Source organism: Melospiza georgiana, chromosome 7, assembly GCF_028018845.1.
Source record: "Melospiza georgiana isolate bMelGeo1 chromosome 7, bMelGeo1.pri, whole genome shotgun sequence".
NCBI classification, from domain to species: domain Eukaryota; kingdom Metazoa; phylum Chordata; class Aves; order Passeriformes; family Passerellidae; genus Melospiza; species Melospiza georgiana.
The window spans coordinates 11,074,372-11,218,550 of record NC_080436.1 but is presented as its reverse complement, the minus strand read 5'-3'; the positions used below and the strand labels follow the sequence as shown (position 1 = coordinate 11,218,550).

The 144,179-nt window shown below is 41.5% G+C and overlaps 2 protein-coding genes across 3 annotated transcripts; one reads left to right on the top strand and one right to left on the bottom strand.

Annotated features, from left to right (window-relative positions):
• Positions 1-6,895: 6,895 nt before the first annotated feature.
• Positions 6,896-7,834, top strand: TSSK6 (testis specific serine kinase 6). Its single transcript, XM_058028087.1, has one exon. The coding sequence runs from the start codon at positions 6,896-6,898 to the stop codon at positions 7,832-7,834; it is 939 nt and encodes a 312-aa protein (XP_057884070.1).
• A 15,829-nt stretch (positions 7,835-23,663) lies between these two features.
• MYO1B (myosin IB) lies at positions 23,664-129,882 on the bottom strand. 2 transcript variants are annotated; one of them, XM_058027582.1, is made up of 31 exons: positions 129,808-129,882; positions 114,782-114,922; positions 101,364-101,479; positions 82,184-82,278; positions 79,103-79,207; positions 76,110-76,156; positions 73,419-73,482; positions 65,646-65,744; positions 65,155-65,258; positions 64,134-64,281; positions 63,348-63,466; positions 62,974-63,060; positions 62,584-62,649; positions 52,171-52,275; positions 50,653-50,715; positions 49,726-49,926; positions 47,282-47,508; positions 46,557-46,757; positions 45,433-45,526; positions 44,853-45,002; positions 42,724-42,792; positions 41,073-41,159; positions 40,675-40,761; positions 37,932-38,018; positions 34,589-34,663; positions 34,058-34,192; positions 33,117-33,223; positions 30,533-30,665; positions 28,878-29,030; positions 27,857-27,984; positions 23,664-25,305 (listed from the first exon to the last, which is right to left on the bottom strand). In XM_058027582.1, exons 2-31 carry the CDS (start codon positions 114,914-114,916, stop codon positions 25,182-25,184), a joined length of 3,411 nt encoding a protein of 1,136 aa, XP_057883565.1. In that variant the 5' UTR covers positions 114,917-114,922; positions 129,808-129,882; the 3' UTR covers positions 23,664-25,181. The 2 variants fall into 2 exon arrangements, with proteins under 2 accessions (XP_057883565.1, XP_057883566.1); XM_058027583.1 differs by lacking the exons at positions 37,932-38,018; positions 40,675-40,761.
• Positions 129,883-144,179: the final 14,297 nt, after the last annotated feature.

The following is a 144,179-nucleotide window of genomic DNA, read 5'->3' as shown; positions in this document are numbered from 1 at the left end:
TTGGATTTAACAGACACAACTTGATGTGGTGAAAAAAGTTGGGAGTTCAGAAGCTTTCCTCTCGACCCTCGTTGCCAATTGTTAAAAATAGGTTAGAAACTGTTGTAAAACAGTTGATAATTGCTAAGCATGTACTGTTAGTTTAGTTGTTATACTGCAAAATGGATTAAATGGGTAGTTATAGGAAATAGGTACCATATTTCACACAAGTGCATCACTCCCCAAGCCAAACCAGCCAACCTGGACAGAACTGTGGGCCAATCAAGTGCCTTAAAACTTCATGCAAATGAAGGATCCAAAAAGAAACCAATCCAAAGGGACAAAAAGCAGGATAAAAAGGGGCTTCTGACCCAGGGAAGCCGTGCTGCTCCGCATGGAACATAAGGGACATTGCTGCTGAAGAAGACCCAGTGCCTCAGCATCCTCGACGGGAGCGCTCCTGCTCAGCCCACAAGCCCCCATGCTTTAGGCCTTTTCTTTTTATTATAATAAATGCTGAAATCACTTTAGTACCGGGAATCTGGTCCCGTTTACAACACCACCTACTTCCAACTCCATTTCCACTAACCCAAGAGGCCCTTGCTGTGGCTTTTGAAAGCCTGGCCTTGTTTAAATCCTCACCTGAAGCCCTTTCCCTCCTGTTGGACTGCCAGCCATGAGGGAGCACTGGCTAACCCTGCCTGGGGACAGACAGCAGGCACACAAACACAGGTGAGCAAGTCACCAGCTCTGGGAGGCATTTCATCTTTCAGCTACAAAAGAGGTTTTCTGTGGATCCTGAGGCAACAAAAAGAGCAGGGACATGTTCCTCACTTTCAGGTATGTGCAGCGTGGAGCCCCAGTTCCTACCCCTGGCCTTGTCACCCTAGCAGGACAGGGGACCTCAGCAGGACAGCAAAGGGGAGCTCAGCAAGCGGGCTGGGCTCTCTGCAGCCTTAAGGAGCCTTGAGGAGGGGCAGGAAGAGCAGGCTTAGTGCTTCGCTTGGCCCAGCAGGCTGTGGGCACTGCACAGCCCTTCCCTTTAGAGGCTCTCCCTCAGGAATCGGCCACTTGAAGGCCGAGCCAAGCGTCGGCAGCACAGGCCAGGAGAGGAGCAGCGGCCCAGCTTTGGGAAGGGAGGTGGTGGGAAGGAAGGAGCTCTCTCAACAGAGACACAGGGAAATCAACACCTCCAGCCAGGAAAGGGTGTGGTGAGCTCTGAGGCTGAGGAGCACATGTGCTCCCCTCTCTCTGCAGCCATGCCTACCCCTCCCAGCAGGCATTCCAGCGCTGGAGAGGAAAGCTTGCTTCCCCATGTAGCTGGTTTTCCTTTGCTCTGACAAGCCAGGCATGACTTTCCACTTACTGCAAGGATGGAGGCATATGATCTCACTTTGCTTCCTCTTTCCATAAGAATTTTGGTACAAAGCCTCTCAGAGACAGTCCTGCCAGGAGAGTCTTCCCGCTCCTCCAGCAACTCACTTGTCACTGCCTGCTTAGCCCCTTTTGTCTCCCTCTCCACTCGAGTTTTTTGCCTTCAGGTTTGAGACTCCTGGCAGGTGTGGCCTGACAATGCCAGCTGCAAAATCCTCTTTGCAGAGCAGCTCATTAGTTCTTCTATCGTTCTTCTCATTTGGCACCTACTGAGGCACTCACAAGCTGCTCCAAGAGGTGGTGGTATGGCCTGTTGCCATGAATCTGTTCACTCTGATGGCTTACAAACCCGTTTAATGTCCCTCACACAGGTTAAATTCTAATTTTCATGAAGAGATGTTTCTGGCAGGTGAGTGCTGGCCTCAGGTTTCTCTTCAGTGTCTGAACAACCTTGGTTAATCAAGTGGATATGCACTGAGTTTGCTGTTTGGTGTTATTCTGCAGGTGAAATCCTGCTGAATTTCTGGGAGATTTTGTACTAGTCCCACACCCAGCTTCACTAGTTTATTCTGTTTCAAAAGAGGGTAAGGGTAAGATGTGATGGCCAGCAGTTGCGAGGGTCACAGCACTTCTGAACACCAGGAATGTGAGGTCCCAAAATTCCTTATCTGCCAAAGGGATAAAAATCCCAACATAGCCTGAATATCTGAAACAGACACCAATCCTTGAAATGTGAGGGGAAGACAGAAGCAGCAAAACCAGCACATTGCTCAGCACAGCTTTCTGACTACCTGTGACTTTGGTTTTCTCCCCTGTCTGCACTGCTGCTGGGAGGAGCCACAGCGCCATGGCCAAATTTAGGGTGCCATTGTGCAGACACACAACATCAAATGTTCAGAGACAAGGCTGTACCTTTGACTTCCCAGGTTCAACACCAGTGCCTAAAATAACCACCCAGACACCTTGATTTTGCAGGAAAAGATTTAGGGCAATGACAGCAATTCAGCTCCCCAGGCAGCTTGGGTTCAGTATGCTTTCCATGGGATCTGCCCCACTTTTCAGCTGCTCAGATATCACACACCAGTGATCATTTGCCATACTGAGGGGTTCTTGGCAATAAAGGCACAAATAACATCACTATTGAAATGAGAATATTTGCCAAGTGTCATTTTCTTCACTGGCTGTGCCTCTTATAAGTTGACCTCAGCTTGGCTTGTTTCCCTTGGTACTCATACCTGGAGGCTGTAGCACAGCTCTGTAGGACTACAGAGGAATTATGTGCAGAATTTTCACCAGCCTTCTGCACCTGCAGCACCCAGATAGATGGAAAACAGTGCTGTGAGCAGTGTGCTTCTTTTCAGGCCAGTGGGCTCTATGAAAGTATAACAAACATACCTTTAGAAGTAATAAAATCAAATACAGGATAAACCAGAAAACTTTTGTTTGCCCATTGCTAGCAAGAAGATCTTGGTAACTTCAGCATCTGCTGTGAAGAACAGTGGTTACCCTTTGTGCTATCTATAATGACTTAGTAAAGCAAAAACATTAATATTGTTTTTACTTCTTGTGCAGAAGTTTGCCCATTCCCATATTCACAGGGTGCCAAGAAATAATGTCTGGTCACGGACTTGCCACAAATTGGACACCTAGGAATTCCCTGACAGGTCTTGAACATTGCAGCCCTTGGGCAAAATATGTATGTATTGTATGGAAATAGAGGTATTTAAAGAAATCTCAAGGGCTCTGTGCAAGTGCAGAGGTCATGCTACACGTTGTAACTTACAGCCCCATGGCACAAGGTATAAAAATGTGGTATGTCATGGCTTTTTGGACATCTCCATTCACAGGAGTTTATTTTGCTGCACTTGTGCCAGCAGGACCCATGTTACACTCAGCAGTGTCCTCTCTCAAGTGGAATCCCTGCCCTGGAGGTGTCAGTCTGTCCTCAGATCAATGGCAGGCATCTGAGGCTCTGACAAGGCTGCCCCCAGGGCTCAGGGGCAATGAGCTCACAGGAAGGGGGGAAGTTCCCAAAGCATGCACGATCTAATGGCCCTACTTAGCTGCCTGGTTTCCCACATGCATCTCAGCTGGGATCTCAGCCATCGCTCTGAGGCAGTGCCCCCTCAGTCACAGTCAGCAAGAGAGCAGCCCCCCCAAAAGGCACCACTCAGGCACGTTATCGGTGAAAAAAATATCTATATGGGTGATGCAGAAAGAAAAAACTCCCTCCCCTGTTAAAGTCATGGCTTGTGTGTTCTTGTCCAGCCGATCAAAGGCGGCTGTACACGATGGATAAGGCCAGAGACCTCCTGCTGCATTAGCTTCCCAGCAAGGCTGGCTTACCTGGTGGTCCTTCAGGAGCTCATCAGCCCCTTGCCAGAGGGACTAACTGCATGCCAGGCTGATGCACAACGGTGCCACCATCCTGTAGGGGCCTGAGTTAACTTATGTATTGTAAATATATGTATGGCAGTGAAAGATCTTTGTATTGTATTAGTGACCCTGCCCTGATTCTAGTTATTGTAAATGGGCTGCAGCTGTGATGTCCTTGATTGGGCAGCAGCTGTAGCCCATGGAGGTAGCTGGGATAAAAGGGGGCGGGGTGGTCAGGGAGAGGAGCCCTGACTGAGAAGCAACAACACCACTGCTGTGAAGATCTGCCATGAGAAAACCACCAAGAAGGTATGAGACTCAGGAAATATAATTATACAACAATATGAATACAACACCATCCCATAACAAAATCCCTGGCAGTGAGCTCCAATAATTTGTACCTCTGCAGACCAGCTCCTCCTGCTCACATGCCACACTTAACAACACAGTAATTGCTGCCTGGTTTCTGATTGCTCTCATTAACAAGAGCAATGGAACAAGTGAGTTCTACAAGCACAGCTTTGATGCAAAAAAAATTATCTAGAAAGCACAGAAGCTCAGCATTTTTTTATATATCTTGGTAATGAGTACACTACCAAAGTATATCAGTGTGACCTAAGTATTTTTACCAGGTAGCAGTACTTGAGGCGCAAGAATTAAAAGCAAAAGAGATTTTTGGGTGCATTTTGACACCAATAAATGTTGAGGCAGCAGCCAACCAAACAAAAAATCCATTTCTCTGAGATCTAAGGACGGCACAGACAGCTGAGCTCAGCTGTCATTCCTCCTCCTCTGCCTGGCAGTGCCCTGCCAATCCAGCCCCTCTCATCCCAGCCTCTTGCTGCCTGCCTTGGGAGCTGTTTGCAGCAGTGCCAGCCCCGCTGCTGGCCGTGGGGCAGGAGCTCGGGGATGCACAGCAGCGATGCCTGCAGCCTCGGCAGCTCACAGAGCTGCAGCCCGGAGCTTACAGGAGGGGGAGTGTTTGCTTCGATAGCTGCTTCCTCCCTGGGAAACCAGGGCTGGCTTCTCTATCTCCTTCAAGTCTTCCCACCCCCAGGATGCTCCAGCAGCATCTGGCTGCACAAGGCTTTTTCTGGGCTTCCAGGAGGGCTTACTGAGACTGAAACTGCCCACTTCAGCCAAGTTTGCAGAAAACTTTCCCAAAGTGACCTGCTCCCTCGAGCAGATGAAGAATTACCAGCAGCACAGGACTCCTCTACATTGCTCCTTACCATTGCAACCTGATTTGTAGCTGCCACTTTGGTTTTTCCACATCGGTGTGGACACTCCCTCTTCTGGGTATGCTACTGTAGGGACTTCAAAGGGGCTTCCCATAAGTGAGGATTTACCTGTGGGTTTTAGGAGCATGCCTGTCATGTGACTGCCCATTCCTATTTTAAAATACGTTCTGAGCATCAGCCAAGCCCCTGTAGATGTCTGCCCATGTCCTTCTATTCCCAGGAGCAGCAGTGGTGTTTTCCAGAGGTGCTTTGGAACTAAGTGGGGAAGGAAAGCCTGGTCTAAGCACTTCCCTCTCATAAAAATGCTCACATTGGTTCAGTTCTTTTTAGCCATCTCAAAGTTCCCAGCTCCTCTGAAAAGTCCAGCTCAGACCTCTGCTGAAGTCACTGTGGTTATGACTCAAGGGCTAAACTTGTCAGGAAATCATGCGTAACCAGCAAAATGGGTTTCTGCATCTGCCTGCTGATTGCTAGGTGGGATTTTTGTGTGTTTAGTAACATCAGTTTCTGAACAGGGACTTCTGGAAACGGCTTCTTGCTGATCCATTTCAGACATAAGAAATCTGGGGGGATTTATTTGAAGGCCCAAACATGCCTGCTGTGGTACAGCCTGATGGTATTCCTGGTGGTACATGGCTGGCAACCACATTTCCATGGCATGTTAAATTCCCATACTTCCAACTGGCCTGTAGAAATAACACCTGAAGTGGGAAAGCAGTTTGGTTTGGACTCACAACCTCTAAGCAGGTAAAACTCAACATGGTGACTGCTTTACTTGCTCTTAGTTCAGAGTAAAGCTCCCCTGCAGCACATCCAGACCCATGTTTGCAGCTTTGACCCATTTTAATTTCGTCAAAGTGACTTCAGAATACTGGCAAGATGGACACACAAGAAAGATTTTCTTTCATCTTCAGCTGATCACCATTCCTCTTTATAACTGACTTGCAGAATGAAACATATATTCAAAACCTAAAAATAGTGTTTGGGTTGGTGTTTTGGAGGATGGGGTTTTGTGGTCCTAGGCTTCTTTGTACAGCTGGAAAGGAAATGTGGGCTCCCCAGAGAGAGCAGGATACTTGAGCAGCTTAAAAAACCCAGCACAAATCAGAAAAAAACAGCCAAGGATGCAGCACCTGGAAGAAGGAGCTGGCACTGCCCTGATAAACAGAGTGTGATGGGAGGGATGCCTTGCTCTGGAGTGGGTGTTCTGGCCCAGCCCAGCTGCCCTCTGCTCAATCTGACTGCCACATCATGGCAACTAAAACTGACTATAACCTTTTAAAATCCAAGTTACAGAACGTCTGAGAAGGATCTCACGTCTCACTTCTCTGTAAGTCTCCAAAATACCATTTTGATAAAAACAGATAAAGAGCAATTCCAAGTTCAAGAAACAGAAAAGCTGTTTTTTTCTGAAAGATGCATCTAAAGTTCCCCATCCACCCCAAAAAGATCAGAAAGCCCCCCAGTAATGTAACAGCTCTGTGCACCACCACCAAAGAAGTCAATATTTATAGCTAGACAAGGTGGTTCACAGTTAGTGCCAGTAGAAGTCACTCCTTTGTACCACTCTGCGTAGTTTGGATTTTAATGCAACTAATACCCTGCGCAAAACTGGTGTAGGTCCCCAAATGGGTCCCTGACCCCAGAAAGCTGACATTCGAACTTTCATCCACACCGCCCTGTGCTGAGAACTCAAATGAAGAGGCTGAAAGGGTAAAAGCTCCGAAGTATCCAGCCCCAGCTGTATTGTCCCCTGTGCAGGCATGCCAGGGGCACCCCTGAGCAACGGGGACCCACCAGATGTCACGTCACCTCCCAAAGCTCCTGTGACACACAACATTCCACCCGTCACAATACCCGGGTGGGGCATGGAAGCAAGGGTTGTCATACCCGCTGGTGCAAAGGTGCAAAGGTGAGCAGCTACCATGCAGCAGACAATACAGCCTCCCGATGCTGGGGAGCCCCAGCCCGAGCCCCAGCCCCAGCCCCAAGAGCAAGAGCCCCAGGAAAGCCCACCGGCACCAGAGACCAATGCAAAGCCTGATGGAGGTGAGAGGATACTCAACGAGCTGGGCTACAGGCTGGGTCAGACCATAGGGGAGGGCAGCTTCTCCAAGGTGAAGGCAGCCACCTCCAGCAAACACAAGGGGCCCCTGGCCGTCAAGGTGGTGGACCGGCAGCGAGCGTCCCGAGCCGTCGTGTTCAAGTTCCTGCCCCGGGAGCTCTCCATCGTGCGCAGGATCCAGCACCCCAACATCGTGCGCGTCTACGAGCTCATCGAGGTCTGTAACAGGAAGCTCTACATCGTGATGGAGGCCATGGACACTACCCTGCTGCAGATGTTGGAGAATCTGGGAAAGCTGCCCTGCGCCCCCAACGCCCGGGACATCTTCGTGCAGGTGGTGAGGGCCGTGCGCTACCTGCACGACCGCAACCTGGTGCACCGGGACCTCAAGTGCGAGAACGTGCTGCTCTCTGCCGACGGCCGCCGCGCCAAGATCAGCGACTTCGGCTTCAGCAAGGAGCTCAAAGGGTACCCGGACCTCAGCACCACCTTCTGCGGGACGGCGGCCTTCGCCTCCCCAGAGGTGCTCATGGGCATCCCCTACGACGCCAAGAAATACGACATATGGAGCCTGGGGGTGATGCTCTACATGATGGTGGTGGGCAACGTTCCCTTTGATGATAGCAATGTGCAGAGCATGCCCCAGCTGCAGAAGAAGGGGGTGATGTACCCGGAGGGGCTGCCCCCGCTGCCGGAGCCCTGCCAAGCCCTCATCACCCAGCTGCTGCAGTACAGCCCGTCGTCCCGGCCCGGCGCGGGGCAGATAGCCAAGAACCGCTGGCTCAACGGGGACATCTGAAGGACACGGCCCTTCCTGAAGATTCTGGAAGAGCACTTTGGTGCAATAAATGAAAGAGCATTTCTATGGTTTGTCGACTGTTTTGAAGCCCAGGGGTGCCTGTGTGTGGAGCTGATGGAACTCTGAAAAGCAAGGCTGTGTGCTCTCAGGAGGTGGTCACATCCCAAAGCAGCAGTGGCAGCCTGCTGCAGTCTGGGTTTGGAGACACAGCAGCCATGCAGGGCTGCCAGGGCAGGGTGGTGAGGTGCTGCAGCACAGCCCATCATGGTGCCTGCTCCCTAGAACATCAAAGCTCTGGCACAGCCACCCCAATCTGCTCCTCCCCATCCTCTGCTGCTGAATGAACAGGGACTATGGGAGGACAGCTGCTCTCACAGGGGTCTTGGCTTCTTCTCAGCCTTGTTCACCACCAAACTGTATTTGAGCAGGTAGGAGGGGAGAATCACTAGTCCTACAAATCACTGCTGCAGAGAAAATGTCACATTTTTTGTGAGCCATTATTTCAAGCCCACAGTAACACAGCCCAAAATCACACTAGGATTTTTGCAGGCAGCTGGACAGTATTACCCAGCCAAAAGTTTTGGTGTGGCTTTGAGATCCACACCGTATATGGAACATCTTTCAGATATTTATTCCTAGTAATATTTGAAATGTATGCCAAAAGATACTTGATGAGAAATGCCCCTGGCCATTGAAAACTTGAAAGGGAAAACAAATAAAAGCATAAAGGAGAACCACTTTGTTAACTCCTGCTGTCCAGCTTCAATGTGAAAAATTACCAATTACTCTTATATGCAACGCCCTAAATCTTCTATGGATCCTTATGGGCAAGGCCCATTTTAAAGGGTTAATTAAAGATAGGAGCTGGCATCTGAAATGTGCTTTCATGAGACATTTCAACCCACTCTAAACAATCTCCAGCTTCCACTGGACTGAAGTCTAAGAGGAAATGTCCAGTTGGGTGGTTTGATGGTGATGGTGCCTCGTGCTCGTGAGCTGACCCAGCACAGGCCTGGCAGCACAGCCTGGGGCCAGGCCATGTCTGACCTGGACAAACCAGTGCATGTGGCTCTGCTGGGGGAGGTGGAAACACCTTTCCCAAAACAAACATTTTGGGCCTATTAAAAGCAGCAGTTTAAGTAGAACAAGATGTGGCAGCAGACCCAGCCCAAGGCTTTTCAGCATGCAGGCTACAGGGAATTTTTCCACCCCCAGAATGAAGATTTATTTTGTTCTTCTCACAGCTGCAAAATAGAACTTGCAGCAGCCAAGAGTAATGGGATACAAAGGGTGTCCAGGGCTGTGGAAACAGGCTTGGGAAGGATCAGGAAGGGGATAGAAAAGAAGGGGAGGTGTCCAAAGGACGTGGGAAGCAAGGAGGTGGACGTCAGGGAAGTGAAATTTTCAGCAAGGTTCAATTCTTCTTTTTCTACTCTCCTTCCAGCCACCCTGTCAGTCTCATCCCAATCCATGCCCCAGGACCTCCATATAACTGTACACCTCCATCTACTGCCTCCCTCCAGCCTTGCTTGCCTGCAGGTACCTCCCCGCAACCTGGGAAGCACAAACCTGGCTCTGCTGCACTGCTTCTCCTTTTGCTCCATCTCAATCTTCTTTCCTTAAAGGCAAAGCTACCACAGTGGGAATCGTTCTAAAATCCAGACCCTATTAATCTCCCCTCAGCACCACGTTCTCCTAAATGGTTGCATCTGTTGAGGACACCAGTTGGGACAGATGACTGATGTTTTGTGAGGCTGCACCCCCTTGGGTGGCTTGGGAAAGCAGCTGGGGTTCGAGTGGGGAGGTTTGAGTGAGCCACAGGAGGCTCCGGGCTGCCCGCGGCCCTGGCCCTCTGCAGACAGATGGTGATCTCCCAGGGCCAGCACTAACGACCTCAGAGCGGCCCCCAGGCTGCAGAAATAGTCCATTACACGTCTAATTATGCAAATTAAAAATAAAAATCACAATTAAAGACCCTGGGCCAATTCTTATCTAATTTGCACCAGTGGGACATCAGTTTTGAAGGAGGGCAGGAGCAGAGGCTTTGAGCACTCATGGCTCTGCCAGCATCCCTCCCCTCCAGAGGCCTCTGCATGTGCTAAGCTTGATGCTTCCCTAAGCTGATTTCCTCCTCAGGAGGGTAGAAATTTTTAACCTTTAACTTTTTAACCTTCCTGGGAGGTGCACAGTTGATGAAAGTGCCCCTTCCCTGACTGCTGGCAGTTGAGCCCCACTATCCTGGCCACGAAGCACAGACCCTGTGTTAATGGTACAGCCCTTGGAGTCAGAACAAGCATGTTCTAAGCACACTGGCTTACCAAATATCCTGATCAGCCCCACCAGACTCATCTGCAGTGTGACTCTGTCCTGCCCAGGCTGTGTGGAATATACTGGGCAGTGCAACCTGGAAATGAAAGGTCCTGTGTCATACCAGCACCAAATAAATAACTTTCCATAGGGGACCTGACCACCAAGCAATCCACACAAATAACTATGTGCTATTTAATCCTTCTCCAAGGTTAAGGAGGGAAATGTTCAGGGCCTGTATGAGGCAGCTCTGTGCTGTGCCAGCACCTGGCTCCTTGCATGGTGTGAGCATTACTCCATCCACAGCCCTCCTGCTGGCTGTCATGGTGCTCTGTGTCACTGACAGGCTCACTGGAAGATCTTTCAGATTTTTAGATTCTGTCTTGAAATCAGTTAGAGGGACTCTTAAAAGGATATTCATCAGAGTGTTTAGTGTTTTCTTGAGATCATCTTGAAGCAATTTTAACCCACTTAATCTTAAAAGACCATTATAAATTTCAAAGACATGTTCCAGACCTTTAGTATAACTCTCCTCCCACTGCCCTATTGTCCATATTCTGCATCACTTTGCCTGAAATACAGCCTTTATTTCAGGCAAATGAAAGGGAGGGAGGTAATTCCCTGCACACTGACATTAAAGCTCCCTTTTCAGCTAAGCAAAATTTGCTTTCAAGATTTTAGGCCATGGCTGATGTGTCTGATAAGCTTCAGGACTCAGCTACTTGAAAGTCTACACATTACCCAGCTCTGGAGATAAGCGCATTCATGAATTGTGGGAAAACACTGCCGGGTAATCAAACACCTCACGTCCTCCTGCCCCAGCTCAGGGCTGCCTCTCCCAGGGCTCTGCATGAGTGCCTGCAGCCAAGCCAGGCTCCCAGTGACCTGCTCCAATTATCCAGGCACTGTACCTGCATGACCCAGCCTCCCTGCAGAGGAAAAGCTTCCAACAGGCAACTGAGCCAGCTCAGCCCTGCCTGAATATATTAACCTTTCCAGAATTGCAGCCTTCAGTGCCAGCAGCCTTTTCTCCAGTGACCTGGAATCCTCCTGGCTCTGTTCTAGAGCCCCCTGCACCAAGTTTGGGTCTCCATGACTTTGTGTCAACCCTTCTTCAGCTGAAAATCTCCTCATCCTCTCTTTTCATTGTCTCTGCAGGTCTCTACATTTAGTTGTCTGCCAGAAGAGATATGGAGGGAGAATTTCCTGTCCTGAGCCTTTTGGTTATATCAAGCATAATTTTAAAAAGCTAACAAGAGGTTCTCGCCAAAGAACAGGTCTTTGCACACATAGCTCTCCTTGCAAACAAGAAACTTTCTATTAATTTCATTTTCACAGCACCTAGCACACATTAAACCTTGCTCTTACACCAAGTGGTAAATATTCTCCTTGTGTTACAGTGCACAGGCTAAGGGGCTTACCTCAGGCCAAAGGGATTTCATTTTACATTACATTTCAAAACCTCCCTCTGGCCAGATCTTGACTCTGTCTTCAAGCAATAATAAATTCAACAATACTTGATGGTCTGGAAAGACATATGATTTTCCTCTCCAAAACTGCTTCCAGATCAACTTCATTTTATATTGTAAATGAATGAAATAGACTACAAACACAGATGGGTGGAGCTTCTTCCCCACATTCTGAATAAGGAATCCAAATTTCCTAACTGCATTTAACAGCCCTTTTGAAGAGCCAAGGAGGCACTTGCAGGATGTAACACAGGCACAGGTGGCCCTCAGCTGGGGCATCTCAGTCCTTGGAGGTTTCCAAGGGCCTGGAACGGGGCAAAGTCCCTGGTCTGGTCTCAGAGTTGGCCCTGCCTTGAGCAGCACGTTGGGCTGGAGATCCCCAGCCTGCCCTCCTGCAGGAACTACCCTGTGATCCCACAAACACACAATTTTTTTGTGCTACAAAGTGACAAATATTCTTTGTTTCAGGGAGAAACACTTCTCCATGAGTTTGACTGCAAGGGTGATAAATAACTGTATTTTCTAGATCTATTAAAAAGTGGGACAGCAAGCAGCGCCTCCATCTGCTCATTACATTTTGGATATTTCTGCTCTTACAGGAGGCAACATGACATAGGGGCCTGAGCATGGCTGTTAGGGGGCTCTCTGTGAAGTTAAAGAGCCACACAAAGGTGGGTGGGGTGTCATTCCTTTTCACATTATTATCAGCCGCAGCAGCAACCAGCAGATTCCCTGAAAGACATTTGTGGTGTTATTTCTTCCTCTCAGCTGGCAGATGTTCATTATATTATAAATGTCACAGGGGCCCCATTGGGACAGATCCTGAGTACAGTTGTCGTATTTCTATTGATCATGTGTTCCTCAGAAGGTCTCACTTCATAAATGAGAGGCACCTTGGTCACAGGAGGGAACCTTCTCTTGAGTGTGCAATCTCTAGGTGTCCTCTCTGGGAACAGAGAGTGAGACACCACAGGAATGTTTGCCTCATGCATTATCGAGAATCACAGAAGCATTTCTGAGCAGCACAGCTCAGTGTGCTTTACAATACAAGTGATTCTTGAGGGGAAAACAGAAAAAAAACAAATGGAAACTAATTAAATGCCTCTTAGCAGACCCATTTAACACCAACAACGTGACAAGGTCAATGGCCACAGTGTCAGCAGAGTCACCTGGCCAGTGCAGGGTCACAGAACACCTTGTTCCCTCACAGGAATATATTTACAGAGAAGCTGGATCTCACCAAGAGAGCTCTCAAGTCCCACTAAACTATTTTAAAATAAATAGTAGCTGAGGGAACTGAGCCCCTCCTGACAAACCCTTCAGAAATCCCTGACCATTCCTCCTCCACGTGGTCACTTTGCTTATTGTTCATGAACTGCAGCAATCCACTGGAATTGTAACTGGCAGCATCATTTCATCAGAATACTCTGCACATCACTGTCCTGTCATTACATTCTCTGGAGAACCATGGCATTTCCATTAAAAACCTCATTAAAAATACATATGGAGCCTTCACTGCAGCTGGCTTGGCTTTGGTGGTGCTACCTCAGACCTTGGCATGCCAGCCTGAAGGTTGGTAAGGTGCTGGAGCTCCTGCACAAGTACATGGCAGGATTCGGTGAGTGGAGGCAAACTGGAGTTTGCCAAGAGGGGAGGCAGGATCTGTGCAGCACATGGGCTGCCACCTCCTCCTGGCTGAGCAACAACCAGCCCAGGGGACACCAGCAGACCAGACAATATTCTCATTAATTACAAGGAAAAAAACCCGAAAATACACATTATTGTCTCAAAAATAATGATAATCCTTGGCTTCTTGTTTGCATGTTCATTAGCATGTTAATAGGATACCTATTATGGAAGAGCTAAACCATGTAGTCATGCACATATGCACTCAGTCATTTATTACAAAAACAGCTCCCCTTCCATTCGACATATTTCTCCCTGTCCAGAAAATGGTTCAAGCTGCACCATCTGGGGCAAGATGTAATTGATGAATACATCTTGAGGAAAGCAATTTTGTTTTGCTTTCTGTGCATTACACAGCCAATTATCTTTTCCAATATCGAGAGCTCTATTTACTTACTGTTGATGGAGCCAGGGAATTGCTGGAAGAAGGACCCATGGGAGGGTTGCACCTACTAGCAAGCTTCACATAAAAACACACCAGCCTTCAAATAAACACACAAGTTCAGATAAATAGGGGGAGAAATGTCAAAAGTGAGTCCCAACAAAGAGCAGATCCACAAACCACCGTGTCCATGTGGAAGAAAGCTACTGCTGGTGAAGGAAGCATCCAGGGTGGCCTAGACACAGGCAAGGACAGAGCTCCTAAGCCCAAGAAGGGAGGATGGGGGATGATGGACAGCCTGTGGGACAGCAGTGGTGGCACAGGGCTCAGCCAGCCTGGGTGAGCAGCACAGGCACTTTGGTACTTCTTGAGCTGATCACACAATAATTTCTGACTCAGCAGCATGGTTAACTATGAAGATGTGAGTGTAAGACATTACTCATGGCAGGAGAAACTATCCAGGAGAAAACTACAGTGGAGACTGTAGCCTTTCCTATGGCCATCATCTTCTGCATTTCATCTTCATGGCAGAAAAAGCACAGCCAGTTTTCTGTCCTTTGTTAGGCTATTTCAGGCAGTGCCTGGTAGGAGACAGTCATGGAGAGAACTGTGCTGGTGGTTTTGGGACAGAGCACCAGTCTGTCAGCAGATTAAATCTTTTGCAAATGCTATTCTCAACACATCATGCAGGAACTAAACTTCAGACCAACAGCTCAGCACAAACTTAATTTCATTGCGAAACTGGAGCCTCTCATGTTTTGGCTATAGCACTCCTAAAACATTTGTGTTTTTCATTGCACCCTGCTCCATTTCTTTGGTTTTACTCTACCCCTGAATTTTCTGCCCGCCTCAGATTTTTATGTGGGGGAGGAATAGTTGCACTGCAGATGCTTCACTTACAAAGCTCCACAGCCCCACAGCAGTCAGGGAGGACACAAAAATGGGCATCAGCTGGTGACCTGCCTGGCAGCAGGGGAGCAGCAGAGGTCTGGGTGAGCAGGTTGGTGGGTGAGTGGAACATTCCATTGAACAAAAAACATCAGAGAAGACTTTGGTATGTAGGGTCAGGACTTTACCGAGCACATGTTAAAATGCTGATGACCTCAGTGATGAGCTCTGCTGGAAGTCCAAATGTTGCCAGTCTCCAGAATGAATGGTCAGATAAAACAAATTACTATGTTGAGCTATGGTCAAAATCATCACCCACAAAAAGATCATCACAATGCATCACTTAGATGAGCCCATATTTGCAAGACCTTCCCCTAAATCTATTGGCATGAAAAATTTTAACTATATGTCCCTGCAGATCTGCAATTCATGCTAGAACAGGACAGGATCTATAGCTAATTCCAGTACCAGAGAAATAGATAAATCAGCACACAGAAGGGTAGTTTTGGTGACATTTTTCCAGTAGTAGACAGACTCAAGTCACTTGTATGGATTTAGCATCCATCAAATGATAAGGACTGTTGTTGGCTGGCAGAGCACACACAGTCTCACTCTGGACACTCCAAACATTTCCACATCTTGTCACTACCCATGGCTTTTATCACCTCTGCCACCAGAAATGGAATTCACTACTGCAGCACAAGCAGCCTGTAGCAAATCTCCTCTCACCACCAAAAATCCCACTTCCACTCGTTAAAATACCAAATTCTCAAGAGGGACCTGCCCTCACCAAGCTCTCCTGGGGCACTCACTGACCTCAGGCCTCCTGCTTCAGGGAGAATACACAGAACACCAAACCCTGGCATGGTGGCTGTCCCTGGTTGCCCATGCACTGGGGATGGAAGGTCAGGATTGTGCCTTGTGGTGCCACAAGTGGACTAATGGGAAAGGAATCAACAATGGCATAGGCCAGGAGAGCGCTGCTGCTGGCCAGGATGGGCTGTTGTGGTGAGGATTTCAGCAATAGGTGAGCCAGATTTCCCAACAGTTAAAGAAAAATGTCCTACAAAGACAAACCTGCCACAACCCACGGCACCAGGGGGCAAATGATGAGGTTCATGAGTGAAGGAAGCTGCTCTTCAGGGTGGAGGCTGCTGATCAGTTCAGCTGCTGCTGGGGAGGCTGGAAGCATGGCTGCCTGCAGCTCAAAAGAAGAGGAAGGGTCATAAGGAAAAAGCCCAAAGACCCATGGAAAGTTGAAGAACGTACACACAGAAAAAGAGCACATTGTGTCCAAAGAAAGTTCAACAACTTTCCCAGCTTATTGGATTGTGGGAACTTTGCTTTTCCAGGGAATAACTATGCTATTTTCAGCATTTTTATTATTCAATTTGTCACAGGCTGTCTCAGGAGACTATCAACAATCAGTTTCAAGCAGCATCTGACCACAAACACTTCTCCACATGTGATTTAGAACATCTGGAACTAAGGAGACAGCTTTCAAAGCGTGCCAGGGCTGCGCTGCCGCTCCACATTTCTTCTCCTTCCTTCCTTCTCCACACCATTGTCAGACTGTGCATAGAAAGCTGGCTGGAGAAGCCAAATGAGGAGCCTGACAGTGCAGCACTGCCCGTGTTTGCCACGAGCACGTGGGGAGAGCGGGCACCGCCTGCTTTGAAGAAGGGCACAGTCAGGGACTGCTGGTGGCACATTCCCCGCATCGCTGAGCTGCTTTGATTTAAACTCCACATTCCCTAGGGACAGGAGATGTGATCCTTGGCCTGGAGGCAGGCCAGCCCGAGGGCTCGTGCCAAAGCTTGCACACTGGATTTTGCATGCACAGAGCCGAAAAGGAGGCGCGTGCTTTGCTCCGTGCCAGCTGCACACACCAGCACAACGATTAGTGCAGTGATTTCCTCGGAAACCCAGAGCAACCTTTCCACCAGAGCTGTCTGGCAGGTAAATTGCAAATTAGCAAAGCAGTCCTTCAGCATGCCTGAGGAGGGAATGGGAACATATGAAAAAGGAATCCAGGGAAATAGCAGAGGAAATGACATTATGATCCCAGCTGGAAGCTCTGCAATGAGCTGCTCGGTGTCCGCACAGCAAACCTACATGAGAACAGGGAGAGGTTCTGGCCTCCACAAAGCCAATGAGAATTTTGTCATCGTCTGGGAGGGGGAAGGTTTCATGCAGCCATTAATTTAATGTTCATCCCTAATTTCCCTGAGTGACCCGGGCGGATGTGGTGCAATGGCACAGTGGGCTGCACTCCCCGCCTGCTGCCTCGCACGTCTGGCCTCCCTGCGTGGCTGCCAAGTGCTGGGCTCATTAGCACGTGTGCCCTGCTGCTCCCAGCACTGCCCAGCCAGTGCTGTGCAACCCCAGGACTGGTTTGTAACAAAGTCAGCACCAGGGCGCAGAGAGACTTAGAACCATGCTTTGAGATGGTGACATTGCAGCGGGATCTGTATCCAACACTTCCTCTCCTTTCTGTGTTTTCAAAGAATAGCTGGAAGAATTCTGGGATGTGTGCCTATCTTAAGTCAGAAAACCTGAGATTTTGACACACAGTGTCTTCTAAGAGAGTTTATGAAGTCCCTGACACCTGCCATGGCTGCAGAAAGCACAGCTGCTATCCCAGTGCTTGGCTGTGCATCACTTGGCTGTGCCCAGCCAAAGTCACAGATCCCATGTCCTCTCCCCTGTCCCACCTGGCACAGGGACCTGTGTCCCCCAGGGAGCTCCTGTCACAGGGTCACTTCTCAGTCCTTGCAGCCCACAGTCCTGGCTCACTGAAGGGTCCAGGAAGGGCCAGACCATGGTGCTGCAGTGGCAGGGAACGTGCTGGTTCAGCACATGCTGAAATGTGAAACCACAGCCTCCATCTTACATTTCCAGCCATTTCTAGGCAAGAAATAGCTATAAATACAAGTCTTACTTCTAGTTGCTAGGATCCATTTTTTTTTCTTTTTTTTTCCAAAGACTGAGAATGGTTTTCAACTCCATTAGTAGCCAGTTTACTCAAAAAAGAAACAAAAATGTGTAAACTTACCTTTTCTTCATGATAAAAAAGATGAATCCTTAAAACCAAGCGACCTCTATGCCATATTGCAAATGCAACAATCCAAGAAATGAAGAACAAAGAAACTTGAAGTATGGTTTCCACAAGAACACAATCTTCAAGGAACAACATGACAACATCCCTTAGATGGTGAGAAGTGACATCCAGTGGATGTGCCAGGTGGAAGATGTCCACATTCCCCCCCATTTTCATTTCTTTGAAGCATGTATGTTCACACACTCCAGTGAGGACACCAAAAGCAGTTGCCCTGGAACTGCTTTTGCAGGGACAGCATTTCCTCAATGCTGCGCTGCCACCAAACATATTTCCCACTCATTCAGGTTGCTGTTGGCTTTAAACTGAGCAGTGACACACTCCAAAAGATCCTGCCAGACCTCACGAGCTCCCTGTGAGGCACCAGTCCTGATATGTGGGTTTTGGAGCCCAGGTCCTCAAGACTGAAGAGCCAAAGCAGCTAAACCCTGGTGCTGCAATTCAGGAGTCACAGAAAGCTCCTGATGCCTGGCATCTCGTGCACCTTTTCCAAGTGCCTCTTACCCATGCCCTGCTTTGGATTTGCTTTTCTTTCTGAGAGAATTTCATGCCCCTCCTTACATCAGATTGTAGAAAATTCTGTACAAGTACGACCAAGACCTTGGAGAAACAGGCAGACCTCTTGAGCAGGGCACACTGGGGCAATGTGAGGGAAGGGAATATCTGGGAGTGCAAAACATTAGGAGAAAGCCACAAAGACAAGGGAAGCCTCCAAATAACACCATGGATCAGGACTAGCACAGTAACCAAAAAGAGATCAAATCTAGTTTTGCTCCACCCTGGCTGGATGCAGCATCTCAGGGTCTGACAGCTGGAAAAGATGCTCTCCACTCTTTGAAAAGATTTTCCTCACCCTCTTTGTACAGAAAAACCTGAAGATGGTCACATTGGACAGGGCTCTGAGCAATCTCATGTAGTTCAAGTCCTGCTCATCAAAGCAGGGATTGGACTAGAGATCTTTAATGGTCCTTCCAACTCAGACTGTTCCATGATTCTGCAGGACTGAAACTTGAAGCATGGAATGGTTCACAGTCCCCGTTTTCCTTTACCAGTTTGTTCTCTTGCTGTTTTGTTTGTTTTACCCTGAGAAATCCTGCCTCCTCACCAGCAGAAGAAAACCACACAGGTAGGATCAACTCTACATCCCTGGAGTCAGTCACATGCAGGACAGCAGGTGACACATCAACACAACATTTCTAAATAGTGTTCAAATAAAGGATTAAGGAGAACAACTCTGTGCCAGTAATGAGCTGACTATGAGCTCAAAACATTCCTACACTTAGGTTGCCATAGGTTTGCTGTTTGTTTAGAACAAATGCCCTTTTTCTTTATCAGAAATAATTTATTTTTTTTTTAATCATCCCCAGTGCAGTTCATGAAAATCCAGGAACCTGCCATCACAAAGCCACAATCCCCATATGATATTGAGAAGTTTTTGATGTAATGAAAATTTAGGATCTTCCACTGCAAGCTCAGCCACATATTTTGGGCTTTATTTTTAATAACAATTAATAGCTTATGGGGAAAACAATCAGACAGAATTGCTTTTAACATCTCCAATTTGAGTCTCCATGTTTAAACTTATGCCAAGATCCCCTCCCATAGCTATACAGCCTACTAGCAAGCAAAGAGATACCTGAGTGTATTCACAGCTATTTAACGCTCCTTCGCACCAGTTAAAAATGAGTTCCCTCCTTTTGGCATCACAGTTTGAAACTGCCTGTTTGATATTCTGATGGATCCATTTTTTTCAGCCAGGAGAAGCACGCACAGCAACCTCGAAGGCTTCGTGCAGTGAATTAAACCAGCAGAGACTCATCACAGCATCACTGGGAGGAGATCTCTCCTCTAACAGGAAGAGACAGAGCACACAGCAACAGCAGCTTTTCATGTTTCAGGCTTCAGGTTTGCTTTTTGTCAGAGTTTCGGGAAATACTGGTGATACCACACAGCTAACAAGGTAACTTGAGCATCTCTCGTTAGAAACAGCTCTTGGAAGGGAAATAAAACATTTCCTGTATGTTCAGCTGCAACCAAGGTGCCAAGATGCAGTGGTAGATAATGGAATAATCTAAAAGAATACATTGTTGCTGTATCCTGGAGATACTTGCCTCCCTTTATCACTGCAGGGAACGTCAAAGGCAGGAGGGAACAGGGTGGGAGGAAATCAGAACGTGATGTGAGCCAGAGCAGGAAACATCATCCAGCATCTCAAAGACCACCCAGTATCAAGATACTGGTGGGGAAAGAATTCATAATGTGCAGAGAGGACATTGCCAGGCAGTAAAATTCCCCATTCACTGTGGAAAAACCCACCAGGTGCCACTTTCAGAGAAGAGCTTAAAGGCATTCAGTGTTTCAGAGGGTGAAGGTGAAAGTGGCCAGTGAAGTCCCAGGATCCTCCATGACTCCCTGCAGATCCCCAGCACTTTGCCATGTTTCCGGACAAGAACATTCCATGGCCACAAGAATATTTAGCTGTTTGGGTGTTCTTTTTATTTTTGGGTTTTTTAGGTTTTGGTGTTCTTTAAAATAATTGGATACCATAAACAGCAAAATGTGACACAGCAAAGATATCATTACCTTGGGCTGAGTGTAGGGAGCAACCTTGGAAACCAGCTGAATTATTAAGAAACAAGATCCAGATTCTTTGAGGTTTCCTTTCATTCGCATATAAAACCTTTTTTGCCTCATGCTTCATCATTTTGCCTGATCACTCCACAGCCAGATATCAATGGTTTAAAGGTTTAGAATGAAGGAAAGAGCCAATCTGTTTTCTTAACAGTTTTAGGACTCAGTTTCATCAATTGCTTCTAAGCAAAGTTAACTCCATGGTCTCAGACTGTCCTCACTCTCATTTTGAGTTAAAGTCTGAGTACTCAATCCATCCATGGGTGGAAGGGAACAGGAGCAGAACTGGTTGTAGCTGATAATGAGATTAAGTAGATATCAGAATCCCAATTCTTTAAATAGCACTAGTTTACTGTAGACAAACACAGCCAAACATAAAATAGCAATGTGTTTACTTAAAACCAACAAATTCCTAGGATTACTTTTTTTCCTCTGCATTCCAGCTATTTTTTTGAGACTGCCCAAAGCAAATCTGCCCCAACCTACATAAAAACACATTTCCACAATTACTGACAGCAACTGTAAATTCTCCACAATCCTCTCTCCACTCTGCTTCAGAAGCCCAGGGAAAGGGAGAGATCTGGTGCTGCTGAGGGAGTGCTGTGGGCAGAGTCACCCTGTGAGACAGAACGTGGCAGTTCTGGCCATGTCTGAACAGTCTGTGCTTAAAGCAGCCACTGCTCACACCTACCGCTCAATATTTCAGCAGAAGCAAGTTCTCCTCTGCCAATTAATTTTTTTTTTTCCCATGGACTAAACCTCCCTTTACCTTCAAGTCAAGGAGGAAACACTCCAGTGAGTCAGAACATGGAAAGTGTCACTGTAAGTGGGACTGACACATGAGGAGGATGTCACTGCCACAATTAAGTCTCCTGAAACTCCTGAGCAGATCACACAACCGCAGACAGACAGGTCTGCAGTGCAAACCCCCAAATCCTGGGCTGGAATGGCTGCAAGATCACACTGCATGACACCAACCTTCAGCTGCATTTCATCTGGAAGGCTGTGGGACAGTGACATAACAAAGCAGTATCCAGAAAATTTTGATCACTTTGAGGAGTTTTACAACAATTGGCAAACAATTTTCCCCTCACACTTATAGTCATTGTTTGTGTAAGCAAAAAACCACTACACTAAGGAGGGAAGTTAGCCAGGAGGAGGGTCACAACTCATTTGTTGGTCATACTAGAGATTCCCTCCACATTGGTGTAAGTTCTCGGCATCCCCAGACTCCTGTCCAGTTCTGTCTTTGAAACATTTGTTGGGAAGTTCTAATGCCCAAAGCAGCACAGGTGTGCCCATCTCCCATCACCATCACACTACAGGGCAATTCTTTAAAAATAATCATGATCATTTCCTACAGAATATGGAAAATATGATGTGTTCTTCAAGATTAAGGATCTAAAAACTTAAGAATTAACAGTGACATTTACACAGACTGAGGGAAAATTTTCTCCTTTCACATAAAAATTTTGAATTCAGTCTTCCTTTCCCCCCCCCAGAAACACATAGAAAAGGCTTTCATTTTGCCAAAGGAAAGGAACACAAAACTGAATATGCTTTTCTTGATTTTACATTTTAGTTTCTTCCATAATTTGTATGGTGAACAAAAATATTAAAAAACAATCAGGATAGAATTGTTAAGCACAAAAGGAGAGGAAACAGATCACAAGACATAACACATGGAATATGACAGGTTTGGGGCACAAAGCCATTTTTAAAAACCAGGTTTAACTGGCTATAATATTGTTCTCAGGCAAATTGGTCTAAAACCTAGTGTTAGAAAAGTTGATTTTGTAGAATTTTCAGCAAAAATTATGATGAGGAAAGGACTGAAAAATGTTACTGTGAATCACTGAGGCCGCCTCTCAAGGAATCACATACAAAATAAAAATTTCTTCTTTCTTCATGTCACACACCAGTGTTGTGTACAATTAATCTAAAACCCAGTCACCTGCTCTTTTCACAGTAAGAAAGATCCGGATATAGAGAAAATATAGGTCTAAGAACAGAATTTTATTTGATTCTAGAAAGCATCATGCATCAATTTTTTTTCTTAATGATCCTTGCCCAGATTTGAGATGAAAGAATAGCAGTTACAAAGTAAAAGGATGCAAAAGTAAGGTTAGCACCATAGGAGGAATACTCTTCTCTTTACAACTCCATTTGACAGACAGTGATAAAAGAAAACAGAAGAAAGGGACAAAAAAAAATAAAAGCTAGGTAGTTAAGTGACCTTGCATTTTTATTTTCAACATCCAAGATACTTAAATCTAAACAGCAAGATACCATGGCTCTCTGAGCATTATCTAATAACTCGTGTTCAGCAAAACTTGCTCTGTACATTGAGAAGTATTCAAGAGTCAAAAGATAATAGTCACAAAATACCAGCTAATGTGCAAGGTAGAAATTGTTGGAGTCCAGAAAAAGAAATGAAACAAGAGAAACCAAGGTGAGGAGTTTGTCCCTCTTCCAGTCTTTTGCAGGTATGGCTATTATGACTTGCTGCAAAGGTCAATAAAATAGAAGGGATGCATACTGGGATGGGACAAAAATCATAATACTATCCTGTAATACCCTAGTTTCATGGGCCACACATCCAGATGTTCTTAATCCACACTCTCCCATTTCTTACCTGCAAGAAACTACAGAATTACATCCGATTTCAAATGTTTGTTTTCCTTAATTTTTTAAAATTAATTTTTATAATTTTCTTCATGCGGTTCTTACTGTAAGGTTTCCAAGAGAGTGAACAGTTTAACCAAATCTCCAATCTTCCCCAAGCAGAAATTCTAATACAGGATTTAGGAGTTTTAAATGCCACATTGTCATCATTATGTGCTGCCTTCTTAAGGCAATGGAATAATTCCTTTCAAGTACCATAATTTTGCATCACAAATCAATTCGAAAATCTCCTTCGCAAGCATCTGTAATTGCAATACATATAAAATTATTTAAATTTTATTAAACTATTAACCTGACTCATTTACTAGAAGAAGGGTTTGAACTACAACTATGAGGAAGAGGCAGCTTTTTGTCAGTATGGGAAATACATATTTTGATTATTCCCACCTTTCAAGGTCACACGTATGGACTTTTAACAGCAACATTGAAGCATCCTGTTAAAACAACTGCTTTGTACCCAAATCATAGGAAAACCATTTAATCCCAAAGCAGAGGGTGGTGTAACCCAAACAGTTGTATTTTTCAGACTAATAACCATTAGCACTTGAACACCTATTGCAGTAAACACTGTTTTAACCTTGAACTATCCAGAGGAGCCTTCGTCACATCACCACCATGAGTGCTACATCACATCCCCACCGGGAGAGGAAGGAGACTCTGAACTTTTCTTTCTCTTTCTTTTATTTATGCTTGGACTTCCAGCACTGCACATCAGATAGCCAGGGTCTTAATCTGTCCTATATCAGACTGCAAAAATACAAGGCGCTTTCTCCACAAATCACAGAGTCACATCCCACAAACCCTTCACGTGAGCAGTTCCTTCCCTCTGGAAAAGCATCTCTCCTCTCAAGGATTTCAGCTAATGCTTCTGGCTTATAAAAGATTAAGTGCAATCAGTTACACTGAAGGTTTATAATGCGGCCCTTGATTGTATTTTCTGTGCACGCATTTACATCAGGCACACGAGTTATATAAAATAGTTTGGAGTACAAAAATATGGTTATAACATAGGAGTACCAAACAGCACAGAATTAGAACAGTTTTATTACCATAATACCAATTTATATACAGACCCCCAAATTAAGGATTTTTTTTTCTTTTTTTTTAATTCTAAGTATTCTTCCCAAATTGACAACTGTAGTGTACACTCTATAAACTGCAAATTAACAACACAGATCTATTTTAACCCCTACATTGTCTATGCAGTCTGCACCAATCCGCTCTCTTCCACACAAAAGTGTATTATAAATAATCTCACAAAATGTCACGTATGTTTTATTGCACATTGTACATGCCAATATTTAAAAGAAAGGCTCAAACCTTTCACTTGATAACTAACTGTTTAAATAACTAGCATTTACTTGTGTTATGAATACTATTGCATTCTTCAGGCTCTAATCCTAACTCATAATTTAAAAGGAGAATAGCAGAACAGAAAATATGCCTTGAACTTTATAGCTTTTGTGAAAAAAAGAAAAAGCTTCTTTAATTCTGCTGATCTCTACTTTATAAAGTCATTAAAAACATCTGACCTAATTAAAAATGCTGTTTCAAAATCTCTGCATGTTTAACTATAAAATTATGCATGTAGCTGCTTGTGCAATCATCTATTCCTTCTATTTTGCAGAATTAGATGTCTCTGTGCTGCACTGACCGGAAGGTTGAGTTACACAGGTCCTAGTGTGAGCTGCAGGAGTTGTTTTATCAGCCTCTGCTCTGCTGGTCTGCACAGGGGCAGGACATGAGGAGCCTGACAGACACCTGGACAGCTTGGGATAAAAGGACACTGGGCACAAATGGCCACCCAGCATCAAGGCCATGTATAATTCCTGTTAAACAGATCTCTAGACTAAGGAATACGAGTAAGTTACCATTAATATGTGGGTTTATGATATGCTGCACTAAAATATGGCTGCTAAACAAAGAGAATGATTGGTTGTATGACAGATATGTGCCAGCTGGTAAAAATGCCTCACCGGATAAAAATCTGCGTTTTGAGGGTTAAAACTCTGGCATGAACAAAAAGATTTCAAAGTCGATCAATCCAATGTTTTGCCAAGGGTTTCTAAAGCTATTAGCCATCAACAGCTCCAGAAAAGGATAAAAATAGCAAAACCAAACCACTAAAATTGCACTATTACAAAGAAACAAGTCCATGAAAGGGAGAGTCACCAGCTGCAGTTAAGGGACAGCCACTTCGAGAAGCCGATTGTTTTTTCGCTTGCATGTTGGGATGTTGCCATTCTTCTGGCTGCCTTGTATGAACTTCACACACACTTTGTCTTGTTTGAACTGGACCAGGAACCTAAGAGAGGGAATGGTAAAAACTTCAGTTAAGTGTGGAGAGAAAAAAAAAAAAAAAGAAACACAAGGAGCGGAAGCCTTTTCCTGTTGGTTCTAAGCATCACTCCAAAAGATATCATTTTCAGCTCTGTATTAATAATAAAGAGTTGGGGGATAGATAAAAAAGCCATAGGTTATGGTATGGCTAGAATTTCCTTCAGGTTGTATCTCTTAATGATTGCTATTGGCCTATAACTGTGGACACTTTACAAGTTAGTTTGCTATTCCTTTAAAAAAAAAAGCAGTTTGAAACAGAATTTCTCTTGTACCAGAAATGCAGCAAAGACAATTTCCAACTACTTCACTGTTGGCCAAAGGGACTTCTCTGTTTTCATGGAAGCTCAACACTTCTGCAGCAACATTGGGAGTTCTCTTCTTCTTGATTTATGCTTAATTTATTACATCTGGTATTTCAGCAGCTCTCGTATGTCTAATCCTTAGTCAGCCTTTATAGCCCCCTGCTCGGCAACTGGGAAAAGTCACTTCCTGCCCAGCAATCTCCAAATTTAGACATTTTCTACAGTTCAGGGCAAATTAATCTGGATTTGACTCTTCACTTTTTACTGGAAGGGAAATTTCCCTGAATGTGGAGAATTGTTTTTAAAAAAAAAACACCACCACAAAAACCCAACGTGCTCCTGCGGAGCCTCAAACCCCTCACGGATCTGGATAGTGAGATTAAAAGCAATAAGCAAGGCAGTGCTGCCTCTTGGCTCACATGCAGTGCTTGCTGACCTAAAAAGTCCTTTGTAATACAGCCGATTTTCCCTTTTAGCATCCTTAAAAAGTCCTCCAGCAGAGGCCAAAAACTTCAAAGAATTTGCTCTGCAGCCGGAAACCACAAATCAAGCTGACGGCAGAGCTCAGGGGAGGAAGTGGCCTCTGCTGAGCCGAGCTGCCCTTTGGTCCTGCTTTCCTGCTGCACAGCCCAGGCACTCAGAGCTTGCTCAGCACTGCATTTCTGGGGTGCAGCACTAAGAGCTGCACCCCAAAAATGTGTGCAGCTCCTACAGCTATTGTCTCGTCAGCAATGCTGCAATTTCCTACAGTCACTGTTCCGACATTATGCCTGTGAATGGTGTGTCTCCTCCTCAACAGAGCCCTGCATCAACAGCACTCTTACATCAGCTCTCTTCCCAAAAAGCAGAGTAGTCAAAATAAGGCCACATTTTCTCCTCAATCCCTAGTTGTGCTTGTGTCTAAACTCTAGCAGGGAGAAGATTCCTACTTCATCATCAGCACAGATGGGACTGCAAACAGCTTAAAATTATTTAGTCTGGATAAACTCAATAGCAGTATACACACATGAGTGTTTTTAATCTGCAAGAGAAGAAACAAAAACCACATCCCAAGAAGCAAGACTCCCTGAAAGCAGGCTGTTTTCCAGACCTAAGGCAAGCAGGCTGTCCAGACTAGTGCAATGCATGCTTAAACTTAGCTTTAGTAGTTTATGCCTTTGTAGCCCCCCTTAAACTAGAAACTTACTGGGGATAGCCACACTCTTTTAGAGACTAAAAAACACATACTCTTGAGGAAATTAAATGACATCTGGTAACAGAACAAAGGAAAATGGCAGATTTTATTTTCAAGGAAAGAGCAAAATTAGCCTTTTAATAAATCCTCAAATCTGAACGGATACAAACTGTACCCATTATCATTACTCTAGAACACACACAGCATGGTGTAGCCAGATAAAATGGTTCAGTTTTTGCCTACAGGAAATTTACTTCACCATTGTTAAAGGGCTCCAATTTTTCTTCTTTATTCAAAGTGAATAAATCCACCTAATCAACATTACTGAAAAGAGGGGCCACTTCACAGAACAAAAGTGGCACATGGCAATGGTGGACTAAGTGGGAGACTCTTACTCAGCAAACTTTAGGAGCTCACAAAAAATGCCATTATTCCATAGCTAAAAAACACTGCAAGGGCAGTCCTTATTTAGGACCAAAATCTGAAACTGTCTCAATCAGAAATAAATATTATTTTGAGATGCAGACTTTTCATTAAACAAAGCTTTTTTACAACCAAAACCCTCCAACAATAGGTTGTTACAAATTCACAAGAGAGACAGAGCTTCATAAACCTACACTGGATTGGGGACAGGCTTTGTATTCTTTCTGGGTTGTTTTCAGAAGAACTTGGCACCTAGTGTCCACTCTCATCTATAAATATCTCACAGTAATCTGTGAACTTTTTAGTCATATGCAAAATTGTTCTCTCAAATGTAGTAACTCTTGATTATTTCTACAGCAGCAATTGTGCTTCACAGCCCTGTTTGAAACTACTTTAACAAAAGCCCATTTTCTGTAATGACTTTCAGGGACGTAAAAGCCAAAATGAATACTATAAAAGAGCACGCACTGAAAACTGGATCCTTCTTTACAAGTATTCTGTCAGGAGAAAAGAAGTATTAGCTACACAACAGTGTTTTGTTATTCTGACACCAGATACTTGACTTTTTAGCATGCTGCACTGAAGCAAATGTACTCTTAAGCAAACAAGAAACATACTCATCAGATATCTCAATGTTGAGCTTCTGTTTGGTTTGGCTGAGGGTAGTGCGGTAAAGTTTAGTGGCCATTTCAATAAGGTGATCGCTGCTGAGCAGGAAATCTCCTTTGCTGGCAGCTTCTGAACCCTGAAACAGGAAGGAAAACAGTTAGGACTACCAAAACCTTGAGTGTGGTTCAATGGCAGCCAAGCAGGAGGGTTGACAAGGAGTCTTCTCTTCCCAGTTTAAGGAAACATCAATCTTTTTTTCTTGCAAATTAAATAGGGATTGCAGTGCAGCGTATAGGATCAAAATACCATTTGCACCCAAATAATCTACAAATCAGGTGAGAAAAGTGAAAAAAAAAATCCCTTCTGGCCCTAAAGGAGGGTCATCTTCATTTTCCTACAAAAGTGTAGTGTTTCTGTATCCCTTGTCTGGATACATCACAGCAAGCTTCCAATACTTGTGGAAAGGAACAAAAGCAAATTACCAACACCAGGATTAGGATGATGGCAGTGAGTATGAAAAGACACTGTATATAACAGTCTTCAAATTCATTTAGGCTAGAATACAGATGCCAGCTTAATGATTTTAGCAGAGCAATGGTTACAGTGCAGTGAGGCAAATATAGCACTGAGCTAAGCTCTTTAGAACTGAGTAACAAATTAACTGTGTCTCAATGTAGACTTCTTGGCATCCCATAAAGAAGAGAGAAATATTCTACCAGTATATGTAAGGAAAGCACTGGCACAAGGCACCTGAACCATATTACAAGTGGAAAACTCTGATCCTGAAGAGACTGCAGTGAAACAAGAAGTCTGATTTTCACAGTTAAATGATCGTTCTTAATGTAATAAACTGTTCTCATTTGGCTTCAGTAGCTTTAAATCAAAGGTTTTTTCAGCTATGGCAAAGTTCAATAAATTTCTAAGCCTACAAGCTAAACCCCTCTGGTTTAATGCTACAAGATAATTAACAAACAGGTTTCACATCACTGCACACCAAACATATTATTTAGTGATGGAGTGGTAACCAACCTCCTTGAGGTGCACTGCAAAGAATCCATCATTTTGCGAGCTCATGGACACTTTGGTAACATCTCCCAGTGGAACCTCTGACTTGATAGTCCCAGATTTTTGATCCGCGAGCAGAACGTTGTTTTTGGTTAATAAGAAAATCCTGGATGCAGCCTGTGAAAATGCAAAAATGCAGATCATTGTCCACGTGAGGAAGAGATGGTTTTCACTGAGCACCTACTAAGACTCCAAGGAGTTCACAGAGTTAAAAAGCTTGGCCTACATTAGCAAATGTGAACATTTGATGTTCAGTAAAAGCTGCACATCAGTTAAAATCAGCTCAGATTTATTTATGTGTCTAATTATAGACTGAGAAGCTTAGCTCATTTTGGCACATATGCTTAGGTATAAACAGTTCCTTTAATTACTGGCTTACAGCTGTAAAATTCTGAAAGTCAAACTCTGAAACTATGCAAATCAGGATAACCTCATTTCTCATGCTCTTTAAATCTCCAGGAAAATCATCACACACTAAGTCTCTACATTGAGCATTATTCACCAAACGATGATGCAGAGCAACACAAATCGCCTAAGTACTTTTCAGAGTTATGTTCTCCTCCCTTTATCTCTTGGAATTACCCTTTAGGAGGATAAGCATTCCTATTTTAAAAAGACAAATATTTTTAAAGCATAAAATGCGTGTTCTTAAATTTGTCTTAGAAAATAGTAAGAAAGAGAAATGAGAACTTAATCCACATACACATTTTTCTCCTGTAAACTTTAAAAGAATAAAATCTTTATTAAAATTAAGAAGGAGCTGCCTTAAGCACATAGAACCATAGCTCATTTTTTTCTTTTTAATCTTGAGAGCTGTAGCCTATGAAAATACAGGAAAGATATTGTCTTCATTTAATTAGTTTCTTCTAAACCAGAAAATTAACTTGGCATCAACAATGGGCAACCTAATTTCACTCCTGGAAATGCACAAATGACATCTACATCTGAGAAGTTGACATCTACTGCTTCTAATATTCAGACAGATACGGTGAAAGCAATTACGTTTACTAAAGCAGAATAATACTTCCTGTTTTAATAAGTATAATTTAAATGCAAAATGTGTTCTATGTTGGCAGAATAAAAAGGTACCCCCCATATTTAACAGCTTTATTCAAATGATACAAGAAACTTGCCTCCCTTCCAAAGAGCTTTGGAAGACAGGTAAAGCTAGCAGAGTATGCCACTCATAATTTTAAAAGATAATAAAATTTGATAATCAGAGCTTGACTAACAGCGTGGACTTTGAAAAATTCAGTTTTCTAAACACTTGAGTAAGATACTCTCCAAATGTTTATTTTCTTTAATTGGCAAATAGAAGATCTTAGCCGAGTACAGAGATTACATTTAGTTGTGACACAATACAGTCTGGTACCAGCTGATGAGATACCTTTTTTGTTTGGAAAAGTCACCGGAAACCACAAAACAAGATTTTAGTAATCATTATGTAAATTGAAAAGAGGTGTTTAAAATCACCAAGTTACATAAAACCAACATTTCCAGTCTTGCCCTTAAAAATATGCATTATTTAAAAAATCCTCAGACTATTATGAGTCTCGCTTTCAATGTATTTGTGCCAAAAATGATCTACCCTTCTGGATAAATCAAATGCGTGTGATTACCTTCCCATTGGCTCTATTGATCTTATTGACAACTTCTGCAATAATGATCTTTTCATCCACAGCATCTTTGAGCTTTTTGTACTTGGGGTTCTCGCTGATCTCCAGGTAAGCCCCTTGGAACGGCTGCCCCACACTGCAAAGGGAACACGAGTTAAACTCAAACCCCAGGCAAGAAGCAAACCTGACACCAGCACAGGCCTCGTGAGGAGATGCACCAAATATCATTTTCAGTGATGGTGAATGAAGGGAAAGTTATCACCAAAATGGGCCCCAATTGCTTTGGATATCAGACACGTGAACATCCTTACATGGGCAGTCAACTGTAATTTGAAATCACCCAGTGAGAGCCTCTGTGAAAGCAGAAAATAAAACCCCAATAGGAGTGAGACACTATTGATGCTGACAGGCAGGCCTTCAGTGACAGACATGAACTTGCCTTCAAGATCTGCTGCGTTTGTGAAACATGCAGCAGCTCCTTGCTGATCTGCTGCTCTTGCAAACTCCCCCATCTTTACACACCTCAGGGTGTTAAAATAAGGGCTTCACTACAGACCAAGAACTGATTAATTGTCACTGCTTGCTTTGTTTGCAAATCACTTTAAAAATGGTGATTTAACTTCAGTCAAAGCATTAATGCAAAGCTTTGCCGAGACTGGAGCCCAGGAGAAACCAGTGCATTATGTGGAACACCACTGCCTTTGCCATTGAATCTCTGGCACACAGAGAGATGGGAAAGAGGAGGAAGGATACTGGAATTTTAGTACCCACAAGTCCCTCTTTCTCCTTAAATAATTATACTGCAGACAGAAAATTAGCCGCATCCTATGAAGCATTATCATACTAATTAATCAGAAACTTTATACAGTAATTTTCTCTACCCTTAGGCCGATTTAAAAAAAAAACAAAACACAACATAACAACAGTAGGAGCTAATCAGCTCTGAATATCAGACAAAAAGAGATGGAAATGTTTCTAAATGAATGCAGGGCAGGGAAAGCATTCCAGCTTTCCACCACGTTGGAGCTTTGGGGTTTTTTGGTTTTTATTAATTAGCAGTATGAAACCATAGTCAGCAAAACAGTAGATTTCATGTGGACTTCATCCCTGACCAAATGATGACAAGTCATAGCTAAAACTAAAATGAATCAACAGTTCCCTTATCACATATACCACTTAAAAATGTCTCGGATAAAAATGACTCTCATATATATACATATAAAAATATATATATGGATATAAATTTTTAAAAAATATCTGTGTATGCATTTTGCTGTAGGTTATTTCATTGTTCAGCCTTGGTGTAAAAAGTACCAAACCATGGGCTTAAATAGAATTCCTTCCTTTCCAAGGAGCTCTATGCTGAGCAGATGCATACTGACTAAAACCTAAGAAAACCTGCTTGCTCATAGGAAAGTCCAAAGGCCCCATCTTTCTCTTTTCCCTGCAGCATAAAAAGACATCCCAAAGCAAATAAGGAATAAACCACAAGCTAGCATATATAGCCATTAAATAAGTGATCTACTGAAGGGGAAAAAAAGAGAAATATACGCTGAGCCCATTACAGGAAAACAGGAAATGTCTCAATAAAAAAATGACACAAAACCAAGGAAACACACAAACAACAAGCAGAGCTTGTCCATGCATGGAACTGTTCCCATAAACTCTTGCAGATTCCTGTTCCTCCCTCTGCTGAACCTTGCTTCTCATTCTATTTGTTCCTGCTCAGCTCAAACTACAGCTTCTAAGAGAAAACTCCCTCGAGATGGAGAAGATGGTTGTTTTCAAGAAAAAACACAATTTATAAACTTGTATTCACTCAAAAAGTATAAACCAACTTATATAAAGGACATCATATCTCTCTTTGCTAGTTTTACTGCATAGCAAAAGAAGTGTATTCCTTAAATAAAATTAGATACTACTGCACTTTTTTGAATAATGCTGGCTCTGTAGATAGGAATGACAAGAATCTGTCAGTTTTAAAGAACTCAATAATCTGAGAATCCAAAATACTTATTTGCAGAGATTTCACATTATTAAAAGAAAAAAAACAACGAAGAAAACATATTTTAAAATGGAAACAGAAATTTCTTTTAAGTATCTTTGCAAAAAGATATGCACCAGTGTATCTAACTATTAAATTACTTTAAGTTTGAACACAGGAGAGCTCCCCAGCACAGCTCACCTGGGAGTGAGTGACATTGTCACCTAGAGCCTTCCAGCTCACTCTACCTTTATTATTGCAGAAAACAGCCTGAAGGGAATGAGGGGAAAGGGTGAAAGTTGTTCCCACCTGCAAGTTCCCCAAACTTGTAAGGCACAAGTGGGTCAAGGAGGGTTAGAACAACAAACCACCATGGATTTTGGGCAGAGGTTCTTGCTATCACAGGACTGGTGGCTGTAACAACATCTAAGCTTGCTTCTAACTGAGATCAGTTTTCAGGATGGTAAAGGCAAATGATGGAGGGAAGTTGTCAAGCAAGGAAAATGCACTTTCCTGCTCAAGATGAAATCTTGCTTAGTTTCCCAAATCTGTTTAAGGATATTGAATTTCTTGTACACTAAAAGCAGCAGAATCAGTCATTACCTGGCTGGATATAAAGCCTTCTTGTCCTTGAAAAGTTCACTTGCTTCCAGTTTTTCTTCATATATAAGCTTTTGCTGATCTGTGAACTGATCTCTGTACTTTTTACACTACAAAACAGGATATATTAAACAAACCATAAAATTATCTTTCCCAATCTCACAGCACCACAGACTAATGTTTGCTCATTGCTCAAGATGCACATTCTTTGTATGCTTCTGAAGTGATTCAGCTCCATCCTACGTGCCACTGATAACAAGCAGGGGAGGTGTTTATCTCCTCACCCATTCTAGATACTTTTGAATTACATCAGAAACAATATATAAAACATCTCCTGTAAGTATGAACATGAGCCTAATCTATGAGACCCATTCATTGGAAGAGTGTGCTAAAAATGTTCACAAAAATATGCATACAGTTCCACAATTTTGGAAGTTTATGTAGGCAGAGGAAGAAAAAGACACAGCTGACAGGGTGAGTTTTGCAGGCTCAGAAAGAAAAACTGTTCCTTGACAATTCACAGAAAACACAGCCCACAAGATCAGTAAAACATCCCATCAGCACTCGTACAGATTCTCGCCGTTCTCTCCGTCCAAGGATCCAAAACAAATTTCAGCTAACCACAGCTCATAAGTAAAAAATTCCACCCAGCACTTCCAACGTTGGTCTAAGTCCTGGCCATGGACACAAGTATTACAAGCTATTAATTAACAGGCTGATGGCAGGAAGCAAACTTCTCTGCCTAGCCCCAGAAAGGAGCAGCCAGGATAGTTATATCCCTTACAGGCCAAGGCAATGATCAAAAAACCTACTCCTTCCAAAGAAATAAAATTATCCTGGCTGGAATCGAAGGAAACACATCCTAAAAATAGACCCTTTGTGAACAATACTGTTGAAAATCATGGGAAGAAGTTCTGCACAGACTGGACCAGAATGTGTCCTACCCTCCACAAATGGAAAATCCTCTTTAGCTCCTTGTGAGTTGATTCCAAGAAAAGGTAAGGCCTCGCTGGCCAGTTTTTATCTATTGGTGATAAAGAAGGCATCTTATTCTTCATTTCCAAGAAGTATTTTTGCATCTGTGATAAAATTGAAACAAGATGTTTTATTGACGTTAGAATATCAGAGTTATTGAAGTTTGCAAGGAAAAGCAGATGCTCTGTGATTAAAAAGCACAGTTACCAAACTGCAACTCTCAGCTCTCATAAACCACAATATGGATTTTTAAAGGCAGGTATATTGAGAAATGCACATTTAGGTATCACAGAAGAGTGGCAAATACTTAGTACCATTCTTATATCTCCAAACATTATCACTATCCTTTCTCTACAATACCAGAATATTAATTTGTCACTTTTCCATGTGCTTGGACATTTTTTTACAAAGACTATCATAACACAACAGCTACATTTGATAGAAAATAAAAACTTAAAACACAGGAAATGTACATGTACTTTTTACAGATATATACATACAATTCTCTGAAGGGTAAATTCATAAATTTTTCTTCCAGCATTGGCTCTGAAGAATTTCCTGTATTCTCTACGGACCTGGAAAGTTAAACCAACCCTCAAAATGAATATAAAGAATGCATTTGTTTGCACAGGTACTTTTTTAACAAGCTCTATGGTAGAAAACATTAAAACAAGCACACATACATGCAAAGGGTTCCCTGAAATGGGAACATCACCTGCTTACACTTAAATTATGTGAAGCAGACCATGGGCCACGATGTCTGAAAGATACCTCGGCTGACCTGAGTGCAATTATTTGCAAACTTATCAAGGAATTTGAAATGCTTCCTCCAAAAAGGCAAATTATTCAAATATTGTCAAATTCACAGCACGAATCCATTTTCAACAGGCTTTTGCATAAAGCTGGACTGGAAAAAGTGAGGCATCACCAGTGATGATACCATTTTCTTGTGCCTGAAGTGACACTTATTTGATGTTAATTACAGAGTTAACTGGCGAATTTTTCAGATTTTTCTCCTTTAAAATTCTTAATATATATATATATATATATATATATATATATATAGTTGCTCTATATATTAATATAGAGCAACAATATAATATGCTCTATATATTAATATATATATATATAGTTGCTCTATATATTAATATAGAGCAACAATATAATATGCTCTATATATTAATATATATATATATATATATTATTTCTGTACATATATAAAGAGCTTGCTATAGTAAAAAGGGTTTTTTTTTGCAGAGCAGACTTGTGCATGAGAAAATTCTTTTCACACAAGTAGTCTTCATTCCAAAAGAAAAATAAGATTTTGGTGCTTGGTAAGAGCAGAGAATCAACACAAAGGTTGCTTAATGTCAGCAAGCTTGATATTTGCTGCCAAAATTTATTTGAAAACCAATAAAATTAAAAAAAACCCAAAAAAAGTAATCATCATAACAATTTTTGCAGGTGATATTAATTTGTAATACATACTTGGAAGTGCAAATTTTAGAGTACTTGTTTTGCCTTTTGTATTTTATCAGTGCTAATTAGCATAGACCAAAACTCAGAAAAGGCAGTCAGGGAGAGCCCAACCGGTTTGCAGTTTTATGTGACACCCAGGCTCACCTCAAGTCAGCTGAAACATCCCTCAAATTTCTTTGCAAACTCTGGCACAGTCTGCAACACACCTGTTATGGGTTTTGGGCAAAACCCAGGGAAAACATCGTGGCTTTGCATAATTTACCCCAGAGCAAAATTTAGTGGTTTTAGCTAACTCACTAAGTGTTGCTGGCTTCTCTGTAACCAGAATATAAAGGAAAACCCATAGCATAAAATCCCCTTCAATTTACAGAAAAAAAAAATTACCCCTTTCTGCCTCACAGAAATTCATGCATTTTAAGATAAACCAGCATTTGGAAAGCAAGAATCTGTCACCATTTGTGGACAAATACACCCACGGGTAAACAGATTTTGCTTAATTACACATTAAGATGCACCAACAAAACCGGCAGCATTCAGCTATCACCATTCCATGCAAATTCCATTCAGTGCATATTTTTTTTCCTCAACACTTTATGAGAAAAAAAATATCAGAGTTCTTATTCACTCTTTTTCTGCAAGGCTTAGTGCTCTATAATTAGAGTACATCCTTTATTAATTATTCAGGGATGGTAATTAACACACTCAAAGCCACTCCAACCACAATCATCCCAAATCTCACCATAGATTCTCCTTAATGATCTTGCTTTATATTATTCTTTGCGAGCTGCAAGGTGTGCAAATTAATTTGGAAGAAAGGGACTAATAGACACCCACGCATACTATTGGTGCTGCAGGGAGGCTGCAAAGCAAGCACTGAGAAATGCAAGCTGCTCCAGAAAAGCCTAAATCTGGAAAGTACCACAAATGCTATTAAAATCTACTTGGCATACAATTAAAAAAAAACCAAAAACCCTCACAAGTTTGGTTTTATCAACTTTAATTCTTCAGCCTCACATGTCATGGGTGAAAACACTTTGCCTTCAAACTACTTGTGGTAACAGTGATATATTGGAATGACAGACTACAGTCTTATTCAGAAAAATCCGTGTATTTCAGGTGAGATGGAAATTGGAAATGTAGCTTACACTATTTAACAAACTCACTGAAAACCAGAGACTGCAGAAATGTATTCCTGCTGTAATGTGCCTTAAAGGTTTTGGAGTAATCAGCTTGCATTTAAATGCTGCTGTTTGATATAAAACAGCCTCTGAGTTCTCAGGAGGGACATATCCTTGTTTTAAAATCATAAAAACAGACCTACTTTGGCAGTAGTACCTAAAGTGTGATTCTGATCTGCAGAATGACTTCTTAAAATGGCTCCTTTGTATTTTCCAGCTCTGGTTTCCATGTATGCATTGCAATGGATTTTTTTTTTTTTTTTTCATTTATAAATGAACATGTATTATATATAATTATATGTTTTCTAACTATTTTTCCCATTTCATCACTGTCAGGGTAAGTACAAGAATATGAGACCTGAACTCTGCATTGTCGAGTGAATTGTTCCTTTCATACCCCTCCAGTCTACAATATCCCTGTTAGCAGAAGTCATTCCCAGCCAAACCAAACAGATTCAGATTTCTGCAGTTCTTCAGGACTGCATCTGTAAAACTGTGTTACGTAAATCATTTGGGCACAGACCTGAAACATCTGAAGATGCCATTTTCATAGTCTATTTACAGAGCAGAACTACATTTTTCCAGATTACAGATGTGTTTTCTTTTGCCAACCAGTCCTTGAAAGCAAGGGACGGAAAACAAAACACTTTTGTGCATCTCAATTTTTCTAGGAATCCATGGCTGTCACAAGCCACAGGTAATGCAATTCCAGGCCCCAAAAAGGCTGCTGGAGGCAACAGGACATGACCACTGGCTTTACACCCTGCCCTCCTCAACGCTGGGATCAGGGGTCTACTGTGAGCAGCAGTGAGAGTCAGACACTTCCACCCCACTTCCCATTCTAACAAGCAGAGGTCACAACAAGAAAATACATCCTTGTAATCTTTCCAGATAGGACCTTTGCCAAGGTAGGTCAGTTTTTAAAGTCAACAACTGTAATAGAGTCCCTTTTATCTGACTTTTGTCTTCCTGTGACTGCTGACAAAAATCCCCCAATGCCTCAATGTTGCTGCGAGGCAATTTCATTTACGACACTTTCAGCCAAGTCCATGACAAAGTTAAACAATGTGTAAAAAAAACCATCCCTCCTAGTGAGCCCACACAACTGCTCGTTTATTAATTGTTAGTAAGGTGTGCCACGCTCCACTGAGTTGACGTTGACAGAGGGGAGTGTTGGAGAAAGTACCTTCAGTCCAAGCCAGTAAGCCCAAATGACTGCCACAGCATGCTTACGCCTAGCCTCCTCCTTCAAGCGCTTCAGCTCCCTCCGAGCCTAAAAGGTTCAGAGAGTGAACAAGAGACACAGCCCGGAGCAGACAGCGCCAACGCCGCTCCCACACCCGGCAGGGAAGGGATGGATGGAGGAGCAGAGCTCGGCCTCGGGCGCCCAACGCGCCACGGGAGCCGCGCGGAGCCACGGAGAGGCTCCGAAAGCCTCCGCTGCTGCTGGCGCGGCATGCACAGGTGGGAATTTGTTATTCAGCCCTGTTATTCACTGTCAGCCCTTCCAGCCTCTGCTCTTCTGTGCACACCTCCCATGAGTTGATTCTGATGGGAGGGCTTGGCCTGCAGTTTCACGATCAAAGTGATGCACGTGAAAATCAAGATTTACTAAAATATCACTATCTAGTCACTTCTTCCACTGGCAAGTGCCTGGGCAGGACAGAATCAGCTCTGAAACTATGTGTCATGGTGACTTTCCAGCATTGTAATAAGGGCTTTTATCCTGCAGGTTATTTTTTATTTTGATCTTTATGTATTAAAAAAAAAATAAATCATCTCCAGCCATGTTAAAATCTCCATGTTAAAATGTCTGTCTGTGGAATTAGGGGTAAAGCCATCAAACCTAGTGCATTCCTCATGTACAAAGAGATAGGCACCTTCCTACCTTTCACCAATCATTCCATTTTAGGAAAGCAATTTGAGGCATGTGTGGGCAACTTAACAGAATGTCGCATTTTAGGAGACACCGGCACCTTTTTTGTTCAGTTATCTGATGAGAACACTCGAGGAAGAGTTCCAGTATTACAGGCTCAGTCAGAGCAGCTCTAGCCCTGTACCTGCACTTGTCAAGCTGTAAGCTATCAGACCTGTGCAGCAGCAGTTCCAGCCTGTGCCAGTAATGCTCTTCTGGTGCAGCTGGAAAGGTTAATGTGCAGTAGATGTAGACTCAGAGATTATGTTTTCACTCATCTGCTTGGCAGAAAAGCTCCTACTGCACAGCAGTGTAAAAGCAAGAGCTATGCAAAGCTAAGTATTTGTCTACCTTGTGAAAAGGAAGGAAACTGAGTACTCGAGGCTCACTCTTGTTTCATTTTTGTTTGTTTGTGGGGGTTTTTTGGGTAAAGCAAGAAACTTCTGATGATAACTTTAAAAATTTTTGTTCTAAATATTCCCCCAGTTAAAGATAAAAGATCACATCAATAACAAGTTGTCTTTCTTATCAGAGACTGTAATTATTCTTCTAATCTTAATTCAATTTAGATTATTATCTTTATATTCATATATATTATTATATTTAGATTATTTATAGTTAAGGAAAAAGGAGAAAATTATTCACTAAATTCCTGTGAGCCAGTTGATAAAAATAACTATTAAAGTATGTTAAAAATTATCCAAATCTACTAAACATTTAAATAAGGAATTTTAACGTGGTTAACAGTATTGCATCCACTAGAGGTATCTTTTAATTCAAAGGACTATCTTAAAACTATGAAAACAAATATCTCTTCTGCAGTACTGAGCAATATTTTGGTGAAAGGAACTCTGGTTAAAAACAAAATAAATTCTCTATGTATTCTGTTTAATCAAATGTAGAGGAAACTGTGTTTCTGTGAAATTATACCATTTCCTAAATATCAAGCTAGAGCTGAAAAGTTCCAAAGACTCCCTAGTATTAAGAAAGTTCTCTACATGTTTGTTTGGATTCCCAGGGCTGCCATTTTGCTGGAAATCTAATAGATTTATACCAAAATAGCAAAGGTCAAACACAGCATTATACTCCAGATGTAATTTGAGCACATTTCTCCATCCAGTTGGCAAGGTGTTCTAACAACACACCCAAAACCATAAATAACAACTGAAAAATGTTTGAAATCTAATGCATTTATGGTTTTCAACTAAATTAGGAATTTATTAATTGAAACCAATATATTTTTGACCTCTCGTGAACAGCATTTCAAATGTTCACATAACCCGCAGCTACAGGCTGGGGATTAGCAAGAATCTTTCAGTGGGACTTTGCTTCTGAAAACAAACAGCTGATGCTGAAATTCCTGGGATTTTTCTAGAGCTGTAAGTTTAGAATTGCAAACTAACATCATTTTCTGCTAAAAGATCAGCTCATAAAATTTTGCTTTACTTGTGGTCATTGAATTTTTTTTTACTGGTGCAAATCACAGCCGGAGAATCAATTAAACCAATCATAATTAGAATTTAATGAAACTTAATAATGTTGAACTTGTAGATGAAGACTGCCCAGGGTACAGATTATAATAAGTGGTGAAAATCTCAACTGGATCACTAAGTGTCACTGAAAGCACTTGTTGGGGGCATGGGGAGGAACACAGCAAAAAACCCCAACCTTCTCTCCCCCACAAACCACACTTTGCATATTGACATGTAGTTAAATGCATTTCCTAATTTCAGATTACTGCAGTCCAGTCATTTTTAATCTAGTCTAATGGCTTGTTAGTGCAAACCTGTACCTGGTTGCCATGCAAAGTATTTCCTACTCTACAAAAAACTGGCATACACAATGCTATCAGATTGATTAGGTGTGGCATGAATGGAGATGGAAGGAATCGATGATCATGCTCTATTATTTAAGAGTGAATTGTATTAGTCATTAATTCTCACTATGAAATAGTGATGAAATGCTGATGTTGCTGAGCAATGAAGGGGGGACATGTGATATGTGCATGAAGTACCTTATATCCAAGCCAGAAAGCCCAAATAACAGCAATAGCATGTTTATTTCTAGCCTCGTCTTTCAGTCGTCTCAGTTCCCTTCGTGCCTGTGATGCATTTGGAAAGGGGATATAGAAAAGCTTAGGAAAGAAAAGGTTACTGCAAGTTCCCATTGGTGCAAGAAAGAAAGCAAGTAACCAGTCACTACAAACAGCAAAAATTAAAGCGCGTCCCAGCTTCCCAGACTGCACCAGCTATGACATGTTAGCAGCAAAGAGAAACAAAAAAAAAAAAAACAGTTTAAGCAGTCAAAGCAGTTTAGGGCACCGACAGTATTCCCAGATCACTATCCTGAGGGATATCCTTCTTCATTCCACGTGGGGACACACAGCTGCAGAGTTTCTTGCCATTTTCTTACCTGGGTACCATGCCAGTAAGCAGCAATTACTGTGGCAGCCTCATTACAACGCTTCAGATGCTTCAGCTCCCGAAGTTGTTTCCGAGCCTGCAAACAATTTAAAATGTTCTTTTTGACTAACTAGCTCTTAATATTTTTGAAGTAGGGCACTGCAACTTGTAAATCTAGGCAAAACCAAACAAACATTGCCTCCAAATCCCCAAGCAAATACATTCATAAATGCTGCCCAGCCTAAAATTTGCTGCTCCAAGGAGGATTCTGTGCTGCGAGGCTGGGAGTGGCAGGTTGGGGGATCTTGGTTCACTGCTCAGTTTTCTCCCAATTTGCTGCATTACCTGGGATATCTATTTGTCTGTTTGCACAATGGCAACAATATTTTTTTCTCCATACAGTAAATGTCTGATCCATTTAGAGTGCAATAAAGAATAAATCCTAAGTAAATTGCCTGGCTTTAGGTCACACTAAAGGCTGCTGTCATACCATGCTTTCATGCACAATGCTCCTGCAAAAGAGCTTGTTCTCCAATGGCAAACAGAAAACCATAACTCGAGATGATGCTTTTAACCCAGTTTTCTTCAAATAATGCTCATGGGAAAAGACAGCACATCAATAGTTACATTGAAAGGATATTTTTAACTCATTGAAACAAAATCATAAGGACAAAGTAAAAATCCAAAAAACAGCAAAATCAAATCACGTTACCTTATTGCTGGCAAACTTTAAAGCCTTCTGGACAGGAGACACTATTTACACCAATAGCTACTAACTGCAGCCCCTTCCTTCCCTGTCTGACAGAAAGGGACTGACTCCAGAACTAAAGGCAGTTCTCTCTTCTCTAACTAGAGGGGAAAGCCACCTTTAGCAGGGTGAAGAAAGGCTACTAAGAAAATAGAGAAGCCCAGGATTACTTTTTTCTGAAGATGGACAGCAGTAGTTGCTTTGAGCATCATGGCTGCTTTCATGTGAGCTGTTAATGTCATTTTTACCTCCTATTAAAGCATCATTCCTCCTTAAATATCTACTAGGATGCATGATTATCCCTTCACAAAACACAAACCTCTCAGGGAAGAAGTTGTGGCAAACTGAGGCAGAGTACAAGCCCACAGCAATAAACTACTTTCTCAACACAAGTACACTTTCACTCCTCCACTAAGCAGACAGATGAGAATTAAAGATTTAACCCAAGTAACAAATTGCCCAGGCAACCCAAACTCTTTATTTAAATCCTGCTTTCAATATGATTCATTCTTTGAGAATCCTATTAAGCATAAAATAACTGCCAACCACAACTTGTTTCTTCCAAGTCAGTCCAGCACTACAGTTCTCCTAAGGCCAGTGGCAGAGCCCCAGAGCATCCTTCTCTGGAGCTGCTGGCCTTCTCAATTCCTTGGCAGAAAATGCCTCAAGGATAACCCAGTGATTTAGTGTGGTCCCCCCTTGCACTGTTTGCAGGGATTTATAGCCCAGGCAGCACATCCAGGTATCCTGAACTCACCTCTTCTGCAGCAAACATGAGTGTTTAACAATGGCACAGCCACAGCTCCAAGGAGAGAAGGTGTGACAGGCAGGAGGCTCAGTGCACTTGGAAAGTGTTTTCTGACCTGCTCCTTACCTCTCCAAACTGAGACAGCTGCAGTAACAGGAAACTCACCTTCCACCCTCTGATGTACGACTGTACTGTGATAGTTGAACTCTTTATCTTCTGGTATTTCTTTTGTTGCTGTGTTGGAAATAAGCATGTGATGTTTAGAACAGAATATTATGTCTGTTAAACACTGCATAATAAACCTTTCATCACTAACATTTGACAATATGCTTGAGGAGACAAGCACTAAATGTAAAAAGTGAACAATTTCTGAGTGAGCAGATCAGAGTGTAGATTCTGTGTTCAACTCGAGGGGAAACAAAGCACATCAACAATGCTGCATGGACAATGTCACTCTGTTTACAGAAACACTAAGTTCATGGTCAGCAGCACAATTGCACATTAAATGCTAACAGTAAGAGCTTTATTTGTCTTTCCCACCACCAGAGTAGCACACAAACTGTCACACATACTCAGGTTTGTAGGCTAAGCTTTTTACCACCTTTTCATAAGACATGTGCTCTTCCTATTACCCACAGTGCCTTTACTATGGCTGATGATAACTTAGGAAGAGGAAAAAACCGAAAACCATGGATTCCCAGCCAAGATGCTGGAGTACTATTTAGGTATGCCAGGTTGAGCAATAAATTTCCTGGATAGCTGAGCATTTTCCTTCTAAAAAGCTCAGTTCTCCAGTAGCCCAGTGTTTAGTATAATTCTAAATTGACAGATTTTGCAGCATGGCTTTTAGACTTGACATTCAGCCCACTCAGTGACAGTGAAAATCTCTGTGAGCAAGCTGAGGGAGTCCCCTCTGGGCCACCCTCATGCCACAGCTGCTCTCTGTCATGCCCTGCAAGGCAACAGACAGACAAGTGCCTGCAATCCTCCAGTCAAGCCTCCAGCACAAGGAGTTACTCAAAAAAGCTTTATTCATTCCAGGGATTTCCCATGAAACCTTCCAAAGCACAGTGCCTACCAGTCATGTTGGGTTAGGAGAATGGTGCCTTCCATCCATGTGAAGAGGCTGAGCATCTCTGTCATCACCAAAAAAACAACTGCTGCCATGTTTCACCAGTGGCCCAATTACAGTTAAGAAATCAGCAGTTCTTGGTCATTTATTTGTTTTTATTTCTTTATATTTAAAGCTGTGCCAGTCCAGCTGCAGTAAGTCCATTTAAAATTCATTAAGATTGTGTGAGATCATAATGAAGCCATATGGGCACAATGCAATTCTGTAATGATGCTGTTGGTAGGAACGGGGCTTTCATTCACACAAAGTCAGAGGGTTTTTAAAATCAAGAAGAATGCTTCAGTAACACTTTTTCCAAATGATCTATACTTCCCTGTAAGTATCCAAGAGAAGTGAACCAAACACTGATGGCTTTCAAAAGGACAAACAGAAGTGCTTGTCAACTGAAAAACTGGGATTTGTCAACTTTGCCACTTGCAGTTTAAGACTTTCTGTGTTTCATCAAGGTTTCTGATATGCTTGTGCTGTTCTCTAGCAACAACAAAATGCAGCTGAGAAGTTAAAGAGTAGCTTTAAAAACAAATAAATCTTTTTTATCAGTCAGTAAGTCAGTATTATTTACTAACTGCCAAGAAAACATGAAAGAGTCGCGTATTAGTGCTGCTCAGTTTGTGGCACAGAACACCCAGTCCACACATAGAACTGAAATTGCTTTGGGATGAACTGTATCAATAATGATAGCAAATTATGAGTTTTAGGAGTTACAATTAAAATAAACCCCTACAGGCAGCATTTTTGAGTCTAAGGCAAGTGTTCCAAATAAGGCAAAACCACAAAAAGGCTTAGGAATGACTGAATTCCACAGAACTGCACATGTATATTACTGAACATTTTTTACACATTAACCATATGTTTTGAGAGTGCTGTAAGTGCTGGGAAGCACAGCATTTTAGCTGAATGAAAAAGACACTTCCCAGTTGAGCCAGAGAATCCTGCTCTCCCAGAGTGAAAGGATTCTGGCGAGCTTTTAAATTTTTTTAAAAACAAGCACAGTGCAAGCAGTTAAACTAAATTTTCTTTTTTCCCGCTATTGGTACATAACTATTAAAATTGAATTCTTTCAACAGCTCCCTGTGCATAATGAGGAAAAATATCCCATGAAGGTTATATGCATTAAACAATGAAGAGAACCCCTCCCCATGTAGTAAGGATGGTATCTTACTGAGTATCTCCTGTACCAGGACGCGATCACGACCTGACATTTCTTCATTAGCAAGAAGTGAGTCCGGCACTTCCAGCCTCTGTAAATCTTCCCAATCAGAGTGGCCAAGTCCTCCAGACGCTGCTTTCTCAGGTCTTCCAGCTTGAAGAGCTGGGTGTGGGGGTTTGCAGGGTTTTGTTTGACATTGGAAGAAAAACAGCAGGAGAGAAGAGACAAGGAAAAAAACCCATAAGCACAGCTCTTGTAAGAGAAATCTCCTCTTTACTCAAGTCCCCCCTCAGTCACACGTTGTTTTATTCATCTCCAGAGCTACAGGCAGGTACACCAACAAGATTTGTAGCAAATACAATGTCACAAGTCACTGCTCAAAAATTCTATCAAATTAAGGCTGACAGCTATTGTAGAATCTTGATTCACATTGATTTTAATGGGCCTAACATTAAAAATCCCTTTTTTTTATGCTACGGTCATAGCAATACATCAAAGCACTGCATGGAGAAAAATCTGTGGGAAGCAGGTAGTGAATGATGCTGTCCTCATGAGAGAGGGCTTGATTTTGCAGAAGGCATTTTTCACTTACTGTTCTTGGGTTGCGGATGAATATCTTTGATCTACCGAATGAAAATTCCTCTTCAGGGATTCTCAATTCATTAAACAGCACCTCCACTCCAGCCCTAAGAAGGAGCAAATGAGCTTAACATACATGACCCCCAGCTCTAAAACACCTTAGTTTACATATTCACAGCTTAATTTATGGAAGGTATATGAAAGCATATTTTAAACTTTTAAATAGTGCTTGACATAAGAAGATTGAAAGCCTAACTCATTTACTCAGTAGTTTATTCCACTATAGGCAAGAATAATCACTGTAAAGACTCAGAATAATTTGATGAAAAAAAGAGCAAATTTTATTTTACAGCATCAGCAACAGCCTATTTTTTCCTCTTACATCTATAATTATTTTGCTTAAAAACAGAAGAAAGGAAAAAGGAAGGCTTCACACTAATGTCAGAATGTGAAACAAAGACTGACAAGTTTGACAAATGGCAGTGTTCCATTCTCATCAAATGCATTTTATGAACACCAACAGAAAAAAGGGAAGTGGAACTGTGCAGACCTTTGTGATGATTACTGCAATGCTATTGTTACCAATACTGCACTGCCACCATTCTCTTGATAACCTAAAGACTTATATTGTAGCTATGTTAATCAATTATGAAAGATATTTAAATCTTGCTTTTGGTGGCCATATGTAAAAAGAAATAATAGAAGCTTATTTGCCCATCCCAGGTATTATTTGTATAAAATAAAATGTGGATAAAATGTGAATACTATGCAATTTAAAAGTATCTATTTAATATAACTGATTTACAAGAGGCATTATCTCATAATTGTTCCCCAATCATTATGTAAAGTTATTCCTGAAAGGGCAGAGGAAGATTGTATGGCTGCCTTCAACAAAATGAGTGTCCTTACACTTTGAAAGTTGGTCATTAAAGATAAGTGCCCTCCTGACCACTGCAGCCCTCCCAGTTATTTTGAATCCACTGCAGTATCTCTCTCTTACACCCATTCTCTCAGACCCAAATCAGTAAGGCCTGCACTATATTCCTTTTGCAACGTACGCACAACAACTAAAAGCTCAGGACGTGCGGAAGATGGGGATTTCAGCTGGGACAGGTGGGAATACTGCTGTTTGCCTACCTGGCCGGCCCTCTCCAGTGGGGCCAGGTCTGCTTGCAGAGCATCTTGTACCTCTCCAGGCAGGGCTCGTAGGGCTGCCGGAAGGCGTAGCCCGCCCTGCGCACCCGCACGTTCTCCAGCAGCCCCAGGTAGCGGATCTGGTGGCACACCAGCGCCTCGTTGAAAATGTGGGCAGCCTTCTTGTCATTGGGCTTGATGCACCTGCGCAGGAAAACCAAAAGGGACGTCTCTTTGCACATGCCAACAGCTATGATGGTGAGTTTAAACCATACATTTCAATTGTTTATTTGCCCACGATTCTTCTCCTGGGAAGCTGAGAGGCCTCAGAGAAAAAGGAAAACAATATTATGTCATTTGCTTCTCCTGCGTTTTGCTGCTTTGGAATGTGGTTTGGAGACTGTTTATCCAACAGGTGGTTGTTTGATTGGTTTCATGTGAATTGTTTTAACTTAATGACCAGTCACAGTCAGGCTGTGTCAGACTCTGGAGTGAGAGTCACAAGATTCATTATCAGTCTTTGTAGCCTTCTGTAAGTATTCTTTCTCTATTCTTTACTATAGTTTTAGTACAGCATCCTTTAATATAATATAAGTACATAAAATAGTAAATTAGCCTTCTAAGATCATGGAGCCAGATTCTCAATTCCTCCTTCATCCTGGGGACCCCTCAAAGACCACAAACCTCATTAAACAAATTGACCAAATCTTTGGCACTGGGGAATGTACCTGATGTAGTTTGGATTTTTTGTCTGGAGATTTTTCATCAGGGTAGCAACTGAAGCCTTGAACTGTGAACCTGCTGTTGGTGGTCTCTTCAGGTTGATCTTAGCAGGGTTTCCTTCTGGGAACAATGCTTTGATAAGGGAGTGGTTGGCCTTCCACATGGCCTGGGAGAGGTCACGGTACAGGAGATCATTATTTTTGTCAACAAATCCTTCCACCTGGTACATCACCTGAACAACAGACAAGAGTCTCATCAGCACAGGTTTTGAACTACAACACAGACCAGTTCAAAACTGACCCAAGAAATTGATTTCTCCTTCTTACACACTGTCCAAAAGAACCGAAGGATATTTCAGCTTTCATTTTAAATCTGACATTTGGATGGCTTTTTGTTGGATAAAATGTCTGTGAACGTGCTACCTGGGAAAGATGCATTTTCTCATGCTGCCAACAGTTCCCTGTGTCAATCAATTCTGGTTTCTCAAGTGGAAGAAACCCTTTTTCAGTGATAACTCTGACACACCACCACCTGCCAAGACTCTAAAACAATCTCTTTTTCTGTCTGACAAGGTTTTTCTCCTTCTCTTTTGAGCCAAAACAACAAAAATACTTTCCTTTCAAAATACTAATACTTAAATTATTTGCCTAACTAAAGCAAGATATGGAACATCACCTCTTGCTATCAGAGTGCAAGCAGCAAGCTGCGCAGCCCCCAGGGGAGTGTTATTTTAAAGGACTTTTACCAGGAAAGCAGTCCAATAACAACAAGCACGAGTACAAAGCTCTGACCTGCAGCTGGGTACCCAGGAGGCAGCCAGAGGAACTTCATGCAGACTTCAGATTGCTACTGGCTCCTTTAATTTTTGAGGGTAGGAAAGGTATTTGATTAATTGTGACAAGTCATCTGGCTGGTAATACAGATCCTTCTTCAGATCCATGATTTCTCAGTTCTGCATGGATTTGTGCTAAGTACACAGAATACTGAATGAAAATAGTACTGACACATATTTTACACAGCAGCAAGTTACTGGGAACTCAGTAAGGCAGCATTTTACCTTGGGGAACATGTTTCTGGTTCTGACACGTGCAGTAAGTGCCACTACTGAAAAAAACCAAAAAACCCAAAACAACTGTTCACATGAAATTACTTATATTTCCTAAAAGGGGGATCAAACTTTTGTTGACCAGTGACAAGATCAAAATGTTCTCAGCTGAGGATGGAAAAACAACATTCCTCCCAAAATAGGAGGAATTCACGCTGCTGGGTAAGTGAATGCCTGCAACAATCAAAGACCCTCACTGCCTGCTAGGACACAATCTGTGCACAGTCCTTCTCACAGCACTGGGGTATTTTCAATTCACTTAGATTTTTGACAACCAAAGAAATACCTAGGTATTAATCCCCATTAGATTATATGCAGTAACAAACTCTTCTTGGCAACGAATGTGAATGAAAACCTGAAAGGCTAAAAGGCTGATATTTCCAGGACTATTTTGAATGAAAAAACTATTGAGCCATTCAAAATTGTAAGACTGAGAAAATTTCCAAAAGCATCAAGCAGTCCTAGGGAAATGAAACACTTTCCAAATATTCTTTACTCTGTGACATTATCACTTCAGCAGATTCAGACAAGAGGACCCTACATTTACTTTCAATTTTTAAAAAATAGATTGTCTTCAGTCTACAAATGTAATTATTTTGATTTTCATTAATAAAATGTCATAGTGGATTACGCACTGAAAGCTGTCAGACTTGAATTAATTCAAACTGCTTATGTTGAAAAATGCAAATACAAACATTTGTAAAATGCAAATGTTTGCAAGCCCTCTGTATAACTTTCTCTTCCATCTGTTTAAACACAGAGTATCAAACTCAGTTCCTTCAAATGTACGAAAACTGCATTTTCTCAACAATGTGACTAAGAACTGCAGCTAGCTCAGTGACAAAGAGCATGTTTTCCAAAATATGTTACCAACAAATGTGTGTGAATTTTTGTCACTGTGAGCAATGATTTATTTCCAGGGAGCTAATGGAGCACCTTTCTCCTTTGGTGAAAGGAGAGCTGCTTTGATTTCAGCCAGAGCAGCAAGGGCATGCAGTGGCAGGACAAGGGCTGGGGGCTTCAGACTGACAGAGGGCAGGTTCAGGTTCAACAGCAGGAAGAAATCCTTTCCTGTGAGGAGTGAGGCCCTGGCACAGGCTGCCCCATCCCTGGAAGTGCCCAAGACCAGGCTGGATGGGGCTCTAGTGAAAAGTGTCCCTGCCCATAGCAGGGGTTTGGAACTAGGTGATATTTAAGGTCATTTCAACCAAAACCATTCCAAGATCTCTTAAAGCCTCCCAACCCAAATGACAGATTCTAGGTTTAGGACAGAATAGATGAAGACAGGTGTGGATTTTTCAGTCAGCTACACCAATCCCCCAACGTGCTCCCTCCAGCGGGTACCTTGCCAGCATAGTGCTGGATCCTGAAGCAGCTGTGGGGCAGGGAGGTGTCGTTCAGGAACCGGGAGCACTTGCTCATCCTGCTCTCGAAGTGCTGGTGAGTGGCACAGACCTGGTTCAGCTTTTCCAAAAAGGTGTCATCAGTAACTGTTCCTGGTCTCAGGCACTCTTCATCCAGCATGGCCAGGATTCCAGTTTGGTTCTGAAGTTTCAAAGCAAGAGCTTTAGTACTTGTTTCCACCACAGCACAAAAAGGAGATAATTCACTTTTTTTTTATTTCTGCTACCCAGGAAAACATTCTTTGAGCCATCACAAAGTTTGGCTCTTTTTACATCATGACCATTTCCAACTGATTTTTAGCACCTGCATTTTTGAAAGACTTTCAGTGAGATCCGAATTCCAAAATTCACATTGAAACTTCATGTCATTTACTCAGACTGTAGCAACTCCAACTCAACTGAAAGTATCCAATTTATGTAAAATCCCCATGTATTTTATGTTAATGGTTAAAAACTGCTCTTTCCTGATTGTTAAGGAATTTTATCTTTATCGCATTGGAAGTCTTCTCAGTATGTACAAGTACTTTGAATACCTCAGACATTCAGTAACATGTAATTGAGTTTTCTAGTTTCCATATGAAATGTTAATTACAATGCAGCATGTGATATCTGCTATTGAAAACAGCCCTAAATGTAAACATTTAAGAGAAGTTTGATTTGTTTTGGTTTTAGTGTAGGTACTGCTGAATATTTCTACAAAAGAAAACCCCTTTTTAGTAAAATAACCTTCTGCTACACAAAGTAAGATGAATAATACAACAAATGGCATGTTCACAAAGTTTAGTGCATGAGGACGCATACAGATATTACAGCTAAATTAAATCCATGCATTAAAAATAATCCAGAGAAGTCCCTGAATACAACTTACATTTTCTATTAGGTCACAAATGATAGCATTGTTGAAATATTCGATATGGGTCCATTCAATCCCCTACAAGAAAATATAAATAAATGGATGAACAGGAAAACAATGGAGGGAGCTTTTCCTCTAAGCAATTAAAATGATATTCCGGTTAACCATGGTACTGCATTCAAATTTAATTCCTCATGCTTAACAACAATTCATTTATTAGGGGGAAAAAAATGCAATCATCTACTACTAACATTATCTGCACAAAATGAGTGTCCTTGAGTGGCTGCCAAAGTCACTCTCCATTCCTTTCCCCCACCCATGTCAGCTTCCCATGCACTCCCTGGCTCCAGGCCAGGCTCCTCCCGTGCTGCCCACGCTCCCACTGGCCAGAAGGAGATCAGCCCATGGCCCTGCAGCTCCTGAGATCAACATTTCTAACTTCTTCCTTGTTGGGATTTTTTTAATTTTTTTTTTTTTAATGGGAGGAAGAAAGAGGGCTAAATTTAGATAAGACCATTTGAAAAAATCCAGAGTATGATTGTTCAGATGTTCTTAGTATCTCAATTCTTTTTGAACATCAGTGAAAAAAATTTCAGGATGAGATGCCAATGCATCACGAGGTAGCACTGGTAGGGCAAAGGACTGAAAGAAGGAAAATATTAATTTCATTCTTAATTTGCACTCTGTGCTACGTCTTACAGTTTACTTTTCTCAGAGCATTTGAAATATCATTCAAGAACCAAATTGCAGTAATAATGGTTCACCACTGAATGCAAAATTAAAAAGAGATGCCAAAATTTCATGTTATCCTCGGGGTTGTAAGGTAGGAACTTTATGTAATTTTTAGAAATGCTTATACAGCGAAATGGCATCATCCAGTTGGAGTACAGGCGGTGTGTGCCAGTTTTTACAGCTGGGAGCTGGTATTTTGTCTGAGCTCTGTGCATCATGTGGAGCACTGCTAAAACCTATTACAACTTCAGCTTGATGTTCACTCAAAGAATAACATCAAACACCAGAGGCTGGGCTCCACAGAACATCTCAAACTTATCCATAAAGCTCACACAGCTCCCTCCAATACAAACCTGAAAGAACACTAGAACCAAACTCTATTTGCAGTTTCTTTCATGTTGTATGCTATTATTTTAGCTGTGGCTGTTTTGGGGTGCATCCCAGACATTGCTGTATAATTTAATACACAGGCTGCAGGGTAATGGTACTAATACCAGAAAGTGATATTAGTGTTCTAAATAAATCAATTAGCCCTTGCTCAGAACTGCCAGTCATGGTTGCCAACGAATGAATCAGAGCTGGGTCTGGTTTTTACCTGGAGAACTCATAATGTGAAGCAAATGCCAAACCAGCATTTTTTGCTTAATGTGACTACCACACAGCCCCACACAAACATGCTCCATGTCAGCCCTGTGGTCAAAAAATGCCTCTGCTGCCTGAAAAATGGTTCCAGCCTTCCTGCCTGTGTGTCTTTACAGGGACAAGGGGAGGAGGGGAAGGGAAGATCCATTCCAGTATTACCTCTCGGATGTATTCCTCCTGCTCTTCTTTGAGGGTAAGTTCAATGAAGATCTGCTGCAACTTCTCATTACAGTAGTTGATAATGAATTGCTCAAAGCTGTTGTCCTGTCAGATGAAACATGTTTGAGTTTGCTTTGTGTAAACAGCCTGGAACCCAGCTGGAGCGAGTTACTGCAGCGGCTGCAGGTCAACAAGCCACTCTATTAACTACCCCCTCCAGTTTTGTGAGGTGATGGCTGGAGTAATACTTGATTGAGATCATGATTAGTTCAGAAATTTTAGACCAAATCCTTCCCTGAGGCTTTGTCTGTTGGGAGGGACAAAAACCTCTGTAGGTTTTATTCCTGATGCCTCCACACTGATTCCTTTCAACGAGTCATAAGGACACTTGTGGTGTCAGGAAATAAACAACCAAAGTTTTGCCTGCACTCATCTGTCCCCATATGTAAAATGTAGGCTCCTGCAGGGTCTGACAAATAAAATCGTGACAGTAGCTTTAGCTCTTTTCCACTCAGCAGCCAATAAAGCATCCCATTTCCCTACAGAACAAGGCTCCAGCTGCAGCTGAGCCTGGGTGGAGAGATTATTGGCTCCAGAGGTCAACCCACCTCCCCCCTGCCAACAAACTGCCCCTTGAAATGGTGGGAAACAAAAGAGCTTCATTGACTAAAACTCCTCTAGCAGGCCAATTCATCTAAAACCGGGTTAGGGAGCAAGCAGATGTGTGACCCTTTGCAGAAGGGACCAGGGAGTGGGGCAGAGCCCAGCAGGAGGGGTGGGCACGGGAAGGAGGCAGAGTCACAGGCTGGGACGTGCCTCTCTGCCTTTTGAAACTCCCAAATAACCTGCTGCACAACACCTGGGAAGCTTAAATTATGCTGATAGAATTTTTATCACTGAAGTGCAAGTGCAATCATATTGAATGTTTGAATTAAGGATCTGGTTGCTAAATGAGATTAAGAACACACAAGCAGATTAGAAAATATGGAGGTAGCACAGATTACTTGTATCATTTTAGTTTTAAATGAAGCAAAATCATAGCTGATCACCAAAAACTCCTCAGCCACAAATGCTGCCCCTCTCACCAACTGCAATTATCACTCAGAGATTGCAAAACTTGCATAGCTCTAGATGAGAGAGTTAAAAGTTGGCATGCGGCAAAATCAGCACTGCAAACAAACCATACTTACTGCATTCTGTTGAAAAAGAAATTACATAAACTGCAGTCAGTACTTCTTCTACTTCCATAACAACACAGAATATAGCTATTAGCATTTATTTAGCATAATAAGTAGAACAATCTTTGTATCAGTGAAAATGCAAAGTACTACATAACTGTTATGCATTACATCTTTGTAGGTGAGTCTATCTTTAGGCACTGTCTAAACATTTCCAAATAAACCAAGAGGTTGAGACAACCTAACACAGAACAGCATTCTTGCATTGCCCTGTCTCCAAATCCCCAGGTAATGTTTGCCTCTAAAAGCCATATTTATAACCTTGGGCAGACAAACCTGTGCAACAGAAGAGGAGAATGTGGAAGGAAATAGAGAGGAAGAGTGAGTATTAGTTTACTTGACACATTCAGATAAGGCCATCACTTCAGATATATTGAGTGTGATGTAAAAGGAGCCCAACTGCCACATCATCCAGGCAAAGAGAAAGGGTAAAACACACTCTGCATCCTCCTGCCAGGCACATGCCACCCAACTCAGAGAGACTGCTGCTCCAAAAGACCAGGTCATTCTGATTAAAAGGGCTGCAGGACTATTCACTCACAAATTATACAGGCTTGGTCATCAGCAGAGGATGGAAACTGAACAGAAAATCCAGCTAAACCATCTAACTGAAAGGTCATTAACAATACATTAAAGTAATTGCTAGATGTTTTCCTGATTTGCTGTGTATCTGTGATATTTATGGCTTGCCAGAAAAAAAAAAAAAAAAAAAAAAAGGCAAACCAAAATCCACAGAGTTCTCCACAAATCGCTCAAAGTGAGCTTTGAAATTCTATTTGACATTGCCAAGCCACTGAAAATTGCTATTCCAGGAAAAAAGTTATTGAAGAGCAGAAGCAATGTTGTTCTTTATGAATAATGCAGAGCAAAAGGCTAAAACAGTTAATTATGGCAAAGAAAATGGGGGGAAACATTTGAAATTACTGAAACTCTCAATACACTTAACTCTGAGCAGACCAGAAGACATTTGGTAAATGAAATACACTTCAGAAAAGGTTTTAAAAAACCATGCCCAAAAAAACCCAATTAGTGCTTATCTCTAAGCAATTCTAATGAAGGCAACAGAGGCTGAGCATTTATTCTCCCTTAATGAATATCTGATTTAATTTATGTGAGGGCTCCACAAAGCATATACAAAAACATTCACAAATTAGTGAATATTTTAATGAAGGTGTTACAGAAACGAATACAACAGAATTAGAAGGGATTTAAAGGATTTCTGGCAATTTTTTTTAGAAGGCAGCAAAGAATAACCCACATCAGTGACAGCCCATCACTAAACCCACTCAGGAGACAGGGGATGGAGGGACAGCCATCAGAGACCACTTGCTCCTTATGCTGGCCCCTTGTATTAAGTGACACAAAGGGGTTTGACCAACACAGAAGCAGAGCAGTCAGACCCAAAATTTGAGGAAGAGCTATCAAATATTCTTAGGAAATTTTAAAGGGGAAAAAAAAAACACCCCAAAATTTAAGACCATATCTTCTCAAGGTGTCAGCTTCTCTTCCAGGCAGTAATTCTGATATTTTTAATATCAAGGGCATCTCTTCAATCCCTGCATTTTAATAGCAGCTTTCTAACTATGCCTTTGAAAGCACTGTGGAATACAAAGTAAAACCTTCAGGGAATGTAAAACCACACAGTCTCTCAAATTAAATAAAGGTGCTGGGAAAACAGGATGTCACCTGAGATAGGCTTAAAGTCATGTTGAATTTATAGATACAGCTCAACCAACCACCCTCAGCTTATCCTTTGAATCTTTTATCAGATGCAACACTAAATTTAGGGGACTAGAAAAATTCACTGACAAAAATCAAAGCCTGCTTCACCATGGTTCTCACTTCATAAATAATGGTGTCATACAGCTTCATTCTTTATCAACCTTCATGGTTGGTACTTCATGAATAGCAAGTTTTGAAGCCTAAAAAAAATTCTTCACCATGCAAAAAATAAAATGATTATATAAACTAGCTCTAAAGTTCTATCTGTGAGCCACAGCTATTACATACAGGTGCTTGAAAGCCCTACAGAAAATATTCTTTCGTCCTTAATATTTTACCTAACCTCTTCTTTGAAAGATTCCACATGTGTATTGTGGAATCATCTGAAAAAAACATATATAGTTTGTTGCTGACTTTATACATTTTTATACCAGTAAAATGCCAACGTGAAACAGACAAAAAATATTTCTGACAAAAAAAAAGGCATAACTCTTACTGGCATTAAACAGAGAGATCTCCACTAGATTTATGAATAGAAAATATCTAAAACAGGGCATTTTCCTACCAACATTAGATACTTTCTAACCTTCTCTCCCCACACAGAATTCAAATTCACTTTTGAGCACCCAGTTTCCAACAATTTCCAAGGATGATAAGGTAACTGAAACCTGCTTAAAACTGAAAACTGGGTACCTTTCCATTAGGCAGGAATCAATTCTTAACTTCCACCTGACCAATAAAGTCTAACTTTAAGAGTTGTGGTTTTTGTCTCCCCCAAATTAAGCAGATGATGTGGATGCAAACCTACAGACTCGGGTACCTCACAGCTCAGTGTCACACCTTTGTAGGTGTTTCTCAAGATCTCCTCTTCCCCCTTAATCTTTCATCACACCATTCTTGTTCAGAGGCAACTCAAAAATCTACACATTGCTCAGTCTCCAACCACACTGACAAAAAGGTGCCCAGCAACATTTTTTGAAATACATTATGTGAGCACATACAGCTCAAATAATCTCAAACAAATGAGATGTATTTAAAGGAAAAGCATCTTTTAAAGGAAAACCCGAAACTTTTCAAGTCATGAGACTGTTGAAATCAACAGGACTGATGTCATTAAAATGAACTTTCACATCAATGTGAGAAGGGATAAAGACATACAGAGATTGATACTTCTGCTCTATCACAAATAGCCCCAGAAAGTAAGTTTTTTTTAAAATATCAACACAGCTCCAGGCATCAGAAGTCTCTGTCTGCCTCCCAACATAAGCAGGTGACCCCACGTAATTCCATCAGGCCCCCAGAGAAAAAGCCAGATGGCAAAAGTAATGATGATAAAAGACCAACATACTCACTTCCCTGAGATGAATGGTGGAATGAAGAGTGAAACCAACCAGCAAATTCAATTTATATGCTACTGTGGTGTCTGGGGATAGGGGGTTTTATGTATGACCACACAAGCATACGAGTTTATGAGATGAAACTAAGGAATATAAATGCTAGGAAGTTAAAATCAGCAAAATGGGAAAATTGCATTTAAAGAAAATGAAAAAAGATACTATTTTAATCTCAGAAAGCAATGACCAGTTATAACGTGACTCAGTTTTAACAATTTTTCAAAATTTTTTGCAAATTTAGTAAAGGCAAGTTATCAATATTTATCCCTTTCTTTTCTGTTTACATGTACAAACATGTGAGCAATCAAAGTTATTTCTTGTAAACCAGACTGCACTGGGCTTTTGTGTAAATATCCGTATATGCAAAGAACCAGAGAGACACACCTTTTAATTATGAATATTCCACTAAACGCAATCAAGCCATGTCTTAGTGTACCTCATGGAAGCAGGAAAGATCCCCTGCTCAGACAGAAATAGCTGCTGTAGGGCAAAACATTGTTCTCACAACCTGAAGCACAACATTTGTGTATTTTTGCTCCAGCATTTCAAGTATTTCCTCTGCTGCAAGCCAGCCAGTGGGATTTACTTCATAAAACTGCATGTTGCAAAATAAGCCTCTCTAATACTTACATTGTAATACAATTAATTAAATGGTGGTTAACTTCCTGGGATGCACCTCTGCTTTCAGCATCCCATCCCTCAAGGAAAATTTAACAGTATTTTAAAAACTCCCTGGCACCTCAGAGTCCAATCAAGAGTCCCTCTTTGTAAAGCTCCTCTCTCACATAACACCAGCAGAGGAAGTTGATCAATTATAGATCAAAAATTCAGTTCTCCTCTTTCCCACTAGACTGGGGTTTGCCAGCAGAAGCAGTGGGGCTGGGCACACACATTTTGGCACTGCTGCTTGCCAGTGTGTGATAAACTTCTGGGCATCAGCAAAGGGTTGAACAATTTCAAAAAGGAAATCTGTGGCAAGCTAGACAGCCTAGAATAAGCAGCTGGAAATTATGGAGATTAGGTCAATTAACAAAACAGATATCTATGGATGAGTTAAAGCCAAAGTGAAGACATGAAGAAAGTGTTCCCAGATTCTTAAAAAACAAAAAAAAGACAAGACAAAACAAGATCCTGGTAAGTCAACTTCCGCCTTAGATTTTTTTTAAATATGTCATCCTGCTTAGCAAATAATTAGACCCTTCTGTAAAATAATCCTTTGGGGTGTGGGGGGAAAACCCTGATCCAGGAGCAATCTCTTGGAGCTCAGGATGCTCTGAAACTATAACATCCTTCTTGCAATCAACAGGACAGAAAAAAGCAAAGCAACCAGGCAGCAACTGGACCAAGTTGTTGTACAGGTTTATGGTGAAGGTGGAAATAGCTCCCCTATTTTTTCTTAAACACCTCAGAAAGACATTTTCAATGATTATTGCTCCTTATTTGGTTACCTCCCTCTAAAAACAGACAATTAACACAGCTATGAGCTTGTTAAAAGGAAGAAAATGCATTCTTCACATTTCTAACACATTCCCTCAACAGAGATACTATCATTTTATCATTGTCTAGATGACAGCTTACACAGTACATGCAGCAGGCCCAAGCTTCTTTCTGTTATCTCAAGGGACTTCCATGCACAAGAAACAAGCAAATTGCCTTAAATAAAAACAAGTGATATCAAAATGCATCACAGACTGTGAGAAATAGACACGGTTTTACTGCTGGGTGGCTTGTTTGGCTGGTTTACTTGTGATACTTTTATTTACTGGTGGGTTTTTTGCCATGTCTTTGCATGTTCTTGCCCACCTGGAGCAAAAGGAGTTGTTCAGATGCTGTCCCCAAAGACAAGGCAGCCACATCACCTCTGGTGAACCAAATGGAACCAGGCCCTCTCTGCAATTCTATCACCAGTGCATCCCAGTTTCTTGTCAGGCTAAAATACCTGGAACAAACTGCTCCACCAAGGGACTGAGCAGAAGGAATTCACACTCTCAAACTGTCTTCTCAAGGCCTGGCAAATTTCAACAATAAGTCTTGTTTGGCAGCATTACCTTCCATAAAACTGCACTCCAAATCATTAACTTCATCATGTGGCCCAGCTGCAGACTGGTGCCTGAATACTCAGAACAAAGCCTTCAAGGCAAGCAGCACAGACAGACATTTGTGTCTCTAAAGGGCTGGGCAGGATGAAATACTCACACTCACTTCATGACATTCATTTTTACTACTCCTTGTCTCCACAGGCAATGTACACAACAGGAAACTCAACACCCAAAGCACATGGAGAGAGAGCCTTCTGCTCATCTCTGCTGAGCCCTGCCAGGCCCCACCATCTGCCTCCTGCAGCCTTCGCTTCTCCATCACAAACCCCACCCTTCCACCACCCCACCCTGTAGCCATGGTATTTTTCTGAAAATTCCTTTCCTTTGGATTTTCTTCTCCTGAGAAGCCGAGAGGCCTCGGGAACAAAATGTAAGCAATGGTTATCTGCTGCTGTGGAATGCAACAGGGGCATCTGGGATTGGTCTCATGTGGTTGTTTCTAATTAATGGCCAATCACAGTCAGCTGGCTCAGACTCTGTCCACGCCACAAGCTTTTGTTATCATTTCATTCCTTTTCTATTCTGAGCTAGCCTTCTGATGAAATCCTTTCTTCTATTCTTTCAGTATAGTTTTAATATAATATATATCATAAAATAATAAATCAAGCCTTCTGAAACACGGAGTCAACATTCTCATTTCTTCCCTCATCCTAAGACCCCTGTGAACACCACCACACCCATCCCTTCTGCAGAGATGCAGAAACCACTTTCTGCCTAAAAACACCCAATCAAAGATGAGATAAAATGGGAACAGCCCCAAACTACCCCAGGAGGCCTAGAATGAGGCTGATTCTAGAGCTGCCAGTGCCAACCAGCCACCATCCTGAGCCCATCCCAAATCTCAGTCTAGACTGCACACTGGCTACGCAGGCAGCTGCTCAGAAATGTGCATAAACACCCTTGGAGCCATTGGTGTCAGGCTTCAGGCACTGCCCAGTTACACAACCTGCCCAGCCCTCCAAGCCTGCATTTCCAGGCTAATCCTAGTCCCTAAATCCTTGCCCACAGACAATTCACACAGAGCCACCCAAAATTTCAGCGTTTCGCTCTGCTAACGTTCAGTCCCAGCATTTGGCTTCCCACAAAAGGCAGGGCAGGGTTCGAAAATAAACACAGCTTTACAGCACCTATTTTGTGGGCTGCCTAGCCAAGCTTGCTGCTGACATCTGCCAAGCCCACAGAGGCTGAGGATTATTGATAGATTTAAATTCCCTAAGCTGAATTTTTAGACAGCCAAGTCCTTATATCTACTTTCTTGGACAGCTTTTGTGTTTGTCTGAAAAGTGGGGTTTGTGTGTGATAAATATACTAGCAAAACCCAAATCCCAAAGAGAATATGCCAGCAGTATTGATACTCCAAATATCTTTTCCCTGTTAATTTCCAAGAAACCACAAGTTACTCTTGTAAATTAACTTCAGCTTAAATTACAGAAAATTGCAGAAACCCCAATGAACAGTAAAAAAAATCAATATTTCAAAAATAGATGAAAAAATCTCATTAAAAGCTTCAGTTTGCATATAATAGAACAAGACTGCTATTGTTATCAAGAAGGTGAAGTGTAGGATCTTTCAGAATGCTAAATCAGAATTTCTTTATTCACTATTCTTACACAAGGAACTCTAAGATGATCCAAAGAATCATCCTGAACAGAAAAAAGGCCGAAGAAATATTGTGTCCTGCCTATTAGGAAACAAAACAAAACCATCAAAAACCAAAGAAAAAAATTAAATGTAAAAACCACCCTTCACTAAACACATTCCTTGCTGCTTATTCCAGTGGTACTGAGCTTCCTGTGTAAATATTTTGCATGTATATAAAACACTCCTGCTACACCTCCTGTGGGTTTTGATGCACTCTGTCTCCAGGGTAAAGGCCACTTCAGGTCAAAGACTATGCCCTAATGATAAACTTACCTGATTCCTGAGTAGAAACATGATTAATGAAGGCCTTCCTACCCTCAGCACATCAAACTGCTTCCACATTTAAAAGGCACAAATCTAGAGGTGAAGCCTTTCAAGTGCACTTTTGCCAACAAACATTCTTTGTAGAGCTGACATTAGCTCTAAGTTTCAGGAACAGATGTGAAAATCAAAATATGACTTAAGAGTTAGGTTCAAGAGGTGACTGCACATTTTTACTCATAGGTTTTAACTGATTTATAATTAGATGGGTATGTTACTGCCATTAACAACACCTCAGCTCATATTTTGAATGTTTGGCTGTAGGGTTTACAAATATACCACACAGCAAAATGCTCCTAATTCCAATGCTATAAATCTTAATACCTTAATAAATTTTCCTTGGCTTATGTGGCTGCACAGTGTCAAAAATTTTATTTCTTGATTAGTTGCTTTAACATAATTAAATTTAAACAATAATTCAGGTATTTCTGTGATGCTGAACCAAGTTGCTTGGCTGCTCTTCTCACCATAGGTCTAAACTCATGAGTCACACCTTGTGCGAATGTACTCATGAATTTGGTCCTTAAGTCACAAGGGAAAACCTTCCCCAGCTTTTCCAGGAAAACCAATCCTTGGCATTTAAAGGAGTGAACAATAACTACCCACATTATTTTACAGCTTTTGAGTTTGCAGCATTTTAGAAAGCCACACTGTAATTCAGCGTGACAGGTAAGCGCAAAGACTCAGTTTTGTTTTTTTTTAATTTTTCTCCCGCACTCAGCCACTTACTTATGACCTTCTAAGATGCTGAATGCAGAAAAGATGAAAATTCAGGGCGAGAAACAGCCTCATGTCTGGAGCACCATGCCACAAACACAATCCCCCAGCTGGCTCGTGTGCTGGTGCACCCTCCTGCGTCCCACCTCCCTGTGCCTGCCCAGCCTGACCACGCACAGGGCAGCCAGAGGAAACAGCCCTGCCTGAGGATGCCAGCAGCACCACCCCAGTGCCAGCCTCCCAAAAGCTCCTCTGGGAGCAGCTCCCAAGAGATCTGGCACCAGGATCCCCGTTCAGCCCCCTGACCTGGGGCACTGCACTTTCACAGGTGTGTTCTTGTGTCTAATGCAAACAACACAGCCCCGCTCAGCAAGCCCTTGAGGCAGCTCTCAGCTTTCCTCTTCCTCTTCAGAGGAACTCTGATTTGCACATAGTTGGATGTTTTGCTTCTGAAATGAAACTCACACCACCCTCACATGAGGAATTATTCCCATTTTCCACACAGCTTCAACACCCTCCCCAGATTTCTAAGAGGGATGTAGGGAAGTGGGTCGGGATTTTTCTACTGATTTTTTTTCTCCTCAGATGAGTTTCTAGTTTAAACACACATAGATTTCAAGCAAGATCTATAAATCTCCTAACAAAAACTGTCAGAACAAGATTTATGGAAAATGCCCTGTCCCTTGTGCTCTCTAACCCAATTAAAAACTCCTCATTGATTGTTTTGTTTCAAAATACCACCAGTCTAAAAATACTATTGTAAACAAACAGCAGTGAGCCACAGATCTTTAGCTTGGATTAGGTACAGAGTATTTACCTAAGTGAATTGAGATGAAATGCAATATAAATCCTTGTTTAATTTTGACAGGAAAAAAAATGTATAGTTTTTGTTGGGTGGTTGGTTTTTGGTTTTTTTTTATCCCTCTCAGGATACACAGCTTGTTCAAAGACATCCACAAAATGCCTCAGGGCAGAAATGACAGTGCCAGAATTTCTCCTATGCTCAGAATGTATGTCGCAACAAAATATATTTAGTTTATCCATCATAAATATTTATTTATCTATGGTGTAAAAACACAAGTATAACTTTCATAATTTTTAGTTTCAATTGCCAGACACGCTAAGACATCTCTCTTTGGCTTATGTTTCTAGTGGGTTTTTTTGGTCAGGCATGAAACAAATGAGTCAAATTACATATATTCATATTTGAATTCATGAGCAACTCTGTTAAGCTTTAATAACAGATTTTTCACTAAATGGTTACCATTATAAAGGTCTTACCTCAAAAATTTCGAAGCCATAAATGTCCAGCACCCCCATTACCTTCTTTCTCACTTTTGTTTGTGCCTTAAAGAAAAACAAACACTGAGTCAGTCATCTGTACATTGCATACTTGGGATTCAAGAAAATGAATGCATCTCATAAGCAGGCTGTCAAATACTGTAAAACTAAAATGTTACATATGGTTTCCCAAAATACACTTAATGTGAATATTTTTACAAGCTTAAGAACAGAGCAGAGAGCAATTCGTCAAGCTGTGATAAGGTTATTTGTGTGTAACAGTGTACAGCCAGGAGAAATGAAATTGGAAAATACAGTTTTACTGTCCACTTTAATTTGAAGGATTCCTATTGATTTCTTTTTCTTTTTACAAGCACAAAGCAACAATACCTTAATGCTCTCATTGATCCTGGTAACAAGCCAGGAGAACAGGCGACTGTACAAATTCTTAGCCAGAGCATCCCGGGCATAATAAGCCTAAAGAGAAGAAATAAGAAAAATGTTATAAATGCTGGGCTTAACCAAACATCCTCCTGCTGCTGAGGGGTCCCTAAAGGTGCTATTAATGAGTAAAGCCAGCACAGGGAGCATCTCTTAACATTTAGAAACCACTGAGCAAAAAACACACATAATTATGCCTGCGATTTATTCAGTGCAGCCTTTCAGCTGTAGTTTTTATTGGGGTAGCTATGATTTAATCATGCAGAATAAAATTGCCATTTAAAAAGATCTTTTGATCTTTTTAAACCAGGAGCTCTTTTTACCTGAGCCACGTTTAGTGTTGTTGAAACTTTCTCCTGTTTGGCCTCAACAGTCCGGAAGCTGAAAGCTCTCTCCAATACAGACTGGTCTATACCTGTCAGCTCACAGATTTCCTTCAGTTCTAGCAAGAAAAAGCAAAGTGTAAATACAATCAATCCTTCCTATTACTGCTTTCCCTTCCCCAAAACGACCAGCTTTTAAGAAGTGTGGTATTTTCCCAAAATGCTCTTCAACAGAATTGTTCCCCATTCACACTCCCTCCCCATCGTCCTGCCAAGCAAAGGTTTTAAAAATATTCACAGTGCAAGGAAACAGAGCAACTGGTTTTAAAAGCACTTTCTTATCCATTTATTTTTGAGAAAAAAAAACTTTCTCTCCATTTATAGCAGACTACTTTTCATAATGCAAAACTTTCAGATGAAAATGAACTTTCAAAATACATCAGCTGCAAAAATATCACCAAATGAATCTGACACCAAAGGCAGAGATACTGCAAAAGAACAAAAATCCTTCACTGCAGAAAAAACAAGCAGCTACATAAAGGCACGGAACCATTTAACATTTCAGAATAAAGTGCTAATAAAGTGGGGAAAAAGGAGAAAATCATTTTTGGAATTTCAAACAGAATGATTGAAATTGCACAGAATGCAGCCCATAGCTGCCTGAGGGTGAGCTCTGGAAACAATCTAATTCACATGTAAGGATATTGTATGTCTGCAGAAACAACAAAATTAATAATGACTTCAGACAAATTAGTGGCTTTCTTCCCATCACTAATCTCATCTTACCATTTTTATCTTTGATTTTACTTTCATCTAGCCCATTTGCACGAGATTCAGGCTTAAATTCGATATTTCCCAATTTCAGAACGGCTGCCACCACTTCAAAAACCGACTGTGTTTCATGATCCATAAACCCAACAATCTGCATTGCATTCTGGAAAGGGGATAAATAAAATTATGAGATAAAAGCATTTACATTTAAACAGATCATACTTGAAAAATTCACCATTTATCTGCAAAATTACAAATGGTTTATGAACACTTCTGCTACTAAAAGTGCCTGGTATAATTTCAATGCTAAGATGAGTAAGTTTTTTAATACACAAGAAGCATGAAAATGGAGCTGGCATTCAGTCCAGTCCACTTCTAGGACTCATTCAAAATTTGGGTTTCTGAAGCACTGTACTTTTTTTAGCCACTTAATTTAGTTTGTGACCCAACCCAATTTTTCCCAGTCAGATGAACAGGTCCACCTGTCTTCTCAGACCTGTCACTTTTAGAATCCATATCTGCACACACCGGGTAACAAGGTCCTGTATTCATCTTGCCCCTGAGTACAACCAAGCAAAAACAGGACAGCAAATCATCTGGAGAATCATCCCAGGCCTCTTTTCTTTCAACCTGGTCAGCATCACCCAGTCCCTGAGGCTCAGGCACTGCTGTCCTAAGCCTCTACAAAATATAACTTTTCCCAGGATCTGACCAAGGCATCTGAGTTTCCCTTCCCCCCCCCCCCCCTTTCTTTTGTTTTCTTTTTGTTTGTTTCTTTTTAGTTTGGGGGGAGTTTTGTTTGATTTTTTAATTTTTTAAATTCTTTTTATGTTTTTTTTTTTTTCCTTTTTGTATTCCCCTAAGAAGCTTGATCCCATTTCCCAGCTGTATCCATGTTTCTCTGTGCAAACACGCTCTATCCCAGCATGAAGAGTGCCAGCACTCAGAGAAGGTGTCCCTCCCAGCCCAGCCCTGCAGGGACAGAGAGATCAAGGGCTCTAGGAGCCCTGCACAGCCAGCCCCTGCTCCTTCTCACCCTGACTGTTCTGAAGTTTGCAGCATCATCCACCCCGTTCACTCTGGCTGAATCAAGGCCCAGGTAGTTGTATCTGCTGAAGTCCCTCTCCAGCTTGAGTTTGCCTAATAAATCAAATAAAAGCATCATTAGTAATAGCATTCTTGTTAGTAGCAATTTAATCACAGAATCAGCGCTGTCAGGAATAGGTTGTTATTATTGGATTTTCTTCAAGGATCTTTTAATTATTAGCCTTCTGAATAAGAACATGTTTTCAAATTTGTTTATAACACATTGCTAAGCCAGCAATTCTGACTAATTCAGTAATTCTGACTCAGGTATCTGGATAATATCAAAGCATATGTGGACTTCACATATTACCAATGATACTACCACCAATTATTTGAAAAACAAATCAATATCACATTTCCCACAAAAGATGATGTGCATGGAATAGCACGTTAAATATAAAGAAAACTCACATGTGAACAAGGCACAAGGGCAACACTTACAGAGAAACTCTTCTGATGCACCAGACAGGATCTGGTAGAAAATGTGGAAATTTCTTTCACCCCTTGGCTGCTTCACGACACGAGACTTCTCTAGCAGATCTAAACAAACAAACCAACAAAAATCTCACAGGTCAGGAACAGATGCTGGAGAAAACCCTTTAAAATTAATATAACCCTCCATCATTTTCTACTTCATTGCTTTATATCAACCATCAGCAAACCAGAAGAATGTCAGTATGAACCTTATCATAGCATATCATGGATATCAAATATTTCTTTGAGCTAGGGGCAAGCCCAGTGCTCTGGTAAAGGCTCAGTCTGTGAGCTGCAGAGAGAATTCAGGTCAGGGAGGCAATGGGCAAAAGATGTTAACTGATTTACAGTACCACCACAAAATTAGGATTTGGTGAGGATGACTCTGTGGGTGAAAGTTTGAAGTGGCAAAATGTTACCAGTGCATGAAAGATGGGTAAATGAAAAGGAGAGACCAAATAAAGAAAGCAGTTAAACGGAATAATCATGCAGCACTTTGTGATCCTCAGGTGTATCAGACTATGAAATAATTCCCAGTGGGGCTGACAGAAGCTCCATCCTGATATACTCAAAGTGAAATGGAAAAGCAGCACTTTGGGAAGCATCACTGCACTGATGGAGCAGCTGGACAGGAAGGCTGCTCTCAGTGACAGACACATTTCACACCAGGGCAGGAATCAGGGCAGGCAGCATGAGCAGACTGACTTGTAACACCTTGCAAGCACTGCAGCTCAACATCCTATGTGCCACAGAGGTGACAACTCAAAGGGTGTTCACACTGCACTGGAGGGCTGTGGTTCACAGCACAGGAGGAGGAAGAGGAATGCAGCAAGAGAACATCTGGACAGGAACCAGTGTGTCCTGCTGGTTCTGTACAAAACATATGGGTTTTCCTTCTTTTCTCACTAGCACAACTACATTTTTCCAGATAGCAAACATACAATTCCCATGTGTTTCTGTTAAGTTAGATATATTCGGTGACATGGAGACAGAGACATTCAGTGCCTCATTCCAAGCACACAGCAAAGGAGTTTCCCCTGCACCTATAATGACACACCCCCACACCTCCTGGGACTGGGGGCTAAGTTCTCTCTAAGCCTGGGCAAGCAGAAAACCCCCAAAGGGAACTGTCACTGTCACTGTTCTGCACCCCATAATTGGCCAGTGGCAACAACGACAAAATTCAGACAGTATTATTAATTGTCTGACTGGCTAATACTAGGACAAATTTCAAGTATTTACAGGCTGTTCCCCCATCCAAGTGTTAATACTGGGCTGGGAAAGGCAAGGTGAGCAGCAGGCAGCTCGGAGCTGTGCTGGCTGTGAAGGTTCTCCAGGCAAGTGTTGGAACAGATCGCAGCCAAATTTAATCTCAAAAAAATAAACAACTTCAGCTCCCACAGTGGCTGCACACACTTCAGGAAATGGCTGTATTCTCAAAGGATATTGCAGCAATGTGGTTTGGCTTATTTGGGTTTAAAAATATTCTACCCATAAATTTTCTCAAATGCTGTCATAAAAGCCCAGCAACACATCCTGGCAAAATATTGTATGTAAGCCTCCTAATTACATGCATGCCTTCAGCAGATTTAAAAAACAGGTTCCTGAATGTATGTAAAATTAGTTTTGTTTAGGAGGATAACTGGTTTTTTACCAGCTTATCTTATTCATGTATTTTAGAAGCACCAAAGTTAACCAATTCACAATCAGTTTTCAAAAGGCCTAACATTCCATATTCTGTCAGTCCTCATAATTGAGGAAAAAAGCAGTCACTGTCATAAAATCAAGTATTTTCCTTAACAAAGCAGCTGCTGCCAATTCTTTTTCAAATCTTTTTTTCATTGGGTTTTTTTCCCTTTTCTTTCTGTTCACATGCAGACTGAAATCAGACTTGTAGGACAGATCCAGACCATCTGCCAACTTCTTCAGAAAACTTCTTCCCTCTGTTTGCCCTAATTAGCATTTTAATAAATCAACCACACATATTTTCCTTGATGCAACCCCTGCACTGCCAGTAACTTTTGTGTTAACTCCCACCCAATTGCCAGCTCTGTGGATCAAACACTCCAAAGAGAGAAGACAAAGCTGCACCTCAGACTGTTGCACGTGGCCCCTGGGTGATGGTGTTGACAGTGGAATGTGCGGACAGATGGTGCTCATCTACGTGAAAATCCACAGAAGCAAAAACCCCCAAAACTCTCTCTACATTGCATTTTGTTACATGGTCTATGTGAATTATGTGTAGGGACGATGCAGAATTATCAGGAGAGCACATACAGAACTCACACATTTGCATATACACACACACATATGGTGTGTTTATGGGTTATTTCTGCATTATCTAACAGTGCTTCTGCTTCAACAGGAATGTTTAACTTGTTGCATGCACCAAAGCAAAAAAAAAATAAAATTAAAATTTAAATATTAATTTGCCTTGGAAAAGTTTAACTTTGGAAACATATTTGTATGAATACCCATCAATTCAGATGACTCAAAATCCAGCTACAGGCCTCAGGTTCTGAAGAATTTTTTGTTATTCCTAGATATCACTGTTTAAATGCAAGAGATCTGTGTAAGCACCCTGCTAAACATTTTTACTTAAAAGAAAGAAAGAAAAAATATTCTGAATACTTCTGCAAACTCTAATGCACAACTTCATACACTTCTTTTTGGTTACTTGACCCATGAACTCAAGTGATGCAGAAAAATTTAGGGTATTTGTATTTCTCTAAATATACTAGAAATCAAATCAACATTCAAAAAAGGAGCAAGTAAACAGTAAAACCAAAAAATGACACTACCTTGGTACATCCTAAATCATCCAGGTGACATTTATTTTAGTCATTGTCTCTTCAGCTGGCCATGACAAGGAGCCTTTTAGCTGCTCAGCTGAAGTTACAGAACTTGTTCTAGTCACAGCAGCTTATTTCTACAGCCACATTATTTTTTCTTTTCCTACCTTGATTATCTAGCATTTATCAAAAATGCCACTGATTAAAAAGTTCCTCATGAACTTTTCCCTATTATTCCCACCAAGTTCATAGTAATGTTCTCTTGGATAAACCGATCCATAATTGTGTCAGTCAGAAACTACTAAATGGGCAGCATGTGCACTGGCAATGACTGCATCATTTTAAGTGTTAAATCCTCTTTGCTCAAGTGATGAATGCTGTTAAAAATGAGCTAATCAAAATGTTTAACATCCTTTGCAGCTTGTTTTCTCAAACTCTTCCTAGTTTAGGCAAAGCCATTGCCTAAATGGTGGCAAATGTGCTGAGAGGAAGACCAAGGGAGATGTTGCAACAAGTGAAGATTTAAAACAAAAAGAAAATCAACAAGAATGGATATCTCTTCCCAAAATGTCTAATTGTCCAGTTTCTGCAATATTTCCCTGAGTAAAGGAGCTTTCCACCAGGAATCACATAACAGCTAGGTTCTAGATTGCTTAGTAAGTGGGTAAATATTCTGACTTTTAAAATGAACAAACAAGTAAAAAATAGTAAGTTGCAAAGTTATCACTTTGCTAACTTTAAAAAAGTTGTTGCCTTAAACAAACATCATAGATTTCCTTCATGCTGTTCTTGGAAAAGATGACAAAACAGGGCCCTTTCTTAATCTCTTGTTATCCGGACTCTAAAGACATTTTGCTGGTTAAAAATGGCATTTCCAGACCAGGCAGTGCAAATCCTTTACGTCACAATCTGCACCAATGTTGCCTCCTAGTTAATCATTATATCACTGAAGGGCTTGGGCATATTAGGAAAGATCACTGAATGCTAAAAGCCAGGTATTTTTCAGCAGGAAATTCCACATGAAACACGAAAATTTAAGACTTGCAAAAACTCCGGGAAAGATATTGTAAGATCCATGCTTTTCAAAAGGCCTAAACTATTGTGAAAGTGAAACATTTTGAGCTGTACTGTGCAAAACCCCTTCAGCCATCAAATTTAGTGTACACAAAACCAGTCACAAAACTAATGAACCAAGTGTGCACGTAAACACTTCCTTCAGTACAAAACAGATGCAGCATCTGTAGACAGTCATACTTCAGAGCTGAAAAAAAATATTGCAATTAGCACCTATTATTTCAAAACCAAACATATCTATTTTTATATATGTCTTATTGTGTAATTAGAGGCGGAAGAGAAACTACCATTCTCCTCTCTCTCATCTTCACTAACAAAGTAGTTATAATAAATGAAAAACTAAGAATAATATTGACCTTTTCTGTAATTTATTTCCACAATGTTACACCTAGCTGAAAGCAACACTCCAACACTGCCTTTACTGATAAGTGCTCTGGAAAAAATGCCCTCTGAGTGCATAAGTGCTGTCAAGACTGTCCACTGCAACAGCAGTGATTATAAACAGGAATAAGCAGGAAGGCAGAAAGAGCAGATACACCTCAGAGAGAGAAAATGTAAATGTAAAAAAACATTTAAAGCAGCAACACACCTTTAAGCAGGGACTGATGTTTGCTGCTCAACAGTCCCAGGTGGCACCACAGCAAGGGTTTTGTGTTTAGCAATGCCCAAGGAGCAGTCTGGAATTCCTAACCCCATGCACATGAAACAGGTCACCTGTGGATGGATGGGCTGGCTGGCAGCTGGCACCAGGACTGGGCACCTTCCACGGGCTCCAGCATCTCCCACCCATTAGGAAAACGAGCTGGGATCTTCACAGAAAGAGCTAACAAAAAGCCAGGACTAACAATTCGGGCTTACAGCACACCTCAGTCAGCCTTCTTCACCCTCCCACTCACCCACTGGTGGTGGATCAAACAAATGCAACACTTACTGCCTTGTAGTCCAAGGGGGAAACAATTCCTGACTGAAGTAAAATACCTAAAGTTGGCATAAACCACATTAATTTCAAGTTTTCCATTCCCAATTTCTTTTCATGACTGTTCACAATGATGTAACAGTAAATCAATTTCCTTGGAAACCAGCACGGTTGGAAGATCTGAGCTGCCATACATGAAATGAGACTGCACAGATTTCACACTGTTCAAACACAGCATTATCTTCACTTCGGGTACATACCAGCCCTGAATTTAGAGATGCCACAAATCCCTTCCATTTCATTATTTCCATTCTGATTTCACTCAGAAGATTCACCCTTCTGCTCATGGCACATTAAATGTTTTGGATCTGTCAGCTGGACGTTCCCCCTGGCTGCAAACTGGACAGGGCAGACCAGCAGTGTGCTCTGGCATGATAATTCCACCCTCTAACTCCATCCTGAGAAAGGTTCCTCCCAGTTCAACCCCTCTCATTAAGGAGCAGGAGCTCATTGAAGGAGAATGGCCCCAGGTCACAGCAGCATCAGCCACTCCTTGAAGGCTCACACAAACAGTGACCAGCCTTCCACAGAGCTCCACAGCATTCCAGAGCAGGCCAGAACAGGCCATTCCAAGAGAGACCTTTCAGCCCAATGGGTCTCTGCTTTTCCACACCAGTCTGATAAAATCAGTAGCATATCTTGGTTACCATCCTTGCCACCAAAACAACCTAGGTGTTCGCTGTGTTTGCTCCGAGCCACTCACACCATGAAATACATCTTCAGGCTGTGCCACAAAAAGCCCACTACCTTAAGTGATGTTTGGAAATTAGGCTGGCCAGAAACAACTCTTAAAATTTAAATAAAGCATTATAATGTCATCTTCACATCATATTAATACCAAACCAACAGACGGTCAGAAATCAAAGAATATTTATGAATATTTTCATAATCATACTTTCCCTTTTAAGGATAGGAAACTTCAGCACTACTTGACTTCAAGCCTAATGAATTATGAAGACAAATCCTGATTTTGACTTAAACCAGAGCAAATTCTGAGAGGTGTAAAAGAATATAGGTCCCCAATATCTTCAGAATGATGATGCCTCACAGAAAAAGAAATGTTTGTGTTGCAATGCGATGCTGCAGATGTGTGGAAAAGATCTAAGGCAGCACAACCAACTTGCTTTGAAAATGCAGAGAATTTTAAACATCTTTAAAAGAGAGATGGATGGACTAGCAAATTTTGCAAACACTTAGTCAAAGATGAGCTGTATTAACATGCTGCTACAGGAACTCAGTACTTGCCTGTGACATACGCTCCCAAGGATGAGGCATTTAATAGTTCAACAAGTAACATCTTTTCCTCAGCAGGGCTTGCTTACACATCAGGTCTTTATTCTTACATTGAAATTAATCTCCTTGCTATTAGATAATTATTACATGTGACAAGACAGAAAGAATGCCTAAAACAGGCATATTTTAGATGGATCCAAAAATATGTCTGCCCTTTGATACATATGTCATCACATCACTACAATTACATGTAATATTATAATTACACCATGCAGAGATTTATGGGGCTGATAAACTACAGAGCAACTATTTGAATTGCCTTTTGAAATGACACAATATTTTAATTACATGACTCAGTGCAGTACTTTCAAAGACATGCTGTTAAATGTCCACTCTTACAAAGGAGGGCTCATTTTTATGTATATATTTTGAATGTGAAATAAAAAGAAACAAATAACAGCCTTTTAGAACCTTCTTGCTCCCATTTAATTATTATGAATATATCATATTTGGCCTCTAATTTTGTTAACTGCCAAATGTCAAAGCTAATAGATAGCCATAAACACTTATATAGTGACTAATTTGAGTTTCAAGATCTACCCTGTCACAAAAATTAGGCTCTTCAGGCACAGTTCCAAAAGGTGATCTGGTTGAGAAAAAATGTCTGCCCTCTGAAAAAAGCCAAAACCTACATTTATGTGCAAAATTCCTCACGGTGTTTTTAAAATGTTTATGTTATATATGGAGAGTACAGTTCACCTTGGGTGAGTCTCATTATTTCACAACCAGCAAAATGCCAGTGGTGTTAAAAGTCACATCTTTAGAAGCAGCAATGAATTTGGCTGCGTGGAATGAGAGGTCAAGGCTGGGTCAGTGACACCTAGTATAGTCACTCACTGCCCTCTTCCTCCCCTTTTCAAAATAAGAAAACCAAACAAATATGGCTTTATATAGCACTGGGGAGGAATTTATTTTAAAAGCTGCACTTAAACCCTCAAAAGAAAAGCAAGTCAAAGCATTCTGGGCTGCCATTCAGTTCTCAGCCTTTTTCTTCCCAACAGAGAGCTGGTCAGAATTTCTGAATTGCTACAGGTGTCATAAAACAAGCTCCAAGGCCACCTTTGCCTCCCCAAACTCAACAGCTGTACATCCTCTCTCATTACAAACCTTTTCCTACACTTCTGAGGTGTATAAATTTGTACAGACAGCTTTGGTTCCAAGTAAACACACTCGTCTCATGGTGATCTCCAGCACACTCTCTATCACCCTTGCAAATTACAGGATCTGCCATAAATACATGACCCACCAAACCTAGTAACACATCTGATTCCAGGGATTCAAAAATAAAAAAGACCCTCAGATATCCATATGCATCTGCCACTAGCTTCAAAGACAATATACAGACTCACACATCACTCAGTACCTTTGAAACAATGCAGTAAATTCAATATTCATCCTTACCTCTTCAAGTCTGTTTTCACTTCCTCTAAGGTACATTATTCAGTACCTTACAACAGCAATAAAATTAAAAAGCAGAATTCATCACATGATGGAGAGAGATTCTATTAGACTAACACTGGTGATCTTTTCAATAATTTAACCATCTTCCTTTCCATACAAAACAATTTAATCTGTGAATAAAGTAATACCAAAAGTAATACTCACAGTTGCTTATAACTCCCCCAAGTGGGTCACCCTTGAAATCAAACTCAATATCCATGTATTTTCCCTGTGAAAGGAAGAGATTTTAAGATTATAATTTCTGTTTAAGAAAAACAGAAGTTCAAGACATTAAGTTAGTCGGTTCAAAGGTTAGAAGAGCGATCTGACAATCTCCTGCCAGATTTTTGCAAAAGAGAAAATTATCAAAGTCTTCTAAGACATTATCACAGCCAGGGACTTCTTTGGAAACAGCTTTAGTCAGGTCTGTAAAGCAACCCAGTGACTTGTTTGGTTCCTAAGGTTCTGTGAAGAAAACGCACATTGTACCAACTTCCACCGGAGTGCCAAGAACACCAAACAATCCCTGCAGCCATTTAGGCAGGGCCACGCTTATTTACTGAAGGGATGCAAGAAGAAATCACGATGCAGGAAGAAATTATCTTGCAGGAAGAAATGATCTTCTTTTCTCCCTGGGAGCCGTGTGAGCGCGAAGCGCGGCGGCTGAAGGAGAGCCGCGAGCCTGGCAGCGATCGCGGGGCGCCTGTCCCCGAGTGAGCGTGTGCCTGCCTTGTACAAGTGATGGATCTTTCCCACTGAACGCTTTCCCCTGGAACTCGGGAGACCAGAGGCAACAATTAACGGGCTGTCACCGCACGAGCCGTTTCAACCCCGCCGCGTTTCCTTGACTCCTGCCTGACTTTTCCACATCACAGAAGATCGCTGCGGTCTTTGGATCGTTTTAATTTATTTGACAAGTGCTTAATGTAGTAACAGCCACATTTAACAGTGACAAAACGGACAGACTGTGCAGAAAAGGCAACAGCAGTGCTGCTCGCCTTGGCAAGGGAGTTTATAAAGATAAAAGCTGCTGGTAGTGATTCAGCCAAATTCCACCCTCTGGCACACACTCAGCAGAGGACATTGCTCACTGTGAGGAGGGTGAGGCACTTGAAATGGGCTGCCCAGAGAAGCAGGCCAGGTTGGACAGGGCTCTGAGCAGCCTGGTCCAGTGGAAGGTGTCCCTGCCCATGGCAGGGGGTTGGAATGAGATGGTCTTTAAGGTCCCTTCCAACCCAAACTTAAGATTCTGGGACAAAAACAATCCATTGAAAAGCCTTGCATTTATATTTCCTTTTCATTGCATTCATTGGGCTTTGTTTTTTTCATTTTACTTTTTATTACAGAACATAAAAAGCCAAGCACTTTACACTGACCCACTCCAAGAATCTTACTAATTTACTGGGTATTTCATCAAGATTGACTTGACTCTACTTAAATTCTATTTTATTTCCCACACTGTATTGTTCAAGGTTAATTCTGAGCTGATTCGAATTTCAGAGAGAAAGAAAGTAAATCAGATAATTAAATTTTCATTTCCCAAGGACTGGGACAGCTGGGTGTTTCCAAAAGTATTTTTAGCTCAGTGTTTATAAGCGAGGACTTGAAAGGCAAAATAGTTGTTAGTTCCACTTTGTCCTGGAAAGACTTATGGGCTGTCTGCTCATTATTTCTGCAGTGTCATGTCTGATAATTGCAGTCTTCCTAGCTTTTCTATTTAAAAAAAAATTAAAAATCCCTATGGGTTCTCCAAATTTTGGCACTGCCCTTGTGATGAAGACTCCTTGCTCTGTTCACAATCAGAGGCAATGAGCTGCAGAAGGAGCCTTCACAGCCATGTGGAACATCATCAGCTCTTGAGAATTAGAAAGGAAGGGGAGAAAATCTCCCAAGCGGAAAGAAAAAGCCGCTCTCCAATCTCACAATGTCCAGAACTTCCATCCATTTTCTTTAATTCACAACACAGCATTCTCCCAGTGTATCGATTTTCCTTCTCGTGTCAGCTTCGCACATCTCACAATATTGCTTTTCTGGACACAAGCGAGCAAGTGACAGAGTTGTATTCAGCTTTCTGATTTTAGCAGGAGAAACTCTGATAAGTACTCACACTTCTGAACCTCGCAACTCTAGCATCAACTTTTCTGGTTTTTCAACTGTCAGTTTTGGTAATTTCTCATTCCATTCCGTGCCCAAAAAAGGTTGAATTCAACCAGTTGGTTACAAAGAATTTAAGCAAAAAAACAACATTACAAATGTTAAATATTAAAAACTAAAGTTGCAAACACATTTTGAAATGTTATAGAAAACAAATGGGAACTTAAACTAGTCATTTTAACCCCCAAAAATATACATAAGAATGGAAAACAAGATCACATGGAAATATCTACTTGCTAAGCAGACCAGTTGCAGGACACATGGTCTCTGACACTAAAGCCACCAGCGCCAGAAAATTAAAGAACCCAGCTGCTCTGTAATTATGTTTTCATCCGGTCACAGGCTGCCACATCCTAATTTTGTTTTTCTTTTTTAGCCTCTGCCTTGATATTCAATTGAGCTCTATGCCCATATCAGAAACCAACAAGATTTCTGGCAAGGAGGTGAAACATCTTTGAAGAGGCATCACTAACAGTGCCCTACTAACACACTGGGGAAGGAGAACATGCTCCTGTGTACAAATTAAATACTGACTGTTGCTGTAGGTGTTCACCTTCTTCAAACAGTCTCCAGACAGCTACAAGAAAGTCCCCAAAATTATTCCTTCCCTCTTTATGGATGCCTTGGTGGTTGATACATGGTAAAACAGAAATACCCAAAAGCAAAGCACACTCCTTCAAAAGGACTGAAAGAAATACTTACAAATCTAGAGGAATTGTCATTCCGCATAGTTTTGGCATTTCCAAAAGCTGGAGAAAGAGAGAAAACAAATACAACAACCAAATCTATCAGTAAAAAGAAATATTTAAATGCTAAAATATCTAGGCCTGCTTGTATATTTAAAGGAATTACAGACTTCTGAGAAACAATGTCCTGCTCATTGTATGGGCATCAGTCCCTGGGGACAGAGTGTGCCAGACATGATCACAAATACCAAAAATCTACAGAAGTCCAAAGAGGTTTTGTCTCAACACCTTCCTTGTTTAAAAAAGCTAAAGAAAAATATACAAGAGGAAATGGTTCCAAAACAAAACTGTACCCATATTAAGCATATTTCTTTGGGGTTTGAATCAACAAATTTATAACTTTATTATCCAAATAACTTTAAATAGACGAAATACTTCTTCATTTCAGAGAAAAATGAATCCTAGGTCCCAGAACACATTAAAAGCTGGAGGCCAGAAGTCAGGAAATTACAGAATGACACTTAAAAATTGTTTGCATAGGACAGTTTAATCAATGCTTTGAAATGGATTTATTTACACCATATCAACTCATTAATCCTACCTTCAAGCTGAATACTATTCAGCTGAAATCAGTTCACAATGGAAATTTGTCTTCAGCCTGACCTAAACTAGCTTTCTGATTAGTTTAGTTTAAATTTCTTTAGCTCAAGTTTAATGACAATGGAAATTCTCTGAGAAAGGACTGCCCAGGATGGCATTCAGATGGACAGCCACCATCTCAGAGCATGGGCAGGACAAGAACTCAGGCAGGAGGACAATTCAAGCTCTCAAACTCCCACATTGTCCAAGCACATGGAGCCAAGCAAGAGTGTCCCCTCCATCATTAGGTACAGCACTCCTGCTTCCAACAAGAGACTTTATTTATCCCAGTATTTATTTACATAGCATATATATACACTCGAAGATCAAGTCAAGTCAACGTTTTTTGGACAGAAATAAAGACATGCCTTAAGGCTTCCACACACTTGCATGAGTAGACTTATTCTTGACCAAAGAACTAGAGCCAAAATGAAAAGTTTGTTGATCCTAAAGGCCAGGATAAGTGAAAGAATTGTTTTTAAATCTTTATGCCCTGCAATAAATCATCTTTTCAACAACCAAATCTCTGAGCTGCATTTTCTTAAACACTGTGCTGAACAGTGAAGTCATTTATAACTGCATGGAGCCAAGCACAAATGTTCCATTATAAAGCATGAGGCACATTCCTTGGTTTTCCCTAAAGTTCATTGTTTCTAAAAGTTAATTTACAGTAGCAACTGTAGTTTAATAAAAATAATCCCATAAGATAAATTATGCATATGTAACATTTATGTCATTTTCTTGCACTGCAGTTTGACTGAAACAGAACTACATAACCAAAGAAAAATAAATCTCACCACAAATGCTTAATTTCTTTCTAAAACATACATAAGCAGCCAGGCTTGTTCAGTTTTTATTCCTTACAGAATAACCCTGTGTCCAACCTTCCAAAAAAGCTCAACAGGCATTACCAGCCCATCAAGTAGAACAAATAGTACCTTGAAATGATAAGGCAATCATCATTTATCATCATAAAACGATAAGGCAATCTTCAGTAAGCTCAGCTGATTCCTCTTGCATTAAAACAAAGCTTCACAAACCAACAAGAAATCAAACTCATTTGGCAGTCCCTGGGGAACAATCTAGCTTTGGCAAGAAAAGCCTCAGTACCCACCATGCCATTTCTGTCTGGATCTGAAATCTGCTTCCAGAACAGTGATAAAACAACACAGCTCTTCTCTGTGAACCCAAAACAATGCAGGGCTGCAATCCCCCCATTCAGCTTGAAGGGGAACACAGCTGATCATCAAAGAAAGGCTTATCCAGCACTTCTATTATTCTTAAATGTCAACATTTCATCCCTTCTTTATAAGTCTTTGCTTACAATTTCTGGTTTGTGTACAAAGACCATGCTTTAACCATCCACTTCCCCACTGCTCTCTGCCCAATTTCATGCATTCCCTTTCCTTTTTTTTTTTTTTTTATACTTTTCCCTCTGTTTTCACTTGCAGAGTCCTTGCCCCCTATAGGTTCCAATTCATCACCTATAAGCAAGGCAATAAACATAATGTTGACACTCAACAGTCTTTACAAACACCACATATGATCTGGTCATGAAGCAAAATTATCTTCTGACAAGTGACTTTGTCTCAGCACCACAACAGCTTTGAAAATTCTGGGTAAGACTGAGCCAGGAACGGACACAATAGATCTTAATAAGTCAGTGCCAACTGAGGAACTTCTGAAGGCAATTATTAGACAATGAGAGAGAACTGCAAGCTTTGAGGATCATATATCCTATCTCCGGGATTTAAAAAAAAAAAATTAATTCTGTTTCTGGCAGCCAACATCTTTAAATTAAAATCACTAATTAAAAAAAGAAAAGCCTTCATGGGAGAGCAGGAATGGCAGTTGTCAGGAAGAGCAAGCCAACAATCACCAGACCCAAGAAACAATATGTCTCAGGGAACAACAGGCATGCATATGGATTGCCTTAGTTTTTTCCTAACATCCATTCCTTCACCCTTTTTTTTTTACTAAAAGAGAACTAATGCCTTACAGAGCTTGTTTGTTTACTAGAGACTATAAAAATATGATTTGGAAGGAAATGAATCAGAGGGACTGAAGTGAAGTCAAGTCTTTTGATACAGACAAGCATCATCAAGGCAGGGTTGAGAAAGGGTAAGCCCCTCTGAGAGCAGCAGGAGGAGGTTGGGAAGCATGACCTAACTTCCTGAGCTCTTCCTAAGTGAGGGAAACCATTTTCTTCTGAATAAAGTCCTACAGATGTATTCACATAAAGCATCTCCTATGGTTTTGGACACCAAACAACAATGAAACATCACCAGACACAGTTTTCCAAACCAGCTCAGCTGGAACACCAATGCACACACAAGTAATATGCTGGCACATAGTCAGTGAGATTCTTACCTTCAAGGACTGGATTTGACTGCAAAAGTTGCTCTTTTACTTGATTAACCTCTGCCCCTTTTCCACACACAGCAGCTACATATGACATGACAAGTTTGCTTGCCTCTGTGGGGGAGAGCCAAATAAAACAGCGATAAGCATTGGCAAAAAGGCTGTGATGTGACTTTACAGACTAAATCCCCATCACATTTTCTCAATGCCAGACAGGAACTGTGAGCACATTCACTTCAGTTTTCTCCTGCACTGTTGTACCATCTGGAAATGCAGAAGGAGCACACCCTGCTCTGAGACCCATGCCATTACATCAGCAATTCTCTTGATTTAAACACCTAGAGCCTCTACCCAAGCTTAAAAAAAGTCACCACTGGATGCAGCACATTACCTGCTCCTTTTTAGCCTCAGTAAGAGGCATTCTTCAAGGGAAGAATATTATCCCCTGCTGACACATTGGACATGTCTTAATCTAGCCTGAAAATAAACAGGCCCAGGCAGTTTAAAGACACAAAATTCAATCAGTTTATATCAGTAATACACAATAAGTGCAAAATACAACACTTATACACATGTAATTACAGCTCTGCTCTACAAGCAGCTGAGTAACTGCAACATCACCTAATGCGCTGCAGTCTGAAAGTAAAAGCAACAGAAAAGTGAAGCATTCATTTAAACAATAAAACTAGTTTGCAGTTGCTTTTAAGAAAGTTAGGAACAATTTTTGGATTTTCAAAGCTGGGTTCATATGGGTGTCAATCACCCATGACAGAAACAAAGATTAGATAATCCATCCAACCCTTCTGTTGTTGCTGGTCAGGAAAAGCAGCTGGAAAATGATTTGGTTTATACAGAGAGTCCGTGATGGTTACTACAATGCAAGATAGTGAAATTTCAAGCAATATAGGCTGATATATAATGTAATTACTAACAGCTGGAAACCCTATCAATTCCAATTTATGTGGTCATAAAAAAAAAAAATCATTATATTTGTAACAGATCTTCAGAGATCTGTTACAAATTTAAGTGTCTCATTTCAGGAAAAAACTGACAGATGAGACGTTATCCCTTGGATTTTGATCTTTCCTGTTTAACCAAATTTGTTTGTTAGCATTATATTACTATGCCATGTGTAGAGGAAAATGAGCAAACCTGCCACAGAGGAAGCAATCAGGGAGCACAAACTTTAGGTAAGCTCAGGAGGCTCCCATCTCCTTTATTTGTGCCTCAATCCCAGCTCTCATTTTTTACCCTGTTCCCTTCAGAGCTTGGAATTACCCAATTATTTAATTTGAAATATTTCCTAAAACAGTCAACATCTTTAAGCACAGGCACTCAATCACTGAGAGAAACATGCATGAAGCAGCAAAAAAGCTATTATAATAGTTTACACACAATGACTTCAATACAGCCTTTGAGTATCAGCAAAAGAAAATAAAAGCCTTTTCTCTTATTAGCAACTCTGTTTGCCCCAAAAAAGACATCAGGAAGGGAGTTATCACCCTAACATTTCAAAACATTTAAATACACCCCTTATTCTGGTGATGCACCATGTTTTCCTGCCCGATGTAACTCTCAGTTAACATTAAAAACATGCAGAGAAACAAGGACAAAATTGGAAGCAAATAAAAAGATTCAACTGATGACAGCTCAGTTTCAGTTCTTCCAGGGCAAAAATGTCAAATATTCCGGCTACCAAAAATTTAAAACACAGTCATGTAGTGTATCTGTAGTAAGAAGTTTGTTTCCTTAACTCCAGTAGCTTCCTACCCTCTCCACTCCCTATCTTGTACTTAACTTTATAAAAAAGGAATAATTAATATTGCTTCCCATATGGCTATAAAATTTACAGAACCCTCCAAATCTTTATACAAATCTAAATCTACTATTTACATATAGAGAAGTTCAACTACTCAACCTCTGATTCACCTTTCAAATGAATAAATCAATAATATGTGTGCCTCAGTTGTATGAGGTGCTTTATAATTCACAATTTTTGAGGAAACCAAGACATGTAACACCACAAATCCAGGATTCTTTGCTAAAGTCTGAGCTTCTAGACAGAACTTCAGAGTCCTATTAATAAGAAATTGGGGTTTTTAAACTACACTTCTACTGAACAGGTTTTCCTGTCATTGAACTGTAAATAAGGATTATATTACAAGACTTCAAGACTTGTTAATTGGGGGCCACTAATCTAAGAGCACTAAAGATGATGCCTACACTTGATATACTTTTATATGCTTCCAAAGTCTTGGAAAGCAACTTCTTGTTACCTGCTTTGAATCTTGCTCAGAATAGGCACTCAAAGCCCCACATATTCTCAGATGCAAAGGAAAAATCTCTCAAATTACTTGGAAACAGATGCATGCCTTCCTACCCACTGTCTCTTTTGCAAGTCACCTCTGTTTTAAATTGCTATCTTTGAAAATAACTGGCTTCTTTCTTTTTTAAGGTCTACCTAAAATGTACTGCAGTTATGCAATCCTCTCTTGGTTTCTAATCTTCCAGTTTATAACCAGCAGTCATTTTCAAGGAAATTTCAGCTTTGCCTAAGAAACTCAGTGTTCTGGCACACAAGCCAATCTTAGCACTGCAGCTGAGCACAGTGTGCAAAGGGCTGATAAAATTTCCAAAGTAATCAGCTACAGTTATTTCTTTTCCTTAGATAAATAGTATAATCCAGTTTTTAAAGGCATGTGTTTATTGAGAGACAAGTGGAAGCATTAAGTCTAGAAAACTCAGAGAATTCAGTTTTCCATGTCTTCAGGTTTCCCACCAGGACAGCCTAAACATTTTCTGGCCCTTGCAATACTCTGTGACAAGTCAGCATGACTTTGGTACAACTCTGGATACTGATGAGGACACTGTTCTAACAGGACATGGGATTTCAATGTGGTGACAGTGTGAAAAAACATTATTTTATGTGAATTCACAGCTGCAGCCACAAGTGTGGCAGCACTCACTTTCTGCAGTGGCCAGACACGGAGAATTACTGACATGTCTCAACTCGGTCACTGACTCCAGCTTCCCTCTGCAAGGCTCTAGCAGCCCTGAATGGTTTTTAATCAGATCCTAACTGCCCCTTACCTGTTTTCCCAGCTCCACTCTCTCCTGTGATAAGGATGCATTGGTCTTTGTCCTGGTCCCTTAAAGACCTGTAGGCTTCATCAGACAGAGCAAAGCTGCAAAGAAAGAAAGAGCCAAGTGAGAACTGGGAAAAAAACCCACCAAATACTGATAATAATTACAAGCTGTCCTTCACACATCCAGGAAGAAAAACAAAAACAAAAACCCAAAACTCTCCAAGTGCTAATGTTCCACAAGTAGTGAAACATTCGCTTTTCAGAATTTAAGGACCCACAGAAGTAAAATGGATACTTTTTCTCAGAGAATTACTTAGACCACCTTCAGGAATAGGCAAAGATAATCTTGAAGTTCTCCTAAAGAGAGCAAAGTCAAAACAAAATAACAGAGTTTTAGGGAAGTGCAGCTATCTTTCTTCATTGAACAAAATGTCATATTCTCCACTGACAAAATGTCAATACAACATCAGGGCATGGTTTGTTTGAAGATGACTCTAAGATAAAGGAAAGAGGAGAACCCTGAGTAATAATTACACCATAAGCCACAATTCCTACTCAGTAAGAAGAAATCTCACTTTATAAAACACTGAGCATTTTAGGCCTTTGGGTAGAGCTGGACTTGTGCATGAATATGCAGAATTATTTCCCACTAACTCTGTTCTTATCCCAGTAAGTGTGATACCATGTAGGGAGCCTAAAGAATATAACAAGAACCAACAGATTTCCTGTACCAAAAATGCCTTTTCCTGGAGGCTCAGAATATCATGACCCTGAAACTCCTGGGCTGCAATTTGAATCCAGATGTGCTCTGCTGCCATGCAGCAACATATACTTTGGAGAAGTGCAGATGGTTTACTTATATTTAGTTCTCTTTAGTAGTAATTTTGAGGCAGAACAAAGTTTTTTCTTTCAACTGCATTTTTCAATTAATGGAATGAAGTACTCTGGAAACTAAGCATTTTCCCCTCAGAAAAACTTAAACAAATAGTATCTGAGAAAGGACATAAAAGCAAAATCCAAATAAAAAGGCACAAATGCAAAATCCAATTAAAAAAATTATATCCAAACACAGCATATTTTTACATGAAATAAACAGCTGTTCAACAGACCAAGACCTTTGTTAGATTACTGCATCTAGTAAAATATTTAGTGTTTATATATCTCCAAAAGTAGATATTGTTTACAGCAAACAAACCATGTATGAAAAACAGAAATGAACTCTCAGGTCAACATAAGATGCAGAATCATTCCAGGTTCAGTGCACTTTTTAGAAACCTGATTCTTTATTCTACAACAGTTTAGGAGTTTCACATTCAGCTGATAACAGCAAACAGATCAAGTGTTTGTTTTGGACAGCACAGCTATAGGGCGCTTTTTTTCACAGGCTCCTTTATAGAAGAGCAAGCTCTTTGTCATGACACCAGTGATGGGAAGCAGGAACAACACAATGCAGGCAGTGAGAGCCACTCAGGGCCTTGTCTAGAGGCTCCTACTGCTGCAGTTTGAAAGCTTCGAATATTAAACCTACATCTACTAAAATCAGTCATAAAAAAATCTTATTTATAAGTATAAATATATTCATTTATATATTTATAACTATATTTATATTTATATATTTATAAGTATAAATATATATAAATAATTAATAATAAATATATATTAATTGAATATATTTTATAGATAAATATATATTAATCATATATAAATATTAAAAAGACAAATATATAAAATATAATTATATATAAATTATATAAAATAAAATTTCCATTATAATAATTATATATTATAGTAATTATATAACCATGATAGATTAATATATAATTTATAATTGATATTTATATAAATAATTACATAAATATTATATAAAATTATATATAAATATAAATGTAAATATAAAATACTTATTGCCACCACTGTCCCTTAGCTTCAGGCTTCCCTTCCCAAAAAGTTTATGAAGAGCATGACAAGTTATCTCCAATTTACCATCAGGTGCATGTGCAACACCATTTTTTCTACTTCCTCATCCCTCACCTGTATTAGACTCACCTCACATTTGCTTATTTGGGTTTTGTTTGCCTGTTTGGCTTTATGGTCACATCATGTTACCAGCCCAGCCACCCGCTGCAAGAGACCCAGGCAACCAAGTGAGGGCATTCTGGAAGATTTGGAAAATGGGGAACTGAAACAGCTCCCAGCTCCTTTGCTCCTGAGCACTGGCACCCTCCCCTCCCTCTCCAGGGCCTGACAAGGATGCTCAGGCCATGGTTTCCCACTTTTTGTGTCCCTCCCATCTCCTCTCCTGCAGCAATCTGCCTGCCCAGCTCAGTAACTCACCCAGGGCTCCACCTCTCTCCCTGCTTTTCCCCAGCCCGTTTTGTCCAAGGCACTAAATGACAATTCTCTTCTCTGCACAGATGGCTGGACCATCCCCTTAACGCCCGTGATCAAAGGTCATTGACTCCTTTTGATGCACATCCCATCCAACCCGAGCAGGGCTGAAATCTGTGCCCAAACCTTAATGCTGCTGTGCTGACTGAAGCATTTGAACTCAGTAGTTCAGCTGGAGGTGAAAATGTGTTTACAAGAGAGTAGCAGGCTGTAATGGTTTTAGCATTACAACAAAGTCACGTTGTGATGTGGCCAACATGCTGGAGAGCTAGCAAGAAAAATATAAAATATTCTGCTGCCGCTGCTGAGAGGCCATGACACAATTTCTGGCACCCATTTCACTGTTTGGAATCCAAACTACAGTAGCAGTAACACTTTACCAGACTCTGTTACAGGACATATTTGGGAAATTAATAATATTTGTTGAATGTTGCTGCAGATATACTTGCAATTTGAAAAGTACACAGCACTCAGAAAAGCTTATTCCAGCACAGATTGCCTCCCTTTTTGCAAAAAAAAAAAAAAAAAAAAATTAAAAGCAACAGGATGCAGATGAAAGAAATAAACTTCCCTGAGCATTCATGGGCCACATGAGACAAACTTTAACAATACTGCTGTGATTTCCACAGGTTTGACTTGAGGGAAACTGTCTTTCAGCAAGAAGATAAGACTCTGAGACGCTTTTCAAATTTACAGACTGCATGGCTCATTCTGTGCCTCTTGTCCTTCAAACAATCTTGGCCATCAACTAGTTTTTCACTTTTGAAACTATTTTCTTGGCAGTAGTTTCACACTGGAAAATGAAATCAGCGTCAAGCACAGAGGAAGTATTCTCTGTTGATAGACTGAGTTATGAGTTAATCAGCTTAGTACCCATTCATCTTTTCTAATATACTGAATTTAAGTTTCTCAACAGCCCCTGTCAAAATGTATTTTACTGCTTGATGTATTTATTAACTCTGCCTGCACTACATACTTAAAGACACCAAATCATGCTTTTTCTCCTTCCTCCACAGAAAAACTGAGAGCCTAATACTGCAATGAGGTTTCTGAAGTTGGAGGACAGAGGGGGATTTCATCCAGTTCTGGTTTAATCCAATCTAGTCAGAATTTTCCTGCCATTTTCTTGAATCTGCACAACCCACAAAGCCTAATAATACCCTACTACGGCATCAAATATTATCTACTATAGACAAAAGAAAAAATAAGTCAACTCATTTCAAAAGAAGTTTTGCATAAATACTTATCAAAAGTGACCCAGTAGAAGTGTTGTAAAATCTATCACTGATGTTTCAACCACTGCTCCAACAATCCAATTGGAGGAGGATTAACCAAGAGTCTTTTTAAACAGCTAAGACTTGTCTTTCTGGCACTGCCAAAGAGCAATAGCACATTTCTGTCAGTCTGAACAAAGATCTTTATCTCAAAGAAAAAGATGCATGTATTCAGATGTCATGTTGACTTTCATGACACATTACACCTCACAGTCCTTCCTATTATCAACATCCTTAATAATCTTTTCAGTAACAGAAAACCCAAACAAAAACAAACTTTGAGTCTTTTAGTTCAAACTCTGATAAATAAGATAGAATTCCATGCTATTGCCTATTTGTTTAAAAAAAAATTTCATTTAAGGTCATTTAAGTTTAACACATATTAATGGTTTAGAGACCATAAAGAATCCTAGCCTTTTCCTTTTAGGAACATGAAGAGACATGGCTCTGTGAAGCCACACTGGCAACCATGGATTTAAACCACATACCTCTCTTTGAGCCACCTCCCAATTACAGAGCCCAAGTAAAATTTCAGAATAGTTTAAAAAGCAGTTATGAACCATGTGTTTCCAATTAGCTGATGAGTGCGTCAGCACTGTCAGTTACCATACCTTATAATAAGCTCTCCTTTGATTTTTAGGTTTTCCTGGAGGAAGATGACATCCTCTTACCACAACAAACACAGAAATCTTCACTGGAGCTCTCTTTTAGCTGAGACTTAAGTATAGAAGCAATTTGAAATCGAAAGGCTGCCCACACCTGGCTCAGTAAGAAGGCTCTGCTTCTTTCTAGCCACAAGCTCCAGATGGCCAGATCTGTCACAAAGTCCTAACCCAAAAACTGAACAAAGGGAAACAGCACAGCCCTCCAAGGGAGACTTCCAAAGGGCTCTGGCACTTTTCAGCATCCCAACAGCATCTCTGTGTTAAACATCTCTGTGTCTCTGGGCTCAGGAAGAGCCCTGCTCACTCTGAAACACGCAGCCAGTGCAGCATTTGAACTCTCCAGATTGCACCCACAATTATAATAGCCATAAAAATCTCATTCTTATAAGTCAGAAATTCACTTAGCTTTTCTACCACCTTTTTCCTTCAAGCCAAACTCACCAGGATCAGTATTTGCCAGTATACTGGTACTTATTTGTGGTATCATTTTTATGCTTCCTTTCATTTTCCTTAGCATTCTCAATTAAAAGTAACTCATTAACACTATTTTAAAATTCTCTCAAATTGCTCTTCTCCTGCCCTAATAGAGTCAATTCACTTATTCACCAGCTGTTGCTTTGATTCAGAGATCATGGCTCCCCATTTCAGAACATCTATGGCTTAATCTTGGCTATGGAAATGAGGAAAACCTATTTTCTTGACTGTTCCAATCCCTCATGAAGCAGAGTCCTGGTACCAGGGCTCATTTCTGCCCAAACATGTCTAAACACACTGGCAGGATGCTAAAGGCCAATGCTTATCAAAAACTCTATACCATGCTAGACTAGAAAGAATAGCAGTAATACATAAATTGTGCATGCACTTTTAATATAAGTTTTACATAAAATATAATTTAATTACTTCAAGTTTACTTAAATGCATAATTTAATTTCCTTCCTTCTCTTTCTGAATGCATAGAAGTGCTCAATAGCAGGGTAACAGCAAAGAAATTATTTCATTCTTTCATGACACGCAGTGGGAAAGCATCAGAATTACATTTTGTTTCAGTATGAAAACCCTAACAACCTGAGCTAGGAAGAGTCAAAGCAGATTTTATAAAGTGCTTTGAGGCTTTATGTTGTAAATCATCACTATTTGCTATATATATTCCCCCACCCATTGAAGCTCAGTGGAAAATTCACCATTCAGGAACAACAACTCTAAGAGATTATTTATAGCATTAGCTCATAGTGCAGAATCACTTAATTGCCCTAAGGATAAAAAGTGTACTCCCATTTTCCATAATTACAAACTGTCTCATGTTCAGAGCTTTGACACACTTGAAAAGAAAAGGTTGATTAGCCTGCCACTGGAGTGAATAAAGTAACAGCTGAATCGATGGAGCATCAGCTAGGATGGACCTTGGCAGGCAAGCAGCTGCTCTTTCAAACATGCCAATCAGGGGGAAAAAATAAAACAAATTTAAACACCAGGATAAAGAGGTGTGCTAAGACAGATGGAAAGCCTTTGCTCCTATTCATATCCCCCATTTTTATTTTCCTGGTGAGCACAGGACCCTGTTTTATCAGCAACACTGTGTGGTAACACACTCAGCAGAAGGGTACCTCCTGCACAGGCCTCCCCACTTTGTCATTCACATGAGCCACTGGGACATTATTAGATGCAGAATAAAGCCCAAAGCTGTGCAAATCAGCCCACTGGATTTGTAAGAAGCAGTCATCCTTTACAGAAGGAAAAGGACAGAGAAAAAGGGGGCGGGGGGGAGGAACAGGACAAAGCCTCTTAATTTTCATGAGTAGGACACTTCATTACACAGGCTAATATTAAGTCAGAGAGATTTATTTTCTGATAGACTGGGAATATAATATAACCTCTGATGCTCATGTACACACTGCAGGTTTAGCAGAAGATTTGTCTCAGATCAATAAGCTGAGGTCTGGACAAAAAGAAAAAAGTTCTTGCTGAAAATCTTGTCTTTCTCAGACTGAGGCAGATCTAAAGGTGTGTTCAAAGAACTTCAACTCCAAAACCTCCCTACAGAGAGGTTCAGACAATGCTTCTTCCAAAACACTGTGCCTGCACAGCCTCCCAGCTCACCAAAAACTGGTCCTTTTCCCTCTCACAGGATGGTACATATTTCCACTCTAAAGGAGGTTTCATCAGTTTTGGGCACTTCCTTTTACTCTAAGTAAAAATAAAAAAAAAAAAAAAATTTAAACCAACACTGATCTTTCCCCAGCACTGTACAGAAAAGCAAAAACTGCAGCCATTGATTTTCTGCCTATTTCAACAACATCTAAGACATCATGTTAGAGCTCACATTAACTTGATGGAAAACAAGAAGTGCCTTTTACCAGGAGCCTGCGACCCAGCTGTTGCCTTATTTTCCTTCAACCAGTGCAAAGCAGGATCTCTGCAGCTGAGGATGGCCATGCCACAATCCAGACTACAAAATCAAGTCTCCCTGAGAGTTTTAGCAAGCCTGACAAGCATGGCCACATCCCATCCCAGAGCTCAGTGCTGCCAGCTGGCAGTGCAATACACCCAGCAGAGACTGAGGAGAGGGGCCTGGGCATGGCCTCAAGGCTGGGTCCTCCAAGGAATGCAGGGAGCAGCAGGCAGAGCCCTGATGCTGCAGGTAACCAAGCCCACAGGCCCATCCCCTGTCCCCCTGTCCCATTTTCCATGGAGCAGCAGGTTGGGCTGGGTGCTCGGGGCACACCAAGCTGAGCTGGCGTGTGCCAGTGCCACTGTACCCACCGTAACCACCTGCGGCTGCACACCAACAGCGCTCCTGGCATCATCTAAAGAAGGGAACAAAACAGCAAACTCCTCTTTGCAGCAGGTTCATGCCATTGAAGTGAAGATGCACATAAATCAAGGTGGGGCAGGGAAGCAAGTACCTCCTTGCTTTCCAGCTTGGCTTGCATTCCCTTTTGACTAGTCCCATTTGCTTGACATGACATCAGCCAGCTGGATGGCACACAACCATCGCCACCTCCTCCCTCATGCTGACACTCTGTGGGTTCAGTCCAGCAGGAACCAGTGGGTCCCAGTCCCACAGCACCGACCAGATGAGTCTGTCACCCCAAACACCAGGCTGGGTTACCCCAGGCAGACACAGCTCCTACACAGTCACACAGGAGGACATGGACACGGACAGGCCTCCCACACACCTACCCCAAGTCAGTCTGCTGCCACCTGCACTGCAAAGATTTCAGGTTTCTTCAGGGAAAAGGCATTTCTGTTCACAAAATAAACAATTCTATTGGGCTATGATATCCTTGAAGGGAAATACAGGAAGTGTTTTCTATTGTTTCACCAAAAATCAGATTTAATTAGATGTTTATTTGCTAGGATGAATCAGCAATTGCATGCTTGATTTAATGACTACCTAAACCAGCCAAGTCCTTACATTCTGTGTTCTTACTGCAAAACTATAGGCTGAAGTTTCCCGGTAGCCAAATTCTGCATCAGGAGCTGCAGGTTTTTTCCCTGAACTGCCATCCCAAATGCACTGGAGGAGCCTGCAGACCCCAGGGGAAAAGCAGCTTCACAGCACAGCAGAAATGCTGATGGCAAACTCCTCATTTTTCTCCACAGACCTTCTGAAGCTTCCCAGTCCCTGAGGCTGGGCTTGTAAAATTTGGGATTTATTCCACTTTCCTGGTTCAAATGGAGCAGCAAGGGGTCAGACAGCTGAACTAAAAGGGAAGACGGGAGCAAACTGATTTGCCATGCCTGGCTTCTGTCAGAGTTTAACTAGAGGGCACAAAATTATTTAAAATCCCAGTTCACTGTTTTATCTATGCAGAAGCAGATTTGAATTGCACCTCTGAGCTTTTGCATATGTGTGGAAATGAAGGGCTGCTGGGACAGGGAGGAAAAAGGGAGCAGGAGAAAATAGTCATTCCTTTTCTGCACTGAAATATAGAGACACTCAATATTTTCACAGAAAAATGAATTTGTTTCTGTACCTAATACAGAATGTGTGTGAAACTCAGGCAAGTTCACTTGCCAGACACACATGTTCAGTTCAGCTTTGATCAAATTTTACATAAATGAAATCTTTTTCTGCAGAGCAAGAAATCCCTTGGTTATGCTGCTACACCATGAGAATAACATGCCCCAAAAAACTGTAGTTCATCTTGTCTTAGCTGGCTGCAAAAAATACGTTTTCCATCTAAATGAAACAATGCAAACCAATTATTCCTCATTTTTAAAACACAGATAGTGGTTCAAAAGGGGTCCTTAAAATTATTCACAGCTATTTCAGAAATAACAAGCCCAGACCATAGGTAAAGTTGGATACTTAGAAAACAAAACTCTATACTCTTATTAGAGGAACAATGATCATCACAACTTTAGTCCTATACAGACAGGAACATACAATGAGTTGCTTTTCTCCCTTCTTTTTAATTTATAAATAGGATGTATCTTTGGGATTTACAGAATGTGCTGTTCCCAGACAGTGGCAGAGCACTGATTTGCTCTGTTCAAAACTCCAGTGACTTCTTCGTCTCACAAATGAAACCACAACAGGGCTGTGCTGGTTGTGGGGTTTTCCTGGGGCACGGAAGGGCAGACTGCTGCTCTTATGATTTTACATGAAAAAATGTTCAGCAAATAGTGTTCCATGTCTCTGCCTCAAAAAACACTCTCCTGCTTAGCAAATAGAAAATCCTGCTTTTTTTCCTGCAGCCCTAGGAAGCATCCTGAAGTCAGAAGGCAGAAATAAGTAATTTCCTCCTGATGCAGTGACAGCAGAGATACAGCAAGTCAAGTTTTGGAACCATGCAGGGTTTATTGATACCATGTGTTCATGCAGGCTCTTCTCACTGCAAATAATTTTACTGCAGAACTATCAGTGCTTTCCAAACAAATTTGTTCTACTTTGCTAACTTGAGAGAGAAAAATAAATTCATTCCTTTATTCTAAAGTAAAGAAATATGTTCCAGGACTCGAGGAGAGAAAAACAGCAAAGTGAGGTGCACAGCTTCACATACTCACTGCACAGAAAGGGACATGCTTTAAAAGGTCATACCTCACAAAGAAATAATCCAGCACAATTAAACTCCAGTGTGCAGCACATACCTGAGAGCTACAACATCTCAAAAGATACATTTTGAGTGACTTCATAGCTCTGAATGGTGAGACAGGTAAACAGATGTCAGCCATGCATTAGTGCAACACACTCCACTGGACTGCAACCGTTTGCCAGCAGAAAAAATGCCAAGCATTCCACCAAATTAATCTCATGGTACTGGAGAAATGCAATCAGAGAATCATAGGACTGGACTGGAAAGGACCTTAAAGATCATCTTGTTCCAACCTCCCTGCCATGGGCAGGGATACCTTTGCTAGACCAGGTTGCTCCAAACCCCATCCAGCATGGTCCTGAACATTTCCAGGGATGGGGCAGCCACAGCTTCTCTGGGCAACAGTTCCAGCCTCTCACCACCCTCTCAGTAAAGAATTTCTCCCTGATATCCAACCCAAACCTACCCTCAGCCTGAAGCCAGTCACCTCATGCTCTTGCTCCAAGTCCCTCTGTCCCCCTTTGCGGTGGGCTCCCTTCAGAAAGGCTGTAATTCTGTCACCCCAAAGCCTTCTCTTCCTCAGGCTGAACAATCCCAAATCTCTCAGCCTTTCCTCCCCGCAGAGGTGCTCCATCCCTCTGATCACCTGGAGTCTTTCCATCAGGTCCCTGGTGCTTGCTGTGCTGGGAGCCCAGGGCTGGATGCAGAGGGGCAGTAGGAGTATTCCCACATCCTCAGAGCTGTTCGTAACCTAAACTGAGCTGCCAATCACCAGATTTCAAATCCAGGCTCTGTAACAAAGGCTAGAATGCAGCTGCCCACAGGTTTATCAGAGACAACAGTGACAGAACTGCAAATAAAAGTAATTCACTTATCTGGAAAACATCTGAAAGGCAATGTCAACACTATGTAATTACATAGTTATGCTGCTACTCTGCTCAGAGGTGTTACTGAATCCTTTTGGATTTTGCAAATAACTCTTAAGTTCTCTTAACAATCCAAGTAGTTTGTTAAGAAGTTAAGAAGGCTTACACAACTTAATTGCTGCCTCCCAGCTCTCTTTTCCAAATAAAATCCCTGCCATGAACCCCTGGGCAAAGTAGGCACTGGAGCTTATCTGAGCTCCTGAGAGCTTGTTAGCTCAGGTACAACATTGAGCTAACATGTCTATCTCTAGTCTGTTAAATGCCATTTGCTCAAGTTTGTGAATGAGATTTGTGGACATATGTCCAAAATTATATTTCTATGAATGGTCAGAGCAAGAAATGAAAAGCCTCCTTCAGACTGCTCAAACATGAGGCTCCAATTCAGCCCATGTGGACTATTTCCAGTAACAATTTACTGCATCTACGTCCTTGGTTGGAATGCTGATGCTCAAGGAGGATGTCAACTGCACATATTTGTTCTCATCCTCACTACATCCTCACTAAAAATCATCTTGGAGTAATTAAGACCAGTTGCAGCTTGAACTCCACAAGGTTTAGCAACTAAAAATCATTTCTGCAGTATGTAAAATGGAAACTGTATGGAAGAAAAATGCAGATTTAAACTAATTCACTGAAATGACCACAATTACACTGTCTTTGTAGTTCAGACCTTTGTTTGTAAACCCGAGTCCCAGCTCTCTTATCTATTCAAAACAGAAGTACAAGATTATTCAGTGTGCTAGACTGTAAATATTAAGACTGTATTTCCTGATTCCTAACATGAAAAAGTTTATCCTTAATAACCCAAACTACATTAACCATGCTGTACCCAGAGCTGAATAAAAGGCTTTTGCATAATGCTGCTGGTGAAAAGAGATTGAATGGGCAATGATCTGCTGTTAACAGTGATACAATATCTGAAATTTTACTAGTGTTTCTTCAAGGCTTTAAACATCAACCTTGTTGATGTTGTATCGAAAATCACAACAAAGGCTCCTAGCAGAGCAGATGGGCATTTTCTAGTGGGCTCTAAATTGCTTAAAGGAAAGAAAAAAAAGAAAAAAAGACAACCATTAAACACAATGAGACACTTCCAATGAAAGAACAACAGCTGTTCTTACTTGCACTCTGAAATCCCAGATCTTAAAGAGAGTAGCAGGCTGCCAGGGCAGGAAAGGCATAATGAAAATTCTGGTCCATGTATACACAGTGCATAAAATGGGATTTGTCTCCTTTTTGACAGGGCCTCTACCTGTCCTCACTTTTCAGACTGCATTTAAGAAAGGAAACACAGTAGTTTTCTCCTTTTTTAAGTATAACTCATTATTTTCACTGTGCAAAAAGTCCCAACATTCTAATGAAAGGAAAAATGAAGCTATTGAACATTCTACTTCATGTGACAATGTGAATTAGTTTCAAAATATCTTGGTATTTTATGTCCCAAAAATATCAATGGCATAATATAAATTCTAGACAGAAAAATCTAGTTCCAGGAAAATGAGAGAAATGGGATCTGGCAAAAAAGTTACCATTAGTTTAGTCTGCTGAAGCATTTACACACATCCCCAGCTTATATTCAGGCACTTTTTTTTTGCCTTTTTTCGTAATTATCTTTGGTCTAATAATCTAGCTGAGTTCCAAACTCTTCTGTGCTTACAAATAAACATAGACTATTACAGATACACTCACATGCAAGGAAAAAAAAAATGAAGAGGGAGAGATTGCCACAGATAACCAAAAACATTTGACTCTCCATCCCCAACATGACTGAAGTCAAATGTGAAGTATGTTGTGTACAGGGGTACAAGTAAATATTTGAAAACAGTTCTGAAAACAAAGTTATTTTGTTGGGGCTCTAAGCCAGCAGTTAATTCATGAGGAATGCTCCAAGATTATTTTCCTTTGTACACCATGACAACAACTATAGAGCTACAGAAGCATCTGGAACAGATCTCAAGTTAAGTGTTTTCCTTGAACACTCACAGTGTTTTAAAGGTACCCAAATTGTTGCATTCCTCTTCCTCAAGGAGCCCACGTGAGGGCTGGCTGGGAGCACACACAGCTCTCCAAAGGAGACCCTGATGGAGGAGCAGGCTCTCCTGGAGCCAGGTGGGTCCTGCCCAGAGAGGGGCCTCTGGCAGTGGCACTCAGGAGCTGTGAGTGACAGCACTGCCAGCTGCTGTGGCTGGGGACACTCAGAGGGTTTGTGTGCCAGCAGAACTGGTGCTTCTGAATGCTTTTGTCACGGCAGAATACACTGCTGCAGCTTCTGGGAGATGAGGGAGGGTGGGACCACAGGCAGCCAGCACTCTCCATCTTCTGGGGTATTTTGGGAGGCAGTTTTGCCTTGATGCTTTTTATAGCCCCTGAGGTCTCTCTATATACTCCTTCCTAGGCTGGGAAGTGTTTAAATGCCACAAGAGCACAGAAATCCAGGCTGGCTCCATGCAGGCTGTGTGCAAGGAGCCCTGTCAGCCCCAGCCCACCTGCACAGAGCTCTGCTGCTCCATGGCAGTGTCTGTTCCCATCCTGGACATCCCATGGCCTGGACACCAACAGCACAATGACAGCACCAGGGCCATGCAAAAAAGAATTTAAAGGGCCTTTTCATTTCTTAATTTAGACTGAGCTACTTAGAGGGCCAACAGAAAGGCTCGTTCCACCAAACTTTGGAATCCAGTCTAAATGTCACTCCAGAATATTCTGAAAATTGAAATAAAGCACAATATTCATATATACACTGCTTTTTTAGGCACCCACTCCCTGGGTGTTGGGTGCATTTCTGGAGCTGCCTTACAACCGCACATCCTGCCATAAATCAGTTCCTATATTATTCTCCATTATTAGAAAATTTCATGCAATCTAAAACCAGCAGCAAACAAGCAAATACTGTTCTTGTCAATAAGACTGTATGCAACTCTGGAGCATGGGGCGAGATGGCTGCAATATGAGCTATCCAAACCCACTAAAACAGCCCTGCTCAAATTTCAGGAAAAGCTAAATTAGTTGTTGCATGTGGAAGAAACCCTGCTTTATACCCTGAGCCTCCAAACTGGCAAAATGCCTCCTCAGAGGTCATTCACTTCAGTATGGCCACATCACAGCTGCCTTCCTCAAAACCCTTGTTTCCTCAGAAGGACTTCTGAGGTCTCCAGCCAAGTGTAAAATGTAGGAAGCTGCACGCCATGACTGGTGTGAGAGAACATTGCAATAGAAGAGGCTCTTCTCAGGCATGAAGTCCTTCTGGCTCTTGAAGCACATCTGATGTTTCATCATCCCCCTTTCACCTCTATGCTTGAGGGACTTACATTCATGGGCTCACCACATCCAGCTCTGCCTCCCTACAGAGGTTAAGAGAATAGTAAGTCTCACCCCTACCAAAAAAAGACTTCAAGGTTCTCTCTGTACACTCCACCCCCTCTTCTTCTTTCAATTCCCTCCAAGCATGGGTTTAACAATTAGGTACTCACAGTCCTCTCTAAGTGCTATTTATGATTTCCACCAGTCACAGATGTTCCCTCCCTGCCCAGTGGTCAATTGTGGCAGCTAACCTCTGAAGTGAGCAGCTTCCCTCAGCCATACATCTCTTCTGAGAGCAGAACTGTGCTGATGAACAAGTCCAAAGACCGAGTCTCTGGAGAAGTCAGGAATTATTAGGAGTAAGAACAAAATGTCTGTAAAATCGGATACTGTAAGGTGAGGAAAACCACAGTGGGGTGGTTAGAAAAGAAGGGGAAAAAAGAAAAAGAAAGAAAATTAAGATTAGGAAAGTACAAACTGAAACGGAAATGTTAAAATAAACACTGGGGCAATGAAGGACACTTAACTATGTCACAGCCTCCCATCCCACCACCAACTTTTCAAGACAGCTACTATGCATCTTACCACTCTGCTACCTATGGGTAAAAACCTACTTTTACATACAGGTAAAAACTATCCTTCATGGCTGAAGCTTTATCACACCCTCTAGACAAAAATATTTGCTTTACATCATAGAAGAAAAAGAGTCTTTTTCTGAAGTCTTGGTGTTCCTGAAGACATCCGATCCTTTAACACCAGCAAAAAAAAAAAAAACCAAAAAACCAAAAAAAAACCAAGCCCTAGAAGCAAAAATCTAACTTCTATATTCAGCATTTACATCAGCTCAAAAGCTGAAAAGCGAACAGCAAATTGTATCCATTGTCAGAGTAACTGCAGATATCCACAGGATAATGATTAATCCCAATAATTATCTACATGACAATAATGTAAATGAGAAACATAAAAACATTCCTCATTATTGCATTTTATCAGGTATCACATTGGTGTATTTAGGCTTGTATCCCATATAAAAGCAAGCAGGTTTTCTAGAGTTGCCTGCATAAACTTAAGTCTTAATTTGAAAGCTTTACATGCAAAACTATTCAGAAAACTTCAGAACTGTTGATTTAAAAGAATCAATAATAAGTAAATAAAATATACTGCAAATTGCCTACACTGAATTCAGTAAGGGTCTGATAAAAGCCACCTCCAGATTTCTAATGTCGCTCTAAACACTTCAGTGCACAGCCTAAAAAAATGCAGAGTGACTGAACTCTTATTTGAATGCAGCTGACCATTTGCAATACAGCCACTTTTACTTTGTCCCTCAGGTTAAAATAATCTGTATTTTTTTTCAGAGCAAGCAGGTAGGGCACCTCAGACCATAAAGGGGAGCCAAAAGCCACGTGCCACCTTCCCTGCCAGGGACAGAGAGCTGCCAGTAGCCAGGAGACAAGGTTAAGACAGAAAATTCAAGAAAGCACCCACTCTCCAACCCCTTACTGCCAATCTGTTACTGTTAGGGAAGTGATAGAGCATGGTGGTTACAAATATGTGGGATGATAATCTATTTGATTTCCCATTGCATTCACTTCAAAGATGCCAGCAGCTGCCTTTGTCACCAGGGAAAATCGATGTAAAATACCAGGATAGACAGCTTGGTTTGCTCTCATGACTAGCTCAGCCACAAGGTAAGCAAAGCAGCAATTACATCAACTGAAAGAGTAATTACATCAACTGAGAGAGCAGAACAGAAGTGTAAGAACTGCACAAATCAAGCAGCAAACTGTTTGAACACTGAAATGTCATACTCTGCCCTGCCAAGTCAGAGACAAGTTTGATCCTGCCTTGCAGATAAAGACAAAACCAGCAAGATTAACAACATTAAAACAAAAACAACAAGCCAGCAATTAAAAAGGTTGGTAAACTTCCTATTATACACCTATGCAAATAGCCACAGACTGTGAAAACATAGCATTCCAGGAGACCTAGAAAAATAACACTTCCATTACACGGTGCCACAACAACAGTAGTGCACTCAGGGAGGAATGAACTATTAAAACAAAACCCTCTTGGATCAAATTTTATCAGCTATAACGCTATCCAAAATCACCTGACCAGAAACTTTCTCTGAGCAATTCAGTTTGGCTGCCCATTCAAAGTGTGACTGTGACCTTGCTCTAGTTTCCAGAGATCATTTAAAAAAAAAATCTACAGAAAAACAAACCTGTCCAAGCCCTGCAATTAAGTGTTAACTGGCGTCACTGAAAGCATCAGTCACTCTCACAGACGCTCTTGAGGAAACACAGAACAGAGGACGAGGTGTTCCCTCCCTCCTCTCTCAGATTAGGGCTAACAAAACACCTGAACAGATCTTTCGCCCCCTAAAGTGTATTTCCTCCAGTGATCACACACAGCAGGAAATCCACAGGTATGGATTTGCTTCCTGTCATTATATGCTTCTCTTTTTCCTTCTGTTTCCCTGTGCTGGCCAAGCCTGCTCTTTACCTGGGACAGCTGACATTCTCAAGCACACCCTCCTTATCCATCACACTGAGGCACACACAGGTACTTCCAGCCCAGACAGAAGCTCACACAAAACTCCTGGAAAACCAATAAAACATTATTTTGGTTCTCCAGAAGCTTCCACACAGAGCTGTCCCTGTGGAACATCCATGGGAGATTGCTCTAGAGATGCTGACACTTAAATCCTGGGCCTCCCAAACCTGAATGTTCTCTCCAAAACAGCAGACATTGGAGAATTTGAGTTGTTACACCAACAGGAGATGGAAGAGTTCTGGTGCCATACTGACCTGGTTTCTATAGCAATCTCCAACCAAACCACTGCTAGAAATCTTGTTTTAATTAATTGTTTGCATTTTTCTAGCTAGCATTAGTACCAAAGTTACATTATTTAGACAAAAAAGATGTTGAAATAAGGAACACAATCTATCTAATTTTATTTCTAGACACACTTTCTAAGTTGGATGCATTCGTTTCCTTTTAAACAATCAAGAATTTAGCTTTGCTCAGGATCACAATAGAGGCCAAAAGTATTTCCCAGCGGTCTTACCCACAATCAATTCTTCAGAAGAGTCCATGGCTCAACAGAGATTTACACATCAAAGAAAACTAAGTATGCACATTTCCACAAATCAGTGGGGGTTTTTCACCCCCATGGCAGAACAAACACCACAAATTGCAATTTGTCTCGAAGCATCTCCTCGTTAAAGTTCCCGAGCAGCTAAAAAAGAGCCACCTTGAAGATTGCAAGGCCTCTGAGGAAGTGCAGCCTCCCTAGACACACCTGAACCCTGCTTTTAGCAGTGACCCACTGCTGCCAGAGCAGCCAACCCTAGAATTAGCTGCAAGCTCCAAGGGTGGGATGATGCCAGCTCCGTCCCCAAGTCTGCCAGCCCTCAGTCTGTCCTGTCCAACAGGTGACAAGCATAGTGAATAGCCCAGGCCTGCTCCAAGCCACCCTGACAGCTCCACTCAGGGTCTGTCAACCAAGGACCAGCTCCATGTTTGCACAGTGGACAACTGGACTGGCACAAATCCTTAGGTACAGCACGAGGGGGATGAAAAGTGGTTTAGGCTTGCCAGAGATGCCATAAGGCAGCCTACATAGCACTTATTTTATACACCTACAGTGCTGCCCAAATATCTCTTGAAGATGGTGAGAATTTTACCAATTTTAGCATGGCCAAAAGAGACTCTCTTGATTCTGCAACTCCCATAAGCATCTAGAGACAGGTGGGAAGGGAAGCAAGGTCACCATGAAGAAATATCATTTTATATTTCTACAGTTTGAAAATTATGTATCAGTAATAGAAACAAAGATTATTTCCTAATCCTTTATTTTTAAAGATATTTTGTCCACTTCTGACACTTAGGTGTCACAAGACAAAAGTCTCACACAAAAGCAATACAAAATAAAGAAAATTTGTGAAGAGATCATATCTGTCCAAAACAAATTAGGCTTACACTTTTCTTGACTAGGGAATCTATCCAAACTTGCAAGGAAAACCTATTACTATCAAGCAATTGAGACCTCATGACAAAAATTAAAAGTCAATATTTTCTCACTTCAGTCTCTTGCTCTTAAAGTAGATTTCTAGTGTTTGGGCTCCAGAAGTCCTGGTTGTGAGGTGGGAACCTGACCATGCAATTATTGTCATTAGTGGTGAATGATGTTTATGAAATACTTTTCTACCAAATTCAGCCTCTCATAATACACACAAGAATGACTCTTGACCATTTCTGTTCTGAAAAACCATTTCTCAAGAGAGACAGAAAAATGTGGAGATCAATATATTAGTATGTACTTGATTCAAGGTGTAACCAAGTACATACACTGACTTTCAGAATGTCATACAAACTTTAACTCACAGGTTTTATTTTTAAAATACTCCATCATTTGACAGCAAATTTCATGCAGCTGAGCAAAATTAGCAGAGCAGAAAGTTCTTTTAGCAAGGAACTGTGTCAATTTAGCAAGCAATTTGGCTTGCTAAACAAAACAGAGAAGAAAGAAAGCCTGGATTTAGCCAGAGTTCAGAAGCAAGAGGTCCAAGAACTACCAGAAGTTTATTTGATCTGATTATTGGGCTGTTTGCATTTCAGACTACACTTCTGTGAGAGTGACAGATGAAGTGTTAAGGCAAAAAAATAATCAGTTAACTAAATAACTTGCAGAACACTTTGCACACAATTTTCATTTAACCAAAAAGTTACCACTGAAGGAAGATGTATAAATGCATGGCCCTGTTTAGACACTTATCTGACCACTGATTGACCCAGTCACTCTCCTGGATTTGTGGCTGAAGGGTCAGGTGCAGCCTCACAAACAGCTGGAAACACTTCCCAGTGTCACACTGAGGGGAGGAACAGCAGGCTCCAGCCTCACCTCTAAAACCGGCAAGGTAAAATGATTCCTGCAACATGCAGAGCTTGAAGACCACGTACCTTACTCTCACCCACACCTGCAAACAGCACCTTGTCCTATTATTCATCCTACTTTAGTCTTAAAGTTTGCATTATGCACTTAGGGTGCTCTGGCTGTCCTTTGTGAATGGGCTCATTTCCAGCCAGCACAGACCAAGCTTTAATTTTCCTACAGTTACCATTCAGACATATCCAACACGTTTCTGCATTCATCATGAGAGGGTTGGTTTTTTTTTTTTTTCTGCATTGCACAAAGATAAATTAAGAGTTTCAGATATCAAAAGTACCACTATATGATTCAAACATATTTAACACCTCGAGGCTTCCCAAGTAGGCATCTGGACTTTGAAAGAAACAGATTTCCTTGAAAACAGACCGCTTACTTCACAGTGCTGTAATACTGGCTACTGCTAACGGTTAGGGAGGAATGCTCTGAAATGCACATACCAGGGCCTAAGTGCATGAAAGAAAAAGGGAAACTCATTTTAACTTCACTTTAAAATATGGCTGAGCTAATAAAAATTCATTTTGGGGGAGTGGTGGTGTGATTTTCATTTTGGTTGTTTTAATCAACAGATCTTTTGAGGAGAGAGACAGCTGGTACCATCTGTTCCCAGAGAGAATGAAAATCTTTACTGTACTTACATGTGAGGACTGAGTTCATAAAAGTTTCGGTTTCTGTATTCTTCCACTTTCTCTGGAGTATAAATGGGGAGAGATCTGTAGGGGTTTATTGATATTACCACGCTGCCAATGTATGTCTGTTGAAGGAAAAAAAATAAATTATTGTGGGGTTTTCTTTTTGACATACTTTTGCTGCTTACATATTATTTGCCCATTTCATAATTTTGTGGAAACAAGCAAAGAAAAAGGCTTAATTGTAGCAATGAATAAATATGTTCATACTTTCCAAAACACCTTTTAGATACTCTCTCTGTTGGGTCCCAAGTAGCTATTTCTTCATAAATGAAAGCCTCTTATGAACATTTTCTAAAAGAAAGCCCAATCATACTATATTTCTGTGACTAATTCAGCTGGGGGAGGGAAGGGCCGAAGGACACAGATGTTCACGAAGAACTGACTCCATCTGCATGGCAAATATCACACAAGCTTTGCTGCAGCCCTTGGCCACTCACACCAAACCCCAAAGGGCAAGGCTGGCACTGGACTGCGCCCCTCTTCCCAAGGAGGAGCCTTATGACACCTTGTCAAAGCCTCAGGCACAGAAGAAGCCAGAAGGGGAACAGGTTATTGCCTTGGACAGGTTATTGCCATGGATCCTCAGCAGATGTGAAGTGCAGTTTTTATTTCCAGATTCTAAATGTACTCCCTATCACCCTTGGGAAGCAAAGGGAGAAATGTGTTGTTCCACTCTGTAGATCCCATGCACTGGTGGGCTCAAGGAAGACCAATTCTGCACACCATGACTCCCATGTCTGCTCATGACACCATTAACTTGAATCCTTAAGCCTACTGTCAGATATCCCACAGCTTTCTGTGCCACCCTCCAGCTCCAAGGGCTGCACTCAAATACACTGAGTGGCAAAAAATGCCAAAACCCCATTCCACCCTGCCTGCAGGTACTGACCAAAGATTAATAAAAACCCCAAGTGTTTGGTATCTCATTCCACAGCTGTGAAACAAATAAACAACACCTGATGAAACATGGTTTTTCCAGTAACCAGTGCTCCCTGGGAGGTGTATATGCTCTACACAAAGTCACAGGTTCCCATTACTTGGATTACATTTGCAGAACTACAGAAGGGGAAAAAAAACAAGAGGTTTTTTTTTTAATGTGCTATGATTCTAAAGCGCTTCTGTGCTGATATCTCAGCACCTGACAATCAGTATTTGGATTTTTCCCCACAACACTTTTTAGAGAAAATACTGTAATTTGTACTTTGAAATGGAAAGAGAGGCATGAGGAGCCCAAGCTACTGAGCAAGCATGTTCAATAGAGCACCCAATTATGGCCAGGGCTGAAATAAGAAATGAAAAATATTAATTGGTGCAACCCTTCCAGACCTAACTTCCACGCTTAAAGCAATTTCCTGCTAAATGCTACTAAATCTGGTCCTAAGCAGAAAGCAAGGAGAGGAATATTTCCCATTTTCCATTGCACAGATATGCACAGGCAAGTTGTGAACTCACCTGGCATCTCCTGTCCCAAACTGAGTGGCATAAACCAGACTGCAGTGATAAAACAAGTGGCATGAGGCCTCCAGAGACTCTCAAATCTCATCCTTTACTGTTTCCTATTCCTGGGATGGATCAGAAGCAGCCAAAAAATTAAGAGTTTTGCTCTTTTCAAGCACACACCACAGTGTGTGCTTATGTAAACGTTCTTCAAATAAAGAAAAAATTGTTCTAGTTTTGTGGTCATCCTCCCCCTATGGAAGAAATGATTTTCCAGCTATGTCTAATCTCTTTGGCTGAACAAGATGGAAATGCTAAAATTGCCTTTCTACAGTGTTTACTTTGCTCTCTCTCAATACATGTGGCCTTGGCAATTTGGAAGTCTACAGATTCCTGGCAAGACTAACAGATGCCCAAGACTAAGAAGCTTTCTAGTCTTCCCAAGTGCACAGATAGCCCAATTAGGACTCTTTTCTGATAAAACAATAATAAATTGTTTCCTCTTAAATCTTAGGAATTTGTGAGCTCAGCCTGTTGTGAAACCAGTGCTGTAAACTATCAGAAAAGAGATGAAGGCCAAATCTCAAACATTATATTTTGAAACATGAATTCTTTGGAATACAAAGGCTTGTTCCTATTCTGCTATCATAATAGCATACAATTTAATTGCTAAGTTCCTTGAAGCACCCTGGGACTATAAGATAAAGAAAGATTACTGAAAGTGAAAACCTTGATTTTTAATTTTGAACACGGGCATTTAAATGAGATTTATTTAGAACCATGTCTTCGTAGCTAAGTGCTGCTTAGACAATGTATTTTGGGAATTCAAGTCTGCTCTTTGCTGCCAGATATGAACAAATACAGGCCATTTCCTAAAATACTAATATTTCAAAAGGTCAAATGGCTATATTGAAACAAAGACATACTCCAATCCATTTTAAACACCAAGCCAAAGTGTGCCAAGAAGTCATTGGGTTTGTTGCAAAGCTGCTTACAAGAACTAATACATTTCCTCTTCTGAAAATGCCAATCTCTCAAAGCTGATGCCTAATAGCTACTTGCTCCTGGTGGTCTGTGAGATTGCACATAACAGGGATAAGCAGATCCGGAAAATAGCTTTCCCACATAACATCTGTCTTCCCACCAGAGCTCTATTATAAACAAACAAAATAAATGGCTTAAATCCTCCAGCGAGCGACAAGCACAGGAACATTCCAGTGCTGAAAGCAGAACGCCCAAGAGTAGTGGGAGACCATACCACAGCACCCCAGGGACAAAAGAGATTCTTGAATTTCCCCGCTTAAGGTCAAAAATGAAAAAAGAGTGGCCTCATGATGATGGATGCATAGAATACAGCCAGGAGATTTGATTTCTTTCTTGGTTTGACATGGTCTCCTTATGGAGGTTTGGATGAGATCTGCTGCCTCCTGGAGTTTTGCTAACTAGACTCCTGATAATACTCCTTCCTCACAATTTCTACATTATTGAAACTCACAGAGATGGATTCTGTGAGTTTTTGCTCAGAACACAAAGCAAAAGGACCCTCACTCAATCGTTTCTCAGTGCATCTCTCATGTGGCACAGCAACACTGCTTCAGAACAGAGCATTCAAATTCTGTCAGCTTAAACGACATCACACTCTGCATTCTCCACCAAAACAACACATACAACTCATTCCTCTTCAGATAAGGGGTGAACACCTCAAGCAGGAAGAAAATTCCAAACTCCAATTCAACTGGAAAAGCTGCTAATGTTTGTTACACATCACTTCTAAATACTGGTCCAGATGCAATGACCACGACTCTTTGATGTCCCACTTTCTCCCCCTAGGACTGGAAGCCAATGTAACCACTTGGGGGAAGATATCAGTGCTACTCCAAGTTTACAGGGACCATGCAAGGCCTTCTGAGCCTTCCTCACCCAAGCTGAGTGGCTTAAGGAAAAGCCTCAAACAGCAAGATGATAACAAGGCTCTTGCTGCTTGTGAGAAATGCACAGGCAGCAGCCTCTTCCCAGTCAAAGGTTAGGGAAAGTTATTGCTATAAACTGGACATTTCCAGCTGAGAAGCTGCAGAAACCTTTCAGTGAGCCCAGTGAAAGGTCCCCAAACACCTCTGCTGCCAGGGTCACAGTGAAATCTGATACACAGGATAGAGGCAGTGCAGGCCAGCCCAAGAAGGGCATCCTTTGGAAGAGCGCTAGTACAACTAACGGAGACTATTTCACACCCTGGGACACAGTATATTAATAAAGCTGTTTTTCCTCCTGTCAAAGTTAGACTTGCAGTGCCCCAAGGGCCAGAAGAGAGGAGATTGCATCTGCAGAAGCCAGGGAACACTGCTGACACCAGTTGAGGCAGCAGCACAGAAGTTATCCAGCTGGGGCTGCTGTAAAAGCCCTCTCTGTATCCTTAAAAGCTTTTCTGGATCTGTGGCAATCTCTGCAAAGCAACCTTCTGCAGAGGTTAAAATCATTCAACATCTACTCGGATTTGTGGCAAGCCTTTTGGAATTGTAGCCTACATCCCTTTTGTCAGCTCTGCTAAAATCAAACCCACTGCTTCTTACCTCTTGTAGCCTGTAGCAGCCCAGAGAAATTGCTGCTGCACACAAGTCAGTCCTGCTGTAAAATGCCCCAAGTGCAAATGTACCTGGCAATTGCACTAATTCCCAAGGGGCACCAAGGTTTCTCTCTATTTATTTAATTTGTTAAACTTTGGAGCACAGAAATAGAAAGCAAAGAAATTTTAGTAAAATAAGATTGCTAACTTGGATTCTTCCATTTATGCAGGCCAATTTCAAAACTCCAGATATACATAATACACATTCCTTTAGTAATGGCTATGCTCAAATAATCATTTAGTTCCTAGATCTTTGAAGATTTTCAGATCTTGCCTCCAAAACGATTCATTGAAATGGGAGACAAAGTAGATCAAAGAAAAGTGTGACTAGGTTTTATTAGAATTAATCCAAAACCAAGGCTTGCCCAGCACTGTTTTCATTGGCATGGAGGACAGCTGTGTTTTGGTTTTCAGGTGGTTTTTTTTTTAATGTGACACATGAAAAATATCTTTCTAATGTAATACCCATATTCGTTTGTATTTGCCTGACCTACTGCAGTTGTGGATCTTGCCAACTCATAAGCATGTGTGCCACTGCATGTTCAGAACAGCTGAGGCCAAGGAGATGGCACAGGAAGCCTGTACTTACATGTTCTAAGTGTTTTCAGCTGTCTCAATCTCAAACAGAGCCAGGCAAATTTAAAACTACAACTTTACTCTATAACGAAGTTTCCCATTTTAACAAGCATTACCAGATAGATCAGTACGGTATTAAAATATCACCTATTATTTGAACAATTATGCTGTGAGCTCAAATTTGTTTTACATTGTGCTTGGTCATAACAAAATAGCTAAATGCACTTTGCCTCTGGTCCACTGTGTTTAACAAAATAGCTAAATGCACTTTGCCTCTGGTCCACTGTGTTTTTTCAGGTTGGAATCACAAAGTTGCAAGAGTTGATGTTTGAAAAGAGTAAGGAAGAGAGCAACATCAAGACTAAAAGCAAAAGAACCTGAGCCCATTGCTGTTTCTGGGGCTTTGATTTACTCCATTCCTGTGTATGGCAATGGAGATGTTTGTATTGCTTGGTGGAGAGGGATGGGCAGGGTACTTGAAAAAGACAAACAAACAAACAGACGTGGATTTCATCCTGTAACACTCCAGGGTTTGCCGGCACCGTTCCACAGCAGCACACACAAAATAAACCCCACCTGTGATCCAAGCTGAGCAGCTGCACTTCAGGTTGAGGCAATCCTGGGCCAACACTGCTTGTGCTTCAGTGAGCTGGGAGCTTGAGCAAGGAATATATCACTGGATACATCACTGGACTGCTGAACAAACACAGACTATTCTCCATGGTGATGAAAACCCTCTTGCTCAAGCCCACCTTCCCAGAAACAGCATTTTAGTCCCAGAAATACAGTGGACAAAGTCTGTATGTTGTAATAGGAAAAAAACCCCAGTCCTGGTAAACTATTCTATGTGCTTAATGCAGTTATTAACCAGGACAAGCAGCCTTGTAAAACCTGCATGGGACAGTAAAGGCTGTTAAAAAACCTACCCAGAGGAGCAGTGGATGAGGTCCTGAAGGGAAGAGAAGGGAAAAACAATCAAGGAAAATAAGAAAGTGAGGAGACAAAATAACAGTCCTGTACAAAGTACATTAATGGCTGATATAATGACTCAAGAAAGAAAGCTCCAAGAAGTCACACAAAGGCAGAAGCCTACATTTGCATCCCAGAGCAAATAACGACAACACAGGTAACCTAAGTCAAAGAGGATAACCACACTACTAAAATGTTCTTCAATATGGGCTTGATCCTGCAAGCCACTGTGCAAGCAGCAGCAGCCTGGACAAGCTGTGGGCAGCCAGCAGTGGCCAGGATCAAGCCTTTAAGTGCACTGCAAGCTGTTTGAGATCCAAGCCCTGGAGTAAGAGCGGCTCATGTGCCAGAAGACACCCACACTGCAAGTCGGAGCGGGTACGCGGAGTGGATGCGCGAGCGCAGATGATCGGGTTTCGCTGCTGAGCTTCTTGAGGGCACAGAAATCTCTGCCCTGCTCAGTGAGCATTGCTGCTAACCTCAATATCATCGTGACAGACTCCAGTGCTGTTGTTAATGAAGCAGGCTAATCCTCTTTGCTCGTCTCCTCTCTGGCTACACGGGAATGATTTATACAAACAAGAAGAGTCCATACACAGGATACAAACACAGGCAAAACCTGAAAATAAGCAATGAAGAAGTCAACTCAAAGGTGACATGAGGAATTTTCAAGACAGTGTTTAAGCACCCCCAAACATCAGTGCTTGCCCACTTTTCAAAAGAGAAAGACTTGTTTTCACAAGCAAACAGTAGCTGGAGATTGGATATGTCTGTGCCAAGAAACCACTGGTGAAAACATTAGTGAGAGCACTCATTCCAAAATGTTCCATTATTTCTGTATGAATGAAAGGTGGGGGGAGAGAAGGGGAACTTTCTGCCCTGTTGCAGCCAAGGCTATTCTATGCTCTTCAGGGTGAAAGCCATGTTTTTACAGTCCTTGGACATTTTTGCTTTTATTTCTTCATTTGTCAGTCCTTCATTAATCTTTCAGTGTTTTGGTTCCATATAACATGCACTGAAACCATCAATAAATGCCCTAGGTGTCATCATCACCTTAGTGAAGAAACACACAATATTTTGAGGCAAAGCTAACACTGTAACTGGAGGCATTTCCTACACTTTATCCTCTCTTTTTTTCAAAGTATCACATCAGAGGCAAGAAGAAGGAATGTGTAGGGGAGGAGAAGACCCCTACACACAGCCCACCAAATGCATTCAGTTTTCTCTGATCCTTATGACTGTTTTCTTACTCCCTCATGCAAATGCTGCTTGGAGCCCTCCAAGCAGTGCCTCAAACACGAGGCTCTGCATCGTGGGAGCTGTACAAAAAAGAAGGGAAACAAAGCACTGCCTTGAGATAAATAACTCTCCTCCCACAAAGCCCTTCAAGGTAAAAAGCAGTCAACCTGCTGTGAAAATCTTTACTCCCGACTCTGGGCAAGTTATAAAGTTTGTTTTGCTGCAGCAGGCTGATGTGAAGGGCCAGAGGACCCACAGGATTTTTATCTAGATAACAAAGCAAGGCAAGATTTGCAGGGAGGCAGAATACTTCTTCGGCCACAAGCTATCACAGAAAAGATGTGCCTTGGGCACAGAAGCCTTTCTTCACATCTGAAGAAGCAGCAGGCTTCAAGGTCCTAGCCTGTGGCAGCTGCAACAATATTATTACTACAACTCAGTAGCTTCCCTCAAAGGGCAAAACTGTTGAGCAACTGATGGGAAAATTGCTCAAATTGACACAGGCATTCCCCAAGGGAGGAAGAGAAGGAGATGGGAGGAAGCTCAGGTCCCCTGGGCTCCCATCACAGGCAGATGGATGGCTGCTCTGATCCAGCTCTCAAACCACCCTGCCTTCAAGAAGCTGGATGGCCACCACACCTGCCACTGCTCAAACTCCCAAAGGGAGACCAGCAGCCCAGGATGGACTTGCTGGATGAACACAAGTAAACACATGAAAGGACAAGAGAGCAGGGTCAGATCTGGCAGGGGGAAAGACTCTCAGGGGTGTTGCTGCAGGAGCAGCAAAGCACAGTCCTGCCACCAGCCAGCACACACGCAGCTATGACGTACCCAAAATCCACAGGGGACAACGACCCTCATCAAAACCCAACAAAAAACCCCACCTGGCCCCAAGAACAACATTTTAAAGGTGAACATGATCATGCTGGCATCAGCATAATGAAACTGAGAATAAAATTGAACTTCAACAGTCACCGAGTTACTACTACCACGGAGACCTTCCCAGCAAGCTGCATTTGTGTTTCCCAGCCCCACAAGACTCTTCTTTATGGGATCAATGGAATGGCTACACAAGGCTGATGCAGACCAGGACAACTGGTCTCATTCACATAAACGTGTTCCCTACCCTGTTCTTGCAAATGTAGCATCTGGAATACCAGGTATGAGTGCAGCAGGAACAAAACCACTGTGCTTGATAGCAATTCAGTGAAGTCCTAAATAATCTAAGGTAGCTGAAAATGGGATGAATCCGTAGTATAGACAAACACACTGGAAAGTCAAAACCAAAAAGGCTAACCCTAAAATATTAAAGCAATTAAGATCAACAGGAAGGAGCTCAGTCTATGAACAAGCACATGTCAACAGCCATGCCAGCAGAAGGCAGCCACAAGGATGGTACCTCAAACAGATAAAACAGAGTTATTACCCTGGAATGCCAAATATTTCATGTTTCAGTGATAAAACAACAAATGTTCAGTAACGTAAGACTGCTGCTGCCCAAAGCAGCCCACAAACTCCACGCACCAGAAAATACAAATTAAACGCTGACATCAGAGAAAGATTCTGTTTTGCTGTAAGAACAAAAAGCAAACAAACATTTTCTTGTAAGGAACAAAATGTTGACCTCTGCAAATTTGGGAAGACTTCAAGAAACAACATAACTGTGGGGAAAAATGTGCAGGGCAGCAGAATAAAGCCATATCTGACCTCTAAAGGCTGACTCCTGTGAGCCTACACAGCTCCACTCCCCTCCAGACTCCTCACACCTCCCTTGACACTTCCATGTGTCTCACAAAGCAACAAACCCAGCATAGAAATAAGTTTCAGACCAATACGAATACTACATTTTACCCAAAATCTCTACCATTCATGAGTCACTGTAAATGCATATATAGACAGATATAGCCCCCTCCCCATTTGTCAGCATCCCAAACTGCAAAGGAAAAATAATTGCTGAATTGGATTGGGCGAGCATATTTCAGCCAACTTAGAGAAAAAAAAACAAACCTTAAGAGAGGGAGTTCAACAGAACAAGTCAAAAATTCATCAATCACACACCAACTGAATTTTATGAATGTATTTATAGTTTTCCATGTGGTCTGCAGGTCACACATTTTAACCACACAAACTGCTCCCTGAAACCTTCAAATAATCAACATTGTGGGATTCTTTCCTACTTGCTAATGCATTGCCCATGAGCCACATTTTACTTCATAAAGTTAACGAAAGACTCCCACGGGCTTTTGTTACCAACAGTTACAGAAAAGAGCTTTTGTGGAACAGCAATGCAAATTTTATCAATGTAAAGTTTAAGAGTTGCAAAAACAATATAATAAACAATTACAGCTTTCTAATGAGATTTTTCTTGGTCAGACATACCTCAGACATTTCCAGACATGACTAAACTCTAAGATTCCCATTTCCAATTAACACATGCGTGTTACCCAACAAACCCTCCCCCTCCCAAAGCCACTCAGCATGAGATTACTGCAGAATCTGATGGTCTTTAGTAGAATATTTGGCCTAACTCCAGCTCCACCAGCCTTCATGCTTATTTTTATAGGCACAGCCTCCAGCTTTGTGCTCTAGTATGTAACACAACACCCAAGTCTATTAAACTTTCCATCAAATACACATAAAATTGAACAACAGGTAATCAGGCCACAGTCTGCTCCCTCACTCTAAGGAGGGAGCTCATTGCCATGTTTGCACCATGGCATGAAACTTTGCCAATGTCCTTGAAGGGCTTACAGTGCCTGAGATGATACAAAAGGGCCATCAGAGCTAAATGCTTCTGCAAAGGGAGCTCTGGTGGAGATGATCTAGAGTTTCAAAGGGGAAAATGGAGCTGGCACTAGGATCTCCAACATCAAACATTCAGCACTGAACATAAAAACTGTTAAAGAGACTAGAAAAGGCAAAAAATCTTCTAGTGGAATGAGCCCAACTATCTTGTCATCCTTGGCTATGGGGAGGGGAGAGGTTTGGCATTGTTCACTGATGGCTCGATCTGAGTCTCACGTTTCATAGAATCACAGAAGAGTTTGGGCTGGAAGGAATATTTAAAGGTCTGTAGTCCAGTCAATCCCCTCTGCAATGAGCAGGGACATCTCCAACTAGATCAGGTTGCTCAGAATCCATCTCCATGGTGATCTTGAATGTTTCCAGGGATGAGGCAACTACCACCTCTCTGGACAGCCCATTACAGTGCTTTACTATCCACATCATAAAGAAAATGTCTGGCTTATTATCTAGTCTAAATCTACCCTCTGAGTTTAAAACCAATATTCCTCATCCTGTCACAGAAGGCTTTACTAAAAAATCTTGTGCCCATCTCTCTCTAAGTCTCCTTAGTGAGTTTACCTACTAAGACTGGCTAACAGCATCATGCAGCACCTGGCCAGCCTCACAGCATCTTCAAAGCTATCCATGTTACAGGTCTCATTCCTCACAACAAACCCTTCTGAAGGTTACAACTGCAACTCCCCTTAAAAACTAACATGTGTAGCACAGACAGAGCCTTCAGTCTGCAGGAAACAGCTTAGAAAACCATGCTGGGTAAGCCTGGTTTGCTGCAGCTTGACTTTGTTCTTTAAACTTGAGCACAACTTCTGGCAATGCCTGCAGTGGAATACTGACACAAGGGCTGAACTTGAGCCCACAGCTCAGCCATTAAAGGACAAATCCATTCCTACTGCCCTCTGAAAGGATCCTGAGGGGTCAATTTCTCTGTGCAGCTTGTTGGAGCAGCAGAAATCTGCAGTCTTGGTTAAGCACCAGCAGCAGACCTTCAGTAGAGCAATTTGGTTTCCCCTGGATGCAAACTACAGATTTTACATGGTAAAACAAGCCCTACTTGCAGGTGTAACAGAGGCTCCATTGTGCCCATCAGAGTCTAAAACCAGAAATGCCAAGTGCAGTTGCCATGAGTGGCAGCAGCAAGGAGAAGATAGAGAAGAGTTTGTACTTGAAAATTAATGTGGTTGTTACAGTGAGCACCATTCCAACTGTTACTGTTTTACAAATTTTCTAAAATATGCAAAAAATTTGCAAGGTGGCAACACCCAGCAGATATGGAGAGGAGACAATATTCCTCAAGTGATTTTGTAAATAAAACCATGCAGCATCACAAGCCAAGTAGCTTGCATACTTGGTAGCAGCATGTGGCACAGGCATGAACATCTCTTTTTTCCACCATTGTATGTAGTGAATGTTTTAATATTTGCAAAGGTCATTTGGCCTTCATATTCTAGATTCACATACAGAGCTTGTAAGACCTTGAAAAAACAGACTTTCCCACCTGCAAGCCAAAGGATCCTACATTGCTAGGGAAAAGTGGCACCTGCTATCACCTACCAAAGCACATAATACAGATAATTAAATTGCACATCAGTGCCAGGTGCAGCAGAATCAGAAACTGGGGGAAATACATAATTCAATGTCACCATCTCAAAGAAATGTGTGTTTGAACACACATTGTCAACTAGCTCATAACAGCAGATAACAACAAAATAGAAAACCCATTTGCTATTAAAACATTCAGTTTCTTTCAAGAAAAAAAACTATCTAGTCTGACATAAGCAGAAACATGTAATTAAATGCAATCCATAGTAGCTGACAGGAAAATCCATAGCAGTTGACTGGAAAAAAAAAAAAAGAAACCAAAACCCCCCTTGGGAAATCCACTTGCATAAGATTTATAGCAATCCTTCGTAAGAAACTGCACAGTCCAGGGTGCCCTCACAAAACAGGTTTGCATCTTTAATGCTTTAAAGAAAACTTTCAAATATGACCCAAAGATTGGGCTGGGCGCTGCTGCCTCCTTTAATCTCCAGGCAAACATCTCTTTCCTTTTCTTTTCCTTCATTTTTTCTTGAGTTGAATGGAATGGGATGGTTCAGAATCACCCACTGTTACTGCAGGCACTAGGAATAGAGTATTAACCCTAAAACTGATGTGGAACATATTAAGCATATAAGTCACTGACTGGAAAAAAAAAAACTGAATCCCAAAAGAGACAGCCACTGCAGTTATTGAAAATGAAAGATTTGCCAGAAACAAGATGAAAGAGCAGAAAAGAAAAGTCTGATATCTACTTGTTTGTATCAACATCCAAGGGTTATCCATAGGGCACAGAACCCATTTTCAAGGAACAAGGAAAATTCAAGACACAAAGTTTCACAAATGTAACTCTCAAAGGTATAACAGAAATGTAAAAACAAAAAGGTTCATTTTTTTAACCATTGAGGAAAAAATCTCTCCACAAATAAAGATCATTTTGGTTTCTTCTTCAACAAGTTTTTCATGGATACTGAGAGTCTTTTCTTAATCTAATTTTATTGTTTAATTTAAATTGTCAGTACAACCTGAAGGAGCAATCAGTGGAGATCATACAATAGCATTTAGGAGTATAGTAATAGGTATATTACCAACCTAATGCGTCCAGAAAAGGGAGCAGGCCTGGTTGAACAAGAAAATTGACAAGAAGGACATGGCAGACAGTGAATAGCAGGGGTAGAAAAGCACAGACTATCACTAAGGGATAGAAGAAGCAAACAAAAATAGCACAGATCCTCCCATACCTTCTTTCCAATCTCCAGTATAATGAAACCATCATGGTTCAAATGCTCAGCAAGAATGAAAAATATAATCACCCCAAAACTTAAAAAGGGGAGGAAGGGTAAATTATAATTAAGTTCAGAACACCTATTTGATTTGAGTAAGCTGCAGACACAATTACTTGCAGATCACAGATATACTTTGGTTAAATATTTAGGCTCACCAGCAGCCTTGGAAAGTCTCTCCAAACCATTTAGTTCACACACCCTAAGCAAAAAAAACAGATACAATACCATGCACATTTTAGCAAAAGTGGAACAAAGAGATGAAGCAGGAAATGAAAGGCTTAACTGGAATCACCATTTGTCTCTTCATTCCCTGCCTTGTGTTTCAACTGCCAGTTCACATGTCTCCTGCGATCATCACTCAGAGATTAATATGCCTGAAGACTTTGATTACTTCCACATATATCCAAGCTCATTGTATTTAGTTTAAAACCCAACCATTGTAATAAACACAACCCTTTTTGCAAATCAAAGATAGAAGGCAATATTTAATTTACCCTTAGCATATTCTGAGCATGTATTGTTTCTGCTTCAGCCCGCTCTAACATCCTGGAAGTGCCTTCCCTGTAAATGAATTATTTATAACTGCAGTGCCCTCTGACAACAGGAGCATCAAAGTTACTGCCAGCAGCAGTTCTGGAACTGTTCTTTATGAAAATCACAGGTCTCCTATGTCGTGTAATGGAGAAACAGAAAAAGGAAAAATATCCCAGATGGGGAAGATCAAATGCAAAGAATGTAGTACAGGAAAGGCTAAAGCACAAGTAAGGTTTAAAACATCCCTAATACAATAGATAATGTTCAGGCACTCAGTCTGTGTGTATTCTTATAAATAAACACATATCTTAAGAATGACAGTATAGCTCCCCATAGGATGTTATTTTTTAACATATACTCACATAAACTTCATTGTGATCAAAGCGCTTCTTCAGGTTATTGATGAAGGAATCTTCATCAAGTGGCTCTAAAAGAACCATATCTCCCACCCCAATCATGTTGTCTAAAAGCGATGTCTTGACCTCCATTTTGGCCATTTTGTCCTGAGATAAACGAAAAAAAAAAACCAAAAATAAAACAAACAGCAAAGTTTAGCTCAAGGTTACTCTAATTATTCACAGGCATTATCTAGTAACACAACTTCAGGAATAAAAGTTGAAAGAATGCTACATTAAAATTATGTTTCCAAGGAACATTCTCAAGGTCATTGCATCTACCCAGGTAGTCCACATGATTCCGAAACGTAACTTCTAATAGTCAACAATGCCTTCTGGTCCACTTGACATTAAACATGAAACTACTAGAAACAGGAGTGAAGATTCCAGTGGGCATCAAAACCAGAGTATTTGGATGATTTCAACACATTATTCAAGTGCATGCAAGTCTGTGTTTTATCAAAAGCTTCATCAGAATCTCCAGAAATTAAATTAGAATTCAAGTTTGTCAATAACTCTGAGTTTCTTTTTCACACTTACTTGCATTTTTCCTCCTCCATTAATATTGAAATGGAAAACAACTCAGAGAAACCGCTCAGAGACAAAAACACTCTATTTGATCTCAGTTCATGAACCGTGAGTTCTAAAGTAGTGCTGGTATTGGCTACATGAAGCTACCAAATTACTTCATTCACTTGTAATTTTGTTGCTGGAGAGAACATTTTCACGGGGCAGCAACAATCCAGCTGATAAGTGGAGACACTGCACGAATATACTCGGAGTGGCAAAGGCCAGAAGCTGGGCTTGAGCAGGGGACCAGGATCAAACAAAACAAAGTAAGCAAGCCCGATAAAGGAAGTCATTTAGACAAAGAAGTCAAGGTCAGGCCAAAACTTGGCACTTATTTGATCCTCCCAGCCTTTTATGCCTCCAATCCAAACGCTGGAGATTAGTGAGCTCCTCGGGAGCTCTGGGCACACAGCTGCTGCTTTCAGCTTCCACGAGGAGACTGGAAAATGGATGGATTCACGGTGGCGGCCACAAACAGGGAGCCAGAGGTGAGAGAACAGCTTTGCTGACCACACAAACCAAGGCCCAGCCACTGCACAGCTACAGCCACACAGAACAGCAGCTCAGCTTCAGCTGTCAGCTACAGAATTCTATCAGGCTCTCCTTGGTCCCCCTACCACTGCCATGCATTTTAATTCTAAATATTTTTTCTTGTTTCCCAAAGTGCCATTGAGCAGCTATTACCTCCTATAACCAGTGCTACCTTGCCACAGTACCTCTCCATGAGATCACTAATTTAAAACAAGCAAAGTCTTTTATCTCTCCCTTCTCCCTGCAGCCACAACTTCATTAGAGGTAATTTGATGTTTTTCATCAGTGAGTGACATTTGAGGGATTTTAGATCAAGACTTAAGTCTTGCTTGATGTTTTTCCAAATTCAACGAAGAGAAGCACAGCTCCACAGGCAGCTAGCAAAGTGATACAAAAAGATCCCCAAAACCTGAACCAAGCCTGGGAATTACTAGAAATTCACATGGAAATGCAAAACCAGTGCTGAACTATGGTAACCAACCAAAGCTGAGTCAACTCTGCTAAACAAACAAAAGAGCATTTATTTTAAACAGAAACACTGGACAAATATTTTTGTAGAGAAAGATACTTTTATTCTTAAAAGTTCACCTCTCTGAATCACCAAAAAAAATTTTAAACATTTGTAGAATCTTTTCAGAGGTATCACTTCAACTTCTGCATCCTATTAAGAAAAATTCTTTAAACTACCAATCTTGTTTCAGCGACCTAATTACTTCCCATACATCGACTAATGCTCAAATAACTTTTGAAGGCTGAAAAAATAAAGCCCTTCTCAAGTATGGAACTTATTAAATAATGGGTTTGTGGCCAAATATATAAAAAAAAGCCAACACAAAATCCTAATAAGGGCAATTTAAACCTAAAATTTAAGTTCTAAGTACAATACCTCATTTACCATTGTGAAATTACATACCACCTACCACACTTCATGCATCACTGCTTGGGAATTTCAAGAGCAAGAGCAGTCAAACCCATCAAAAACATCCATTTATTCCCAAATTCAGCACCATGTTTTGCAGAAGAGGTGTAGGAAGACACTATATCTATTTTTATAAGTTGGATCAAAAAGTTGTATACAGATATTGACTTATCAATATATTGGAAAAGTTCCATTTTATGGTCAAAGGTTAATTTTCAGCTTGGTTTTTTCCACAATAATTTACAGCATTCTATGATTAAAATATTTTTCATCAACTTGCAAGCCAGAAAATACTAGAAACCCAAATGATGAGAAAATTAACAGGCTGAAACAGCTTATTGAATACTGATTGCTCAAAGCCATTTTCAATAGCCTAGCCTTTGCAAAAATCCATTAAAGATTACCTCCTACACTTATGTATGATTCAAGAGTGTTCTACCACAGCAGCATTGTTGGCCTTTGCTTTGGTGGAATCCAATCTTAATCCCTGCTCTGGTTTAGCTAACAAAGGAAAATCCACCCTGTGGGATAATTTGGTTGTCTATCTGAGGTAAAAAGTGGGGGGGGGAAAAAGCACTGCTAAGAGAAACCAACAGTGTTTAAACACATATCAATTAAATAGGACTTAATAACTGAAATTATTCTACTAGAAGAATGTAGTAGAAGATCAATATATAGCACTTTCAAAATACCAAATGCTAATTTTAGAACTAGCTTTATAAAAAATGTCAAAAATCAGCACACTTCACAGAAAAAAAAATAATCAAGCCCTTGCAACATTACATGGCTAAACTTCAGAAAAAGCTCAGAAATGCAATCCAATTCCATGTCCAAGTATTTGCCATACACTCAAAGATGCCTTGCAGCTGTTAATATTTCCCATCAGTGCTGCTGACAGTGTGCTCACCACAGTTTGGGAAGCAGTGGCAAACATAAAAGCAAGTGGCTTCTACTCTTAGATGTATTCACACACCTTTAAAAAGATGAATGCTACTCAAGAACAATTTACAAGAACCAGATCTAAGAGAGGGATGGGACCAGAACCTGCTACCAGTGCCTGAGACATCAGGAGGATCAGATTCTTCCTTCAACATTCTCTGGTCTCACCCATATCCATTTACCACCCGAGGCTTCTCCCAAATTGACCCTTCTTGTCCCTAAAGGAAAGATCAGCAGCATTCCTAAATATCTCCTTTTTCTGTAGGCAGCTGACAAATCTGTTCTTCCTCCCCTCGGTCTCATATCTAAGCCCTAAATTCAATAGAGTGAGAACATTTGCAACATGTTTCCATTCTCAGAAAAATATTTTAAAAGTCAATTCAGTAATCCTTCACAGTTTGATCTGTTTTATGTTGGACAACATGCTTGGGAGGAGAAGTGCTGGGCAGGCTGTGTCTTTAAACTGCTTTTATCCACACACTCCCACGCCACACAGAGCCTTTTAAAACACAGACTGTTGTATCCACTGCTTGCAGTGCCTGGGATTGGGATAAAATTTACATTTTCAGTGGAATCTAAAACCTTCTTGCCCCTCTTGGCCACAAGGATGGCAAATTAAAAATCACAGCATCCCACAGTCACAGCAACCCTATCATTGGCCATTTTCTGGAAAAAGAGCTAATGACAGCTATAAATAGAAGAGAATGCAGAGAACAGGCAAAAACCCCCAAAGCCTTGCAGAATTAAATGCACACATTCTCCAGGGGGGAAATGAAGTAATGCCCTGTTATTGGCATACAGCACCTTATGGAATTGTCCCAGGTTTTCCACATCACCCTCCAACAGCAGAACAGCAACAATTGTCAGCAGCTTCCTACAGCTGTGCAGCCCTTAGCTCACACTCAGGAGTTTGCTGCACTGGAATTATCACTGCCTGCAGAGGTGGCTTGGCTCTTTTTTTTTCTTTCCAGGCATTGTAGCAAGAGGACAATTTCCCTACCATCAAAACCAACACAGATGTACTCACATATGCTTCAAGCTCTGCTTATTTAAAAACAAAACCAAACATTAAAACACCACAAGCTTTTGGTTTCACCACAACCAGCTTGCTCCCCTTTTCTCTAACTCTTAACAGGAACAACGTGCAACATCAGTAATTCAATAGTGGAGTTCAAGCTGATTTCATGTTCCAGGCCTGATCCTGAGCCCGTGCCAGGCTGTAATTATGCTTGCCCACCCCTCCCCTGTTTTCTCTGTCAGGGAGCAATCAACCCACACAAGGTGGGGACATTGACAGGCCACTGCTGCAAAAAGCAGCCAGGGACACAATGTCATTATTTGAACAAAACAAAACCAAAAGGGGCTGCAACCATCATCTGGTGCTGCTGCTCCAGATGACAAGCTTAAGTACCAATTTAGCAAGAGGCAGGATTTAAATTTATCCTGTTCTGATGCCCCAAAGGTGGAAGTTCATTGGAAACACCCTGTGCTGGTTCACCAGGCAAGCTGAGGCAGACTCTGCAGCTGAACTGCTACAATGCCCTTTTCACTCAGAGCTGCATTTCCCTACACCAGCATGTGTGAAAAAGCGTTGATATCATCCAGAGGAAACCCCTGCTTTCCCTCCAGATCCCTCCCATCTGCTCTGCCAGGAACACCTGCACCCTCCTTCCCAGCTGGGACCGCTCTCAATTGTCGCTCTGACACATCCATGTCCTGTGGAAAAGAGCAGAAAACAGCTCCGTGTTGCAGCCCGCTGTTTTTCCTGCAAGAAAATGGACTTGAGGAACGCGACAGACGAATTTCAGGAAGGAATGTTAATGGCTATCACAACATCAGTAAAAGCACTCAAAGAACTAAAAGGCTTCCTCTGACTCTCCATCTTTCCTTTTGGTTTTGCCAGTGTCTGGATAGCTTCTGAATTCCTTCCTTTCTCTGAGTCCTACTGCACAAATCAGTGCTTTCCAAACTGGAAAAGTTTATAATTTGGAGCTTTTGAATTAGCTAGTGCTTCTCACATCTGACCTACCAAGCAAGAGCTGTTATTTGAAGCCTTGTGCAACCTCTGGTAAATTTCCGTGGGCACCCAACATGACACACGTGTACCCCCCGGGTTCCTTGAGCACTTAACAACAACCAGCCCCGGTGAATTACAAGAGTAAAATGCGGCATTACGGGGTGTTTTTGCACCGGGACCGCAGGAATGTTTGCATTCAGCATCAGCTAAATGGGAACAGCCCTTCAGCAACATCAGATTAGGGCAGTTTCGCACCAGCGACTGCAATTTAGATGACAGAAGATCTGACCAGAGAATTCCACAGGAGAAACGAATGCTCCACTGGCCTCTGCTACCAAACACCACACATTTATCTAAAGATTGGGTAATTTTCAAGAAAGAATCAGGCCACTTAAGGTACTGTTGAACAAACAGCTGAAACCACTGAGGCAATATTATCTTTTAATAGTTTAACAATGGAGGCTTAAGTGCAGTTTAGAAAAACTGATAGTGGGATAATTAGCCTGCATTAGGACATGTACAAAATGTTTGCTGGGACATCATCTCCTCCGGATGTAAACAGTGGATGAAACTTCCTTCATTACCAGGACTCAGGTTCTTCAAAAATGCACAAGTGAGAGGTTTGGCTGTTGCTGAAGTTAGTTGGGGCTTGTTGGGGGGTTTTAGGGTTTTTGTTTTGGTGTGGGAGGGGGGTGTTTTCTCTTTTATTTTTACATTTATTTACAGCTTGGTTACAACGCACACTAAGCAGTAATCTCCCCTAAAGTGAGAGAGATGTTTCTCTCATGCCTCTGTTCATATTATGATGAAACTATGAACAACTCTGGTATCACCAGAAAGGTGCACAGTATCTTACCACAAAACCAAAATCACATGAGCCACGTACGCAGAAGATAGAGCTTTGCCCTCTTTCTCTTCCTTAAAAAAACCAAAACCAACTAATTCAGCAGCCTGAGGGGGCTGTGTTTGCATTTCTCTAAGGCTACTTTCTGTTATTTTTTTCCCAGTGGTTTGAATAACATTAGCATGGATATTACCTGCTCTATGAGACCATGGGGTATATCTATTCTATTATTCCTACTTTACAGTCCCAGCAGTACATGTCTTCAAATTACTTCTGATAATTATTTTGCAACCACAACACAATAACTGCCACCAGTAATCGCACTCTGGGGCTGATCTATTTCCTAAGTCAACTTTCTGCCTTACTTTAACTCATCTGGGTCAGTCATCCAGTCACACCAGGTTTTGGGAAAATCATTTGGGTCTTTCAATGTTGCTAAGGCACTCTTTCTTTGGCAGCTGTGAAAATACTGTCAAAATATGTCTGCTGCTCCATTTTTACCCTTAAAATGTTCCTTTACATTTTGGATTATATTGACAGGCTTGAAAGATTATAGGTGTGAAGTGGGATTTCATGCGAATGGTTATTCTGGAGTCCATTTTTTCTTTTTTTTTTTTTTTTTTAAATTAGTTTAATGGGGATAACACCTTGGGTGTTTTCAATGCATCTAGAAATAGATCTTCACTACCAAGGCTATTTACAGTCCAAAATTCTGGTTAAAATCCCACTGAGTTCAGCAGAAACAGGATCCATGGTGGTTTCTTATATTTAGGCTTTTCTTAGTCATTGCCCAGCCACAGAGTTTTATAATCATTCCTGGTCCACATCTACAGAAAGGGATAAAGCATTCAGTAACAAAGGAAGTCAGTTTTTTGCACATACACCTTGCTAAGGTTTCCTTCAGTCTTTTTCAAAATAAGGAACAAAATGTGACTGCAAAGTTGACAACCAAAAGTTGTCAAAGGTCCTGCCTTCTCCCCCTAAACCCAAGACTACATCTCAGACTGACAGTGGTTAGACAACACAACTTTGAAAAAGTTGTCAGTAAGGGATATGGACAGATAGAAAACACTCTCACTGTTTCAGAGAAGAAACCAAAAAATCTTTTACTGCTGGACAGCCAAACTCCACTAAGCAGTGGGTGCCCTTTTAAACTGATTATCTTTATCTTTCATGCTGCCGCTTAAAGCTTTCTGCCAATTTTGGGGGATGCTGCCCAATCCAAAGGTTACATTTGCAAAACAGAGGCACAAAAACCAAGGCAGTGTTTATTTACATTAGGGGATCTTCTTTGTTTGCTCTATGTCACACACCAGAGCTTGCCACCTCACCACCAGAACTTGGGTTCAAAAGAGCTCTCAGTACCAGATCCCCACAGAACACTTTTACAATCAATCAGCCCCCACAGAGTCAGATAATTTCTTTCACCTGAGGTTTCAGTCCCTCGGGAGCCATCCAGCAATCAGCTCTAATCAAGACCTTCGACCAAAATAGTGTTTTTATTTTCTATTCCACACAAGCACGTGGGCAGAAAGCAAGCCTTGCTTTCCTGCAGCCAGCACGGGAACCTCACATCCCTGACAGAGGCAAAAGCTGCTCAAGGTGGAGCAAACACACATTTACATCATTGGTGAGGCAGGTACTCAGAGATGTCCTAATCCTACAGGGTTAAAATACCAGAGTACACGCTAATCTGCTGCTGAAATGCTTTGTTGCCTGTTAAGCAGTGGGTGATAAGCCCTGAAGATATGCAGAAAACGAAATAACAGGCCAGGTAACCCAGGCTGCACTCAGCTGCCAAGAGCAGAAGGAAAAGCAGCCTCAGAAAGTCATCACAGCAGTCAGTGAACCAGGCTTAAAACCGGTCACAGGTGAGCACAAACCTATTCAGGGGCTTCAGGAAATCCAGATCCCAGAGGAGGCATTGGTGCCTGTGTCTACCCAGCATCAATCAGCCACAGTAACTGAGCATACATCCCAACCCCTAGAGCAGTTGGCACTCACAGGTTTCACAGTTTCCATGCACCCATATCATCTTCCAAGCAGTAAAAGTCTGGGTAAAGCAAAAATTTCCCTGTCCTTTTCCATTTAAAACAGCAGGAAAAGAAGTCACCCAAACACCACCCCAAAGGTCTTAGTCTAGCCCATTGCAACTTCCCCTCCTGAAAACCTCACTGATGGGGTCCTTGAAATATTTGTAAATAAGGTTTGGAATGTTTTCAACCCAGTATTTTATGAAAATGAGACAAATCATGCCAGCTGTACATCTCTTAGTCTACACATCTACTCTCTCAGACACATCTAATGTTGAATTTCATTCAAAAGGACAGAGTAAAGGACAACAGAACAGCTGATTTTGCACACAAAAGCAGGCAGGAGAGGAGATCTGAGCACAAGCATTCCATCAGAGACACGGGCTGAGAGGAGAACAAACCCCTCATTAAGTACCACAGAGCAGAAAAATTGCTCTGCAAAATTCCCTAGCTGCAGAAAAAGCTTCAAGTGGAAATTATTACTTCTTTGCAAGTCAATCCATCACAAGAGAAAAACCTGCAGGAAGTCAGACATGACTAGTCTCATTTCTCCCAGGGGCAGCTGCCAAGGTAAAACAGTAGTGCAAGGCTTCACCCCACCACTTGCCATCACTGATTATTCTATGCATCCATTTCTGTCCAGCAAGACACTGCTATCTTTCAGTAAAGGGAGGGAATAAAATAATTTGGATGCAAGTGTTGTGGGAAGAGGAAGCATGATTTGCCCAAACCTAAGATTTAAAAAAATCTAAGGGAAGGCAAGGCTTAAATAAATTACATGCACTAAGACAGGTTTGCTCGTCTCAAGCAGTTGACCTATATCCACTGTTTTGTCATTTTCATCCTCAACAGTAATTTTCAGATAGACACCTGGAATTAGAGGATAAAAGTCATCAATTTCTAAATCCAGCCATCCCCAGCTCTTCCTGTGTATTGTACAAGAGATGTTTCAGACAATGGGAGCAGTTCATGAAGTTGCTTTTCAACACACGGTAATCACTCTTGTCCAGATGTCCCTGAAGTTAAAAGCCAGCAGACAGTGTTTTTATTAACAACTAGCATGATAAACAGAGATTTTTCCAAATAAAATAGAACACTTCACAGCTTTAGAGAGGGACACCTTCTTAAAACATCAATAGAAAGCAACTCCCTTCCACAGAGGGAAAGCAGCCGGACCTGTGGCAGGCAAACTCAGCACACACTCACAGCTACTGAGTTTCCCCTCGCTGGTTTCAGTGAGAACTCTCATCTGGCAGCTCATAGGAAGCAAAAAGTTCTATTCACACGAGATACAGGCAAGCTCCCCGTGTTCCAGAAGTGTTACAAGGCACAAGGAGCTCCAGCTCTGCCCTTGCTTGCCAAAAGATTTTCCAGGGTTTCTCCTGGCGTGAACTTTGTTTCCACAGAGCCCTGCACTCTTTGATCACTGGAGGTGATCTCCAGAGCCCTTTTAGCCCCGGCAGCCTGACAGACTGACAGCCTGTGAGCTGAACAATGGTAATTGAAGCTGTATCTGCCCTGTGTGCTCCAGACCACAGCATCCTACAGCCACAACCACTGCACTGCTCCAGAGTGCCATTATTCGGCTTTCTCCATGAGAAACAGTCCTTATGCTGTGCCTTAGTCACAGACTAAATTCATTCCAGGTCTGCTAATAGCCACTTCTTGCTTTTGCTAACAGTGCTGGGGTTTGGCTTTGGCTTTAAATTTAAATGCATTTTCTCCCTCACAGGGAAGTATTGACCAAGGTTTATGTCAATTGACTCCATTCCATGTAATGCACAGCCCATATTACCTATTTCCCTCTCAGTGGCTTTTCCTTGACCATCCCAATCACCCTTTTCTGCTCCATCTCCTATTTGAGCCTATTTGACCGAGCAAGGTGTGCAGACGATTCCTGGTATATCATGGCAGCAATATTCCCTCATCACTACCAGGAATATTCCTTCACAGAGAGAGGGATCCATTTTCACCCCTTCAACAACTCTTTTCCTTCTCAAAGGTTCACAGGGAATTAGCACCTCCCTTGCTTGCTCTGCACAACAAACCTCAAGTGCTCCATCACTCACAGACATACTCAAACACTTAAAAGTTAGGAAGGGTCTCCAGCCACTCCAGCAACCAGGTGTTTATCTTGTAGCCTTAACTACTCCCAAAAATAATCTGCCTTTCAACCTCTGCCGTCTTTCTGCTGCCCTGTCTCCAAGTCTCTCTTGATGAAAAGGTAGAGCAGCTGTTACTTTTGCTGGAAGCTGGACATCCTAGGTATCCCTTCTTTCACATCAGGTAAGCATGAGCTCTGCTAGGAGGAGCTTTCTTCTCAGCCCTCAAACAAAGCTCTAGCCAAGCTATTAAGTGAACTGGTTCCCAGAGCCACAGAAAAAATGGCATCTCTTCATCTCTTCCCCAGTGTCTCTATGTTAAGTTGCTTATTTGCTTCCACAGAGAAACAGTGGAGAGGATTAACAGCAACTCACTCCCTTTAAGAGCTCTCCTAACAGCAGAGCTGACTTCTCGCTACAGTGCCATCCACAGAGCCCTTATGCCATAAGAAATTTAAGGATACCTCTTCTCTAAAGTGATACCCTTAATTGTGCTTCAAATTGTTTTAACACAAAGGCATTAAAACACAGAGAGTAACAGTAACTTCCTTTGTCTTGTGCTTTCCCAAGGTACAGAATTCAACCCTTCATCCCCCAGCAGTTTCCTCATTTCTGAGGTGCAGGTTCTCAGAGGTTACTGGCAAGGATTTTATCAGGACACTGCATATGCTCCATTGTGCATAAAAACTGGTGGTTACCTTAAGGCCCAGGATTTCAAACATCTTCAAACACCAGTATAGTCTTGTAGACATAAGGAGAACAGACTCCATTAAAAAAAATGCATATAAAAGAGTAGAAACTTCACTACCTGGGGTTTTTCCATTGCAGCAAAGCCTACAGTTTAATTATTCTTATTTGTAGTTGTATATTTGTACTCTTATTGCAATTCAAAGTACCCCCAGAAGCACTTTGGAGTGTACAAACGATGAAAATTATAGAATATTACAGAAAAAGAAGCATCAAGCAAACAGCAAGAGAGCTCACACACAAAGCACATTTGTGGGCCCAGGAAACTTGTACCACTGCTGACCAGGCTGTGGCCACACGTTTTTAAAAACTGGTTTCTGCTTACAGTAGGGAAAAATGAGTCTTTCCTTGCTGCCTCCATTTAAAAAAAATAAAGAAATCTACAAGAAGCACTTCTGATAGTACAACACCCACCAACCCTTCTGTTACTCAGCACCTATTCCTCTTTTTCTCCTTGATATAGGCTCTTACTTTTTTTTTTGCTCCCATGGTCCTCCTGCCCAACCACATAAAGATTTCTGCCAATACAAGACCCTTGGAAGTGCTTCTGCCTCTCCAAGGGAGAACAAGGAGAAGTTAACCAGTACATCCACACTGAAGAAGCAATTCCAAGGCAGCACTTCACAAAGCCAGAGACAAGGCAGTTACCACTCCCCACCCCTGAAAATGAAAGAAAATCATAGCAAAGGTAAACATTTCTGGCCCTTACTCCTTGGGACTCTGGATTCCTTCTTGAGCCTTCAGCTTGTTTGCTCAAGTGTTAAATCTGGTCACTCAGGCTGGAGACCACCTCTCAATTGCTTTCCTCCCAAAAGCTGGAGCACTGTAAAAAAGATGTTGTTCTGGCCTCTGGGGTCCATAACTCCTGCTTTACTGTCTGCATAGAAGAATTCCCCAACCAGTTTGCATCTGGAAAGGGGACTTGATAATTCTTTTCAGCCTCTGAAACTGTATTTTTAAGCACTAGTCTTTCTCACTGAAACTTTCTCATCACCACGGTGACTTCGCTATCAAACTTAAAATATATATCAAGAAATGGATGCAAGTTTCCTTGGTGATACCAAATGGGAAATTTCCCAGTAGAATGGAGTTGGGAGAGGCAAAAAGATTAATTTTCTGTAGTTTTCTCTAAAAGCTATGTGCCACTATCAGGAAAAAAAAAACAAACCAAACAAAATAAACCAAAAAAAGAGACCCTGGTCTCCACACTGTTTAGAACCCAAATCTGGAATAATACACCAAAAGACCAAAGCTCTCCCAAACCACAAGCAAACTGGGGTACAAGCGCAAAGGATGAATGTTTTGAGACTAATGCTCAAACCCAGCAGAAAAGACCCACAAAAACACCCTCGTTGTAGTTCCAGTATCCTCAATAACAGCTACTTCACCACATATGACAAAGAGTTGCAGAGATTTCCACTATCCCATCAGCACAAAATGAAAATGTTTAACTTTTGGTAGGGTTGTGGATTTTGGGGCTTTTTTCCATTCTGGGAACTGCAAAACAGGAGAAAATTAATGTTATTCTTTACTGTTTCTTAATGACAAAGCATGCCTTGATGTTAGCTTATACACCAGAAATCAAGCTCTGGTTTCCTTCTTTTTTGGAGGCTATGAATGGAGAGGTTACATAAGGGTGTAACAAGAGCTGTTACTTCCTTTCCCAGTTGAAGAGAAAAAGCTGTAGATCAAGTTACAGACTCCAGGGCTGGTCATTGCTACTTCAATCTTCCTAAATTTTTTGCCAGTAGTCCCACAACAAACAGAAGAGGCTACTTAGAAGGCTCTGAGAATTTAACAGACTAACTACACGGCTATAAGGCAGGGAAAAACCTCTTTATTTTTGACTTTCATCAAACTCAGGAAATTCCCCAAGCTTGATGCATACAGTCACTCCAGCCACCACTTTCCATTTCAGTTTGCTGCTCATTAGTACAGTAAAAAAAGATGAATGAAATACAGGGTAGGATTCAAAGGACGCTGTGCTAACCGAGCTCAGCAGTCTGAAAGGACACTGAACTTTGGTGGGCATGTGAGCATTTGTCCCAGCTCTGACCACACAAGGCAAATGAAAGGAGGGAAGAGTGTCCAGCCTGGCCTACACCAGCGCTGTGAGCTTTTCTCCAAACTGTCCCACTGGCACTTCCTTCACCTTCCTCTCCAATTCCCAAGCCGCTGCTACTACTGCTGCCGAAGGACAATGAGATCAGGCTCCAGCGTGAGGAATTTCTGTTCCCACAGAGCTCAGGGAAACCAGATGATCTCACAGAATCATGTGAAGCGAGTCCCTGACACTTCCATGAGGCAGAGTACCTCCAGTATGTTGCCAGGAGTTTCTTAAGAGTGCACAGTGGGAAAAATTAATGACTTTGCTTATGTTTCCAATTGCTCTCTCCCACTTCCTCTCCTCGTTCGCCAGACTTTTATTTTCCCTTCCCCCAGAAGCACTAGCAGGCTTGCAATGTACATTTGCCCTTCTAAAGGCAATTACCCCGAGTCTTGCACAATGCCTGAAAGGGCTAACACGACAGAGGTAAACTGCCGGCCCCTGGCATCATTTCCACAAGAGGTTCGCCCCACAGGTGTGATTTAACAAGGTCTCCTACCAAAACCAAAAAAAAAGACAACCCAAAAAAAGTAAAAAGGCAAGCTTCTGTATTTGAGATGTTTTCATGAGTCCTTTCCCCATCACTTTGCTGAGCACTCAATCTGTTCGTGGCGCTCATAAGGAGCCAGAAGCCTTTTGGATATCCAACACCACAAAGGTGTTTCAGCAACATCCTAAGGATATGGAGGAACTTGTGGCAACCTAACACGCCAGTAAGTGCTACAAGCCAACACAAGCAGTGACCACTTTGTTATTTTGGGAAGAATGGGAACGCTCCAACCCTCACACCTTCACACAAAATTAAGCCCGAGGCAGCACATTGCTTTAAGCACTAAATTGAAGACATTCTTAAACTCAAGCCCGGGATAACTGGAAATAAAAGCACATGAGAAGAATGTCTTTACCTTTCATGTGTTTAAAAGCAGCCAAGTTCTGAACTTTAACAGATGGGTCACAGTATTTCTGTTCTCTAACACTGCACACTTTTGGGGAAAGCCTTGTTTTTGACACAGGGCTTGACAAAGTGATGATTCATGCAGGGAAGGATGGGCAGCTTGTTGCCAGCCTTAATTCACAATTAACAATAGGACAGACGGATATGGAAGGCTCATGATTCCACACAAAAATCGCGAAGTCAGGAGTTTTACCTGACCTTTATGCCAGTGGCCATTTCCAATCTGGATATATTTTAAATAGTTTCTCTGACATACATTTTAAGAGTAGTTAGCTTTTATTTCGTTACTGTTACGTTTGTCCCTTAGAATAGTGGTTCTGACTAAATACATAGCAACAGATTTAATGACATGGTCTGAAATTTCAAAGCTTGAAATTAGTGGAAAAAGCAAACAGCACGTGTGAGCACAGAGCCACCGTGGGCAGGCAAAGCGAGCACTGGACCACTCGGTGAGTGGCCCGCTCCCTGTGGCCCTGCTAGGAAGGCCATTGTTTTCCAGCGGGGAGTCTGGCCACTCCGAGGAACAAAGGGATGCCCTTCCCAAAACAGCGGCAGTAGATGTCCCGCACCGAATCCATGGGCGCAGACGGGCGGTATTCCTTGCGAGGCTGCACCAGCCCGTCCCCTCAGGGAAGTTCTCTGGGACAATGACCCTGCCCTGGAAAGCCTTTCCTCAAGTCTCCTCTCCAAGCGTAACCCGACAGCAGAATCCATCATCCCGCTCCAAGTTCGCAGCGCTCTTCCCACGGTTCCCCCGAGCCCCACAGCCCAGTCCGTTCTTTTGCATTCAGGGAAGCCGCGCACACAGGGTAATTATTTTAGACAAGAAGAAACAGATGCCACGCTCCCTTCCCAGAAGGAGCACGCACACACACACACACACTCTCTCATATTTGAGGGAGCGAGCCCCGGACCGTCCCCGCGTGTGTGCGCACCGCGTTCCTGCCTAAATGAAGCCGTCCCATCCCGCTGCCGTCCGCCAGAGCTCAAATCCGGCCACAGCGCACACAGAGCGTCCCGGAGCCGCAGTTCTGCGCGGAAAAGGGGCGCCCAGGAGGCGCCGGGGCCGCCGTGCCCGGACCCTCACCCAGCACCGCCGCCCCCTCCTCACGGGAGAGCCAGAGCCGAGCCGCCACAGCCCCCGCTGCAGCGCCGACCCCATCCCCTGCCCCATCATCCCCGAGCGTGTCCCGGCGCCGCGGAACAAAGGGAGCCCGGGGGAGCCGTACCTCTGCCGCCGAAGGGCGCTGCCCGCCGTCCCGCCGCCTCCCGCCCCGAGCCGCCGGCGGACGCTGCCCTGCCGAGCAGCCGGAGCCGAGCGAGCGGGGCTCAGCCCCGGCCCCTCCCCGCCCGCCCGACAGGGGCGGAGGCGGCGCCGCCCGCCCCGGGCCCGCAGCGCCGCCCGGCGGGCACCGCGCCCCGCCTGGGTCCGGGCTGCGCCGAGCGCCGGGGCTGAGCCCGCTCCTGGGGCCGCGCCCGCCCCTCAGGCCGCGCCCGAACCCCCGCGACCCGCCGCCCTGCTCACCTGTCTCTGCCGCGCCTCTGACCCGCCCGCTCTGCAGTTGTCCCGGTTCATTTCTTTCACCCTCGCCGTAAGCCGTCAAAAACTAAGCGAAAATAGAAATTGGCGTGTTTTGGTGTGAAACGCAAACATCTCCCGTTCGGTTTGTGCAGTAATGTTTTCTGTGGTTTCGGAGCTAAGCGTAAGCACCCGAAAGTGTTTACAGCGAGCTTTGACATAACATAGTCAATAACAAGTCAGTTTATCTGCCCAATCCTGCCCCCGATAAGCGCAGGAGCCGCCGACAATAGAGAGCGACTGACCTATTGTGCGAAAGGAGGGACAAAAAATAAAAAGCCCTAAAGGTCTCATATTGTGTTTCTGGCACTGAGGTTTCTCCCCACCCCCGTGAAAACTCCCCATTCACAGAGGAGATGGAGAACGAAGGTCTGTATGACACACTGACACACTTCCTGGCGAATACCCCGTGTGAAAAGTTTCGCTGCTGGTGCTTTTTTCCTAAGAAACCAGTTAGCACATTTTGTTACTGTCTCGTGTTTGCGAGCAGGCTTTTCCCAGGCTGGGTTGTTTTTAAACAGCGATAAACTTCCATTCAACCCCAAGCTAAGCCTACATTTGCTAGATAGCAGTGAGAAGAGGACCTGAACTGCAGATACACAACCAGAACTCTTCAGGATGTGGAAGAAATCCAACTTACATCACGAGATTCAATGCAATCAGAACTGCACAGTGAAGATGCAAAATGCATTCTAAAACCGTTCCTCATTAGAACACTGGAGATAATTCAAAGTCAATACTATATTTTCAGATGCACATCTCCTTGGTAGTCCTTCTGTTTATAGAAAGAGAAGGTGTTCTCACACAATTTTCAAATCTATAACTGTAGAAGTGTTGGAGAGAGTTCTCGGGATCAATCCCAGGAACTTCAGCCTTGAAACCCTGCTGATTCACAGATTCATCACTGTTTTATTATTTTCAGCACAGATACTTAGCTCCTAAGATTTGTCTTGCCCTTATTTTTTTATCTGTGAAATTAATTACTGCGTTCATTAGAAGTGGTCAAAACTACTTCAACAAAAAATTTTTCCTGCTACAGAACTGAGGGCTTGGTCAAAACTCAGTTGTATAGAAAGAGTGACAGACTGATGCAGGCATTCTCAGGAGGATAATGTAGCTTTTAGCTTAATTTTTCTTTAGGAAAAAGGCACAGGCAAGAACTATTCCTGAGCAGCACCATGACCCTGTCTTTTCACCTTTTTCTTGTTTCAGGTAAGTGCTTTTCACATGACTCAACTTACTTTCTGGGAGACAGTTATTGCATTCTTTCCCAAATAACAAAGGGAAACAATATTAATAAATTTTTAAAAAAAAAATAATTTACTCCAAATCTAAATGTAAACAAGTCTCAGTAAGGAAAGCAATTACTGTCCAGTCAACACTAATTTCTACAACACACACAGAACAAAAAGAAACACCCCAAGACAGTGACTGCAAACATTTCACTGAGAAAGTACATATTTCAACTTAACACATTAAAATCATCATAAGCCATTGTCATAGCATTGAAATACAATTGTTTTTTTACCTCTGAGGTTAAAATTCTCCATTTGATTCAAAGAGAAGGATCACAGGGGAATAAAGCAGAGCATCTTTCCTTGCATGGTCCTACCATGATGCTTCAGAAGGGGTAACACTGGTTCCTTCTCAGGTGGTCTCTTCATGCCCATTTAATGTTTAGATTCCTGTAAACAGAACTTCCATTCATGACCACTGTTGTCTTATAATAATATTAATGTTATCTGTGTTATATTATAATAATACATCTTCATGAAGTTGCCTTGTCCTCCAGGAAACAAACAAAAATTATCTAGAATTTTTCCCAGCCTTCCAGCATCCATTCCCTGCCTTGTTTCAGGTTTGTGTGACAGATATCTTGTTTTCCATCCTTATTCTGAGACAATTTTCCAATTTCACTATAAAACGTGAATTAGCAGCCTGTCACTGTATTTTACATTCTTTGCTTTGTAGAGCAAGCAAAGGAAGAAACATTACTCCCAAAACCTGTCTTCTTTCCCCAAAGCAAGTAAGTGCAATGCAAAGAGTACCCAATTCAATCTAGAATATTTTTCATTTTACTACATCTACTGGACTACATAATTACCACTGAAACTATCTGCAGTAAATAATAATTATTTAAAAGATCAAAAACTGACTAAAAGACATGCCTGGTCACAGATGATCAGTCAGACACCAAGAATTATTTTCTGTAAAATATGGCTCATTTCTTAAAGGCAAATAATGTCTCCTGGGCCATATAAGAGATCAGGAATAATCAGTATTCAGCACACATTCAGGTCTCTCTCAAACACGAGGTATAACCTGGAGGATATTTAAGGGAATTTCCAACTACTGAATCATTAAATATGCTCTCTTCAGCACACAGATGTCACTCTGAAGGGGAACAGACAGGGGCTTTGTTCACCAACAGCCTCCAGCCATTTCAGAGAAGAAAATGGGAATGTGTCTCCATCCCTTTTTGCAGGTCCTGCAACTCAATTTACCAAAAGCTGTGACAGACATCCATGTACATCAGAGCAGTTTAAGAGCTGCTGATTTACAAATAAATAAGCAGCTCTTTCAATTTTTTTTCTTTTCTTTTTCTGGATGTTTTACAGTTGAATGTATTACAGTTTCTTGATTGCAGCCTTACAGTCTACAGCTTCACAAGGCAAGGAGCTGGGTACAAAACCCACTGTGAAACTGAGACTAAAAGGGACAAACTGTGGGGATTTAGGGTAAGGTTTAGCCTGACAAACCATGAACTAAATACACAACAGCTCTTGGAGTGGCCTCTGACAGTCCCTGGCAATCAGAAGAGCACTGGTCAGGGGTACCTGGAGGAAGCACCTCCTAGCCAACCTTGCAAGAAAGGGAGGCAAAGAAAAGCTGATCCAGCCACTTCAGAGAGCAAAATTACTGTGAACTGCAATTTGCACAGCCGGTCAGAATTTGCAACAAGGCAGGAGAGGAATCTAGTCACAGTTGATGGTGCTAGGATGAGGATAGCAGGATAGCTCACCAGAAATAGAGAGACACCTTGAGGGTATCAATTAAAACTGGATGGGAGGTTTCTCAAATGCATTGAGTTGGTTGAACCATGTATTAAAATACCAGAATTAACAGATCAGTATGTAAGACGGGTATTATTATTTGTAACTTAAAACTAGTTTGTGATAGCTAAAAAGAAAAATATATCAACCTTGTTTTTCTTAATCTTTCATACTGAAGGATATTTACTGATTGCCATGTTTTTATTATTTAATTTTTTGAGATACAATTTCCATATATGGTGAGATTAACTAGGCAAGATCAATTTTTTTCCTATTCATAAATGAAGAAATTGAGTCAGCAATATTAACCCAACCAAAAATCCCCACAAACCCAGCATTTCCTTGATAGAGTGGAAGACAGTTTAGATGTCAATGTTTCTAAGCCACAAGAGCATGCTCAGCCATTTTTCCTACAATCAGTGAGAAAATTCTGCACGTTCATAAAATATGGCAGCTCTACCTCTGTTCTAAGTGTACCAGGAGTTGTGGGAATATACTTTAAAGCAGTTAGAATACTTTTCTACTTCAGGCAAAAAAAAACCTCCAGTACTTGTAAAACAACAGAAGATTTTACTCTAGGACTGAGCAGAGGGTTTAACAATAACAGACTCTGGCTTCCTTGCCATGGAAAATGGCTACAGATTTGAGCTCTGGCTGTACACAAGTGAATGATTCAAAAAACAAGCTGCCAGAGAATTCCAGGTTTTAGTCAAAAAACCCAGAAAGCACAGCTCATCCTTCCTTCACCCACCTGTGGCTAATTAAACTGCACACAATTAGTGGCTCTGTACAGCCACTGGCTGGAATTGTCTTCAGGTGCTTTGGAAAACATCAATTCATTCAGTACTGAGACAGATCATCCACCTCCTCTGAGATGGAGCTTACACAGGATTTGTAGTTCCACCTGGCAAAACACCATCAGATTTCCATTTTGCTGTTAAGTCTCCTCATTTTGCCAAGGAGGGACTTTGGCTTTTTGTCCAGAGGCAGCAATACCCCTCCAATAACATGGCATTTTTCTCCTTTCAGCAAAGACCAGCTTGAAGGTCTAGACCCAGAATTTAAAGGAAGAGGTCACCCCAGGAAAGATCTTACCTTGTGTAAGTACAGGATGAAGTACAGGATCTGACAAGCAGTGTTCACTTAGTAATTCTGCTTTTCAGTTCAAAAGTAAGTACACCCATTAAAATTAAGAAAAAACCAAAAAAATAAAGAATTACAAACATGAAAGCTGCAAGAACCTTCTGAACTGCAAGAACCTTCTGAACTGCCATCTTGGTAATTCTGGAAACTTGGAACATATTTCAAGAGTTTAAAGGAAAAGTCTGATCAGAAGTAAGTCTTGAAATTGCAGATCTCCTAAGTAATATTTCCCACTCTCACAAAGGATTTTATCATTGATGTTACAGAAGAGAAGAAAGTCCTATTTTCTCAGTAGAACAAATTAATCTTTCCTCCCTCTGCAAAAGAAGTATTTTTAAGACATAGTTCTATGCATCCCTTCACAAGTATCCCCTCAAGCAAGTCACAGAAACTGTAATTAGGAAAGGGAAAAGCCCAGTGTCCTGTGAGATCCAAAAGTTCTTATCAGATCACTCAGCACATTTAATGGCAAGAGAAAAATCCTCAGTTTGAATCCACACAGCACTTGGGAAATGTCTCTTATTGCAAACAAAATCACCCAACACAAAGGCATTGAAATTGAACTGTAAGTATATACAAGCTTACTTTCAGAATAAACTCAAGTATATTTTATAATGCTACATCTCCCATGCCACATTCTGAGGTGTAAAAAGTTGCTAATGTTTGGGAATGACCATCCCTGTGTGGTACTGTGAAAAGATGTGAAACTCTATTGAGGAGTTATGTTTTATTATTATTTTCCACACTACTTAAAACTAGTCTGCAATTTCCACTACAAATTTTTAAAGGCACACCCACTCCTTACATAAGTAATTGACAGAAGGTGGTGTTAGAAAAGCAGTTGCACCACTTTAGCCTACAGAAATTGAAAAGAGAATGACTTTTTAAGAGGTCTTGTCCTAAATACTAATACTGAACAGTGTCCAGGCAGTTTACAGACAAAGAAATTACGATGCACATGGTTTCTTTAATGTATGACTCCCCTAAAGAAGAGTTTAAAAGGGAACTGACTGTGCAAGTTTTAAGCTCTGGATCCAAACCCTTTTTGAGTCCAAGCAACAGTGCAGACAAATTCAGCCAGGCTCTTTGCTGGCTATGCACAAGTCTATAAATGGCAGCAATGATAGAAGCAGTAGGAATAAGGAAGAATCACAGCATGGAAAAATCAATGGCTAAAGAACTTCAAAATTCGATGTTTCTGGAAGTTCCTTCTTACTAATTCTGTAAACCCAAGAGCCTTCCACTTTGCCTGCCAGCTAAAGAAAAGAGATCAACTTATCTAGGGCACATAAGAACAATTATTTCTTCCACCTTAATTGCAAGAAATGCCCATGAAAAGTAACCCAGCTGTGAAGGATGTGACTGCACATGCCAGGCAGATGTTGCCAGCACCAGAGCTCTTCCTATGTTCCCCAAATGTTAACTCCTCACTGGGGATTATGCATGTCTTATATGTGGGCAAAGAGCAATTTCTTTGTTCTCCAGCTTTATTACAGCACAGTGAACTCTTTGGGAGTGCAAATTTTTGCCAAGAAGCAGCAAATTAAGAGCATATGTATGTGGTGTGTGTCTGCTTCCTTCACAGGTGAATGCAGTGCTTGCAAGAGAAGATATTTACAGCTTTCTTCAAGCAAGGACCTTGAACCCAGCCCAGCCAGGCCACTTGGAACCAACTGCAGTTCTGCTGAAAGAAGCAAGGCAACAGAAATGAAACTTCTTCCTTACCAGTGCTGCTCCTGAGCTGTTCCAGTGCCTGCTGAATCCAAGAATATACTCTATTAAATGTCACCAGATTAAACAGTCTCCCTCTGTAAAAAGTGTAATTTATAGGAACATTTCCATTGATTCACTGACTGTGTATGATTTAGCTATTCTGTGATACAGATTATCATTCTCACATTCTATGTATTTATGGTGTTTGGTCCTATGCATGTCCTGCCACATGCATTACAAACCATTTGCTTTCATAGATCACCTTAATTAATCCTTACAGCCTGTCTTTTCTTCAAAATATTCAGTTTATTTCATCTTCAATTATTAAAAAACATCTGTATTGTGCAAGTAATAAACCACATTTACCTCCAATACTGGTTTAACTAAAAAGGCCCTTCTGCTAATTCTCAGAGGGCTGCAGCCAGTGAAGCTCCTAAACCATGTTCACATTTAAGTGCTATTCCTAAATGCATGCTAATTTGAAGCAGAATAATTGGCCTGAGCCAGGCTTTGAACAGAAAAATATTCTCTGTAAAATCCATAATAACTGCTTAACATAGATTACTGGGTTTTTTCCCTCAAACAGATGCACAGGTTTGGGACTGACAATTCCACAAAATGTGCCCACTTCCAATATGGGTTAAAAAAGGTGAAGAGAGAACAACACAGATTAAAACCCCATGCAAAGACATTTTGGGGCTATTACCCAGCAGACCACAACAGGTCTGAAGGTCACATTTCATGGGCATATACAGAGATATTTCTAACTGACACTTACTAAACAATCAGACTGGATACTTTCTTTAGACAGCCCTGAACAAGTATTAATTGAAACCATCTGCAGGACACGCTATCTCTGAAGTAACTAGAGATGTTCAGCTGACTTTGGACTAAATTACCCAACAGCTTCCACACAGAAAAAGCACATTCATGAAAGTGATTTACTGTTTTAATATAACACACACAACTATAAAGGGCTCAACCACGACCCTATGGTTTCTATGATTATTCTCTTTAGGAAAGCACAGCTGAGAGAGAAAACAGCTAAAAGCTGCCTGTTCTTCTGCACAATCTGTCCATGAGCCCTGAAGTGCCTGCTTAAGGGATCAATTAGGTTTTTTGCCTTAAAAAATAAAGGCAGTGGGGGTCCTGAGGGAATGAGATAAAAGCCAACCATTTCCTCCGGCACATCACCTGTCCCAGTGAGTCAGAGGCAGTGTACTGAGAGCACAGGGATTGTTTCTGCCATTCATATTATAAATATTGGAAAACTGATGAGGAAACAGTGCCTGCTCCTCTTACCCAGCCCATTTACTTAACACAAAAATAATAAGAGTCCAGACTGATCAAAATTCTTGCTGTACTGCTGCATATCTACCAAAGGAGATTCTGTGATCTGGTGAAAGAATGTCTAAAACACAATTTGTCTCATTGGAAGAATTAGGTTGGTATCTATATCAAGACAGCACAGCAAAAAGGATAGCAAAGTCTCCAAAAGGCTGAAATCTTTACTGCAAACAAAGCTGGTAGACTTCAGTAAGGCTACGTAGGCTATAATGAATGCTTTTGACTGTAGGGAGAAAAATGCATGGCTCAAATCCAGGAACTGTCTCAGCCTACATACAGAACTAGGTCTGTAGGAGATCCTTATTCAGCACGTTTCCTACAAAAGACATTAATTTACATTTTCTTGTTTAAAGAAGAGATAACTTCTCCTTGTGAGACATTCCAGCCCAGAGGAATGGAGGAGCACTGCAGAGACCACTGCACATTTCATACAAACACTCACCAACTGCTGCCACTTGGACACTCCAAAGCTCACAAAGAAAATTGCCTTTTTTCCCCCTAGAGCAGAAACTAGGATATCAATCCTCATTACTTTACAGTTGCCCACCCTTAGACAGTGCAGTTTGAGAGGTAAGAGGCCTTAATCAAGCTCACATGCAAGGAAGGATTTCTTTTAAGGCTATTAATGTTAATGAACAACTCAGTATTCTTTAAACATCCACACTGTGATATGGGCAAGCGTCTGAGTTTATCATGTCCTCAATCTTTTGAACAGCCAGGTTTTATTTGCTAAGCATTGATCAGGCCAGAAGGAATGAGCTTATCCTGAGTGGCAGTGGCTGGACTTGAATTCTGGACTTAGATTGCAAAATGTCAGGATTTGATGCAATTTTGCCTCAGCCAGCTATGCTGAGTTTGGGCTGTCGTTGTAAATCCAGAGACTAAAGGAAGCTGCCCTGGAGTCTGATTGGAAAACAGAAAGGCACATCCTCACTCTAATAGGCTTGTGTATTTAAAAGCTAAAAAGCGATGCTGAAGCTTTATGCCAAAGGTAACAAGTCAAACACAACTGGATGTACTGATTTGCTGTTTCTTGTTCATGCTAGGAGAGAGGATTCCAAATTAAAAACCATACTGAAAACCAGAAACCAAATATTGGTTTTAAAAACAAACCCTTTAGAAAACTAGTCCCTTCATCTCATTTATGAGGTGAATTTATAGAGGTTCCTTTAATCCATTGATTAGTTATTTTATTGTCTTCTGATTATGCCAGGAGTCTACAGCTGCAATATTGTTACAAAAAGCACACAGGTGTTCAATTTAAAATAAAAAGGCTTTTGTGCAATTTTTTTTAATAATGAAACTATTTCTACTAGCATGAGATTTTTATGAAGCCTTTTGAACTTATGCTTTTCATATCTATTGGTTTAGCTGATCCAGTGAAATATCTCTTGTGAAATTATAATAGCCCTGCATAATTATCAGTCTACTAAAGGAAAGTTTTTCAAATGCTTACCTACTGTCCTTTTCAGTGCCCACACACACACACAATAGCCCCTCATGAACATATTAATCCTGGACATATCACTGTTAAAGCATTCAATATGTTACACTGGAGCTTCCCACTCCTCCCCTCAGGACAGAATCCTTTCTTACTGCACAGGCTCACTCAGCATCTGTATTATTCACTTTTGCAGTAATACTGCAGTTTAATCTTTGAAGCTTTTCAAAAAGGGCTGCAACAGAAAAACGTGTGTGGGAAGGGGTGTGAAATAGCAATTAATATGTTCAGCAATCTGCAGGAACCAAACCCTATCCTCTGCAAGCAATATTCAACAAATTAGGGGGCAAGTGCACCCTTACTTGCCAGTGATACTGAAGCTACTTCTGCATCCTTCTTGCTTTTTCAGTCCTCACTCCAAACAAACTTTCAGGAAATTTGGTAGAATTCCTACTCAGCAAATAAATAGCTTTCTGCAAATCATGCACTTACCCTGGAGCTCTGCAGGTATCAGGGGATGAAGGACATCACCTTTTAGCTTGATCCTGCATTAACACCTCCTCAGGAAAGCCTGAGTTTATTTCTGACGCTCTTATCTGCCACCACTCCAAATACAACACACCACAAAGCCCAGAGTCCAAGCTAATTACAGAAAGAGGTGATGGACATGTCATTGTTACCATAATCATCCCTCGTCCACATTACAAGGATATTTTAAAACAGACACACATTTCAGGGCATTCTGTTTAGAACAACTTTATCTCTGTACTTCAGAAAAAAAACATATAGCAAGGCCAACTTCCTGAAGCCCAGGCTTCAGGAAATGCAGGATCATGCCACAGCTTCATAAATTCACCACCACACTGTTATCCAACAAAAGAACACCCACTTATCACTGAAATAGCAAATTTCTCCTTTAGGACACACAGATCCTCTGTCCTCTTCAGCAAAAGACCATGTCACAGCTGAGAAAACTGCTCCTCTCAACTTGTATTTTCCCATAATATTTGTTGCAGTCAAGGCAGACAGAAGCAAAGGCTCTTCTTTATTGCTGCATGTTCTCCTCTTTTATACCCTCCATGCCACATGCATGGCACCTGTGTGCCCTCTGTTCCCTTTTGTGAATCAGCTCACCTGGGCACTCCATGGCTCGTTGCTGTCAGTGCTGCTCACAGCTGCGCCCATTGGGGATGAGGCTGCAGCCCCACTCCCAACCACCACAAACTGTGCCTACAAGTATTGACAGAAATAAAGCTGAGGCTGAAAAAAGAAAGGAAAGGAAGAGGATCTCTTTTTCCAGATGTCAGGAGAATACCAGCTACAGCAGCTGACACTCTGGCTGGGAGCCCCGGACTGACTCCTGACCCACCTTTGATAGGGCCAAAAGCACAGTCAGGGTGGAATGGGGCATAACAAGGACTCCTACCATGAGCTGAAGTCATCTTTTAGTCCTCACTGCAGGTGTTCCCATAGAGTTGGTCTATTGAGACATAATCACCCACTTAATTTAATATTACAGCAGTTTTTAATTTTAACTAGGGGCACCATATATGGCTATAGTCCTGCCTTAATATATATATATATATATATATATATATTTTTAAGACTGATAACTGATCTTAGACATCACATTTTTTCAGTTTGGACACTTAAAAAGTAAACCAAAAAACAGGCTTATTTGTTTTTTTGTTTGTTTAAAAAAGAAAAACCTTGCTCATTTGCTTGTTCTTTTCTTTCTCTGAAAGAGAAATCTTGAGCAGCATTTCCTTCCCTTGCCTCTTCCCTTGTTAATCTCTTAGCTATAGCTGCTTTCTAACACAACAGTAATGTAAGGTAGCTCATTTTATTGGCACTAAGGATGTGCTAAACATTGTCTTGTTCTCTTCCTTCAGTGTACACTTCCTAGAAAATGAAGAAAGCATTACGTGTTCCCACTCTGCAGGATGCCAAACACAGACGTCTCCTGAGCAAACAGAGTAAGTCATTCTGTGTAATAACTATAAAGGCAAGAATGAGATTACAAGAAAACATCCTCTACAGCTGTAAACACTATGTGTAAGGCTTACTATTCACCACCATTACATTTCCATGCTGAGCCAATCCCAACTCCTTCTCTTCTCACTGCTAAAGCAAGCACTGCTTCTTTTTTCCATTATTTTGGATCTCCTATGTACAGTTTTTGCATAGAGGAAAAAACATGTGTTGATAAATGAGTCTGATAGTCAATCAAAACTAACACTGAATCACACATCTCTTGTTTTAAGGTTTAATACCCCCAAAAAAAATTTTTTAAAAACCAGGAGCAAATAGCCTAGGGAGTTTCTGCTTTGGCAGAACTAGAGTAAGGCAGTAGCCAAACACATTGCTGCTGGCATTCAGTCTGGGATATTTTAAGCCAGCAAAATCATTGCTTGATTCAGTATAATTAAAAGAGATGCTCAAAGGGGGCACTGTAAGGCTAAGTGGAGAAATTATACAAAATGTATTTTAACAATCAACATTACTTGGGCAATCAAAGGAGAGGGAAAATGTTGTTTTCTATGCTTTGAAACTAAATCAGGAAAATTGAAAAAAAGACACTCATAGTAGTAATTAGATGTGAATTCTCCCCAGCTCCCTAAAACAGTCTTTTTGGAGCAGTGCTATGTATTAAATCTTGTGTGCTCCAGGCCTGCATTTCTGCACACAGTCAGAGATTGTACAAAGAATTGCAATCCACTAACCAAGGTCTGCTTAAAGGCAGGTGCTGCCCTTTCCTTCAAAACAATGTTGCTGTCATTGCAAAATGGACAAACTTACATCCACTTGCAAAGTCTCTCACAGCATTATCCACTGCAGTGTTTCACTGCAGCTGCTTTATCTTGATTATGGTGGGGGGAGAAAAGCCATTAACCAGTTTGATGATTGGTTAAAGAAAGCTCATGTCTAAAACTTTTAGTCTCATCTCAGCTATTCTTGTCAAGCTCCATATGGTCCCTATAACAAACAATTATCACTCTATAAGAAAATGTGAATTTCTGTCCAGTTTGTCCAGTTTCTAATGGAGTTTGGACACGTTCTGCTCATTCTGCTATTTTGAAGTCACTCTTCTCATTTTTTAATGACTTTATAAACAGAGCAATGAAGAGAGCTATTGTGTTCTGCTGCAGCTGATTTACATCTGCATTAAATACTCCTTATGGCTCCCTCCAGCAGTGCACAGCACTTTCAATGAACCATATGAAACTCAGCCTAAGGCCCAGGGACAATGCCAGAATGAAGTCAAGGGGTCTCCTTACCAAGGGAGAAGCTGGGGTCTCCTTACCAAAGGAGAAGTTGGGGTCCCCTAGCACTTGAAGGGAGAGGGAAAGAGAACTATGAGCCATACACACTGATTTTATTTTTTGCATGCATGACAGTGATCCCTATGATGACATTTCATCAATAAATTTATTAGCAACATCAAGCAACAGGTTTCTAGCCTTGTGTTCAGAATCAATGCCCACTGTACTCAAAATGCTACAGTGGACTTGTGGCAGGGAAGTTGTAAGGATCTTTGACTTCCAAGCCTTTGGCATTGGTAATTTGGTGGCAGAATAAAGGTAATTCAGACTGCAGCATTTTTATAATCAGGCTGTGTAAAGCCACATGGATAATATACAGGTATGGCATATAGGATAAAAGAAATGCCTTTGTCCAGACTACAACATGGTCCCTGCGCCCCTCAAGATCCATGGTAAAGGAAGCTTCCTACAGTTTCTCCTTAGAGAACTCTGATGGGGATCATAAATCAGGTCAATATATTAAGGCTGTGAAAAGAATGACTGGAACTATTAACTTATTTCCAATTCAGCTTAGTCTAGATGGCTTTACTGAAGCACAGTGGCTGCAGAGGCACCACAAACTGCTCATGGCCAAGCCCATGTTCTGTCCTACCCTTCCAGCCATTTCCAACATCACCTTTCAATGCACTAAGCAGTTTGGCTCCAGCCATCACACAGAGCAATTGTTCCACATGCTAAGAGAAAACCTACATGTCACAGGCAGATGTAACTGGTATTCTGACCTTACCTTCAAATAAACACATGATTATTTTACTTTGGTGTTATTTCTTCAATGTATTTATAGGCACTTTTTTATCATCAATAGGGAATGAATGTGAATCCAGAGAGTACAGGTGGTGTGAAATGACATTTTAGAGTGGCTTCACTTTTTGAGAAAAAGTATAGAAAGCACATGAATCTGTAATTAAATGTAAGATTAATTCTGCATTTGTCAAATTTCTTTTGATTAGCATCTTATACAGTATAAAAAATAAAGGCAAACATAAAATCACAATTCATTCATTCATGTAATTTTTCAAATGTATCCAAAAACTCTACTCAAATATAGAAGACCACAACCCAGCCTAAAAATCTGGTAGTCAGGCTATCCATAGTGATCTCATGGTTCTGCTATGATTCAGGAACATAGAAATCCATTAAAATGCTTTCATTAATCCCTGATGCTTTTACTGTATGCAAAAGGCACGCAGCTTAAACATCAAGTTATTCAACAGGTTTTAACCTTCTGCCATGACTCCTTCCTAAATCTCACTGGCTTGGGGAGGGAAACAAATGATGAATCTGAGCTGCAACAATGAAAAATTTAGAGACAAGTTAGGGCAAAAGGTTTTGCAAGACATGACTACCATGACCAACATATTTGGTGAATATATGGTATTGTGAGGGCCACGGTTCATCACCTTTCTACAGAACAGGAAAACATTCAGCTTTACCTGGAAATAAGTTGTGCAACTCCCATACAAATTGCTGCAGACAGGAGCTGAAAAATAAAAAGGAGTAAAGGGAGAGTTTTTTACTGAAAACAAGCAATTTACCTGTATTTCACCTCAAAGCTCACTGATGCTCATTTACATGCATCATTACGTGATTGCTTTTGGTTTTCTTGCTTTGAAGACAGATGGTAAAAATTAGGTTCTGCTCCTTGTGTTTTCATTAAGGTAACAGCCAAAAAAACCCATCAAAAATAAAAATTATTTATAATAGTAATAATATAAACATCTCATAAGCAGACACAAAAGGTACACACTAACTCATCAGCTCTATATTCCCACTGAAAAGAGGTGCACACTGCCTTGCATAGCTCCTTCCAGAGCCATTGGAACTTATCCTACTCACAGGAATCAAAAGAAATAATAACTGTGGCCTTAAAAAAAAAAACCATAAGCACTTCCATGAACTCAAGAATATGGCTTTTTATCTTCCAAGCCTTTCTGGCAGCTCCTTTTCACGTGGCAGCACTCAGGCAGCTGCAAACACAGGCACGCTCCAGCGCCAGCCAGAC

What these genes read in the sequence shown, in the direction of transcription:
- TSSK6 (XM_058028087.1), top strand. Translation starts at nt 6,896, where the DNA reads ATGCAGCAGACAATACAGCCTCCCGATGCTGGGGAGCCCCAGCCCGAG.
- MYO1B (XM_058027582.1), bottom strand. Translation starts at nt 114,916, where the DNA reads ATGGCCAAAATGGAGGTCAAGACATCGCTTTTAGACAACATGATTGGG. An exon ending in GAGTGGAGCTGGGAAAACAG is followed by an intron (nt 79,208 to 82,183) that starts GTAAGGGGCAGT and finishes TCTCCCCCACAG; the next exon opens with AGGCAAGCAAACTTGTCATG. An exon ending in TAAAATCAAAGATAAAAATG is followed by an intron (nt 63,467 to 64,133) that starts GTAAGATGAGAT and finishes TTTTCTTGCTAG; the next exon opens with AACTGAAGGAAATCTGTGAG.